Raw genomic sequence first — 144,179 nt, forward strand, 5'->3', positions numbered from 1 at the left:
TTCATTTTGATGCTCTACTAATAGAAGAATAACAATTACTTTACTGTAGTGGAGAAAACCACCTTTTAACTGGTTTCATGATCTGAGGCTAGAATTAAAACTCTAGATCGTCTCTCAGCTGTGGATTTTTCTACTGACGTTGCACAGGCTTGCTTTCTTAGTCTAAGCAAATTATACCCTTCTTCATCTTCCTCCTATAGATCACACCACTTTTTTCTATTAAAGCAAACACCATGTATTTATAGTCAATTTGTTCTAGATTGTTAGACTTTCTACTGGCAAATACCATGTGTATTTGCCTACCATTTTTTCATTATTTGGCCCTCTTTTTTTCTGTTGGGTAACCAGAATATATTGTTTGGAAAGTCTGTAAATATTTTCTGTGTTGGTTATCTAACTTAGGTTAATTTATTTTTCTGGTGAAAGTTCCTGCTAAAATAGAAGCAAGAACAAGAAGAAAGTTTTACTTTATCTCTACAAACAGAAGTGTATGTGCTTCCAAATTGTAGTTCCCTCCTAAAGCACTGGGAGTATCCAGTCATCATAGCCTAAGGGAAGGAGCACCTATGTCCAGTAAACATTGTGCAGCCACTAAATCCTCAGACTTCACAGCTGCTCAATGTGCAAATAAGTATTTATATTTCACAGGAAGCTTCTCATTGCATATGCTGTTTATCACCCATAAATGGCTTTTCTTAGGTGTTCCTGATTTCACTTTTTTTTTCTTTTTTTAAACCACAGCACTTTTTACGAAATCTAACACTACCATTTAAGTGTACTGGAATTAGGATTGCTTCTGCAGCCTTAATGAGAAATCTGTAGGAACATCTAATAATGTGAATATATATTACTCTTTGAAGGCCACTCAACCCTACAGAAGGAGAATGCTCTAGAAAAAATTGCAGGTTTGTAATGATGTAATGGCCCTGTACCTCCTTTCTTTAAAGTTATGCTTATTCCTCATACATAACTTGCAGCTGAACAGTGTGAAAAAATTCCCATGTAAATCAACAGAGAGGATCACATAATGAAATAGATCTAGCTGACAGTTTAATTGAAACAAAACGGAGACAGCAGGTTTAAGCTATACTTTTATTAACAGCTTCAATAAACCAAAGTAGTATTTGGGGTCTTTTTCCTATGCTGCTGAAACCTGAGGCACTGAATTCCCATTATCTTGTTTCTTGTTATATAGAATTAAGCAATTCCAAAGCTTCTTTCTGTACCTGAAAGAAATAAATATACTCGAAACAAAACAGTGCCAGCTAGTTACAGGCTCTTCTAGCAGAACTTGGCATGCAAGCACCCAAACATTTCACCACAGTTCTGTAAATTCAGAACCCTCCTGAGACTAGTCATTTTTCTTCTGTAGCTCAAGATGCTCAGTACTTGAAACACAGATGCCAGTGCCTTCAGTGTAATTCACTTACTATATGTAGTAAGTTTGTGTTGAATACAGATGATTAGCTCTTGATTTGCTGTAGTCCAATAGTAGCATGTAGTAAGTTGTCCTGTATCTGACCATAACCAGCCAAGCTGGGGTTTTCAAAACTCTCGGTGGCTAAGGGAGTCTGAGAAGAGTGTTTCTGAAGCTCCCTTTGCCTAGGGATTTTGGGTAAAATCTAATAACATTTGAACATGACCTCTATCATCTGTATTAAAAAAAAACCCCAAAACCAAACCAAAAAACCAACAAAATTCTGGTCCTGACAGCATCAGTGCAGACAATGTAAGCCAGAAACTGCAGATACTCAAGAGGTAACAGATGTTCAGAAAACCTACTTATGCCTACCTCTGCCAAATGCAGAGACAAGAATTCCAATTTCTTTGCAAAGGCCAGGTTCCTTCTTACTGGACTACCAAGTCTAGTTCCCAATTAATTCTGCATTTTACACATGCACCCAGAGAATGGAGAGAATACCACCTCTCTCAGGTCAGCAGCTCTGCATGCTTCCAGGAGATAAGGAAAGATATTTGTACCAGGAAGCCAAGCACTACTGCAAGCAGATAAGCAGTTTAACAACTTGGCTACTGCACAAAAATTGCTACTGACTCCTTTTGCATGGTTTCTAAAGAAAGGCAAGCTTTTGTGATCACTGGTTTCCTATGTGCCTCCAGCTACTAGTAACCGTTAGAAGAATTGACTCATTTCCTACATGCCGAGACCACTACTCCTTTAGGCTATTAAATTCCTATACATTTTGCAAAACAGTGGAGGAACGGAACCCTTACTTGTATTTCTATTGAAAGGTGTTACTGAAGGAGCTCAACTTTTGGGAGAAACAGTTCGAGCCTTACTGAAGAATCTACGGAGGCAAACCTCAGTAGTATTTTCTGAGGTGTGAAGTACAAAATCTTACCAAACTATTTCTTGCAATTAGGACATTCAGAATGTCACAACACATTCTGATGCTTTTTCTAACAGTTAAAGTACCTCATGTTGCAGCTTCATGCTAAATGAATTGGGAGGTCAATCACCTATAAGAAAGAACCAATTGGAAATCAGGCTTTGTTACTCCTGATGTTAACACGATTGTTATGAAAAATAAGTGCAATTGCTGTGGTTTGTACTGAGTGAAGTATTAGGTCAGAACAAGTCTAATGGATTAACCCTCCTGGAAGTACTCTCTATGTGTTTAGGTAGGAAGCAGATGCCTACTGGTCCAAACCAGGGTCTTTGCGAGCAGTTCAAAAGGGTAATGAAGTGCCTCAGGTCACCTGGTGTTGGAGATTTGCCATCAAAGATACATTACTTCCACTTGTCTCATTTCAGATAGTCTGAATCTCTCCCTGGGGGCCTGGAAAGGACTACAATGTCAAATTTTGTGGATCTAGCAAGTTTTTGATACATCCATGCTTTTTTCTTCCTCCTGTTTGTGTGTTTTTTAGCTCTTCCAAAATATGATTTCTACCTTTCCATTTGTAGGCATATGAAAAGTGAATCTGTGCTCACACAGACATAGGTTAGCTCAGGTGCCTGCCTTAACTTCAACAACACAGTTAAGCGTGAGTTGTTGTTAGCACTACAAAAACATCATGAAGAACAGAGAATAATAGTTCTTTATTGTAAACAGAGGATTTCCAACCATTGTGTTCAGAGGCAGTAACCAACATACTAGAATTTCTTGATGTCTGGATGTGATCCTGGATTACAGGTGCTGAACTACAATTTACTCCAAGTTACCTTTATAAAACATTCCACTGCCATGATGTCACATGTGTTGGTTACAATATGATTGTACTATTACAGTTCTTAACTTCCTACCTGTTTGTCCTCTTCTGTATGTGCAGGATACTCCTTCGCCTTACTTAACCACAGAAGAGCCATCTTTTTATTGTTTAACTTCAAGTATGTCTTTCCCAAAAAGAGCAAATTTTTGCTGTAGAAATTTGGGTCAGCTGTATAGAGACAGGAGAAAAGCTTTAAATGAGAATGAGCAGCATACTACCAATCAAAGCCATAATATAGCGTCACTCCTTTAAATACTTAGTTTGGAAAAGATCAATAGTATTTTGGCTTTGTATCAGAAGGAAGCCAATGTAAAACTTCTACTTGCTAGATTTTGGTCTCGTATACGGTTACATTAGCTAGCAGCTTGTTAGTTAATATACCAATGAGACTAGATTCCTCACAAAGAGGAAAGCAGTGAGGTCAATGCACAACACCTTTGCTTTGCAGATTCTGTGATTTTCTGGACCTAGTAGGTGCAACAGGCAATGCAACAGCTTAGCAAGTGCAAGCAAGGAAATAAAATGGCACAGTTCCTAGCTTCAGACCACACACATACGGTATTAGCTTAAGCTTTTGCTGCACAGAAAGAAAACATAAAACTGTTTGTACCCACATTTAACATTTTTCAGGAGAGATTTAAGAAGTTGGTTTTATAAAGCATACTTTGGCTATCAATCATTATTAGTCTTGCCTACTGTTCATACTTATAGCAGAGGCTTTCTCTGCTGCTGGATCTAGGGTCAGGATTCGAAACATATGGAGGTGTTTTGGAGGCACATTTTGAGATTAAGTCCACCATTCCAGTTCACAGGTGCATTACTTGACACTGAGGGGAAGATATACAATGAACTTTTTTCCTTTTAACTTCACTGATACAACCACATACAAATCTTTCATAGAACACTGTCCTCCCTTGTGTTCCTTTATCTTTCAGCTAGTCAGTTTTGCTTAATGGCTTCCCTCTTGGAAAAATAATAGTCCGTATTTTCTTTTACATCTGGACAGGTTTACTGCCCGTTAGATTGGCACTCTGATCCAAATAGCTTCTGAAATAATAAAAAAGTGTGCTTTCTCTGTTGTTCTGTTTAGACAACAGAGGACTTTTGAACTTTTAAGAAAATTTAGGAAAAGTGACATAACATTCCCTTTTTTGCTTGCTTCTTCCCCTTGCATTCCAGTGGAATGCCTTGGGGAAGAGTACTTCGTTACTAATGAAGGTACAAATTTCACTTTAATATTTATCCTGAAAAAAACCCTGGTGTTACACTCTAAAAGTGATGATAGTGAGCATGTAATGTACTTCAAGTATCTCTGATGAAACATTCCAATGTAACAGTCCAGTGTGTTGACTAGCACAACAGGCTGATATGTTTATCTACAGATCATACACTATTAATTGGAAGTCATCATTCCTAAAAGTTATTATTCTGTCCAGAAAAGCTAGAAGTATTACCTTCCTCTGCCATGTGGAAGTAATGAAGAGCCTGAAAAAGATAAGGTTGTCTTCTTTAAAATGAAGAATAAACTCAACACAGTAGTCAAACTAAAGCCTTACACACATGCTTAACACAGCTGAATAAGGACTTCCTGTCCATGGTCTTATTTTTATTAATTCAGCATGCTACTGATGGTTCTCATTCAATGTACAATCAGATCTGACATCTCAGCAGAACCAGTACTTATCCAACCATTCCGCTGCCACTTCCTCTGTAAGTACAGTACCCCGTTTGTCCCTAGCAAATTGGATTGTGTTTTTCCAGTCTTCAACTTGTCAAGATAATTTTTTAATTTCATTTCTACCATCCAGCATATCTGCAGTTTCCCCCGTCCAGTTCTCATGTATAAATTTAATAGATGAAACAAATCTTATGATTCAGGTCATTAATGTTGACTATACTTCAGGGAGAACTGATTCCTACAGAACACCAGTTAGTATCCTCTTACATGAGAATAAACCTTCACAAAATCTGCACGTATTTTTCAACTGGTTTCCCATCCTGCACATCAGAAACTTCAGTTCATTCCTACCTCTTCTGATGTTACTAGCTGGAGGGAAAATACTGTCAGAGAACTTAAAAGTGCGGATGGATCTACAAAACAGATTTTGTACTGAAACTGCAGAAGTCTTACCAGCATGGCTCAACTACAGGTTCTGGGACAAGTTTACTTGTTCAGCCACTTTAAGCGCTACAGAACTCGATGCTGGGACTGGCCTGATTCTGCAGTATTCGAAATCCTGGCTGACACTGTGTATTCTTCCAAGAGTGATTTTCAGCAAAACTTACAAGGTTGACTTTCCATTAAAAAGTTCTATTTCTTTTTTAATCAGAGCTTAAATTGCTTTCTGTGTAACAGCAAGCAGCCTTCTACAATTACTTTTTAGTGACTCTTGCCCCCTGCCCAGCCTTAAAAGAAGAAAACATAGTGGGCCCATTATTGGTTGAGCTAAACAAATGAAGATTGTAACAGCTGCAGCAAACTTTCCTATTACCAATTTAGTTTTCAAGTTTCTATATATGTACAAGTGTTTAAATAAGATGCACACTGTGTAGACACCCTAGAAGATATACATATGGACATATGTTCTAGCAATTTTCATAGCAAAGATGAACAAAATTACTCTCAACTGAAAAAACCCACACCATAGGGAGCCAGGGGATGAGAAGGTACTTGTTTGTGCTAAGTAACAAAGCAAGCTGTTGCTTTTTGCATTTAATATAAAGGGAAAAAATCTAGTAGTCCTATCAAATAAGTACATGGTATAGCACCACCATATAAATCATCAGCACTGGAACTAGTACAGACAGTTATCTGCATTAGATCATAATAGTAAATACAAACTAAGTTACATATAGCTTGTTATTTTCTGCTGCATGAACTACATGAAATAATTTTCACTATTCTATGTGTGTTACAGCTGAAAAAAAAATTATTTTCCTGTTTTTAGATATCCCTCACTCTCCTGTTATATTCACATTTTATTACTGACAGTTGTAAACTCACAAGCGCATGCTTATTCCATAAGCAGAGGTCAGCTTTGTCAGGAAGGTTAGTAAAAGTGTATCAGCAGCTTTGTGAGGGGAATAATAATCTGTGAAACATTTTCATATTGTACCTCTTGAAATGTGGAGGTTGGTGGTGTGGCAAATAGTGTAGCAGCTATTTTTCTTTGGTACCATGGCATTTCAGCAAAGGAGTAACACCTGGAGTGAAAGGAAACATTCATATATACCCTTCACATTTTTCTCTTTTTTTGAGTAACATTCTCATATCTTGGATGTCTTAATTGTTGTTTCCAAGAGTCACAAAAACTGCAGCCACACTGCAAGTTGTATAAGCAAGTTCTTATAACTGTACAACAAAATAGCAAGATGTTTGAAGTTGCCGCGTAGCTCTGCTAAAGAAATTTTGGTGTGTCTTTTACTGGGAACTGCTATTACATTAGACAAAACTGGATACAGTTATTAGCCATGAGACAGCTTTTGAGCTTGAATGATTTTAACGATTTACATATCTTTGATATTTTTCTAATACATTTGTAAAAACAGGGCACAACCAAGTAATGTCATTGCCTTACCTCAACACTACCTTCTTTTTCTTAATTATTAATACAAATCAGATCTGCAGTACATTCCTGAAAGACTCTATAACCTATAATAATGAAAATAAACCCAGGAATCAAACTACTGTGCTCTAGGCTAGGCCATACTATGCTGTTTTCCTATGTACTAAATAACAAAGGTAATCAGTCACCCATCTTAGAGATGGTGAAAGGATTAAACATTTGTTAAGTATTTCAAAGATGTAGAACATTCCAGGTGTAAAAATGTTAAACAACACTATTCAATTTATTACCCTCCCACAATGAGTATAAAAATGTTATTCACTGTGTAAAATAGAGCACTCTAGAGGAGGTGAGAAATTAATAAATGGAAGTGTTCAGAGGAGATGGGGGCAAGGCATGGAATACACAGTCTGAGTTGAAATTTCGCCAAGAGATGTGCCTTACCAGAAATGCCAATAAAAGAGGTTCAATCCAGGATAGACTAGAAAGGAGAAAAATACTCAAGAATTGGCTGATACCAAATCCCAGTTTCAGATGAAGATGCTCTGGGATTCAATAATGAGTATATTTAAATATATAATATGGGGATATTTTAGTGCCAAAAGCAATAATAATCTCACATTTTTATCACCTTTTCTAATTTTCCTTAGGAACAATGTCTTAAGTATTTTCCAGAACAAGCTTCCTATCTCAAAACTGACCTGGAGGCTCATTCAGTTTGTAGCATATGCTTCTGTTTAGAAATTTGGACTATTGCACTTGTTAGGTCGTGTGGGAATGAGTGGTGGACGCTGAAAAAACAAAGTAAGTTTGTAAAGTAGTAAACTCTGGAGCAGTAGCCTGTAGTTTACTCTGATACTCAAGAGTCCAGGAAAAAAAAACATAGAGAAGGTGGCTGTGGTTTTTAGTATTTTTAAGCTACAAATACATTGGCTTTATTTATTTTCAATTTCTCAATCTTACAGTAGAGATTTCCTGCAAAACAATGTAGCAGCTTTGGTCTCTGTCAGACAAATAATGAGAAATGTTGTCTGGGGTCTCTCACTAACCCATAAAAGATACTGCTTTCAATCACACTGCTTCCACAGAACACTCTGGTTACTATGGAAAGTTGTATTTCCAGTCCATTCACCTGCTATGTAACAGTAATTCTTAGTACCAATTTCACTGAACAGTAAATTCAATTTCAGAGATTTTTGTTAATGCATATGCATTTATAAGCTGCTTTACTTAAATGTAACTTTTAAAATACAATGACAGATAATAACAGAAGTCTTTTAGGAACACATCTCACTTTTGATAGCTTTTCACTATACACAGATTGTATTAAGTTGCACCCATCACTGAAATTCAATTTAAATTCAGTGTTGAGTTTTGTCTCCATTCACACTAATAGGACAAAATGAGTTGTACTTACAATCTCTGGTGTCTGCTATGGAAACATACTTGCGTCTGCAAAATGAGTTTTTAATAGTTCCATATAGTAAAACAAATAAATTGAATGAACAATTATTTTTCATCTTTTTGAACTGCATAAGAATTAACAGCCAAGACTTTTTTAAGGCATGATGTCCTATACAGGTTCAGTAGGTTTTCATGTTTGCATCAACTAATTACAAGCCACTGAAGTATTCCAAGCATTTCTGCAATTCATGTAATACATTTTATATTCTGGCACTTTTCTTTGCCACATTCTAACTTTTGTTTGAAAATATGCCTTACCAAATGCCTATAAGATGAATTGTTGTAGCATCTTTTGGATTCAGTTCAATGGCTCTCTAGTGAGGGGAAAAAAAGAGAAACAGAAGACGTAACAAGTTGTTCTGCCACATCTGGATTAAAATACATTAAAAAAAAAGTAGACTTGTTTTCCTACTGTTAATTAAACCAGATTAACAGTGTGTAGAATTTCAAGGCAATATGCTATTTATTCAGTGCACAACTAAATCGGCTTATTTCCAAGAAAGTGAAGACACTGACAGATTGCTAAGCACTTCTGTTTAGTAGGTCATTAAGAGTTCCACATGAGACTTGGCATGTTCAGATTTTGAAATAATTTCCGGTCATATAAAATTAGTAGTCCTTTATCTTCTCCAGTATTTGTTCTTTACTGCTACACAATCCACAGTTAGGACAGCCACACTTCCATTTCTCAATAGCAGTTACATTTTATCTAGTCCTAAGAGGTGTCAAAAGCACTTCAGCTATTTCAAGACTGTTTTATAGGGACTTAGTTTACTGCAGGAGATCACTTGTACTCCTTGCTGCTGGGGCACTCAGGACTGTCACAATAACCCAAAAACCGAAGCATCACCAGGAGATTTGAACAGAAGTACACTTGCAAATTTTTGCCAAATAGTTCACAACTATCACTCAATCTACATACTGGATGCATTAATGCTGTTGTATGCAGAAAACTTTACATTACCTGGAAGTGCTCTTTGATAACAATGGCATTTCCAATTTTAGTCTTGATTCCTTCAAAATCTCCAACATCACTAAGGCAAATTGCATACCACTGTAATTCAAAGAACAAAAAATAAAACATTTAATACAGCACTATAGCTATTAATAGTAAATTAAAAAAAAAAAAAAAAAAAGCTGCCAACACCACTAATGAGAACAAGCAAGAAGTATTTGTTATGAACAGCTCAGGCAGCATCAGAGCAACTTGCTGGTCTGCTTGCATTAACGTCCTCTTCTTATCCAAGATGCCAACACAACTGACTATACTTTGTTGCTCTCTGCCTGTGAGAGAAGCAGCACAAAAAAACCCAACAGAACAAAGCCAGAGCCTGAAGTATTTCCAGTGAAACTCTACAGAGCTACTACTGTGCACGGAAACACCATGCTGAATGTGGGGCATGTACATTTTTAAGGCTACATCAGAGAAGGATGAGCTGATTACATCAGCTGTAATCAACCTGATCAGTCACCTCCTTCCATGGTTCTGCACACATTTAACCAGTTCCTGTTTCCTGTATAGAGGAAATATAGCTGCAAAAGTCTGAAGTCTGATCTTCCAAGAAAGTTAGGGAGAATTAGAAGTCTCACTCATTCTCAACTGAAAAGCTGAATTATGCTGAAGTTTGCTGAAACAGCGCAACGACATTTGTTCCAGTTTCTACTGGCAGAAATCAAAGAACAAGATTTCAGTTATTTTGCTTGGCTCACCTTGTGTGCTGCAAAATTTGATTCATTTTTTTCAAGTGCCTTTTTTGCATACTCAAGGGCTTCATACGCCAGTTGTCTTTTCTCCTCTGCAGAAGTACTACTAAGCTGAGCTACATCTCGTGATGCCCGTGCCAGCCGCCATAACAACTCTGCATCATCACTAGTTACGAACAGAAACACTAACGTTTTAAAACAATAATGGAAAAAAAAGCAAGCAAAGGTCTTAAACCAGTCTTTAAATATGTATCTCGAGCGATGAGACAACAGCATATCATCTGTCATTCTATGCTATATACAACCCCAAGCTAAAGATACGAAGCAAACATATCTGTAGGAGAGGACTTTGCTTTCTCAAAAAAGATGCAGATTTTAAAAACCCAACAGTGCCACTGAAAACACCAGAAGGAAAACAAGCGCTGCTTCGTTCTTAGATAGACGGTATTTTTTGCTGTATTCCACTGATTTTATATTAACATTTACTAGAATGTTTCAAAAATTATGCATCTTTTCCCCTGTAATTGTACCTAAATAATGAAATTCTTCCTACAACAATAGTGAAAAAACATAGATTAGCCATACCCCCAACACATAAAGCTGTACATTTACATATTTATTTTTATCACTATATCAAATGTTGTATGGTATGTTATAGCCAAAGATAAGGGATTTTAGGTTTTATTATTGAGTTAACATATTGTTTTGAAACACTGCTTGCACTTTACTATACTTTTAGCTAATTACCATTTTAATTTTGGCTTTGTATTTTAATAGAGACTTTAATATTAAATTTAAGTTTAGAAAGTCTTTCAGAGGTTCTGGCTACAAAACTCCTCCCCCCCCCCCCCCCCCCAATACTGAAGTCAACACTACCAGAAACCAAAAATACTAAAAAGCATACAAGAGTTATTGCTAAACTCAGAGTATCAATAAAAGCCAGTTTTCTTATCTGGAGTTAAACTGAGTCACTGCTCACAACGCAGCAGTCTTGCTCTAATTAACACAGTAACACAGAACTAGCAGACTCATTTTTCAGCCAAGCCACAAAAATGTGAAGTACTGCTACTGGAATCATTACTCCTCACAGAATAATTAGTATTGTTAAACACCTAGTAGCAAGCTTACACGTTGCTTATGACACGGTGTCCCTTACAGACTAAGACCTTTACTTAATGTCCAGGCTTTATACTTGCGCCCCTGGCAAGAACGAGGGAAAACCCCCCAAAACTAGAAACGACTGCAAACTGAACAGTTGACTTCCTCCAGAAGCGTTCTAGGGGTGAGATGCCTTGTCTCCTCCAAAGGAATGGACTCTTCAGTTTGCAATGCATTTTCTGCTTTTTCCTTGAACAGCTTGTCCCAGTTCACTTATCAATAATGTTCTGTGCAGTTATGACAACTACCTGAGTAAGGAGCTCTTTTTGTTCAGACTCAAATCCTAATGTGAGACAAATGAAAATTGAAAGAACAGCTGCTCAGCAATGAAAAAGAAATGAAACAATGACTCTCAAAATTTTTCAATACCTGAATTCTAGGTACTTTGATTATTTAGTAATGTCTAGACACATCATGAGGTTTTGCATTATATTTTAAAGAATTCTTAAGAAAACACAAGCAAAAACCCCTCCTCTGCAGGACTGAAAAACTTGAGTGTTAATCCTCACCTTCTACAGCTACCTGTCCTTTCTTCATTCATTTTTGCCATTAGGAGGAAAAAGATCAAGAGTCCTTCTTTCCTGCTTGCATAAGGATGAAAGCAAGGTTCTCCAGCATACCACAGTGGGAACATTAGTTGAAAAATGGATACAGAAGAGCACTGAAATGAAGTCGCAGTAATGTCTCAATGCAATCAAGTACCTGTTTTTATGTTGAACCAACAACCGATATAGCTTTTCTGTTTCTCCACTCCCATACAGGTAGTCTGCTTGCTCTATAACTTCTTCCACTTAAGGAGGAGTTAAAATTGTGGAAACAGAAGAACAAATTACATGTCATTAGGACATTATAGCATAAATAAAACATTTTAGAGCAAGACAACCTAGATGAGACACAAAGAACAAACACTGTATTTCCTTTTTAGGCCATCATTTCAAACAATGTAAACGCACAGCAGGATTGAATAAGCTACATTTACAATGAACAACTAGGAAAAGAAACAGGGCTGAACACATGCCTTTCGTGAAACTACAAAACAGCTTTCAGCAACAGAGTTCTGGATGCTTAACAGACTTAACATTCAAAAGTGTCTTTCTCAATGGATCAGACTACTAGAAGCAATTTGTTTTCTTCTTTGTGAAAACAGCGGGGGTGGGGGGGAGCAGCATGAAAAATATGACCAGGCAGGCAAGTGCAGTAGAGATCTGAAAGTAACAAACCCCCTTCATTAGTATGCATACAGAACTTAAATTTAATAATAATACAATTTTTTAAAATATTCTTCATTGTCAGTATGGTTCCACAGTTTTGCCAGAATGACTGCAGATTGAGTGGGTCCCATTATCTTACTCAACCAGCCAAAATGAAACATTGCTCAAAGGTTTTCTGACTGAAGTCCTTAAGATTTTCACAAACACAACTCCAAAAAATACAGTTCATCTACTGAAACCGCTATGTGTTCAAGAAGATACTAAAAGCAAAAATAATTTTGAAAATCAGAATTGGCTTTCTAGAGTATCAATTTATGGACTAAGTACCCATTGTTCTTACAATACTTTAATTCTTTCTTAGAAAATACTTTAAAACGCAACAGAGATGGGGGACTACGATTTCCACAACTCGCTGAATATAATAATATATAAACAGCATTCCAGAAACAGAAATATTGAACACCACACAATACCGGATTCTAGCATGAGAACAGATGGAATTAGGAGGAAAAATACCCAAAGAGAAGCAGGTAGATAATTCTATCAAAGTACATAACTGTACAGGAGAAGAACAAACTCCCCGTTTACTCTTCTGCCAATATTAAAACACGAAAAAATTACCTTTTAAGTCAAAAGCCTTGTCTAATTTCTTACAGAACTTCCAGCTAAGTTTATCATCTCTTTGGTATTACTCCTGGGTCCGTGATCAAACTTCTAAGTCAAAACATAAGCTCTACCCCCCACTTCATAAAAATTAATTTTGTTTATAAGCTTTTATAACTTTTTTCAAGTTATCTACTGAATATGGTAATGATGTTTCACAGCAGCACAGTTTTACTTATAGAAGAAAAAAACACTGAAGGCTACTAAACACAAAAGCCTTCTCTTCAGCTTTAAAAGATCCTAGAATATAAATCACTGAAGATCAGAAGAGCATTCTGGATAATTTTTAACCCTGCCATCTCTAAATGCCTTCTATCAACCATTTCAAAGATAAGATAACGATCTATGTGGACTTTGGATTTTAGTGCCCAAGATTAGCTTCATGGTACATCCTCAGTATTAGCTTCAGTGAACTGTTATCTTTGCTTGTTGAGACTCCCTGAACACTACTAACTTATCTAATGACTAAATGCTCAGAAATCAGTCTTCTGAATACATTTCCCACCAGGTGTTTTACATAAATTATTAGACTTTTATTTCTTCAAGAGTATTTTTCAGCTATTTCTTTTTTATTCTTATTTTCACCGTATCTACTACTTATCTTGCATAGAAAGCCCATTAGCATTGTTTTTCTTGGCAATGCAAATGCCAGATTCAAGTGACAGCACAAAAAAAGACCAGAGGCAACTGAGTAGCGTTACTTATGTTCCTCATGGGAAAATTTTCTTATTTGTGTACTGAGTAGCTATCTTTAATCTACTCACCGAAGTTCGTTCTATTATAGCAAATGAAACAGTTCCTTATCCATTCAAAAGTCTATTGTCTGAATTTTTATTTCTATAGGCATAAATATCCAAGTTGTTCCAAACAGGTTATCTGAGCTGACTATTATCTAATCTACACAGTAAGCATACATTTCAGTTAGGCACATTCTCCATTGGGTTAGGATTACTCTCAAACCCCCTTAATTTAGCACGATAGACAAGTTCTAAGTCTGCAACAAAATGCCCTTTTAAGATAATATTACTTTTCTTCCAGTAGTAAGACTATCTGTATTCAGATTTCAAGAAGGACATTTTATCACTTATTCTATTCTTTCCTGGTAGGTAAAGCAAGGCTTTTCTTCCCCTCTTTCAGCATGACAAACATACAAGACATTGCTCAATTTTGTCTGAAATGCAATCTCAGCGTTGCTCAACTACATTAAATGGGAATTGCACTGTGTTCACATTGAAAATCTGAGCTAACTAAGATTTTTAGAAAGTGATCGAGGTTTGGTCCGCATTCCTAACTGAACCGTATCTTTCTCAAGAAGGGTTCTTTAAAGCTTGGGCAACAAGTTAGGTATCATACACCTTGTGCACGTGTTGTAGCCTAGACCGGATGAGCTAACTAGATCTGCTTTCAATGACACTTAGGAGAGTCGCTTGTTAAACTGCTACAAGGCTAAGGTGAGCCAATTCAAAAGCATCCCGTCATGGAAACATGCTGCATTCCGTCTTAATGGAGAAAATCAAAAGCATTACACCCTTTTCCCATATAATTCTGGCACTACAACTTTTAAGTTTCCCATTAGAACAACCTGTGCACTTCAAAATTTGAAAATATTACCTTTGAAGCTTGCATGAACCTCAGCGAAGCCAGAAATCAGCTTGTGAGCTTCATAAACCAAAAAGGACCCTGTTGAAAGTGCAACCCCCCTTTGAAGGCTTTTTCTAAGCACCTGCATGGGATCATAAGATGCATATTAATAAACACTGTCACTCTGAGTTAAAAAAGTTCTTCTCATCTCTAGGACCAGTTATATGTCAGACTTTGAACAGAGACTTTTGAAAGTTAAAAAAACCCTCGTTAAGAAAAACATCAGGCGGGCATTTTAAGTTTTTTCCAGCAGAGGCTCATAACTACTCTTTGAAATAGGAACAGAGCACTGCGCTGAAATTCAACCACGAATATGGAGCAAACGCAAGGTAAGAAGCAAAAAAAAAAAAAAGGCAAACTTGTGCTCTTCAGACGAGCACGGGAATCCCACCTTTGGCAAAAATAAACGAGCCCCTCGCTACGTCCGGCCAGGCCGCAGTCTCCGCGGCTGCTCCCTCCGCGCCGGGGAGGCGACCGGCGGTCGCGCCCGCCGCCGCCCCCCCACCCCCCGTCAGAGCAGCAACCCGGCTACCTCGCTCCCGCCGTCCCCGCGCCGGGCGCCGGGCCCTCCCCGGCCCCGCGGGCCGCAGGTCGCGCCGCCCGCCCCCCGCCGGAGCAGCCTCCCGAGACAGGCCGGGCCGCGGAAGGGCCGCGCCAGCGCCGCCATGACAGCAGCCATCGCCACCGAGCGCCGCCGCCAGCGAGCGCCGCCCCCCGCCAGCGGAGGAACCGGTCCGTCCCCCAGCCCTGCCCGGGCGAGTGAGGAAACCAGGGCAGCGGCCGCCCGTTCCGCCTGCCAGCCCGCGGGCGCCAGCCATTGCGCGACGCCGGGACCCGCGCCAGGCCTCGGCCCCCAACCAGGTCGCCGGCCTCGGGCGAAGGGGCGCAAGCGGGGAAGGAAGGAAGGGAGGGAGGGAGGGAGGGAGAGGGGCGGCGTGCGCATGCGCCCCTCGCCCGCGGCGGCCTGCGGGGCAGAACGCGCCCGGTTGGCGTGGGCGTGGCCGCCGCGGGCGCCAGGGGTCCGCAGCCGCGGCGCTGCCGTCGCCGGACCCGGCAGGTGAGGGGTCGGGCCGCGGGCGGCTCCGCGGAGGAGCGGCGCTGCGCGCCGCGCCGCCGTTCGGGGAGGGACTGGGCGTTGTCCGCGGGCGAGGCAGATCGCTCGGGGCCCCGTCGCGTGGCGGAGCCCCGTGGCCCTGCCGTGCCTCAGGAGCGAGCCCTCCGGCCGGCCGCGCCTCAGCCCGTCCGCCGCGGGGTTCGCCCCCGCTCTGGCCCGGAGAGAGGGAGCCGATCGATGCCTTCCGTGCGTCGTGCCTTCGGGCTGCCGCCCGCCCCAACCGCTTCACCCTTCCGGCGGGCGAGGGCTGTCCCTCGTACAGCCGGGAGACGGGCGGGGCTGGGGCTGGGGCTGCCGGCGGCAGCCGTCCTCACCGTCCGCTCTGGTGGCAGATCCCCTCGGGTGGCTGGCCCGCTTCCTGCTCCGCGGCACGGGCAGCTCGTCGCGGGGGACTGGGCGCCCGCTGCTGCGCAGCTCCAGGAAACCCCTCGGCCGCGTGAGCCGCCGTCCCTCAGGTGGCGGGGCGGGGTGGGGCTGAGGCCGAGGCCGTACGGCGGTTGGAGCGCGTGAGCCGCGGGCGCGGATCTCTGCGGCGCTGTGACGCTGCTCGGGGGAAGCGCCGTCGCCCTCCAGGAGGGCGGCTGTGGGGAGCCGTCGTCGTCCCTAAAAAAACCACGCGCTGTTCTTCCTGAGCTGCTGCTGGAGTGGGTGGTTGTTTTTTCCTTTCTTCATTGCAGCCGCACGGTATGTGTAAGAGAAACCTTTGCCGACGTGCACGTTGTCGTAATTTTCTCCTCCGCTAGGGAAAAGTTAAAATGTGACGGCTCTTCGCTTTTGCTTCCGTGCTCCTATCTTCAAAGTGCATTAAGTATCCTCAAGGTACTATGCAACGCTCCGCCTCCGAAAGTTACGTTTGTTTTCTTGGGAGTTTTACGTCCCCGAAAGTTCAAGTTAAAGATGTTTCTGTGGCGGTACAAAAAAGTTTATCTAGTAGAAGTAATTAGAGTCAAACTTAATGCCGGATCTTTTTTTGTTTTCAGTTGAAGTTTTAAATTTTAGCTTTATAGATGTATAATCACAGCAGTAAGATGTTTCAAAGGACATGCAGAACATCAACAAGCATTAGAAGAAAAATAAATAAAGTAAGCAAGAAAGATGTGTAGAGGAGCAAGGAGAACCAGACAGAGCTCCTTTTGTTTTTCTGTTATGCTGTTAGGGAGCATGCAGGGTTTTTCCAACAAGTACATTTGTATTAGATATCTCGGTATTAATCTATACAGATCCATTATATGTTGTTATAGACGCTCGTGACAAATTGGAGGAGCCAATTTGTATTAAATAAAAAGATTGAATTTATTAGCAAGCGATAAAAGAGCAAAACAGCGCTGGGCAGCCAGGGAGACGGTGCTCCACCAAAAGCTCGCAACTTTCTGTTATAGTTACATTCCTTTTATACAGTTTATGCACCCCTTTCTTGTCAATCTCCGCCTTGTCTTGCTTCTTCTTTCTTCACTCGTGTAGGTTTGTTATTGGGTGGATTCAGTCAGTCTTCTCAAGGGGAAGTGTCTTTTTGATATAGAATGTCTTTTGATGTGGAGAAGTGCAGTCGTGGTAGAGATAATCCCCTTATCTGGTAAATTATAGCTGTTGTCTTTTCCCTCCTTTTCTAGTAAATTATATTTGTTGTCTTTTTCTCGTGACTTTTACGCAACATTTAAGCAAGCCTTGCTTTTTACACAAAGCATTTGTTCAATCACAATGTGTGTCTTCCCCCTTCCCGATGTAAGTAAATTATGATGCTGTTGTTTTAACACCATTAACCGGATTGATTCTATTCTGCTTTGAACAAGGGCTGCAACTTTATCTAAAATACATGGACCAAAGGTTAAGCTTAGCAGTAAGACTATTAGGGGTAATTGTGGAATCTTCCCATCTTGACAGAGTTTATTTGTATGGTTGATGGAGATTTTTCCCTTGTACTGAGTTCATTTATCTTAACCGGATGCTAATCGAAGAATGTCCCTACCCCCACGTGCGATTTCATGAACAAAGTTAACCCGTTCATTACATATGTGACTGTTAGACTAATTTTAGTTCAGCTGTTGAAAGCAAAAGTCCATTTCTGGTAGGCTGAATAACTAAGCCATTGTTAAATGTCATCTGCCAGAATTCCAAGGTAGCAGTGCTGTACCACACTGTTTTTACAGCCTTGTGTTATGCCCAAGGCGTTAATGTTTTTCCAGAATTTAAGGCTAGAGGGGAACTATAGTAGCTGTTTTGTACCAACAGCACCAAAGATCCTTCTTTTAGGGGTAATAAAACTAAAATCGCAATTCCACAAATAGGTTAATGTTATTACCTGGTGTGGCTTTTTTTTTTTTTTTTTTTTTCTTTTTTTCCCCCCTTTATTCTGATTCAGAATCAGATGCTGTCATTACCGTGGTTTCCTTTAGGGACAAAGTTGAGCAGAAAGATATGGTTTTTTCCTTCCTTATTAATTCTGTTTATTTTCCAGTGAAAGTCAGCGTGCTCTTCCAATATAAATAGTATATGGTCGAGTTAGTATTTGTAGGTATTACTTCCTGTTAAACCCAACAAAGTTACTTCTATTCTTGGATCAACTAGGCTGAGATTCATAATGGCCCCTTCTAGCATCACATTGGAAGCTGTGGTGTGGCTTGTGCAAATAAGTAGACAGGAAGTAGAATTACAGTGCTCTTTACCGTTTTGTGTTTAATTTTTTTGGTATAACTTTAATATTGTTTTAGATGAGATGCTGTTGCTCAGGGATTTAAAAATGGCATTATTAAACATTTGAAGGATTTCTGAATGTACGAGTTTTGGGGCTGGGTTGCTGCATCTGAAATTCTGTTTAAGAAATAGTCTTAATGATTTGGATCACTTGCTTCATACTTTCTTCTGTGGTTGAAAGAAGACTGGGTCCTGTGAATCCTTCCCATCCTGTAGCTGGATCAAGTGCTCATGTTCACTCAGTGCTTTATCCAAGACACAGTTAGGAGCCAGCTGAATTAGTTCTAGTGGTGTCAACTTGCTTCTGGTGCTCCTCGCATTCAGGAGGGTTATTACGAAGTCCTCATGGTAGTGATTAGCAGATGTGCAATAATCTGGTGGTTCCAGCAAGCAGCATGATTGCTGTGAGCTTGTGTTCAGAGCCACTGCCTACATACACGCAGAGCATGTATGATGCTTCCCAGGCACAGTGAATGCAGAGTGCAAGTAGCTGCTATGATACAGAATTGAAGCAGAGCTGACTGGAGAGCTCTTAGTTTGCCTACAGGAAGGTTTGAAATACATCTGGGCTATAGTAATGTGTAATCTTGTGATTGTCGGTTTCAAGTTAATGTTGTTTACCCTGAGATACAAAATGTTATGCCAGACCCTTGTGGGATAGTGTTTTTATGGATTTTTCTTAGGCAACCTTTAGCAGTGTAGGAAAGCATAGGATTCTTAGAGCATAAGCCACATTGGGAGTTTGCAAGCCACTGGTTTTGTCTACTTACTTTAAAACACTGTCACCTTATTGGTAAAAAAAGGACAAAAAAGGAAATCTGATCTTTGTTCTTAAAATCTTAAAGGGCTTTTCTTGCTGGACTTTTAAAATATCTAATTTATGTTGTAGTTTGTTCTGTAACAAAAGCTCTGAGTTTTCCATAAATAATCTTTACATTTCTGTCGTCATGGTCACATAGAACTATTGGACAGGTTATTTATTTTAAGAGAAGCTGTAGTTCGTCAAAGTATATACATTTGAACCTGTTACTTTGATTGATATCTGGGAATAACAATTCTTGGTTTTAATTTCCTTTCATTTCACATTTTAATGCTACTACTGAAGTTTTAGCCTTCTCCTGCACAGAGACAGACTTCTGAGGTAAGTTACCATAAACCCAGTTTTAAGAACTGGTATTTCTAACAGTGAAGTGTCACAACATGCCAGACTTGAAATGGACTGTGAGGAGGATTAGTCTAAAACATGTGATCACTTGCATTTTTTTCTGCAATAACAAGCAGCAAGTTTTAGTGAGATACAAGTTTTTGTTTCTTGTGGATAATGTTAATTATGTAAAGTCAGTCAGTGGCTCTAAAGAGAGAAATTGCAATGAGGAATACACAATTTGAGATACTATTCAAATTGTGTAGTTGATAGATTGTTTTCCATAAAGTAATTCATATAAAAATATTCTGATAAAACATAAACACAGGAAACACTTTTCCCCTGGTTGAATGCTGTCTGCTTAAAACAACTACATTTTGAAGTCAGGATATCTGTGTTTCTTAATTTTCTTGTTCAGGGCACAATATTACCTTTTATAGTTTAGCTCACTTGCATCAGAACATCACCCAAAATTCTTAAAATGCTTTTGTGTGAGGAGGATGCTGGGAAGAACCCTTAGCATTAAAGATGTGCCTAAAGGGTGAACACACATATTCAAGGATAAAAAGGTCAACAGAAGGATATTTAGAAATAGCTGTTTCTAAGTCATCTTGTGAACAGGCATCCTAGAAGTCAAATTAATAGTTTCTGGTCTGTGCAGTGAGATATTTTTCTTTTAAAAAAATAGAATTCTAAATATGTTCTTTGGCAATGTGACTTAATGATAGATTTTTATATATAGGAACTATCTGCAAATAGTTGCCTGACTTTTTACACCAGTGTGCTACCAATCCAGTAGATAAATATTTAAACTGCCTGAGTATGGTGAAGCTTGTATAAATAGATGATTCATTTCCCATAAAGAAAATAATGTCTCTCTTCTCACACACTCATATGTCTCAGATTTCTTAAATATTAGCTCTTATTTTTGTTTGGCATAATCACCAGGAGAATGACTTCTGTGGTCATTAGGGTTTTATCAACATAATCTCACTTGTTCAATTAAAAATGATATAATTCCTTCCTGCATTCTAAATAGTGAATGTGGAAAGATACAGCTTACACTCAAGGTTTTGTGTGATTCTTCAAATACAGAATGATGCAAGTGGAGATGTGTTACTTTGAGCTGCTTCGGTTGTTCAACTTGCCAGCACATCAGCTAGTGCCACAGGACAATTTTATCAGCTGTGTCTCCTGTAAAGAGAGTGAAAAAGAGGAGCCAGAATTCAGATTTAGAGGTATGGTTTTTAGAGAAGTCTCTAGATTTCAAATGCAGTGATGAAATTAGGTTATGAAACAGTCTTTGCCGCTGTAACTTTATACGCAGTGTCAGCTCCTGTGAGGTGGTCAGTTTCCTTGAGAATTGAAGGGTTACTTTGAGTTTTGTTTAAATATACATTTATATACATGTAGTCCAAGTTCATTAGAAATTGTGTTGCTGCTAGCCCCGTCAGTGGAAAGAAGCATCCGTTTGTCATAATCTCATTGTCAGCTTCTTGCAGCAGACATGGCATTTTCTGTGAGTATGTTGTCATTCTCTGTTCTTTGCATATGCAACTGTTATAAAGACATGCTAGACAACTATGCTGAGATGATGGATTGAGCAGGTTATATTGTGAGATGGATGTTGTCTCCCAGGTTAATTTCATTTAGATCTTGGTTTGTCCATCTTTGTGCCAGCTCTTCACCGGAACCCTTCTTGTGAAAGGCTGTTGCAAGAAGCGCAGTTATTGCTTGCTCTGAGATGCAATACAAGAGGTTCTAAGGAACAGAGAGATCTTTACCACAAAAATTTCTGTTTGCAAGAAATGGTACCTTAATCCTGTCTGAAAGAACAGAGACTGAACAATTGCATACACTGAATGTACAGGACAGTAAAGCTTCATATGTATTATTTCAGGTTTAGGGTTGGTTCAAGACTTTCATTTTCATAGTCTGTCTGAATAATTAATTTATTTCTGTGTTGTCATCTGCCCAGGTTCATGGGAAATACTTAATAATTCAAGAAGGGTCTGAGCACTGCTTTTATGTGGTACTGCCTTTTTCAGTCTGGCACACAGTTTACATAAAATGCTTAAGTGTAGCATTATGGCTAGAAGATGAGCTGATCAGGAATAGACTTTATTAGCAAGTTCTGAAATGTTTCCCTTGCTTTTTCTGTGTCCATCTGGGCCCTGAGATAACTACAAAGTATGGATTTTTTGGTCCATTGTCATTAGTAGTTTGCAGGAACTAGGAAATGTTCTGTGACAGCAACAGCTTACATCAGAACAGGTTTCAGACTTTTGACTAAAGGCAGCGATGCCAAACCCAGCTACAGCAGTGCTCACTTCAGTAGTCTTTTTGTTATCTTGTAGTTATGTATTTTCTGCTTGTCAGATTGGGAAACACCTATAGTTATGAACATATCATTGTACTACTCTGGTATGTTATCTGCACAAGCCTGTACTCTCCTCTGGTATTGCAGTCTGACAGTTCCTAAGTGCTCTGTTAGAAGATTATTCTGATAATAGATCTGTTCCCTTCCAGGTAGAATGTCATGTTTACAGTTTGTTGAAAAGCAGACATTGGCTGGGTTATTTGGTGGATGCCACTTATCTTTGGTAGAATCATTAGTGGAATTCAGAGAACATTATGATCAGTGGAACTGCAAGATAAGACAAGTCCTCGATTTACAGTTTTGCTTTAGTAATGACAGCTCAAGCAGAAGGACTTGAAATATACTTAGTTGACCTAATCATGCTCTTGAGCTGCCTAGACATGGCATAGGATCAGGAACAAGTTGCTGCAGTTCAGAGTCTGGATGTCACAAGTTCTGCCATACAGTTTATAGTAATTTTCAGTCTTCTCCTGTCCAGAATTATCAGTGGTTTTGTTTTTTTTAAAGCCTGATATATTCCTGCAGTCATAAAAGCCATACCAATAGAAAGGACTATTAGCTGTCATCTGGCCTCATTCTGGTGTGCTTTACCTCACTTTACAGTGTACCCTGTGTGGAGGACAAACAGTTGATAACTTGAGAAAAGCAGAGGTTTCAATTATATTTGCCCAAAGGGGAGCATAGTTACTTTCATAACAATAACTAATTGAATAAAGAAGTCTCTTGTTATGTGATGTAACTTACTGGTAGTCAAGGCTGCCAGAGCCCAAATAGTATCATCTGTCCATGTAAAGTTACTCCAGTATCCCAAATGTGCAAGTAATCCAGTCATGTATCTAGAGTATTTTGCATCTGATTTGCCTACTAGATCTGATAGTGTGTTGTAGAATGGTATTTCAGGAGGTAATGCACTAGTGCAGCCATGGTTTTTTTACTTCCACTGTCCTGAAGAGACTGCAATTTGCCACACTCTGTATTCCATCAAGTCTCCAAAAAGAGCATGCTTACTCACCTGACAGTGACTCTGATCCTTGAGGATGTTTATCATATTTAGGAAGATATTTATCATCTTTAGGAATCCTATCGCCCACCTCCCAAACCTGTTCTGGAAGTTTTCACCTAACACAGGCTTTCAGATGTAAGGAGAATTGGGTGGAGCTGGAGTCATTCTTCCTTTTATACAGTATGGGATTACGAGGATTCATGCAGTATATGCAGAGCTCCAACAACCATGCTGTTTAAAAGACTTCTGAATTCACACATGTGAAGCATCTGTGTGCCCTCTGCAAGTTCTGTAATGACTGCAATGTTGTAAGAAAAGTATCTGTTGTTTATGTACCGAGTTTCACTACTGTAAATACTGTTTTGGGTTACTGAGATATGACTTTTTCTCACTACTATTTTACTAACTTTTAATGTTTATAATATACAAAATCAGGTTGCATACAACTATTTACTGTAAAATGTATCAGTTTTCTGGTGTTATGGATAGTCATGTTGTCTTCCTTTCAAGTAAAATAGCAAAATTAATTCTTGAAACGCATTAGTATTACAGACCTCTTCAACCCATTATACACATATTGATTCCTGATATTCTCAAAACCTCTGAGGAAAATGCCTTGCATTATTTTTCATCTTGGATTTTGCAAAACTGGAAATGGAAGGGATTAAAGGAACATCTCAGGATTTGGGAGGTTTTGCTTTTGTATCCGGGTTTCAAGTTGAGTATCCTCCACTTGGATAAATGCATTTTCTTGTTGTAAGTTGTCTTTTATCTAATATGGACGCAATTATTACATCTCAAACAAGAGCATTTGCATTGCAGGGAAGGGAAGCAAGTTTTTTAATCCTTCCTTTCCCTGTGTGTTAAAGGATGCTTTTTGCACAGCACCTCTTCTGCTAAATCTACTCTTTTCCCACATTAGATGCATAGTGGGACACTCAGTGACGTGAAGGGGGAGGGGAAGTAACAGAATTGATGTATTCATGTGAGAAAGTACTTGCGATGGAAGAGAATTGGGACACACACGTGCACACACTAGACAAATGTACATGCTAAGTAGAAAAAGCTGACCAGATTTTTAGGTTGACTGGATGGTATCCATTTACCAGTGATTTTGGAAACATTACTTTAACAAAAGAAATGTGGCTAGAAGTCCTTTCGGGGACTTATAATAATAATAATAATGAGTTTCAAGGAAGTTAGAGCAAGAAAATTTTGAGTGTGAGAAATATGTCTCAGTTCAAGTTTGAATTCTGTTGAATTTCTTGAAAACCCTTTTCACTTGCTGTTGCAGCAGTGGGTATTAGGCCATCATTTTGTCAGCAGAAAGTTGTTTTGCTGGAAACAGCCATTGAGGAGTCATGCACTGGTCTGCATTGGATTCTATGGGCAAAGCCACTGACTGTTAATAAGCTCTGTCTGGCAGCCAGGAAAGCAACAGGGAATGGAAAATACCAGCACAAAAAGAGAACCAGGAAAAAAGGGACAGACTGCTTTTTAGGGGTATGCTTTCTAAACCTAAAAAACATTGGTTTAAACCCAGTTTAAATACTTAGAGTTTCACTTTTTTTTCCCCCTCAAGGACAATGACTGAAGCTTGGTAAAGTCATGGGAGCAGAAGATACTCAAAGATGGAATCACATTTAGGTGTTTGGGAGGTGCAGGAGGATTTCCATGAATCTGACATGCTTCTTAAAAATAATGTATGTGCATGGATGTTTGAGTGGTTCCTTTACAGATAATTTATATTTACTTCAGTCTCCAAAAGGTCCATCTCTAAGATAACAAAACAGAGACGGGAGAGGTAACGTGTGAAGTGTGCCCTAGTGGAATACAAGAAGCCTCAGGAAAATTCCCTCAGACCACAGTGTTTTCTTTCTCCTGTTTCCAGTTTATTGTTCCTTTTTATCATCTTCCTTTCCTTTTTGCCTCTAAAAAAAGTTCCTTTTCACCAAAAGTTGTAAGAATGCAGTGAGAGTAAGAGAGATGGGTTGGGTTAAGTATAGTTACAGTATACTTGAACATGAATGTGTAGGATGCAAGTGAGCTGGCTAGATAGAAGCAGATGCCTTTGCTTCCTTATTCTGTTTAGTGTCTCATGCACTTTCAAGGTAAGTTAATCCACAGAGATACTGTGTCTAGACTGTGGACTTGCTGTAGAGAAGGAGAACCTGAAGCTACAGAGGCTTGGGAACTTCCAGGATAGGCTGCTTGTGGAAAGATTTGGAAGTTTTAGTCTCTGAGTCAGGGGCAATTAATTGTACTGTAGAGTCTCAACTCCCAAAGAGGTGTTGGAAATGATCAACTGTTTTCCTGAAGAGTATAATTATAGAGATTTTTTTTATGTAGAAAATATCTGCTGCTCAGACCTAATAAGGCTTGCAAATGCACATTATCCCGGTGTGGGATTCATAACTTATAATGAAGTTGGTTTTGTAGGTTTGTAATATCTGCTGGTCTTCTCAGTTCCCGTGGAGAATGATTGAGATACTTAAGAGGAAATGTAAGAAAGCTTTTGGTTGTTCTTTCTTTTAAACGAACCTCCAGAAAGAAGAATTGCTCCTAATACTGAGTTGTTACTTGACTTCAAAGTTGTTTATTCCTATTATTAAAAATTGAGTTGTTTTTGAAGATTTACTAAAGCAAGATCACCTATGCCATTACCCACCTAAACTCCTTGTCCAATCCTGCCATGTTCGTGGCTTCAGGATGTAATTTAAAGCGTGCGAAGTTTTATTGTCAGCAGTTCAAACCACTTTACTTTCTTTGTGGTGTTCTCTATTTGGTTCCTCAAGCATTCTAAGAAACCTGATCTTCTTTCTTATGTGCAGATTTTGAAATGAAGTTTTATACATATGTGGCAAAGCCAATAGTATGACAGTAATACTGTAATGTTGGTACATCATAAATCTTAAAATTTGCATTTGGAGCCTCAAATCTCGCTCCTGACAAGCTTATAACTCTAATGATCAGTCAGAGAGTTAATGCATTGTGACTATCCCATTGTTTGCTTTCTAGCTTAACAAATGGCGGCACAGTGTGTAACAAAGGTGGAGCTGACTATTGCCTGCACCAATCTCTTGGATAAAGATGTTGGTTCCAAGTCAGACCCGCTGTGTGTGCTTCTCCAGAACACGAGTGGTCAGCAGTGGTATGAGGTACAGTGTGATGCTTCTCATGAATCTGCTAAAAACACAGTCTAACTTGTTGGACCTTCTAAAATGCTGGCGTGTATGATTTTGTTAAAATATTTTAATTATATACCAGCACCTCTGAGTACTCTTCATTAGATTATGTCTATAATAGTTATACAGGCAGCACACTAATAATCGTTTTCTAATAAATATTTACACCTGTTTGATTTTTAGCACTGTTCCCCCAGCCATGTGTGGACCAACAGAAGAAGCCTTCTCAGTGCTTAAATGTGCTTTTATAAGTACAGTGCTCCAAAACTAGGGTCTCATCCTGGATTTGACATTATCAACGTTCTTATTTAACATTCTTATGTTAGTCTTCCATATACAGGAATAGGTACTCCTTATAGGGAGCAAAGAAAAACAGGTCCTCAAGTATCTCTGACTTACAACAGTGGGTTTTATAATATAATGTGGTTATTTATATTTGATGGAAGGTTTGCAGGAAGATACAGCTTTATACTTTATAGTAAGAAGAACTTTTGAAAGTTTCTAATAAAATGTTATTCGATTGGAGTACTTGTTTGGTTGGTGAAATACTGGATGAAGTGATATCTTTCTAATTGCAGGTTGATCGCACAGAAAGAGTTAAGAATTCCTTGAACCCAAAGTTTGCCAAGAAATTCCTAATTGATTACTATTTTGAGCTTGTTCAGAAACTTAAGTTTGGAATATATGACATTGATAACAAAACCTTTGATCTGAATGATGATGACTTCTTAGGAGAATTTGAGTGTACACTGGGACAGGTAAGTATGCAGATGATTTTCCTTAGAATTAAGAAAATGTAAGTTACTGCAAATCATTAACCACTTTTACCTTAAATTTATCACTATGTTCTTGTGTAGTTGGGGTACTCCTAAGCTGAATAGGATTCCCTTCATTTGTGTTTTCAAGCCTCTTTATTTGCAAAAGGTCTTGAGATGATGCCCTGAAATGTAGTCTAGGATGGTGACTGTCCAAATTGCTGTCTGAAAGTAAGTGGACAGTCAATGAGCACAAAGTAATAATTTCTGTTTATTTACTCTAAGACTCAAATTATTATTTTTATGCTCCACAGAAAGACAATTGGTATTTAGCAGCATAAGAGTGTTCACAAGGGCCATGTTAACCTTATAATTTGCTTTCCGCTCAAGGCTAGCAGTGATTCTGGTTGTGCTAACTGTTGATGTCACTCACATTTCCCTGCCAAATTCTGCTATTGGTGCTATCATAATGGGGCAGCTTCTTTTCAACTTGTTATTTCTAGTAGATCCGTTGAAGGCACTTCTCAGGAGAGTCTTCTTGGGTTTCTTCCTCCCCTGTGTCTAAAGTATTTTTATTTTAAGTGCATTATGAAGATGGAGGCATTGTGAAATGAAATTCAGTAACAATGTAAAATTAATCATTCATTCTTTAAGTAAAGAAGGACCTGTAGAATGAGTAGACACCCTTCTGATAAAGCATTGCCTGAAGAGGATAAAGCAAAATCAACTGGATACATGGCAGGGGAGATTGATGTTTGTTTGTGTGACAAATACTGTGTTTATAAATCTGTTTGCTGAAGCTGTTATGAGATATGGCTTGCATGTGTTTGAATGGTATGTGTGAAAAACTTAGGAACAATTTGAGATTGGAACTTAAGGTATTGCATTTGCCCATGTATGTATATCATGTTACTAGAAGACATTTTATTTCATATTGCTCCTGAAACTCTGCATGTGTTCATCTGCATAAGTATTTTAAAATTTTGAAGTGTATCAAGTATTACCTATTTATTCATAGGGCATCATGGGAAGTAAATGTAATGTTGTCATCTTCATGATAAAGGAAACATTCCTAAAATGAAAATACTTAACCATCTCATTTCATTCCTTTGAAAATCTATGAAATTGTGCTAATAATGCTTGATACTCAAATTTTGTCTTGGCAGGTAGTTTCTAGCAGGACTCTAACAAAACCATTAGTGCTGAAAAATGGCAGACCTGCTGGAAGAGGAAGTATTACGGTAAGACAATAAATCTCCTTAGCATTTATCCTTAAATGTTTTTGTGGCTTTTTTTTTTTTTTTTTTAGTTAGTTAGTTAGTGGCTTGAACACAGTGAGTCTAATGTACTGTGCTGTAAAAAGTATCTTAAAGCATTTTTTCTTTCCCTTCACTAATATTTCTTTGTTATCCAAAAGGAGAGCAGCCCACTTTCTGCATCTATAAGTCTCATTGCATCCATCAAAATAATTAGGGCATCTGATGTGCTACTGTTTGGGCAGTATCTTTGTCAGTGTCATCATCTAGTGAATCCCAATGCCAAATCAAATTGTTCTTCCCTCCCCCCACCCCATTTTTTAATGCTTCATTTGTGAGCAAACTTCTATATTTTTTTTTATGGACCTGTCATAGGAGTGTTGAGAATATGAGAAAACAATGTAGTTCCTGAATACAAAATGAGTATTTTGTTTGCCTATCTAGATTACAGCAGAAGAAGTGAAGGATAACAGGGTGGTTGTATTGGAAGTAGAAGCAAGGAAACTGGACAATAAGGTATCTGTGTGATTGCAGTTCCTTTTGATACAGTAATAAAATCAGAATCTTGTCAAAACAGGAAACATTAAAACGTTCATTCCTACTTTTTGCTGAAATAATGAAATCCATTAAGGTTTTTCTTATACCAAAAAAAGAAATTGAAGAAAGATTTGCTTCAGAGTAACTTCATTGACCATTTTGAAATGAATTGTAATGTATTTCTAAATAAGACAAGTGCATTGCAGGTATAGTCTGTGAATGGCATGCTTCCATTTAAATGTAAATCTTTACATTTAATCATAAAGATAAGGAAGTTTTGGTATATCCATTGGTTTGAATAGCTGTATATATGATTACCCGTTAGCTCTCTGAAGTAAATGGTGAAGAGTATACTTGGAGTGTATAAATCTGTTACGTTAAATATTTTGGGGCAGGATAAAATTACTGTATTTAGAAAGACTTTTAGAAGGAAAATTAAAAAAAAATTGGTAATGGAAAAAATGTTATCATTTTTCCCAGTCAATTTAATGATACTTTTCTGAACTGGATGAAATCCTTAGTTTCCTAACTATCCATCACGGTATTTATTTGTATAAGTATTCTTTTGCTTGAACTGTCAGGTATTTACTGCGTGGACATTACAGAACTTTTATCCTAAATTGATGGACATGCCCTGTTTTCTTTCTCTCTTTCACAGGTGGTAATATAATCAGACTAGAGCTTTTTCATCCAAAGCTTTTGTTCCCTGAATATTTAGTTTACTTTTTGTTAAGCTAAGCATGTTTTAACTAGCATTTAGTGGCATTCATGCCACAGGCTGTTCTGGGATAATTACATGTTCTTTAAATACAGGACTTTTTTGGAAAGTCAGATCCTTATCTGGAATTCCACAAGCAGACTGCAGATGGAAACTGGGTGATGGTTCACAGAACAGAGGTAGGATATGTTCAGTCAACAACCTAGAGCTTAATATCATTTGATTTCCAGTGTGTCACAGCACTAGAGGTACAGTGTCTTAGAAAAAGAAGAGAATGATCTGGCAGTTGACATGCAGACCAGTTAGAAACCACCTCTGCTCTTCCACTGATTTTTCTCATAGAACAGGAAGTCTACCTTACTCTGATTCTGATGTGTGCTATCTTATTTTAAAGGAAAATACCTTTTTTTTTTTTTAAAAAAAACTTTCTGCCATCCAGAAGAAAACAAATGTTTTTGAAAAGGTACTGCATACTCTTACAGGGACATTTGTCTCGGTGCTATTCTGAGGGTAGAGCTTGGGCATTCCTATGACTGCTGTTCTTATGTCAGTGTCACCTCGCAGTACTGTTTACTAATAAATGTAATCATACCGAACGGTTGCATAGCAAGGGCAACTCAAGGATTATGCTGAGTGAGGGAAAACATGCTTGAGCAGCAGCCTTCCACCCAGGAGGAGGTGCAGAGGTCCCGTGACAAGTGACAGGGTAGGAGTAGGTTCAAAATGTCTCACTGTAGTGGAAGCTCAGGCCCTAGTCACAACTGAGGTACTACTGTGTGCATTTGAAGTGATGACTGTATTAATTTTGAAGCATGGATGTTGAAGAAGTATAAATCCTTTTTGTGTCAGATTTATAAAATAGTATCTCTCGTGAGGTGCTTCTTCTGCATAAAATGTGTCTTTTCCATGAGAATTTCAGTCATCTTCAATTTCAGTAATGAATCCAGAATTCGCTGTTCCAGCCTAGAACTGGCTGGAGGATTAGTTCTTTATGTTACAGATTTTAAAAACCTTTTTATGTTACTAACTTTTATTTAGTATATTCATTTTCAAAAGAGAGGTTTCTTTCACTGCACTCCTACAGTGCTGGAAGTATTACTATTATTAGGTAGTATTAATTAAGTATTGCTTGTTGTGTGTAGTTTCCTGTACTTTATAGTATCATTATTTGGTGTATTGAGTGTATTACAGATACTTTCTTGTTGACAAATTCTGAAGATCCTTCAGTATTATTCTTAAATATCACTTATTTAGCATTCAGCCTGGGAGACCTTTTATCCTCATGCACTGTTTCTGCTTAACCATACCATGAATTTCTTGAGAGGGAGTATTTCGATAAGTGGCATTTCAGAATAAATATAAGCTGGAGTGAATTGTAATCTCCAGAGTATTGATGTATTCAGAAGTTCCAATGTAATCTTTTTCCATGTTTTTTTGGTAAGTCACACTGTTATATATGTTTTTGTGCACGTATATATGTGTGTGCTTATTAAAAAAAAAAAGTCAGTGTTTATGTAAAGATTAATTTTTTGCAGTGTAGTAGCTGAATGATATAGTAGATCACAGTGCAGTCTAGAAAAATACAGAGTTGAAAGATACCATCTCTTTTGGAGAATTATATTGCATGTTAAGAATGTTTAGTTTGTTTATATGCTGTATGTTAGGATTTTGATCACAGAAAGTGATTGACAGCAACATTAGTCAACTGGTTTTGCTTACAACATTCATGGCATGAAGGTATTAGCCATTATGATGACTATTTCCACTCTTGTGAACAATACTATTCTGTCTTTTCTTTTTTTTTTTTTTTTTTTTTCCACAGGTTATTAAAAACAACCTGAATCCTGTTTGGAGGCCCTTTAAAATCTCTCTCAATTCTCTGTGTTACAGTGACATGGATAAGTCAATTAAGGTAATGTATATGAAATGTGTGCATAAATTACTGCATTGAAAAAATTTGAATATGTAATAAATGGAAGTTGTGTTATTCTATTGCCTCTTTTTGTTTCAAATTGAATTGAAAGTATTGGGTTTCTTATTCTTACTTGAAACTCACAGATATATGCATGTTTCAGGGAAAAAAATATATTTCACATTAGTGATGCATCATGTGGTAAAAGTTGGTCTTTGAAAGTCTGGGAAACCAGTTGAATGCAAGTAGCGTTGAAATGTCCAATTCAGTTTTGTATTTGGATTATACAGTTTTAGTGTTGCATCAGCCAATATTGGTGGTATTAAGATACTGTATAGTGAAAGATGCATGATAAAGGCTAGAATATGCTTTGTTCTATGTTATGGATTTGTTAATACTTTGGTACTGGTGCAACAGGTAACACTAAAGAAATTCGTAATATACTACCTCATACAATTAGTTACACTTAATATACTTGCTGAGATAAGATGGGAACCAGATGTCTCTTGTGGATACCAGATGTAGCGACTTTTTCTGCTCAGATAAAACTGAGCTTTCTGTTGGAAAGTCAGCCAAACCTGTGAAATGATAGTTCTACCAGGACTGGTCTTTAACTCTTTGTATCTTCAAATCTTATCTTGAATAAGTTATGTTTAACTTCTGAATGTTTTTCTTCAGGAATTCCCTTCAGGGGTGGAATTGAAGCTAAACAACCAATCAAAATGCCATTTATAAGTTATTATGAACATGTTAGGAGCCTGGAATTTTAGCATTTGAAAAAAACCAAACCCACCAACCAGTTTAATTGCTGTTCTTCCTCTGGGAAGGAAAAATGAGAGCATGATCTGCATGTGACAGGTATTAGTCATATGACTTGAGGCAGTCCTGGAAAAAGCTTAAGAGCCATAGGGATCTGGGTGTTACAAGCACCTGTATAGATTTAACTACATAATTACAGAGCAGACTAATGAACAACTTTACAAGCCCAGAACGTGCTTCCCTTACTGCTTCTGTGTTTTTTCCTTCTCATTCCTTTCTGCATCCCTTTTCCCCAAAATAGCTGTAACAGGTCTTACATCTCCATATACTGTAAACATATTTTTCTTTTTCAGTAAACAGCCATACTAAAACTATAGACCATTGATTAAAATATATCTGTTGAGGTGGAGTCATTCTCAGCTCTGTCGTCATTTTAATAGTCTGTTCTTTGGAATCTTACCTTAGAAGTGTAGGTTTATTTCCAGCAGAAGTAGATTTTACTTGGAGTTGTTACGGACTTGCAGACAGACATTAGGATTATGTTTTGTCTTAGAAATCTGGGAGCTATCACTTCAAACATTAAAATGCAGACAGAATTATATTGTAATGTTGTTGAAGGATTAAACAATACTCTTAACACTTTTATATGCGCACAGTTGCATACGTAATGGGCTATTTGTCATAGTAAGTAAACCCAACAACTTTTCCGTAATGAGTGGCTTTTCACCTATTTAATGGCTTAGTTTGTGTATCCCCAGCAATGCACAAACCAAGTTGATTCTTTATCTTTTAGACTTATTGCTATATTCCATGTGAGTGTATTTGCAGTCAGTGAAGTTTTTCTGTCTTGAAAATGTGAGCCTTTCATCTGGAGCAAGCATGCCTGGTTCTGCTGGGGAAAACATATGTGCAATTTTATCACATAGTTCCCTAGTGGTACTGTGTGTCCATGAGAGCATACCTGGAACAAAAGAAGTATTTCTATCTTGCCTGGATTAAGTATTGAAAATTGGCTTAGATGGGTCACATATACCAAGCAAGACAAACTTTGATCCCTTTGAAAGGAAGAAGAAATAACTGTGCTAACTGTGAACAAGTATCATAACTGTTGGCTCAGGAAATGTCTTCAGTTTTAAATTTCAGGTACTGAGGCACTTGGCTGAGTATTTGATTGGCTTGATTTATGGCATTCAAAAGAATTTACATAGTATCTGCCATGAACTTTAGTCTTTTGGTTCTGTGGCTGCTTGTGTGAATTTTAAGTTGCTATTGAGTGCATGTGCATGCATTTTATTTACCTATTAGTGCATTCAAAATGTTGTAGGAGTAGTGCAAGTCACAACATAGAGGCATGTTCTGCACAGCGTAGAACTTGCAATCTATGCATCTTATTTTGTAGTACAACATTACTGTTTGGTTTCAGAAAGTTAATTCCTCTCAGATGCTCAAGTGTATGTTGAAGTTGTTTGTTTTACTTTGTTATTCCTAAATGAAGTGCCCAAGTAATCAACTAAATTGTTTCTTGAATATAGTGTACAATTTTTTCAGTCTGGAAAGACAGACATGAAAATAGCTGTTCAGTTTAACCCATATAATTTCAGAAAAGTTTTTCTTGAAGTTTATGTTTTGATTCCAAATAATGGGTGATTCCTACTTTGACTCTTGATTTATTATTTATCATTACTATTGTTAAGTTATTTTGATTAAGTTAGCTAGCATGTCTGTGTTGCTAATCTGAAATAAAATACCAGAAGTGGATAGAAATTAGCATATGCTATTATAGATAATATATAGAAAGGCACTTGGGTCATATTCATAAATTGAGCTTTTAAAAAACAACAATTGAGGACATACAAGGTTAAAGTAACAGTGGTAAAATTATGCTCACTCAAAATGAGGGGTTCTCAAAGAGAAAAAAAGTCTGGTTTTCACTTGTTCTGCCTTCTTTGGTGGGTTAGGGTGTTAAAAGATGAGTTGATTGAATAATAAAACTTAGCATTAAACCTTGAATACAGGAAAAGAGGGATTTTTAGTTGACAGTCAGATCCATGAAGTGTGGATCCTAGTGACTGTTTAAATTTGCCGATCTTAAAAAAAAACAAACACCATAAAAACCCAAACAACAACAAAAAAACCCACAAAAAAACCTTGTTTCTAGATTTAGGGCTAAACCTTCATAAACTTATAAATTCTAAGTTTATCTTGAAGATTTGTAAAGTAATATAAAAGTAATAAAACTCTTGTGATCCCTGAATAACTATTTATTAAATTTTTAGGTGGATGGTCAGAGATAGTTAAATTTCCTTAATACGTCTGAAAAATTAAGTCTCTTAATCCATCATGACAGTAAAAAACCATACATTGTTTTCCTACTCTTCCTGATACCCCCTCACTCCCCAAACATAGTTCAATATAATTGATGTTACTCGCTCATGCGGGACCTGACACTGCTTAGTATTCTTGTCTCTTCTTCATTTCAGTGGAAGATCTGAATTGACACTGGGTATATTGGCTTTTACCCAGTCTGTAATTTTTAGATGTAACTCTATGCAATTCTAAGACTGCAACGTGAGAAAAACTCCATGTTATAAGACATCTAGGAATATTTTGGGTGTCAGTTTTGGCTGAACTAGAAATGCCATTGCAGTGTTTATTGCTTTTGTGGGGCCATTTCTGTTACTAATACTGAACAATGCTTCATTTTAGGTTGAGTGCTATGACTATGATAGTGATGGGTCTCATGATCTCATAGGAAGTTTTCAAACTACTATGTCGAAACTGAAGGAAGCATCTCGGTCCTCACCTGTAAGTCTTACATAGTCTAAGTTGCCTGTGTGTTTTTGATAAGCTGTTTTACTCATTTTGGAGCAAAGCTTACACCACTTTACTTGCAGGTATTGAAGTAGTGTTAGGCTACACCTTAACAATGCTACTGTAGTTGAGGCTGACTCAGCATTTACATTATGCATCAACTTCCCTAGGATCAGTATCTTGGTTACAATTTTTAATATTACATATCTAAATACCCAACTGTCAACACAAATTAATTTCACTAATCATAAAAACACAGAAATCAAAAAATTTAGCATGTCAAAGGACAGAATGCAGTACAAATTTCAATGCAGTTAAAAGGCCAAAGCTTGTAGTATTTTTTTCAGGTTTTACTTAGTCCTTTATTTCAAGTATGGCACTTACCAACTGTCATGCATACTTCAGTGAATATGAAGACAATTCAACATTTATGGTACTGCAGAAGAATGCAACTGAATGTGTTACATTAGGTGGCTCTTATTTAAAGTGAAATTACCCTTTATGTTCTTATGAACTGTAACAATTTGCAGACCTTTTAATAGACAAGGTTTACATTTAGAAGGTGGCGTAGCAACCTTAACGTAAAAGTCTTTGTTTTATGGACATGTATGTTATCAAAATATTTTACTATCTTTTCCTTTCATTCTGTAAAACCTGCAGAACTGCTCCTGCATTTAATAATAATGGGATATATATACAAGAGTGCCTACCTGTACTTTTCTAACATCTTGAATGTTGCATTTGTACTGAATTCTTCAGAGCTATTTAATGCGAAGAGTCAACCTTGTATGTAGTGGTTTTTTGATTGCTGCTTTGTGCCTTGCCATACTTTTCTTTCAGATACCTGTTTCTGAATTAATTTTGAATTATGCATGGTTTAGTTTAATGCCTGTTAAGGTTTTACATTGTTTGTAAGAAATTTTGGACTCGTATCCTACCTATATAATTCATATGCTGCCTAGTTGGAGCTCTTAGGTGTTTTCTTATTTTTTCTAGATTTTCAGGGGCCAGATGGTATCAGTTTAGCTTTTGATGCTGACAGTGATCCTTCTTATTACTGTAATTAAATTGTGCAAAAAAAAATAATAATCAGGGAGCAGAAGGGTTTCATAAAATAACTTTTTCTGCTTTTTTTTAATGAAGACTTTATGAATCTTCTAACAAGATGGTTTCCTTAATTTTTTTTTTAATAAAAAAACATTGCACTTTTGTTATGTAGCAGTGTCATAAATTAAACAAACCTAGCAGGTTAGTATGTTCACATTTTCAAGCACATATTTTTTGTAAGAACTGTGATAGTGCGTTCCCATGCAGTGTGAAGTGTGTTGGGTAAAGGCTCTTTGAGAATACAAATATCTGTTTTCATTGTGCCCCTAGTAGCATAATAGGTGCGGTCTTTTTTGAATTTAAGGAAAAGGTATTTTAAGTTACAATCTGCCTGTGCTGGTTTTGGAAATGCTTTAAGAAAGTTATTTTCATGAGAACTGTGGCTATACCTACTCTAAGTAACTTTCTGCTGTGTCAGTAAGATGAAGTGAAGATAACAGACAACACGACTAATGTGCTCCAGGTTTCTTCTACTTTTAAAAGGAACTAACCTCTGATCCTCTGTGATCTGATAATTTGATAATGTCTGTAAAATATTTCTAGTGCACATTAGAATTTGACTTTATATATTCCAAGCATGATCATTAGTTACTCCCACGATTCTGACATCAACTGTGCCTGTGGGAGATTTGGCAGAACTTCTTTGAAGTTTATTTGAGGTGAGCATGGGTGTGACTGTATCCTCAGCTGCTGAAAAAACTGGTCTTGTATGACTGAAGGGAATGAAAGGGTGGCTTTTCATTCTCTGGAGAATTGCTGATTTCTGCCCCCCCCTCACCCCTTCCCTTAAGGTTTATCTTCCCCCTAAGCATGCTGTTAGTGAGCTCTGGTTGGAGGATTATAAAATGTAGTTGAAAGATTGTAAATGCTATGTATCTCATGGCTGTTATTAGTGAGTACCTCACCAACTGACGTAGTACTAAAGTAAGTCAAATAGAAGTGATGCTGGGGGTGAAATGTCCAAACAAAGAAGGTAAAAAAGAGGCATGTAGATTTCTCAGGTGCTGACCTTGTTAGTGCATTTTTTTCACTTGATTAATTGCAAGATCATTTCTTAAAACTTAATTAATTTAAACCAAAGCAGTGGAACCTATTTCTGGCACTGAGCCAGAAGACGTGTCTGGAATACCTCCTCAGACTATTTATGCATCAGACACGCTGCATTGTGCCATCATGAATGTATGATGGCAGGAGCTGCTTAACCTGGTTAGCTGTTGATTACACTCAGAGGTTAAGTTATTGGTTTAGTTGCTGAAGCTTCAACAACTGAGTTTGGAAAGCTTCAACATAACCCTGTTATCTCATAAGTTACTGCCACAGCTGCTGGAAACAGTGATGCTTTGCCTGAATCACTGTGTCTTTACCAAAAAGAAAGTTGTTAACAGAATCCTCAGGGGGAAAATGGTACAGAATTTCTTTGTCTGGTTGAAGTACAGTTGTCTGAACAAATGTATTTGTAACTTTTGAGTAAGAGAGGATTTCTGTCTTGATAATGGGGTTTTTTTTGCTGATTTTGAGCAGGCTGGGTTTAATTTTGCCGGATAGTGAAATAAACTGCATTTTTAATACAAGCCCAAAGTATCAGTCCTAGAATAATGAATTTTTAAATTTGCTGCGTAAATGATATTTATAGTGCTTTTGTTGGATTTGTTTGCATTCATGCAGGTTGAATTTGAATGTATCAATGAAAAGAAAAGACAGAAGAAAAAAACCTATAAAAACTCTGGCATTGTGAGTGTTAAGCACTGTGAGGTCAGTAATACATTCTGGTATAACTCTGTTTTTAAGTGTTCAGGCATAGCAGTTCTCATCTAGTATGCCTTCACCCTCAACTTTAAAATGTCTGAAAGTTCCAGACACAGTAAATATTTTAGAGCTCTGATTCATATAAGGAGACAGATTGACAGCTGAATCATGTGTCTGTCCTACCCTATCTCCTCACTTTCTCTTGAAGATGCCATCTATATGGCAAAGGTCGCTTACCAATTTGTAAGGCCATTCCTGAACCACTGCATTCCCCAAGTCACTGTTTTATGGTGAATTAGAATCTGGTAAGTCTGTTGTAATATGTTGTTTTATAAATGATAGTGCTTTTGGAGCTTCTTTGTTGTCTGTCTGTATTTTGTAAAAGGCCTGATACTGATGCACTGAGTGTGTGATGGCATATGCTATAAATATCCTCACTGCAGTGGGTGGATGGGATATCTATAGAGAAAAAGTAGTGCTTTGCATGGGTGAAGATAACAAATGCGGAACCTCAAAAGTTGCTGCAATAATACTTATTGTTTTTCTCCCATTAAAAAAAAAAAAGTCAATTTCTATCTTTAACTTCTATTTTTAGATCCTAGTAGAATGCACATTCCTTGATTACATCATGGGTGGGTGTCAGCTGAATTTCACAGTAAGTTAAATCATTTATATAAAGTAGCTTTTGAGTTTTGGAACAAACTGAAGCATATGATTGATTGCCTGTGCTCTTAATTTGATTATTGGGGTTGGTTTTTTGGGTTTTTTTTTTTTGCTGTTTTTTTTCTGTAGCATGGAGGGGGGAAGCCATTTTGCTAGAGCCCATCTAGTCTGTTAAGAAAAAATTATTTCCCTTACTCAGGGCACAAAGTTCTGAACCTGTAGTTAGGAGACCAAGAAGACATTTACAGTTATCTGATTTCCTTCAAGTTTCCTTTTCATAAGGGCTCCCCTGCCTGCCCTTTTTCTGACCAAGGATTTCACTTTTGCCCTTAATGGTGGTTTTCAAGGCCCTTTGCCATTGAGGTCAGAGAATGAACTATCTCTAGGCTTCTGTGATGTCTGGCTGGTCGTACTTCTGAGACAAAATATGTGTATGGCAAGATACAGGATGAAATTAATGTAACAGCTGTTGAAGAGCTGCTGTGAATGGTAACTGAAAGTAAAAAAACAACGAAAACCTGACAGATAAAAGTCATTTCAGCCCTTCTGAGAGATGCAGAGCCTTCTGCTGGTTTTGTAGTGGCATTGTTTTAAGAGTGTTAATATTCCAAGAAACCTGCATCTATGTATTGTGCCTGTTAGATTTGTAGATGTCCTGGTAACGACTATTTACAACTCTTTCATGATTTTCACTTTGGCTTTGCCAGAGATAAGAAACATAATTTACCTCTAACAGCAATTTGATATACATATTGCATTTGACAGGTGGGAATAGATTTTACAGGGTCCAATGGGGACCCTCGCTCTCCAGACTCTCTGCATTACCTCAGCCCTAATGGAGTGAATGAATACCTAACAGCCATTTGGTCTGTGGGAATGGTCATTCAGGATTACGATACGTAAGTTTTAGATTTTTATTTAAATAATTTTTTAGGTATATATTGATTTTTGTGGTAATTTCTTAAACTGGTGTTGAAGATGCCAACAGATATATTGGAATGAAACTTCTGAGCTGAAATGTAGAGCTAAAAAAGACTTCATAATCACTGCGCGATCACATAATCAGAAGCAGAAGCTTGTGTCTACAGCAGGCAAGCAAGGCTTTTCATCTGTGATGTAAAGAGCAGCATTAATTTAAATAAATGCTTGCATTCTTGCCAATTTGGTGGTAAAGATTGGTTTTGGTCCTAGAAACAGTTACGGGGGGAACTTCCATTTAATTTTGCCTCTTAATGCTTAATAAACAGCATTTTTAATGCTCAAAAGCAGCACTGATTAGCTAACTTACTGAACTGTGACAGCTTTTAAAGGAACACACTTCATTTTCTTTAAAATTACTTTTTTAGAGATAAGATGTTTCCAGCCTTTGGATTTGGTGCACAAATTCCTCCTTCCTTTCAGGTAATGGGATAGGTAAATGCACTACATGAGACAACTAAAAGCACTTACTTCAGGAGGAGATTATATATACAGTCCTGACTATGTCTTTTGTGTATTGACAGGTGTCACATGAGTTCCCATTAAATTTTAACCCATCAAACCCATTCTGTAATGGTAAGTCTGAGAAAGACCTAGAGAATAAAATGTCGAAGGTGAAGGGATAAACACACTTGAAAAGTGAACTATGTAGCGTGTTGTTCTAATTAAATAATGAGTTTAGTCATGTAGCAGGAAACGGTTTTATAACTGTTTTCTTAGATAATAGAAATAGCATTTGGTCTCTCTTCTGTAATGATTTGTGAAATAAGTTTTAAAGATCTAGGGCACAGTACAGGTAAGCTGGGAACGGTTCTGTCATGTTGTTAAGCCACTTCATTCTGCTTCACTGCTGGTGTGGAGTTGTCTGGTTTGAGTATGATGCTGCTAGTGCCTGTTCAACGTGGCCTCTCTGATCACACTAGTAACTACCACAAGCTGCCAGGCAAAGGGAACTGTTGTAATTAGTTACACACACTTGAGTGTACAGTATTTCTGTTGACATGAAGCCAAGCATGTTAAGCATGTGCATTAAGCATTGGTCAAGCTGAAGGCCTCCATTGCTCGTGAATAATTCTTTTTTTTTATCATGGTTAGTTTTAAATCTTTGCATCATCACTTTAAATAACCGATATATACAGTGTTTTAGGAAAATGGAATGCTTCAAAACATCCTAATTCTAATATAAAAAAAATAATATGGTCTATTTGTGTTCTCTAGGAATCCAAGGCATTGTTGATGCATACCGGGCTTGTCTTCCTCAAGTGAAGTTATATGGGCCAACAAATTTTTCTCCAATTATAAATCATGTGGCAAGATTTGCTGCTGCAGCTACACAACAGCAAACAGCATCTGTAAGTTCTTTAGGGTAGTATGTGTATTCTGCTTACTTTTTTCTTTCCCTTCTAGTTTATAAATACTATTTTTCTCTTTTAAGTATGTTTCAACAGCTGGCCATTTACCTTGTGAATTGATGTTTGGTACCGTTAAAACGATATAAAAGCTAACTGATTTTTGCAGATCGTACACAACAATTGTCTCCTAAATTAAATAAACTCTTCAGAGTTGAAATATCAACTTAAAAATACATGGCACCTTTATGGTATCTTCTATTCAAAGCTCTTGCAGTGCTATATAGGTGTTAAATTCTAATTTAAGCCTTGGCATACAGGCGAATGATCTAACGTCAGCTGAGAAAAATCAACTAGACCTTGTTTCATATCAGATAGCTGAGAGACAGAATTCAGTAAGGTATCAAAGAAATGGAGGATATAGCTCCTGACACCTAGTTACCACCATAGATAATTAACTGTCCATACTATAAAGCTTTAGGTGCTATATGTGCTGTGCTCTCCTCCCTATCATGAGTTGTTGACCTTATTAAGAAATAGGAGGTCTGAAAAGCAAGTTTTGAGTATTGAACCATTTAGATAATATTCCATGCAAGTTTAGGAAATCTGAAACCATATATATCCTAAATCATCGATGATGGCAAATACTAGTATCTCAGATGTCATGTAAAATCAGGAAGTAAAATCAGCTATTTTTGCATATTAAAGTACCTGTGGAAACCAATTTGGAAAAGAGCTATTGATTTTCACATGCCAAGAAGTTTATAAGGTTTTGCTTTGGTAGCCTTTCAGTAGTAACTGTCATATATATATATATTAGGAAAGTAGCAAAACCTCTTGTACTTTTTTTTTCTGAGACTGCAATATGCCTAGCAAGAGCTTTATTTTTTCTGCCTAAAAGCATGTATTGAAGAAATTTTGCTGCCTTGCCCATTTAATGCATATTGTAGGTATTTTGGGTTGGCTTTTGGTTTTGGTGTTGGGTTTTTTTCAGTACAGGGGAAGTATAAGAAGAGAGAAAAAAATCCAATGTGATGTGCTATCATGCCACTAGTTATAGCCTTCTCTGATCATGGCTGCTTTGTAGACATTCTTTCTGGAGTGGGGGAGTGGAGTGGTGGGAAGCCATGAGAAAAGGTGATACCTGAACACAGAGATAAAGGAAGACCAGTTATTTTGGAGGCAGATAAGGGAAGATGGGAAGCAAAGTACTGAAGAGGAAGATTTCTGAGAATACTGGGAGTACCTCTGGAAGTTACATTTGTGCTGCCCAGGAATCATCTGAAATGAACCAAGTGAGAGAAGACCAGAAGTTCAGGAATTTGGTAGTTTCTGAACTTTGTACTTCTAGTTTGTTCTTGGTACGTCAATCCAGAACAGAGGCGAAGATACCAACTTTTAGAAGCCTTGGCAGTATAGTGGAAGTAACTCAAGTGGTACTTGAATAAATTACCGAAATACTGCAAGGTGGTTTCAGATGCCTAGGTAATTAACTTAATAAAGCAGCTAGAAAACATGATTAAAGGAATTTAAAAAAGGGCATTCTGGTTTTTGGTACAGAAAGATGTGTTTTAATCTATGTTTAGGATTTTAGGGATACATTGTGAAAATGAAGGCCTGTTCCATTACCCTTGGTAGCACTTTTTTGTTCATCTGTTCTTAACTGAATGAAACGAAGGCTAGCATTTCATAAAGGTATTGATAGACCAGAAAGGAAACAAATACAAGTTTCACAGGTGTTAAACTGCCATCTATCCTAGGACAAATACTTGGATGATAGGTTAACTGTTGGTTTGTCTGGGGATTTTGGAGTGGAGGAGAAGGGTGATACCATTGTTTTTTTGGGAGATGGCTCTTTAAAGATGACTTCTTTTACAGGATTGATTATGTTGTCCTTATAAATTTCTTTGTACTGTACAGATGAAGCCTGACCACAACTTAAGATGTTTGATTGTAAAATTCAGTGAGTGCATTGAACATGCTCAAAGTAACAACAGTATGTAGTCTGTGTGTGCATTTTTCTAAGTGTACATGTCTACACATTTTCTATTTCTCTGTCATAACACAGTGTGTATTGATTTGACAGCAATACTTTATACTTCTGATCATAACGGATGGTGTGATAACAGACCTTGATCAAACTCGAACTGCCATAGTTAATGCTTCGAAATTGCCTATGTCCATTATCATTGTTGGTGTTGGAGGAGCAGATTTCGATGCTATGGAGTTTCTTGATGGTGACAATGGCGTTCTCAGGTCCTCATCAGGAGAACCAGCTGTCAGAGACATTGTCCAGTTTGTGCCATTCAGAAAATTCCAAAATGTAAGTAAACTTAATGGTATGCTTAATAAATATTGTAGAGGTATGCTGGGTTTGCTAGGATAATCCTATGTATAGTCCTAAGCTTTTGCAGTGTCTCTAAAATAAACTCTGAAGTCTGAGATTAGTCTTTATCAAATGCTAAAAAAAAAAAAAAAAAAAAAGACAAAAGACTTCAGCATCTGTAGAATTTCCGTTAGGTCTGCTGATGCATGTTTAAAAAGACTCAATTTCTGGTTTCAGCACTGCATTTCTGATAAGTTGCTGCAGGAGAATGACCTTTGTATAAATCTCTCCCAGACTTGATTAAACAGATGAATGTGTTTTTCATTTGGGAGGAAGAACTTATTGTGGTTTTGTTCTTATGGTAAAGTGTTTTTTATTGTGGATGTCCATTTGTAAACGTGGATTCGTCTCACATTTTAGTGCAGTGTTAAAATTCAAGGTTAAATCAGGGAGGTCGTAATCAGTAGAAATTGTGTGTGGGCACAATAGTGGTGATAGTTTTCATTTTCATTAAAGCAAATATACCAAAAAAATAGGTGTTGAAAGAATGGAGTCCTGATTTTTTGCTGTAGTACCCAATAAATATGCACAGGCTAATATAGTCCGACTTCTAAATGCCATATCGCTGGAAGTAGTTGATTTAAAAAAAATCAAACAGCAAAACAAAAGTTTCCTCAGGATAGGGAAGATAAGGTCATTATTTTTGTTTCCATCCTAATATGTTCTAATTTGGTTTTGTTTCTTCATATTAACCCTATTAATCCTTATACCTTCGTATTTTGTCTTTGTATTTCTGTTTTTAGTTTTGATACAAATTCTTTGTTTAATCTCAGAGCAACTTAGGCTAACTGAAAAGAGAAAGAGAGCAAAATCAATATAGAATATACTTACTGAATAATGCACTTGGATGTAGAGTAACTAGGGTCAATATTCAACATAAAAATACACATCCAAATGCTTTCAGTTTCTAGCAAATGGGGTGCTTTTTTCCCGTGGATACTTAGTATTACAGTAAAAACTATCTCTTAGAAGAGCTGCTCTGTAGCAAAACAGTTACTGTGGATGAGACTTGGTGCAAAAGGTTGCAGATGATTGGACAAGCCCCTGAAGTATCATCTTAAGCAGATAGTGGAAGTGTGTTTACATGGCTGAAGTTCAACATCTGCACTCTGTGTGTGTGTATATTTCACATGACAAAAGGTATCTTAAGACATGGCAGCCCTTTGAGCACCCAGCTCCTGTTACTTAAGTGGAACGAGGCAGCCAGCTGATTCCTGGTAATGGGAGCGAGCAGGTAAAGATGTCAGAGAAGCTTCCACCTGTCCCACAAGGGCACTGTGTAAAGCCCTCTATAAAATGTCAGACTTTAAATTGGTCTAGTAGAGGAGTTGCTTATTACCCGTCTTAGGATCTCTGTTAAAATTTGGTGAAAACTGAAACTTGATGTTCTTTCTTTCTAAGTCTCCAAAAGAAGCTCTGGCGCAGTGTGTCCTGGCAGAAATCCCTCAGCAAGTGGTGAACTACTTCAGCACCTACAAACTGCAGCCTCCTAAGAATCCTGCTGTAAAGTGAATGGGCTGAGCAGGGAAGCTGAGACTTTGTGCTTGCTTTACTTGCTGTATCTGCAGACTCTGGTTCTCAAGATACTTCTGTATACCTGTAAACACACGCCTCTGTGTGGTAATGTCTGTTAGCTTTTGCCTGCAAATCACTTTGCCAAATGTGCCTTTTAAGGGCCAAAATCTAATTGTGTTAATATTGATGTTGATTTGAGAGATAGGGCTTGCATGGGTGCATTTTATTTTGCAAAATAAGAGTGGAAAAAAAGAGGTTGAATATGCAGAGAGAAGGGGAAGAAGGGGTGGAAGTGGAACAGCTGCCTGTTTGATAAATATGGCCAGTGGGAGTGTTCAATTACTTTTGTGGGATCAGCACTGAGGACTGCAGTTTCTCAGTGGTCGTAAAACCAGTCTGAAATGAAAAAGAGGGTATATCCCCACCAAGCAGATAAAAGTTTGTATGTGCTTCAACAAATCTGGAATACTTTAAGCTTCTCTGTCTATTAAGCCACCGGAGCAAAATTTTGTCACAGGAGTTTCATAATTAAACAAGTGCCAGAACAGAGCATAAAGGCCCTCCTTGCATGCCTACTTTACGTTTGCCACTTCAGTGCCTTTGGCCAATGCCTGGGATTCAGGGCTGTGTGAACATAAGCCAAACAAGTCATTAAAGTATATATTCTTTTATAGTATACATTCTCTTAAGGTAGTACAGGAATAACTAGGGTGAATCAAGGTGAACCTCTAACATCTCAGAATACTATTGGCCTTCAAGGCTACTACTGTAAAGGCTGTAAGATGTATTTCAGTGTGTACTGTGCTGGAAAACAGGAACTCCAGATTTTATTTTGGTCAGGGTTTTGTTTTGGTTTGGTTGTGGGTTTTTTTCTTTTTGTTCCATAAGAGTCATGACTACTGATCTTTAAAGGGCTTTTTGTGAAATGGGAATTCACTTTCTAGTTAAAAAGTTTTGTCTGATTTATAACTGCATATTTTCAAGCAAAGGCAGTTCTTGAAAGTGCTACCTATATTGGTTTTGTCATTTTGAATCATGCTTCTTTGTCATGAGCCTACTAATGAAAAATACCTGCAAAACCCCCGATCTTCCTTCTTCTCTCCCAGTAGGAAGACATAAAGTCTCTAAGCTCTAATCGTGTAATCATACTGCGTTTCTCTAGGGCAAACAATTTTGGTTTATTTTCTTGGCTTGAATTTTCTCTTAACCATTTACACCAAGTGTAAATCATATTGTTTGCTTAGTGGACAGATGAAGCTTTCTTGTCTCTCAGTTGCATACTGCTTGCTGAGGATCTCTTCTGATCCTGTCGGTGCATGTAAAGTAAGTGGATGTAAAGGTCTCATTTATCACTTCCAAAATGCCCATCTTCAACATTAATTTTGCAGTTTCACATTTGAAGTGGTTTAGAGTCAGGTATCTGACTGATCTGATTGTGGATGGCTTACCTGTAACATGTAAGAACAGAATGGGCTAACACTAAATTTAGAATACTTTGGCACTCAAGATTGCAGCAGGTCATAGTGTATGTGACTTCTTTTTAGTTGCTGGAGCTGCAATGTGTGGTTGGGTTTTTTTGTTTTTTCTTTCCATACATGTATACTCCTGTCAAGCATCTGAATTCACATTAACATTGATGGATGAAAGGTATATGTACCGAGATTGTCTTACACATCCTGTAAAACATGCAAATGTTTTGTAGACAGTTGACTAGTTACCAATCATGAATGAATGTGTTATTCTCCACTCCATTTTCCTTGGTGGAAGGGATCCTGAATAGTTTCAGTAGTGGAATACTGAGGAAGAGATTTTGTTTCATATTAAGCCAAGCTCTTTCTTTTTTTAAATCTAATTCATGTGTTTATATAAAAATTTACAGACATCTTTTTATCAGCGTAGTGCAAATGTGTTTCTACTTCATACGTAAATTATAATGAAGTGTCATGCCAGATATGCAACACAAAATATTAAGATCAAGCAAGTAGTTATAATGAACCTAAATCACACTGCTGCAAATTGATATTGTATGATTTTGGAACAGTAAACTGTTTCACAGCTACATGCTCCATGTACAGAGATAACTGGATGCAGTATTAATGCTTTGTCTAGATTAATCGAAGTGGGTGAGTACTACTGATAGGAGTACAGGATACTACTGAAGTTCCTCTGAGCTGTCTGCCAAAAATATAATGCTGCATCTGAGTTCTGTTACCAATTCTGTTTTAAGCTGCCATGGAAGTGCATTTAAATGCATTTACATATGTTGATAGGTATTATTGTACTAAATACCTGCTTAATATAAAATAAAACCTTCTGTTTTGTCTGTATTCTATACGGTAATTCTGAGTTTCTACAGTAGAGAATTCATTATCCCTTACTGGAAAAGTGCCCCCATGTTCCTCAAGCTTAGGGAATTAAATAGCATATCAACAATACCTACTTCTTAATGTGCCCTATTCTATGTAAAAGAAAAGTGTTTCAAACCATTTTTCAGGTATAATTTCTCTTAGAGGTGTACAGCTAACACTTGTTGAAAAATTCGGAAACTTACAAGTTAAGCTGAAGCAATATTCTGAGTCAAGGAATGCAGCAGATTGTGAATCAAGGGGGAGGGTAGTTACTATGTTGTTTTGCCATTTTTTGTTTGTTTTTACATGTAAAAAATGCCTTATTAGCTTGAGGGTGACAAAGCAAAATATTGTCAGTTTTGTAAAGTGAATGTGCTTATAGGTCACTTGCACCACCTTGTGATAAAAATCATGTATAGCATTTTTTGTAATCGGATGCGTTTTGCCATTTAATGGTCGTGATTATATACATATGTACAGCAGAGAAATAACCTGTAACCTGTATTTTTTACTTTCCTATGTATTTCATTTCTGATGAAGTTAACTGATTACAATATCTATGCATTCAAAATATAATTTCAATATCCTGTTACTCTGTTGTGCTTTTGTATTCAGCATTTTCTATGTAATGATAAATGCTGCTTTTGCAGTTCCTATGATGAGTATTCCACAGGCTGAACAGCTCAGATTTATAACAGGTATTATCAGATGAAAGGAAAAATGCCTTTTCGCTCAGTGGTTATGAATGTGCAATGTATATTTCATAAAGCATCTCATACTGGCTTTTAGCAAGAAGATATTGTGAAATGGGATGGTTTTAGCAGTGACTGTTTCATGCTCTTTGCCATGTTAGAGTTCTCCCATGCATGGTATTTCATGCAATTATTATCAGATTTTCCAAAACTTTTTTCAGAACAGTGTCTACATTTTAAGTAGAGAGTCATGGAGATTTGGTTATTTTAATTTTCAAATACATCGTTCTACTCCACCCTTCGGTTTCTTTACATTCAAGTGTAGTCAAGTCTGAGATGCTTTTATTGGCAGAGATACTAGAGATAGTATTGCAGCAGAGCATGATGCCATACAGAACCTGAGTGAGCTTTGATACTGGAAGTTCAGAGTGCTTCAGAGTAATTCACTCAACTTCTCCACCAGTCAAGGATCCACAAGGTAGAATTAGTTCCTGAAAGGATTTAATACATCTTGACATTTCTTGTGTTGTTCTTTCTGGTGAAAACCCTATAAATAGTTGCAACTTGGATTCCTGGACCCTTCCTTCCCCTGCCTATGTCTAAAAATGGTGGAATTCAGGGAAGGGGAAAATACTCCAACAACAGAAAAGTAGGATGTCAGAGAAAACCAGATGGATGTTACTTGTGTGTGGCCATGATCTTCTGCAAACACTGACACTTCTCTTTCATTTTGGGTCTAAGGAACTCGAGAACTGTGCATAACGGTAATTTTGCAGACAGAACTGACAGGCTTTCCTGCAATCCTGAGCTGTTAAGAGCTGTAGCAAAGCAGCAACTTGTGGGATGATGCTCTGTTGCTGCACTGTAACACTTGCTGCTGCAATCTCAGCCCTTACTTTGTAATATATGTCAGTGCATGATTGATGAACTTAAAAATGCCAATAGTGAGAATGTTTGAAGTTACCTGGTAGCACGTGTAGGCAGAAGGGGATTGGATCTTTTGCAGTGAGAGAGTGCTTTACTAATTAATATAAAAAATGTTAAAATATGGGAGGTTATGTTTTTTCTTCCTTTCCACAATGTTTTGACAACTCTCAAAAAAATTGAGAATCATATATTGTAATGAATTCATAGATCATCATTATTCACAGAAGGCCTCATTTGTGAAGCAGTTCTGCATTATTTCTAATTTTGAGATTGTATTGAGACGTTCCTGGATGTGCAATAGATGAGTAAGTCTTTATGATTAATCTTATAATTTTCTACCTCTGTTGTGACATCCTTTTTTTTTACATACCAAACAAGTAACGTACAATTAAAGATGGTTCTTTCCATGTAGCAGTTGAACCTTGACCTCACTGTTAATGCAGCAGAACTTTCTTTTTGAAAGAGATTTGGGTTTTGGTCATGTCAGAGGATGTGTGGAATACACAACATACGGAATTCAGTCATCCAGCTTTGACTTGGTGAAAGCTCCCACTGATTCTGGTTGGGTTGCCAGCTTTGCCTGTGATGAGAGAAGTTCAAAGGCGTTCAAAGAGCAGGCCTACAGAATGCATAGCCTGCAGGATCATATATAGCTTGCAAATTGAATGTTTAATTTTGGCACAGTGCCTTCTGTGGTTGGCTGGTTAGCTGAGGAGCTGTGAAGCCTGCCCTTACAATTTCTTGGCTTGGCCTCTGTGTAATGGTTTTAGTTCCCAAAACTGTTGATCCAGTGGTGTCCCGTCCCGCTCGGTGGGCTCAGGGGAGGTGATCTTTTAGATGGTCCATTGCCGCACAGGAGTCATGACAATGACTCAGGAGGGACAGGGAGAATTTCAACACCCTGTTTCGCTTGGCGAATCCCAGGGTAGGAGTCATGACAATGGCTCCTAAACGCTCAAAATATGTTTTATTTAATGTTGACTTATAACACAAGTGTGGCTAAATTTGGCGTAGCAGATACTTCGAAAAAAAACTTGACACCTAACAGCCGTAGCAAAATACTCCTAACAACAAGATAGGAGGGGGAGAGAGAGAGAAGAAAGAGAAAAAAAGAGAGGAATCACCACCCTTGGATCGAGCGAGGAAGGAGTCTCAGAAGTAGCTGTATGGATTCCTCAGGCAGCAGGCCTGGGGCTCGGTCTCTTCCCCCTTTTTCACCCTCATCCGAGAGGCCTTTGCGCAAGTGTTGTAGGGTTTTCTCAAAAATTCGGGGGGGGAAGGGGGGGAGTGTGTCTGTGTGTGTTACTGATGCCCCCTTATCCCATTGAACTTGTATAAACAACTGCCATGGTAAGGGCCTGTGGCAAAACTCCAACTGTGGCAAAATGTCTCAAGTGCAAATGCTAGCAAACTTCCCAGAAAGAGAATTGCCAGAAAGCCTCTTTGAGGCACAACTGCTAGAAAGCCTCCCAGAAACAGATCACTACCCCACCTCCGCAGGACCCGTCCTGTTTTGGCTGCTTGCTGCTACATGCTTGGTTGGCTGAGACAAAATGGTTGCCACAGTCTCTGACAGTCTCTTGGTTCCTCACAGGCGGGGACTGAAAGCGGATAGGGGGAGAGAGGAGTTGCAAACCCATGGAAGAGAAAAAAGTACGTGAGAATTAAGCTTAAAATACAGCTTCAGCCTTTTGTTTAATATTGCATCCCTTTCTGTGATGACTCAATAGAGAAGGTTGACAGTGTGGGAGCTCCCTGTTAGGAAGCTGTATCCCACTCAGCTGTGGCACTCATAAAGGATTTACTTTAGTTCACAGGTATGATGTAGCTCAGCCCTGGTAAGGCACAGGGCTCACTTTGCACCATCAATCAAGGTCTATGATAGAGGTGAACAACTGGAGCATTTGTTGAAACTCTGCACCACAGAGTCAGAAACTGCAAATCCTGCTTTTTGTAAAATAGCCTTTATTTTTGAAATGGCCAGTTTAAATACCAAGATTCTTCAGAAAGTTAGCCAGTATCAGCTGCTTGCTTTTCAGAGAGCATTATTAATGCCCAATCCCTTGAGAAGATCAAGTATGTAAATCAGCAGCCCAAAGTTAAAGGTCACCCCTGGGGTGGGGGCTAATATCTAAGTCTCCGCCATGTTTATTCACCAGTCAAAGACAACTGGGGCAAATGTTCCTGCTTTCAGAGAGCTGGCAATAATTCTGCAGTCTGCTTCCCCCTTGTGGATTTTGTGATTTTATTTTTTGACAATGGTTTTGTTTTGTGGCCCTCTGTCCCAAGCTAAAACATCCCAACACACAGCATCACAGCTTTCTGCACTGAGCCATGCTGGTCACAAAAGCAGGTCACTGATTACAAGTATAAGGGGAGGAGAGAGAAGGATGGAGAGAAACATGAGTAACCTCAGCAACAGTAGGGCAGTAACCAGAAAAAGGATAACTATGGGAAACCAGAAAAGAAAATAGAAAAGAACACATACAAAAATTAAGAGCAAACTGAGCAGCAGGAACAGCAGTAAGAAAGCAAGGATAAACAGGAGAGGGAAGAGGAGAAGCAGGAACAAGACAGAGTAAGAGATAAGGGAGAGCATGGATCAAACAAGAAACAAGTGGTCCTGAAATACAATCTGAGCTCTAATTCCTATTACATCAAAGGTTTTCTCTTCAGGCTCAAGGTTAAGAGGTAAGTATATAAATAATTTGTCCAGTTGTCAGGGGAGGAAGGAGAGAAGAAGAGGAACTGGGGTAGATTTTTCTCGAGTAATCTCTACTATTATCTTCTGTACTCAAAAGCAAAGTCACGCTAGCCTTCTGGATTCAGGAAGACAATAGATGGGGCCACAGCCCAAAGCACCATCTATTTCTTGGTTTTCTCTTTAACTTCAACTTTAAGGATCTCTCCTTCTCCTGCTCTGGGAGATGGGGACATACTAATGATCAGAGACTCATTAGTGGTTCCCCTGTGCATAACAGCAGGTTTAGGCTTAGCGCCTGTATCTGGCTCTTCCTTTTGTGCAGGAGGTGCAGATGAGGCTGTGGGCTCCACGGGTTTCTTCTCTTCTCGTTCAGGCTTATTCTCTGCTTCAGCCTGAGTTTCCTAGAAACAAGAAATTAAATGTTTTCTAATGCTGCAGAAGAAATTCAGGAAGTAGTTCTATTCTGTATATGCAGTGGAAAGGCACAGCATGGATACTGTGATGCAACATATGTAAATTTGTATTTAGATGCTGAAAATCAGTTTCTAAATGAAAAACACAATTTCAGAATCAGAATGTCAACAGAAAACCTAGGAGAAGCTTGTGGATTGTGATAGTATCTGCTTCTTATTAATACAGCAGGATGAAACAGGCACGTTTTGGGGCACACAACCATTCCTCAGGTCTTGCCTTCCTTTATGTACTTACACTAGTTTAGAAAGAAAAGATGTTACGTAAATCTCATCATGTTGCCCAGTGCCCCAATTCCTTGGCAAAGCCTATTTGCTGTTAAGTTCACAAACACACATTAAATTGACCAATGTTTCTGCTCCAATTATAGTGTTGTAGTCATCTGTGTAAGCAAAGTTCTTTATTTAACTTAAAAAAATAAATAAAAGCACAGCCAGTTCACCTATAATAACAGAAAAGGATTCTGCCACCTTTAGGTAAATGTGTAGAACTGAGCAGGTTCTTATTAACATTTCTCAGAACAGAGTATAATGTGGGAATTATTTTTAATCAAGTAAAATAGCAGTTTTCTCATAAGTGCAATATGTTAGAGATGTAATCAGTTTTAGCTGTGTGGGCTACACTTTAAATTTTGTCTTCAGGATTTTTGACAACCAGAAATCTGACTTTGAGTTGGAAGGGTCCACCATGTGTTTGAGTCAGCTAGATCAGATTACTGTTAGGACATTCTGTATTTACTGTTGTGAACATAAAATTAGAAGATCAGATGCCCTTAGGGTCTTTGTAACGTCTATTTTATCCTTAATTTCTTTAAGGATTTTTGTTTGCTTGCTTTTTCCCTTGCTTTTTCTTTGCTTTTGTTTTCTCTGTTCTGCATAGAGTCCAGGTCCAGGAAGATTTGAGCCAAATTTTAGAATTAGTGTTTACAGAGATTAGGTACAGTGATTATATCTCAGCTACTGAGAGTTTTTTCTGTCGATTGCAGTAAGGCTGCATTTTTATTTACTCTGTTTGCCTAAACCCTCCCAGTGTCTTTCAGCACCTGGAAGAATCTAGTCTAATTTCTGTGGCATTACCTGAACGTCTTGTTGTCTCTTCAGCTGCAGCAGCTTGGCAAGGCCTTCTTTTCCTTTTCCTCCAAGCATCGCTTTAAACAATTTTGGAGTTTCCTGTTTCTGCCCGAAGAGACCAGCCAAGCCCCGTGGTTGTTGCACTGGTGGTCCTGGAGGAGGTTTCCCCTTTGTTTTCAGCAGCACCCTGGAGACAGGAAGGAATGAGAACACACAGCATTGCTGTGAAACCGAGCAAAGTTCCTGCAAAACTAAAATGTCATATTCATGGATGAAAATCTGGCAACTTTTCCGGCCAATTTTTTTTGGTCCCGAGTGCAGTGGCAAGAGCAAAGCTGGAAATGGTAAAGGTAAGCCTCCAGAGCTGGAGGCTACTGCTCAAATTTGCAGCTGCTTACCTATATGCTGGAGAATAAACAAGTGCAGGCTCAAATTAAGGTGTTGCAAAGCAGATGAGAATTTTATAAGGTGAGAAGTAGTATGGAGGGAGATGGATGCCTTGTACCTGCGGTGGCAGTCTCTTACCTGGCCTTCTGGATGGAAATTCAGAGAGCATTTAGTGCTCATTTGGGAGTCCAGCTGATGCCTGTTCAAGTAATAGTTTACCAAACTAACTTCCAGCATGGCTTATCTCTCACAGGTCAGGTTAGACAGCGGAACTTACTTTTAGTTGTCTTCAGTAGAAGATGACACCTTGAAGATATAAAAATTACTGCCAAGCATGTGGCAGACTATTTTCACACCCTTCTATAGCTGTACTGATTTGCAGCCATAATGGCAAGAAGTGAGAATGAATGACAAGGGTAAAGATTAGATGATAGTTCCGAGATAGATGGAACCAGTGAAAATCAGAGGGTTCCTGTGCTGATTTAAGGCTTTTTATGAACAAGGACTATACTTGCAGTCTGAAGTACAGTAAATCCCATAATACTACAATTTTCTTAAGCGTCTTGTAGTTTGTAACTTTGGGAATTTCAGAAGTGAAGATTTTACTTTTTTTAAAGTTTTATTGACATAAATTTAAAAAGTACACCTCAGCAGCTTGCGTGGGTTTATTATGTAAAGACCATGCAGTGACTATCAGGCAGCTGGTAATAGAACAAATTTCTTCCTTTGATATTAATTCGAGGAGGCCAATAAAGGTGTGGGATGGCCAATGCAATCCCACAGAGAACTCTAACTTAAATGTTCCAGGGCAGAGCAACTGATAACTTGATTCCAAAACTGAACAGAACTGCAATCTTTATCAAAACAGTGCACAAATCACCTGTTGATGCCTAGTTTTTCTAGAGACATGGCTGACCATATACAGAGCATGGGAGTTTTGGAAGAATTAGTGGATGCCTAGACAGGTGACCAGAATACATGCAGGTACTACATATCTTTCAAATTAAACAGGATATCCTGTATCTCTTCTGATATCTAGAGAGGGCTTTGAGCTCAAATAGGAGTGCAGATATGAAGGATGGATGATCAAGCTCCTGCAGTTGAGAAAGGCTATCCGGAGGAAACAGAATTTAATGTCTTGGCAGGGTATGATTAGGATGGGGAAGAAAGCAGAAGGCAGCAGGGTGGGACAGAGAGACAGGAATAACAAGTAACTGGTCATACAACTGTTTATAAAAAAGGTGGAGAAAAGTCAGGACGGATGAGTGCTGGGGACAATCAGTCAGTGGATTTGTTCCACCTTTCTACCTGTTGATGCTAGTTTTGAAAACTGGGAAATCAGCGCATTCTGTGTCTATGTTCCTTATTCCTCAGGGATGTGATGATTCTCAAGATACTGTTGTTTGACAACCAGGGCTGTTGAAACACGCTGAATGCAACCATCTGCTAGCACTTTCGCTAAACAGAACATCACTCTTGTGCTACGTTTAGTCTTCTCTGGTAGAATTTCAACTGTCTGGGAGCAACCTTCCAACCTTTGCTAGCAATGCAAAGCAACAGCTGAGAACAATAAGAGTGCTGAAGTATACTAATAATGACAAACTGTTTCAAGTATTTGGACCTTTTACAAGGTAGCAAGGTACACATTTTGTTTTATGACAAAATCTGACACTATTTTGCCCTTTCAAAGCTGGAGAAATGGTGACCCTAGCAAGCTATAGCCAAAGCAAGATGAACAGCAGTTAGGGTTTGAAATCCCATTTCAGAACCCTTTTGAACAAAATGCACACCTCTCTAATCTGTGTACTTCCATCTTGTTGGGCCTTACTTTAAATCCATTCCTAACTACTGCTGAAGGTTTTGGAAATGCATACAGGTCTGTGGGTGCATTGAAGCATATCTCTGTAGAATTGTGAGTGTTCAGTTGCATCTTTGAAAACCTACTCTTTAACTGACATCTGTCCTGCAGTTTCTTTCTTGGCTATGTAAGGAGTCCTGATACGTATATGTATCTCCTATTTGTTTTGTTACCTTAAATACAATGGAGAAGGCAACTACATTCAGGACTTCATTCTACTTACCACATTTCCACAATCCTTGAAATCCCTGCCAAGACCATGACTTCCACTAGATACTACTGGGCAAATTGACCTCTAAATACAAATATGTTTACACCTGTTACTTTTCTAAGAAAGGAATGCAAATCTGTCTAGAAGCCACAACTGCCATTCTGCAGCTAAATAATGTGATTTAAAAACTGTTATTAGGACATACTTTGCTTTCTTCATAAGAAGTTTTTCAGAGTCAGGATAGTGCACCAAGATTTCATTGAGCGTTTTCTTGTCCAGAATGAAAAGGTTGGCAAAACCATGAGCCACCACATCAGCAGTCCTTCGATTTCCTCCACCTGCAGCTAATAGGCTGGAATGAAAATAAACATCATCTGTCACATCGTTATTTGACCTAGTGAGGAATCTCTTTGCTGGTGGTTGTCCATTAAAGTCATCATAAAGCTCACTTACGTACCCAACTGTTCTGTCTGACATTCTATAAAGGCCCTTTATGGTTGGGATTAGAAATATCTTTTTGCCTTAGGAAGGCAAATTGTGACTACTGGTCAAGCATACGTAGATGCTAAGGACTGTGAAAAGTCTTGCTAGGTAGAGACATTTCTCCAAAGAGACACCCACTTCAAGGACTGTGTTTGTTTTAGTCCTCATGTGAACTTGGCATCTCCTCAATTTTATTGTTGAAAATTATTTACATCAGAAGTAGAGCAGCACAAGTCTGTTATTGCTGAAAGTGTTATTTATAGTGAATGAATTATTCTTCAAGAATTTTAATTTTCCTGAGTGAATAACTTCTGTGGGACTCTGGTTTTCAGTTTTCTCACATACCACATCTCACATTTGAATGTTGGCAAATTGAATGATGCAGGTTAGGAAGGTCTTTCAGGCTGACAGTTACAAATGTGTCTGCCAGAAAAAGAAGACTATTTTGTTTTCAAAGTAAGGCATTAGACCAATTTAGCAAGCAGAAGTTGGCCATAGGAAGAATATCCACGTAAGAATTAGATGTTGTGCAAATAAAAATTAATATGTTCATCTTGCATTAAGCAATGAAATGAAGAGACTTCACTTCTTAGCTGGGGTAGTATGCAAGAGAAGTTGCATTTTACTCTTAGTACTAAAATTGCCTTATCACTGTGTTCAAGGAGATCTACCCTAAAATTTGTCCCTTAAATATTTCCCAATGAGTTAATACTTTCAGAGAATATTTAGTAATCTCCAGATTTAAAAGTTATTAATAAAGGATAGTCTGGACCCCATAAAATATGAAGAAATACTTATCTAAAATATTAATCAAGGATATATAAATATTGGTTTTAGTATGAAATATATACTATATTTATAAATATTAGATCATACAGATAATATATTTTATTTATAAAGGATAGTATGAGACATCTGCAACTGTGTGTACTAGGCTATTTTTACACACACAAACACACACACACACACAGTAGTTTTCTGCAACCCAAGACAGCAATCAATATATGAACTCAAGCTGAAAATGCAGTATATTGTCTTCTTTTAAAATTTCAAACAATTCCTCAGATAGAATAAATCTATTTGCACAATAAGAAAAGCAGCTAAAGAAAATTGCAAACAGCTTTAAGTTCTGATGAATCACTTCTCAACAAGTCATTGAACAATCATTTTCAGGCTTTCCTAACAGAAAGCTCATTTTATCGAGGCAGACTAGGACTGAAGAGATCAGCTTTTTCATTATTGTGATGATGTGAGGTGAATTTTACAAGTAAGGCAGCCCTTGCTCAAACAGAATCATCTTTGACTAAGGACAGCATTATGGACTTCATCACTGAATCTGTTTTGGCTAGTGTTCTAGGAGTTACATGATAGATCATATCTTTAAAAATAACTACATGTGCCTTGCAATGGTTCTTGATAATGTAATATCTATATTAATAGAGAAATTTGCTTTTTTTACCTTACATTTTTTATTTCAGTTGTTAGCCTGAAATGCTGTAATATTAGTATGAGATGATAACTTTTGAATTCTTATGCTAGAAAATTTAATTTTGAGGTATAAAGTTGTCAAAGTAAGTGATGACTCAGCTTATCTATTACTTTTTTTAAAAGCTGATCTCTGTAGGAAGCTGCTGTTCATTGAAATTAGCAGATCGATCCAGGGAATGGTGTGTGTACCAGCTGAACGTGCAAGGTTGTGGCAGCTCAGCTCAGCACCTATGTGCATATGGAGAGAACTGGTAAGTCAGGAAAGGGAAATAGTTTTCAGTCTTGCTTCTGACCAGGATGTTAAACACCAAAGGGCAGAGCTCATTGAAAAGAAGCAGCTGCCACTTTGTGGGAAATCCTGGGCCAGAGTGGAAAATGTAATCTTTCACAAAGCTAAATACTGCCTGTAGTTTTGATTTTTTTTAATAAAAGTTAAAGTTACCAAACAGCTGAAAGGCTGAAGCTGAGACCAAAAATTTAGAGATCTTCCTGTCAAAAATTTACATATAATAGATAAATGTTTTAATTTTTCCAGAATTATCATTTTCTGATAGGAAATAGTTCTATTGAAATATCAGTAAATGGATGAATGAGGACAGCTGGTTTAAGGTATAAATTTGTCTGAACTAATGAAGTGTTGTGTTATAGCTGAAATTCTCTCTTTCTCGATTATCTGTACAGACAGGCTCTCATTAAGGCAGCAATCTGTTTGCCTCTGATTCTAAGATTATTTTGCTTCCCCAAACTGATATTATCTATACAGAAAAGTAGTAACGAGGCTAAGATGTTAATTGGAAGGCAACTCCTATTAGTTAATCTGTTTCTGTAATAATTTTCAAGGATGAAATTGGCAAAGGACTTGCCTGAACATTAGTCTTGCATTGGCCTTCTAGTATAAATCAGGGAAATTTTTTGAAATAAACATTTTTTGTTTTCTCAACTCCTTTGCCCTCAGAGACTTTTTAAGCATCATTTACATGCATTTTGAACAGAGTGAGATTAAATAACAAGTGTCTTATAAATTGTGTAGTTAAACCACTGTGAATAAAGCTGACCTATTTCTCTAAACAAATCTTGAATCAGAAGTCAGAAGGAAATCAGTCTGATATCAGGTGATAATTACGCTATGAATACTGAGGGGAAAATTTGGATGTGCTAAATGAAGCAATATTTCATCCATTAAAAAAAAGTTTTTTCATTTGCTTCTGCTATACAGTATTCAGAAGACCTTGACAAAACTTACATAGGAAGGTGCTATACAAACTCATTATTTTCTAACACTTTGCCACAAGGAAGAGGATAAATCTCTACTGATACACTTAGTGCTTCATGTCTTTGCTTTTCTTCAATTTTGGAGATGTCTGCCAGTTGCTGTGTCTTTTCTCCTTGAGTTTATCCACTGCCTGACATTTATATGCAAATTACATGTGTCTGAATAGTATGCTGCCGCAGTAGGTCAATGATGAATAAAACAAGACTAGAAGTGTAGGGTTATAGCATTGCTGAGGGTTTTACTGGCCATATTGGCAATTATGTAAAGAGTAACACGTGTTGGGAAATGAATCTTTAAAGGCCATTGTGTAGTTCTCACATGGAAACACGTGCTCACCTGTATTTGATCAAAAGTTTGAAAATCCCTTCCTTGTTTTAAAATCAGTCATTATCATTTCTCAGTTTAAAAAATAAAGTCCTTGCTCCAAATACAAGACTAATAAATAATTGAAAACTATGTGCGTGTTATATATCCGGGCTGCTGTAGCTTGTTCTTTTATCTTTTCATTATTCAGCCCTTACTGAAAACCAGTGTATTCTTAGCCTTTCCACATAACTTACAATAAAGCATTTTGTTTTGAGGCTTTGCTCAGGTATTATGTTGTCACACAGAGAAATACCTTTCAAATAACCTTCTCTCAAAGAGCTGATATAATTTCACTTCCCCACTCAATGAAAAAGTTCTGTATCTATGAGATATATCAGGTTTTTTCCACTTGAGGTCTAAGCAAGTTCTGGACACACGTCACTGGATAAACAGGAATGTTTCCCCTACTACAAAGGGAGACACAAGTAGAAGATAAATGTAAACCTGGCAAAGATCTGATTACCACTTTTCAAAAGGCAGATTAAAGCTACCAGCAAGAGGATTAACAGTAACAGAAAGGCAGCTGGAAGAAATCAAGGATCCAGTTTATCACATGCAGCAGCACATATATTTTATTACTTTTCTTCAGGCCAACCTCAGCAGGGGATGTAGTGCCTAAAATCTAGCACTTGGTTGGCTAATTGGGGACCATGGCATGTAAGAGTTAATAGATTTTGCATAGCATCCACATGGAGAATATAGAAAACATTTGTAGCCACAGGAGAAGAATTTTCTTCTCCAGACCTAAAAACTCAGAACGAAAAGTCTGGTCTGTCAGCCTTTTTCTTGTTTTGTATGCTCTTAAACAAATACATTTTCAAATGTGGATGCCTGATTTTTGGCAACTTAATCCCTACTTCAGCTCCTAAATGAACTAGTTTTATTTGCTATTTTAGACTTTTTAACTCTTTTGTTGGAAATTAATTATCATTTTTACCATCTGCTGTGTAAGGGCACCTAGTCTCACTATACAGGCAATAAAATGCATTTGGTCCTGCCATATTGCAGACCTCAGAACAGGAAGATGTGTTAAATCTTTTAAATGCTGAAGGAGAAATTTGTCTGTATACTCCTGTGTACATTGACCAAAACACTGGTCTCAGATCTTGCCAGATTAGCCTCTGATGCTTCACTTAGCATTTCCTTCACTTACCTGCACGTCCTTGCTCAGTGTCCTCTTGGTTGATCCTACCCACTTTCTAGCCTCCCCATGGTAGCTGTCGTGCTTACCACAGAGAAGTTAAACAACCATTGATTATTTGACCAGTTCTAAAGAAAGTGTTAAAAATAGAGATGGACCTACCTGATCTCCCCAAATACAGCTCCTGCTCTTAGGGTAACCAGGACTTTTTTACCATCAGGGCCACCAAGGACTTGAACTTCACCCTGTTTGATGATGTACATCTCTCTGCCAATCTCTCCCTGGGCACGAAAACACATAAAGATCCCATGTTTTAGCAGCACAGCGTTTTTTTCTTAGAATAATCTGACAGACTCTTTAAATATCTTTCCTCTTTCTCATAAACAGGTTTACTAGTATTATGGAGAAATAAATGTTTGAGCTACTTTTCCTAGCACTGAGCACAAGCACAAGGACTGACTGTGGCAGTTCCAATTGTGATTTGGGACAATATTTGAACAGGAGTAAGACCATCTAGGCCAGCTTGGAAAAAGAAGAGTAGATAATAATCGGGATTGTAGCAGTCATTTCCATCAGCTGTTCTCGTGGAAACTAAAGTACTGCGGAAGTGTATTTATTAACAGAGAAGTGCAAAAAAACCCATGCTTTATGGTCTAAATTACTTCTAATCATCATTTACCTATTTTAAAAGGAAAATAAGAATAAACAATCATTCAAAACTTCATCAACTTTTATGAAATCACTGGATGGTTTAAGAGATTATTCATTTATTTATTATCCTCCACACGATCTACTAGGAATCAAAGGTGTGACATCAATATATATAACAAAAAGCAGGCAGACTGGAGCAATATAATGTACTTCACGAACATGATCATAAAAGTCCTCACGACATCTAAGTAAGGCAGGCAAATAACTATTTTTCCACTCGTGCAGCTGGAGTAACTGAGGCAAAGCAGCAATTTCATTTTAAAAGTGAAAAGGCAACAGCAACAAAGCCGGGACTGAAAACGTGGGGCTTACACTTGCTATCCCTTCACTTGCTCTTCCAAGCCTGCATGCAGGCCTCCTCGGTAAAGTACAGTGAGGTCAAGATACATCCAAGAAGGAGGTAGTTCCAACAGGGTTTTATTCCCTACTGCGTGTTACAGCATTAATAGGATTACTATGGTTGTTGGCCACATCGTAGATCTATAAAAATGAGAGGCCTTTTAGCTCTGAATCAAGCTGGAATAAACTGATAACTCAATTTCCCATAATCCATCCTTGTTGAGAACTGCTTTGCATCTGACTGTGGTATCAACACTTTGAATCTGTTACTGTCATTTATTTCTCTGTTGTGGCAGAGTTCCAGCCGCAGTCTTAAGATCCTTCATGCTGTGCATTGTACAAGCAAACACACCAAACTACTCTTCTACCCTTTCTAGCCAACAGTAATTCTGGGATTGGTCTTTGAAAGGACATGCCTGATCCTCTGGTGCATTCACAAATGTTTAACTTCCTACACTGTAAAGTCAGTGGTACTACTCGGCAATCAGGAAGAGGATCCTATGCTTTACTTTTGGAGGGAGCAGGACCTTAGTGAACATGCTGGACCAGAACTGCTAAAGGCAAGTTAAGGGGTTCTGATGGTCACTTCTGAGTGTGGTATGAACTGTGGGTTGCTTGCCAGAACAGTAACAGTACTGATGCTTCATCCGCCCCGTGCTTTAATTACATCCTACACTGCCTATAAGTATGTTTACATGCCTTCTGAAAACAGAATTCAGCTCACTTGGTCAGAAGCTGAGCTATCTACCTGTTTTACTGTAATGCCATGTTTGAGCCAAAATGGTAAGAGTAAATAGACGTCTTTGCAAAGGGACAGTGTGACAGCATTCAGCTGGAAGTATGGAGACAGCTCAGAGCTGTGAGTGAAGGCAGAGCAAGATCAGATCCTGCTCTAAGGGGCGGTATGGGATGCAGTGTATTTTCTACATACTTGGATAATTCCACTTAATTCTGAATGCACAAATGAAGCACATGCAGAGCATCATGGATTGAGATCTGTAGGCTAGGTTTGTTTGCATATATGTATAAAAAAAATTAAGCTTGCTCCATTTTAAATATTAAAACTTCATGATGTATCATTAGATAAGCCTTATTTACATTACATACTTTCCCATATTACTATAATCTTATGTTTGATAATGTATAAAATCCATATAGTCTTGTTCTAGGTTGAAATTTGAAAGCACATTTGTTATTATTGCACAGAGTACCTTAATTACTTTTATGCTATCTAATTCACTCAGGATTAATTTTATTTAAAGGACACTGTTGACCAACATCTGAACTCTTTTTCTAAAACACATGCTATAATTATTATTTGAAAGAGACAACAGTGCTCACCTTTTTGCAGACAAAGTCACCAGGTAAATACACAATGGATTTCAACCTTAGCAGCATGTCATATATCATCTGGGTATCACACCCCTGTTAAAATAGTTAGAATTGATTGCTCTATTAATTCAGTAGCACAAGTGACTATCAGTGCTTACACTGGGCAGCAAAACCCCAAAATACATGAATGATCCAGGAATTCATAAGTGGAATGCAAACTCAAAACATAAGGATCAGCTTTTAGAGCAGAGAAAAGACTGAAAGAATTGTCATTTCAAATACTTCTTATAAAGTTCTCTTTAAGTTGAACATCTCTTAATTTTTTTTGCAAAGTAAGCTTCTGTACATCTAAATTTGCTGTGGAAGCTCAGTTAGTGTTATGTTCAGGAATTTATGGGTCTTTTATGTGAATGTATTTTACTGATCCAGGGAAAAAAAACAGATCATGTCAAATGTTCCTCTGAATCTATGAATTCCACGTCTTCAGCAAATGTGGCAGAAACTGTGCAGCTATGTTTATACTGAGATATCATGTGATTTCTTGCAATTATCCTAGCAAACAAATTAGTGTTAAGGTTACTGTATGTCAAGACTACTCCTTAAGTACTAAGACTACAATCTTAAGTAAATACCATATTTAAATTGTATCTCTGAAAATCTATCATGATAATAAAGAGAAAGCTCCTTTGCACAAAAAGTTACTAAGCAGTAGCATTCATTACATCAAAGTTGTGTTGCCAGAACACGTAGCATTTGTGATCTTTCAGGCAGACCTAGGTGGTATACAGCAAGGTGGACTGTGTTAAAAATTACATTCTTCTATGTCTGACTCTTGAGATTAGTTATACTCTTGAAATCACTTACAGTCTGACCATAACATCAGCTTTAGTATGTCGACATAACAGGACTGTGTTTTAATCTCATTTGGTTTTTTATAGTTTTTTTTGACACAAAATTCAAAGGCAGGCACTTGGCTTTGTCCTGACATGTCTCCATTAACTGAGATATTTCTTACACCTATTTTGCCTTGCATATTAACAAACATGTTCTTAAGTGTTGCAAGATGGACAAAACAAGGTTTCTGTCTCAGGAATACCACACATTTCTGCATTCTTCTGTAAAACTACTTGCTTTGAATAAGTCAACTTTATTGACAATGGCAAAGTTCACATCAATTGCAATGGCTAATTGCATTTTGGTTGGCATCTGCTCCAGTAATTCTGATTCATCTGTAAAAGAAAAATAAAAGCAAACTCTGTTAGTTAGAAAATATAAAGGAAGAATAAAAGAATGTCCATATAAATGAGCATTGTACAGAAAAATAACTTAATGCAGCTATTCTAGCATTTATGAGTTCAAATGAGAAATTTGGTAATATGCTTTTACTAAGATATTGTCTTTTAAGTTGCATATCTTGTCTAAAGGTATAACCAAAACATTATATAAATTAATAGAATTTGTGAAGTAGTAAGTGCCATATTGCTTTGGATTTTTTTTCTTTTCTAAAGTAAGTTGAATACTCTCTTCTCACTTCTCGCGTGTAATTCAGAAAAGGAGAAATGTGAATTTCACCCTGTATATGTATCTGTACAACCACTCTCACTTGAAGTTCCTACATAACTGGAATTAGAAAGTCTTACCCAGCATTCCCTGAGAGTCCCATGTATATTCATACCAGGTTCGAACACGATTTTGGACCACTCTTGGAATAGAATAAGTGTTCATATAGGAGACAGTGTTGTCCATACAGGAACGGTAATAGTTCTGTCCTGCTGTGGCTGCTCCAATTACATCTCTCATCTGCAAACATCAGTTGTTGTTACTATGCATTTCAACAAAAAATAGTCTTGATTTGAATATCTTGCCACCAACGTATAGAAAAAATAAAATACTTGTTTGCAAAATCACTGATTAATTATACATTCAGCTGCATGTTTTGAATAGGTCCTTCATCTGCTTTTTCAGAAGTGTTACTGATTTAATCTAATTGTGTTGGAAATTCTATATTTATGTTTTTAAAGGGATCATTTGTGCGTTTTAACCTATTCTTCTGTCTCATATTTCTGGACATGGATGAAAAATGTAGATAATGCTTTACTTAAAAATCCATAATAAAGCTACTCTGCATTTGGTGTGCAATGCAAGTCAGAAGTGAAGCAAACTGGGCTAAATTTCTCTAACAACATCAGCTGGTACCACTAGAATTAAGAACCTGCTGCTGTTTAAGTAGCTAAGAGAATCTAGATCAATCCTAAAAATGCTCTTTGAACTGAAAGGTGACCTTGAAGTTTTTAGTGCAGGAACATCATTTAACATTCCAACACAAATGTAATTTAGTTTTTAGAAAGTGCATGAGTTAATGGTCATAGATATTCCTTCTTCAAAACATAACTATATAGACGTTTTTTTTAGTAGGATGGATTTATATTGCAGTGGCCAAGGATTAGTGTGCCAGTGGGCTGAATTCTGCTCTTTATTACAGAGATAAAATTGATTGCAATAGGAATAACAATTTTTAGGCAAGTGTGCTAAACCAGGAATAACTTGGTAATTTTAAGAGCTCTTTGTAAACAGGAATTATAAAAAAATGCATTGAATACGTTCGTGTGTTAAGATTTAAGGATTGAGTCTGCAAATAAGTGTACTAGTTATAAAATCCAATCTGCAGAATCTTCTTGGGGAATGGTGCTTTCATTGATAGTTATATCAATTTAGGAAAAAATTATAAATATCCAAACTCTGAAGTTTAATCCAATACACTTGAATTCAATAGTTTTCCAGAAGAAATATCTTATATGCACTACTTTGTTTTATTTTTGGTAATTCCTGTTTGTGGATGAATTTTAAATCCTACAGGCAAGAGTCTGTTTCATGATGGTTATCTCTTCTTGCACTTCTAAATGGCAAGGGACATATGCAATTTTTAACTGTTTGATTGAACTTTTTGAATCCTGTATTCAAAATAAAAATTACATTTCAGTTTTCATTTTTATTTTTTTTATAATAATTCTTCCAATAACAGACATGTACAAATCAAAAAGTCTGGAATGATTTCTACAGGAATCCAATAAATCACAGTATCACATAGGAACCATGGCATTTCTTTTTCTGTAGGCAAGGCATTTTAAAACCATGCATTTGTTTTTCTGTAGGGAAGGTATTTTAAAAACCTATGGATCTAAAGCCCAAGTTTAGTAGTTATAAGCCAGAAATAGTTCAGTTTTATTCATTTGGAAATATAACTGATGTATTGTGATTTGCTGTGCTATGGGCTTTTTTTTTTTTTTTTTTCCCTCCTGCCAAATAAGAACCAAAAGAAATAGAAAACAGTTAATTTTCAGGTTAGCAAATATATTGTAATTTATGGAAGAGAGCAGAATTCTAGTTTGACAAAAATCATAGGATTTGCATTAACAGTATTCTATTGGCAGTAGTATCGAGCATGACTTATTCAATAATTTGTACATATTAATACATACCTATAATTATATTTTTTCTATCAGATTTAACAGTATAATGTGAATGTCAAGGAACTGGCTCCTTGGCTGTGAGGAAGAAAAAAGGAATTATACATAGTTTCAAGAATCATCCATGTCCTATAGAGTCTTGGCTTTAAATCAGCTTGTGTGCAAAAGGGCTACAAGACTGGGAACTGATTAAACACATTTATTTGTCAGAAGAATAAGTACAGATGACAGTTAAATAGAAGGACATTCAGATGGAGGCTAAACTTTTTCCTAGAACAGGACTCTATTAAATTGAATATATTATCACTACCACTACATTACAGTAATTTGAATGTATCTAGTTATTGATTTTTTTATGTACCTGACCAATTAAGCTGGAGAAGACAAAGACACCCAAGAAAAAATTCAGCAGTTGAAAAACTATTTCAAACAGAGTTTGTGGTTCTGGAAGGCCACCGATGGTGATTAAAGTACGAACTGCCCAGTAGTAACACCTCAGATACCTGTGGATACAGACAGCATTTTTGTTACTGACTGTAGGTGTTTGAAGTTAAGCATATACCTACCTGAGTTGGGCCTTTTAGTGATACTTTTCATTCCAAAAGACCTTCAACACTTTTTATGAAGGGTTATGATTTTACTAATGATACAGTTGTGTAAATCATATTGAGCTGAATGTTCTCACTGACAGCAAAATAAGAATACATGGGGAATGCAGCGGTCACTTACTGCTCTCCAATAACTATGCAGCATTACAGAATACTTCTGTAACAAATTGCCAAGGTGGACATTACTGTGTTAGAATGCTACCAGTGAAGATGCCATGATGTTAAAAGCAGTGTAAAAATGTTAGAGACTTCCCAGAGTTTATCTGTAGCACACTAGATACACATCTGAAGGTCTCTTCCATGGCTTCACTTGATAACACCAGTGTGAAGCCTTTTGGTGGGTACAACAAATGCAGTGTTGATCTTCTGGTGTCCATTCATTTTCCTAGTCCTTTAACCATGTTAGGTTTTCCTTCCACTCTGCTTCTTAAGCATTGGCTCTGCCTCCTGGGTTATGTCAAACAGAAGTTATATGTTTCCACAAGCTGTGTGTTAATCCAGCTTCTCCAAACCAATTCACTTATTCAGCCTGCAGGGTTGACTCCTGCATTAACTTCTAGTGGCTGGCCTCCACTACCCCTTCTGTCACCTTTAACAAACACATTCTTGCCTTCTTCACTACTTTCCCTCATGCCTGGGAAGAGCTTTCCCTCCGTGGCTACAAAACCACCTTGTTAGCACCCTTCAAGACATTTCTCAGAACTCTCTTGGTGTAGAAACCAAATATAGCAGCGAGCAATGGGCAGTCACTGAGACTCTGCTTCAATCTATGGCTCATATTGACTCCTTCACTGTATCCGTCTGCTGTCTGTCACTTCCCATACCTGAAGTGTGAGCTCTTTGGACAAAGATTTTTTTGTTCTGTTCGTACAGCACTCTTTGTACAGCCTTGTCCATGACAGAGCCTGTTGCATTCAAGCAGTGTATTTCTATTAGTATGATAACACAAGTTTGTGAAACAGCAAAGGACCTGGACAGAATTTTTTATTATTATTATTTTGTGAGGATAGTCACACTAACTCTCTTTTTTTTTTTTTTTTTTTTTTTTAGTACATATATATATATGTAAAGTGCCTTGGCATATCTAAGATTCTTTTTTAAGAATCTGTTTATCTAAGATTCATGTTTATCTAAGATTTATGTTTCTAGAACATGGCACCACTAGTACTGCAGTACTACTGTAATCCCCTACTGTGCAGTGGGGATTAATTAGCTCAAATCATTGCTGTGAATGTGCCATCATTTCCTTCTTTTCTGGGCCTACAAGTAATTGGTTTAGGAATATTTTTAAAAGTCTCCTATTAATTAGAATTTGACTTCCTAAGTCTCTGTACAATCAGACTTCAGCTTCACTAATGATTAGGAATGGAATTTCATTTTCCTTAATTGTACAATGAGATTTTCTAGTATTTCATCTATGACTATTGCTTCTGAAACAATGAAGATTCCTTCTATTTGTTGAATTTCATTGAGTTTGAAATTAAGAAAAAAAACACACACAAGAAATATTTTTGGAGATGCTTGTTTTGAAATAGACGGTTTGCATGCATCTTCTCACGCCTACCCTGAATCTGAGGCCACCTGATCTGCTTGCAGACTTCAGGTGTACATTTTAATTTGGTGGCCTCCACTTTTAAATTCCTCTCTTATTAAGGTACGAACTCCACTCCTATTAATAAATGGTCCATGTAACAATACAATTGGAGGGTCAGTTTGTGTAAATATGAGAAAATAAACTCACAATAACAATCAATTCCAATGAGGGGTTTTATTTAAATCACTCGAAAGTGTTTCCAAGTCTTTCACCTAAAATGTCAGGCTTTACAAAGCAATTGATTTTGGCTTTTCATTACAAAGTCACTTTTTTCTTGGTTGTAGATTAATGAAATGCAGTAACAATTATCACTTTTACTATAGTTTTCTAGTTTTAGATTTTAACAGCCAGAACTGGCTGTTTTCATTCAGAGATCTGCCATCATATAATTTTTCCTTGTTAGGGGTGCAAAATGAACAGCTGGATTAGACCACTATAATGCTTTCACTTGGGTTAAAAAAAAAAATCATCACCTATGCATGCTTCCAGCAAAGTATGCATAAGTGGCAGCTTTCTCTTAGACTTCTGTAGCATAAATAAGTAGTAAGAAAAAGCCTCAGATCTGTTTTGGAAGAATTGCAGATTTATGCATAAAATGATGTCTCTAGCTTGTCTGAGGGGAATTATCATATAAAGCATATTGATATCATATTCCTTTGCCATAACTGAGAATGCTGTAGTGCTTGAAACATGTGTAATTTATTAATATAAAAGTAAAGAAATTAACATTACTGTGTGCTAGTTACTACAGGAAACAAAAGTAATTAACTGACTCCCTCACCCCCAATGGCCTTGAGTGCCAAGCTTGCTAACTCCACCATGATAGGCAATATAATCTTCATTCTGGGAATGTCTACAAAGAATGAAAGCAGCTCCTCAAAGAAATTTAGGGGTCACATTCTTCTTTGCAGTGTTGTATATGCAAAATGTGAGATATCTTTTTCGGATCAGCCCACCCCTTTCTGAAGTTGTTAATACAGTATATTCTTCTGAAATTTTTCCTCAAAAGAAACTTTCTACTGGCAGTCACATGATATTCACTATCTCTTAGGCACAGTTTTTATATTTTCTCCATTTACACATTTTATTGTTTTTATTTTAATCTGAAATGAAAGTTACACAGTTGAAATATAAAGCAGCTTTTTTCCCTAAGAAGGGGAGAAATGAGATTGTAAATTTTGTTTAAGGAAAGCCAGAAAAAACAGATTCCTATTTCAACAGTATTAGCAGCTCTGCTTCCTACTAGCTAGTGTCTGGAAACAATCATTGCTCACCATACAGTTTACTACCCTGCTATAAAATTACTGTTGAAGCAAATAACATGAGACAAGAAAAGGATTTTCCCTCCGCACAACATAGAATATATGTTTATCCTTCAGGCAATCAAACTACTAGATTTTTCCCTAAAATAAGTCCTAGGTATGAAAACATTCAGAAACACTGCAAATAAGATAACTTGTCATATTATGTCAATAGAAATATCTTTGTCATAAAAGTCCATTTCAGAATATGCTAAAATTCTTACATGGTTTTGGTTAATACAGGTAAATCAAGTCTTTGTGCATGTGGCTATCAGATTTTAAGGTGGTATTCACACATTCATTTCAGCCCAGGGAAGCATTATTTCAGGGCTATCACATTTGACTCCTCTCGGATTACAGCCAGGATGGGTTTAAGCAGAGTAAAGAAGTGGCCTTTATAAATTGGTACCCTAATGACCTTCTTCTTAGTACCTCTTTTTCTTGAGTGACTTATTCATCCGGTGGCTGTGGGTATGATGATCTTAGGCAGAATGGTGTAAACTACAAAGCTTTTATCTAAAAAGTAGGGCTGCAAGTAGCAGGTCTGAAAGCATTAGGTCTGACATACTTATGAGTTGGGCTGTGCCTTCACAGATTGTCTGGAGGCAGATAACTGCCTTTGTATAGCGAGCACTGGGAGTATGACACATCAGACCTATTGCAAGTACAATGGATAGCTGATACCCGGGAGACACCTTTTAAGATATGCCAGTCTTACTGGCCGTCGGGCAATGAACACCAAAGAAGTAGAGTTGTTCTACACATGTACAGTGACCATTTTCTGTGACTTCCAGATATCTGCTAAGTCTGTGCCCCGAGCAGAAAGGCAGCAAGCTACAGAGAAACATAATCAGGATGCAAATAGATGTCTTAATTAATAAAGATGCCAGTGAATTTTGCAGACTACTTGTGGATGACTTGCAAGCAGCAGGAGAAATACACCATGAGCAAAGTCGAATGATTTGTTTTGTCTAAATTTAATGCTGACCTGTGGGGTTTGCACAGGAATTTTAGCTCCCGAGTTTTAGTTTCCCTTATGGGCAGTGATGAAAGAGACAGATACTTCCATGGGACAATTCAGGACAACACTACATTCCTGCCTTGAATCCCTTTCTAGAGGATTTGTCCATTTTCCTGAGGAATTAGGGAGACCAATCTCTTACTTAGTAGTTAAATTAGATTGTAAATATACACATACAGTTCAAATTGTTCACTTAGCTATAATAAAAAGACATTTTCAATATCCTGCTGCCGTGGTTACATAGGCTCTACACTATGGTGTTGCATCAGGGATGCTATCCTTCTGCATTAGGGGACACTGAGGTCTGTCTGCCTAATACAAGCTCATGAGTGCGGTTTTAATGCTGGGAACATCTTGTGTGGCTAATTTGGGTGTGTTGCAGAGGGGTAAAGTTGACTGCCTTTTGCACCTCAGGTCAAAGGCATTTTGATTGAAGGCTGCCATGCAAAAGACCTCAAATCTTCCTGGACTGGCACTAACACTTTGGAGTCTGGACATGATGTGGAAAAGAATACAGCTAGCAGAAATTTGCAAAAAGAGCTACTTTGATAATTTTGCTTGTGGTTCGAGTGCTTTGTACAGCCGTTCATTAAAAATTGAAGATCAGCAGTTAGTATGTCTGCTCAGGAACATATATATATATATATATAATCAAATTGATAAGGGAAACTGTTGTCTGTGTATTCTTTTAGCCTGGAAAGTAAAAAAAAAAAGATCCTAGAAGTCCTTACATTTTTAAGAACTGGTTTTGGCCATAACTAGCAACATTTTATGGACACAGCAGGGATTTTACATAAAACATTCATGCCACTAAATCAGTGCCAGATCATTTGCTTTGCTTTGGGTCAGTGTAATCTGAGACCACTAGAATTTTGATTTATTTGTCAAACTGCTTACTGTCATTTTTTTTTTAATTAGCTAAGAAGCTATGTTTGTCTTATCTTCTTTCTGAATGTGTTCCCTTTCTGTATGAGACCAATGGCATATTTTGCTTCAAATATTGGCAACGCTGACTGCCATGTGAAAGGAAATTACATCTGCACTGCTGTGCCATAATATATACTGCAGTTCTGGTCACTTTTTCTGACAGATTTTTCCCGGATTGTTCTTAATTCCTGCTTTCCAAAGAAATGAATATACCTAGAAGTATCTTGTCTGATAAGTTTAAGTTCACATGGCTTCTCCAATAATAACAAATGTTCACACAATGCCTATCTGTTACAAATCCCCAAATATTTGACACTCAGATAATATGTCATGCCTGATTCTCTAAGGCAATGACTATCCCATACAGAAGGCATTTGCTGTTAGTGGGATACTAAGCTATACTTCATGAAATGCAGCTCAGCATGGGATACTCTTTGGGGTTCCATGTACATGGGACCATATAATCCAGTATGAGTTAGATGCAGGCAAAAGAATAAAGTCATACATTCACCAACCAATGCCAAGATGAAGTAGATAAATGGCTTAATGAAGCTTACATGGATAGATTCTAATATGCATTTTATTTCAGCTTCTCAGTTTAATGTAGACCTTGAATTATCAGTTTATTATAATTGTTTATAAAAAATTCTGCCCTAAATCCCATTTAATTTCAGTGTGACATCATTTGAGAAGTGTTTTTGTCTCCTTGTGGAGAAGGTATCACAAAATATTAAAAAACCTGACCATTGCCTCTGGGGACAACTGCATTTTCTGTGATCAAGCTAACAAATAAATTCTGCCAATTGTTTCCCTAAGTGAAGTGTAAAATATTATTGTCATGAAAAACAAGAAGACTTTCTTGCCTGTTCTTTAGGCTGTTCTGAAGAAGAATTAAAAGATTGAAGACTGAGTAAGCTCTCTACTTTCAGAGTGTTCAAGTTGCTCAGTCTTAGTTACCTTATTTTTTAATAATGAGGCAAGTTTTCTTAAGAATGACATTAACAAAAATAGTTATAATGGAAATTCTTTCTGCATTTTTCTTGTCAGATTTCTGGAAGCCTTGATCCTGCAAATAAATACCTGTGTATAATTTCACTTACATAAGTGGTCCCACCTGAGCTCTATGACTTGCTTGCACATGTCTGACTGCAGTACTCAAACTGTTTATTTTAGCGGTGTGTGGAAACCAGCCATGTCATTTTTTTGAAAGAGAACCCTAATTATAAAAAAATCAATGCTGCTTTACACAAAGTGTGTTTTACTCTCAAAGGCTATTTTCTTACCCTTCAGGATAGTGACTTCACACCAAACTCAAGAAGTCTGAAAAAATTACAAGCAAGAGAAGCATGTCTCCAAGAGAAACATGAAATGTTGTTTAAAGGGTGATTTATGACAGCAGTAATATATTATATGCTGTTTTGCAAATAATGTAATTAATGAACAAATTGAGCTTCTGCGACTTTAACTATATTATGGCCTTTGAAAGAAATGAACATTTATACATCTGAACCTACAAGATATGTTTTTATTTAACTACACACAAAATATATTATGACTTTGCTATTTTCTCTTGCTTCATCTCCATCATCTTAATATATGTCCGTTACTTGGCACCCAGCCTAGTGCTGTCACAAGGAGTTTATGGAAAAGTGTGCCAACATCTAGTCCTTCCCACTAGAGACACTCTGCCACATGTTTAAGCATGACCTTCTCAAAAGATCAGAGAAAGTGGGTGGAATTTTTTTCAGACCAATCACCATGGTGTTTAGAGGGACTAAAATGTTGCATTTTAATGACACAATGCTGTGTGGCAGAAAAAAAATCTATGCCTCTGATTCCTTTGAGGGATTGTTCTGCAATCTTTCTAACAGTTCCCATGTGCATATGCAATCAGTAAGTTTAATTTATGACCCTTGTTGCTTTCTAAATGTTTAATTAAGTTAGTGCTTAGCACTGACTCATAAACCTATAAAAGCAGTAAACTGATTTTTCACTGCACCTGCCCTCCTAATATGTGTTAGTAATGAAAGCTGCTAATCAGCAGACATGGTGCTAAAAGTTTTCTATCGAAGCACTTGTAAAGTAAAGGCATGCCTTGCAAGCAAAAGCATGGGAGAAGGAGGGGGATGCAGGAAGGAGCAAAATCAACAAAAAAATCTCTTGCAAGAGAAAGGAACTTACATGTTTCCTTTGCCATCGTACACCCATCTAGTGCTGCCAAGTCCTTCATAGTCTGAAGCCCAATAATACAGGCATGCATTAATGTGCAAGATAAACAGCAAGTATCCAGTTGTTCGAATGACCCTATAAAAGTCAACAGATTCTTTTAAAACAACTTACATTTTTCCTTCCTTTTAATACGGAACCCACTGCTTTTTTGGTTCAACAGTGTTTATGTTAAGCATCCACTAAGTAGTTCCCTACCTGTATTGATTCTGTGAAAAAAAGAGCTGGCAGTTACCTGTCCCTCACATTTGTCCAAGGTCAAATAAATCTTTCCTAGATTATTTGACACAGGGTAATTTCTAAATTATCATTCCCTGAGGACTTTATAATCAGCTGCATTAACTGGCTGTGAATATATACAGAAATTTGAAGCTATATTAATGAGGCTAGAGGGTACAAATTAATGTGTTTGCCAAACTCTGTTCAAGATAGGCTCTAAACTTGTGAACCAAAGCCAAGAAATGTCTGAGATCAGAAACGAACTGTTTTACAAGAGCTGTGCTAGGAAGTCTGCAGTAGATCCGCTAAATAGTATGATTTACTGGCTACAGCAGGAGTTATATCATTCCTAATCCCAGTTCTTATGCTTATGGCCAGTTCTTTGAAGAACATCAATGATGAACTACTTAAGCACCAAGCAGCTTTCTGTTTAATACAATAATGATCTCATTGTATATCCTCTGTTCAGTGGATGAGGATCAAAAGGAAGATCTCCTGGATTTAGCTCTCCATTCAAATATTCATACAGGCAAGGGATAAATAAGCAGGGAAAGTACAGGACTTGCCTAAACACGGGGAATCTGGTACATAATGAGTTTATCTGCTACAGCTAGAATTCAGTGCAGTTTGCAGTGCATAGTAACTGAGTGCACGGTTTTATGAAAATTTTATAAGATCTAAGTTAATGGGAGATAACATCTCTGTGGTTGCTTCTGTATTATGCATTCCTTTGCTGTTTCTTGAGGTGCCATTGCATGCCCTCCTTTGCCTCTCCATGCCATTGAGCAATTTATCTACAGGTACTCTTCGTCTTTAGGATGTTGACAAATGAATGCCACTTCTCTCTTTAAATGTTGGTGTTCTTCCAGGACAGCTCCGTTTAGGATTGTAAGCTTTTGAGAACAGCAGATAGCTGATGCGATCTAGTAATATTACAATACTGACCATGCTGGGTCTTGTGCACAAGTTTGAATCCATGCGCCTGGACTCCTGAGGTCAGAGTAAAGGTTTTGAAAGCCTTTGCTACAATATGTATTATATTTCTCTAGGCACATGTTGACTCTACCACAATGGGTAGGTAAGATGTAGTAACTTTTGCTAGCTCTATTCCAAAAGTAATGAGTTTAAGAAGAGAGTCCAACCAGGCACATATACTTTCTGTGTAGAAGTTTAGTTTGACATTATCCAGTTAATTGGTGCCTTATCGCTCAGATGGTGACCATTCCAAGGTCTAAGATCAAAACAACATTGCTACATTCAAATAAAATGCAGTGGTTTGCACAAACAGCCCATCTTTTTTTTTTTTTTAATTGTATTTTTCAGCTCCCATCTGTACTCTTCTGTATAACTACCTCTCTTCTCCATTTATCCTTTTTCTTTCTTTACCCTAATGCCTTCTGGTATGACAATTAAAAGATCTTTGCCATATAAATGTTTTTACTAATGAGTACCTCAAAAACTTGGAGTCAGTGTTTTCTGAAGTATGTTTTAAAGCATTGTATCAGGGCATGGCATGACATATTTAATAGGTGTTTTGCAAATACAAAATAAAATATTTTGCTAGGACAGTATGCTGACATTTTTTTTCGACCACAAACCTTAGCAATGCACTGATGGGAAATCCTATAGATATTAAAGCATTAATACTGTTAACGCCATATATGCTGAGCAATATTGAAATCCATGTTCCCTACCCTTGTTTTTCTGCACATCTTCAAAGGGATTTAAAATTGTATTTTAGTTATGAAGAGTGCTCTATTTCACAAATTTCAGGTGTCTGGCCTCTTAAGAGTATGAGGTAGAAAATGGATTCACTTTGTAATATTTACATTGTGCAATTTACATTCTGCATTTTACATTCTGCAAGTGATTTAATACTGGAAAATGCAAGTGGGCCTGTGACCAGGAAGAAAAGACACAAGCAGCAACAGACAGTTGTGGCACTCAACAAATCCCATGCTACAAAACTGTCTAACAAGGCAGAACAGCTTTGCAGAGTAGCTGGCTCTGTCTTTTCAGCTACTTTGTACATTTTACATGACCAATGAGATCTTGCTCTGTGTGTCAGCCTTTCTAAACCAGCACCTTCCCTGTTTTTTGACATGTGAATCAACATCACATTCTTCAAAGTTAGGCTAGTTTGAAGATATACGCATCCCATTCTCAACTTGCCTTTTCAACAATAATTTCCCATTCCATACTTTTATATAGTATGAAACTGTCTGTTGCAAAACTGCTTATTTGGGTGAAAATGGGTTTGCTAATTTGTTTCCATTTCCTTGAAATCCATATACACACAACATTGTTGTTACATACGAACTAATTACTTGATTCAAAACCATCTATATTAAAAATCTGTATCTCCCAGGACTCACTGCAAATATTATAGGAGATACAGAAAAGTCATTGAGTTATGACTCCAAAGCAAAGGATATAATATGGCAAATAATTAATTTTAAAAGTTCTCAACATTAGAAAAAGTTAAAAAGTACAAGCAAAGCAGATGAAACCCCATTCTTTTTAATGAGATTAGAAATTAGAGAAGATAGGGACGTAGTGATTCAGCAACTGACAAGAAATTTCTTCATCTTGTGGAAATTCAGAAAAGCCTTCTCTTGTACCAACAAGAATTTAAAAAAAAAGAAAGAAAAAACCCCCAACAACCAAACCACAAAAGACTCTTCAATAAGTGAGAGGGCAACATGAGAATAAGCTTTGTGGAGGTTAGCATCTTCAAAAATACTTTAGTAGAATTTTCAAACTTCTAAGTTTTGTTTCATTTTGCAGGTACACAAAAATATGAAAGAGGAGATGATGTTTCAACCTTCTTTTCAAATTTAACTAGTCTCTAAATCTCATAAAATATCGCATTTGCAATATATAAACACCAAGTCTATCATTTAAGTGCAATAATCTCTGAAATAGAATAAGACAGTAAACAGCAGATTCTTATTTCTGCAGCAGCAGCACACAGGAACAATACATGCCTCAAAACTGGGTCAGGGAAAAAAATAATCTGTTGGCGTAGGAGTTGCACAAGATAAACTAGGGCTGATGACATTGACAGTAGATGACAATAATGGTGACAAAGTAGATAGGTTCATTGTCTCTTAGCAGCATCACTGACAGCTGAGGGGCCTATGAAACTTGCCATAACCATGTCCATGGACTACTTGAGTTGGAATCAAAATTCTTCCTGTCAATGCAGAAGGTGAGAACATAGTGCAACAGACAACAGTCATAATCACTATTTGAGATCTGTGCTGAGTTGATTCTCATTCCAAGTTTAGTCAATGCAGTGGATGATCAAGTTTCTGTATATGCCAGGTTCATGATGAGAGCATATTTGAAGAAAAATATTGACACAGGCTCAAGCTCTTAAGTTTTATTAAGTACAAATAAACAGCTACCGAGGATTTGGCACTGCTATTAGTAACCTGAAGGAACTGTTCTTTAGCTCTTTCACTGAAGAAACTTCTTTCTGATACTTCTGTTCAGTTAAATTTTGGCAGGAGCCTGTGTTTGGTGGACATTTTGCCTAAACCAGGCCAGCTGAACTGAGCTAGATTTCATATGTGAGTGCAGCTTTACAGTTGTTATTTTAGTGCTTACAGTAAAGACATATTTTAAAAATCTTAAATTGAACAATAAAAGATGTATCATATTCCATCCAATGCTTCACTGACAACTCATGAAATCAAATGAACTGCATTCTGTGTCAAGATTTGCATGCTACAAGAGTTAAATAAGCACATACCTGTAGATGTATGCTTTGTCCAGAATAGCTTCCAAACGATCGTTAAACTCAAAGAATGTGTTATGCTGAATGGGAAACAAATGAAAGTAAGTCAATCACTTTTCTTCATTACACGTCTTATTATAATAGTACTGACATTAGTTCATATACACATTTTGAAAATAATGGATTTTTCAGTAGTCTGACTTTCTTTAAACATTTAACTAAATAGTGAACTGCAAAACCAAAGATGAAAATTGAGTTAAACATTGTTTTGGGTGTTGAGTGTCCCATTAATCTGAGTATAGAAATAACCTTGCTGTTTAGGTCAGACTGCTGCAGATGAATGACTTCTACTTCCTCAAACAAATATAATTGCTTGGGCAACTTTATCAGAGAGAATTACACACATAAAAATCCCTTTTTTCTCTTTCTGAAATTCCAATAATTCTCCAGTAACTCATCATATGTATCAACAACCACATACTAGATGATACCATGTAGTATCAGCTGCTGCTATATCGAATTCTTCCTGTTATTTGTAGTTTAGCTTTCATGATAGCCCTTAATATTCACATGTAGCTTTTTTCTTTGTTTTTGTTTAGTACACATCTGTTTGCCTTATATGAGGTACTATTTAACTTTTCATTCTTTCGTATTGTTTTGGTCCTGATTTATGGAGTTTTGAAGTTTTGTTGAAAACTGAAGAGTACCCTGATTTTATTCTCAGAGTTCTTGTGTCTCCCCCCAACTTTAAATGAAAGCCAATTCTTTGTCAATATAGTGATTATGTGAAGGGGAATGTATTTAGTTGCAGAGTGACCTACTAGGTACCGTGAAATGCAGGGAGAGGGTTGCTGTCTAATCCCTTCTCAGACCCTTCATTGCACAGCTCCAGATGTCTCTGGACTCGATAACAAAAGTGGACTTGTGCTTGTTAAGTATGCTGTGTATAGTTTATGTTTTCCTTAAAATTCCCTCCTTTGCTCCTAAACACCTGACATGACTAACAGAAGGGGAAAATACATTAACTAGTGATCTTAAATTAATTTTTCTGATCTTTGAAAACCAAACAGGTAATTTAAGATTAATCTAATTTAAATAATGGAAACAAACCAGCCTTAGTGACAAAACACCTTTTGAAAGTAGGAAATAATAAAGTCAGAAGAAGGCTTCATTTGGCTAGACTATAACTTGTATTTTTTGTTGGTTTATTTTCTGATGTTGTAGCTTATCCTGAAGATATTTTCCAATTTCTAAATTTCATATTCCTAAATATTATAAACAACTTTCAATTGGGTTGTAAAAACATTTCTGTGTAGTTAGCTGTGCATCACTAACACAGATCTTACCTTTAGCATCCTATTTGCTCTAAATGCTGGGTTAAATCCAAAGAAGAAGTATAAAATGTCAAATGGCAATACTGATACCACATCAAGCTGTTGAAGAGCAGAGAGGTCAATTTAAACTTCACAATAATCATAATGCATTTACTTGCTGTCAAAAACCTACTTAGATTGAATCATGATTGGGTGTAATATTTGAACAGTCAGCATGCTAAGCCTGTAACTTCCCAAGTACTGGCAGGCAAGATTATCTCTTTGAAAAAACACCAACAGCTTTGCTCTGCCCTGCTTTTAAGTCCCCCATGCCTGAGATTTTAATCTGTTTCATGGGGATTATTAACAGTATCTCAGATATTTGGTTACTAATAGATTCTGTTATTTTGATTACAGTTCTGATGAGACTAAAATGGTAAGTATGTGGCTGGTGAGTGGAGGTGGGGAAAGAAATTCACAAGCCCTTCTTACAAGTCCTACAGCTTTAAAACCAGACTGCCTAAAGCAACCTGGGGGAGCACAATGAATTAGACTCCTTGCTTGCAACCTGAAGAAGCCATGTGTTCCAAACAACAGGTTCATCATAGGATGGTAAGTCTGGTTGTTGGTGGTTTTTTTTTAATAGATATTGTCTTTTGTTACATTTGGGTACTTCTTCTTCCCATATCGCTAAGATTTTCAACATCTCCCTGCAGTCCGTCAACTGTGTGATTACTCTTCTTATCTGCCTACTTTATTCTTCCCAAGAATTCTGTGAAGGGAAGGAAAGCAGTGGCAAACTTGGCTTTGCCTTTTTAAAGACCCTATGATGCCTTGCTCTGTTGCTGATACCATTTGGGAACAAAAGAGGGATGTGGAACTGTAGGCTTCATCTCATTGTAATAAAAAATGCCTTTGCTCTGAAAGATGCAACTCACATTGGCAGCAACTAGCATGCAGCACTGACCTTTTTATTCCATGCAAGTAAGATGCAGTTAATAACCAAACTATGTTAAAAAAGCAAAGCAAACCAAAAAATTGATTGAGGACAAACAGCCTTTTATGGCTTCTCTACCTCTCTCAGGCACATGTCTAAGAGGAGGCAAAATTTAGTCAGAAGTGCTTTAATATCAGTAACTGTTAATTAGTACTTAATCATATGACAAATTCCCAGATTATATCTATATCTTGCATGTGGTGAGAACACTCAACTCTCATTAGTTTCTGCAGAAATCAAGAACACTAAACATACTGCAAGTGAGGACTTAAAATAAAATCATACATATCATCTTAGTTCTCTTGCTGTAGGTTTGACTCTGTCCTACTCACTTGCCTGTACAGCATATATCCTTTTGGATCCTTAACCTCAAGTATATAAGTAGTAATACCACAGTCACTGACACAAATTTAACTCTGAAACAAGGCAGGTGCAAAAGTATTTACAGAAGAGGAGGGGGCAATAAGTGACATTTCAGAGATGTGGGCTCAATGGCACAGAGGTGTATGTGTATCAGAAATTCAATAGACTACCTATCCTCTGTTGGCAAAAACAGTATTTAGGAACAAAATGAACAATTTTGCTAAATCAAATGCATCTTTTTTTTTACAAAGTGCAATGAGCATCAAAAATCTAATTTTTTGTTTACTTGTGTGAGTGATGACCTATTCAGCACCATAAGGTACTTCATAAGAGTTTACTGAATAGAATTATCATCTAAGCTAAAGACTTTTTGTTTAACGAATCTCTGGCAAACCATGCTATTGTCTTGCAGTGTGTGCAGGGATGACCTCACACAAATAAGTCAAAACAGAGAATTGCATTCATTCAATTTTATTAATTTATTATTATTCAGTATTAATATTTATAATTGCATTTATAATTATTCTGTTTTATAATTAAACACTGTTTATGAAGATGGCAATCTTCAGCTGGTGAGCACTGACATGCCATCAAGCCAATGCTTTCTGGTGATGTTCTTAAACCAACAGTGACTTTCACTGAATTAAAAAAATCCTGTGAAATCCTACAGCCAGACAGTAACATAGGGTCTGCTTACCCGAAACTTCACAGAGCTGTGGTAGAATTTCTTCATTTCCACTCTGTCTGACTACAGTGATAACAAAAGGAGAAAAAGGCATAGTCAAGAACAGAATGTCAAGAGTAAGCTTCTGCTACTCAGTAATAATTCACTTCTGATAGTAGGGATGATGACAGTTATATTAATGATGGTCTAAGAGTATGAATGGAGAAAGATCTGTAGGAAGAAGTACTTTTATTAGACCAGATTTTATTAGACCTACCTGAAAAAATCAAGTTTGAGGTTTGTCCGATTTTTTCCAAGTCTGGCTGTTGGTCTAGCAAAGTGCATTACCTTTTCCCCACAAATCTTCCTTCTCAACACATCTGTACCAATTGGTGCTTGACCCAAACCCCTTCAATTTCAGGGACAAAAACTCCATTTAACTTCAGTGGTTCCAAGAAAAATGCAAAGAACATTTCTGATGGTGCTGTATAAAATTAGCTCTTTGAAAGCTAGTATTAACATGCTAGCATTATTAGCATTATAATAATCAACATTACATTGATTAGTAATGATTAGCTGTTTATTTTTAAATTGCTCTCCATGAGAACTGAAACTAATACCTTAATAGGAAAGGGTAATCACAAGTATCTAAAGAAATATATCTGTTACTATACATTCTGTATTTATACCAGGGACAGTTTAAAAAGCTTTAAAATCTTAAGGATATTTCCAGCCAACTTTTCACTATTATCCATTTAAACATTAAACTAAATGCAGGAGATCAGGCAGTAGATGATCTCTTCATGGACTAAAATCTATGAATTGTACAAACAGCTTCAAGGGAAATACAAGGTAAGCTTCCTATGTTAGAGTTTTAACCTTGTTCATAAAACATGAGTTTTGTAGGATTTAGGTAAGATTGCCAGTTACTGAATGTCTTGGCATGGAAAAATACATTATACTGCACTGCATTTAATGTCTATCTAAACTATATTTGCACAGTTTTATCTGAGATTCCTCTGTAAAGGTATCAGTATTATCTTGTATGCACAATGTGTAAAATCTTATGTAAAAGCACTGAACTAAAGCTAGTCCCAAATTACATTTGAAGACATATAATTTTGAATTTTCTGTCTGTTGGGCACAGTAGTGTCACAGAAGCTACCTAAACTCATTTTTTTCCTCATTAGGCTTTCTTCTATAAGAAGTTACAGAATCAAAAGCAGGGAAGATTTTAAAGAAAAGTAAATGTTCTAGATGCCCTTTAGATAAGTTAAGGGCAAACTTTTACCTTTTTTTCAGATGCTTTCTTAGAGTTTTATTTTGCATTTTTCTATAAAATGTAACACAACAATAGTAGCAAGAAGCGAAATTGAATGTACCTATTTTCCCAAAATAAAATATCTCAAATAAATTATTTTTAAAGCATCCTGAAATTACAGGGATTTGCTCTGATTTTGCCCTCTCCCATCCCACAATCTGTAACAAAACACACATATCCTGTTCGGCCCTAGAAGAATATGCACTGTCTTCAACTATGATTCTTGCACAAAGTGAACAGAAAGCTGAAAGTTTCACACAATCATACACCTGCATACATGTATGAGTACATAGTCATATAATCAGTGCTTCCAGTGAAGCTGCACCAGTTCAGTCCTGGTGAGAAAGAGCTTTATGTCTCTTCCGACTGCTCTCATCTGTTACTTTCAAATCTGTTTTTTCTTTTTTTTTAAGAATGTAGACAATGGATATGTTTCCTTCTTCCAAAATAGATTTTCCACTGGAAGGCCAGTGAAGAAGAACATAGGTATCGTCTGATAAATAAAAAAGTTACATAGATTTGACATAGCAGGAAAAAATGTGTCAGATTAGAGGGAATTTCTATAAAGTACTTTAACACACAACTACTACCTGTGGAAATCCCACTTCCAATACTTACTATTATGTCTCCACCTCTTAAAAATTGCACTCGGGGCTGGAAAATCAGTAAGTCACACAGGTAGCAGATATCACAAAGGATGTCCATGATAAAAAAATATATTGTATTACTTGGGGTTTGATATGGGAACACAAAGCGAAGGGGAATAAACCAGCAATTCCAATTATAGGCGACTGTCACAAGCATGAGCCATGCTACATAACGGCGATCTGAAAGAAAAAAACATGGAATTTACAGACATGAACTTAGAATCTTTTCTGATTCTTTTAGACACATTTATTCTACTGTAGTCTCTTGGAATGTTTCTTTCCAGAGCAACCTACCATTCTCCCTTTTTCAACAGCACAGGCTGATAAAGTGATATAGGCTGGAACTAGGAGTCACAAAAAGAATTTGCAAAAGGGAAAAAAGATGAGTTTATGAGAGCATATAGAATTTAGTGTATCTGGAGAAACTCAATACATATTGCATGCTGCTGGTGTGTGGTATAACTGACAAAAGAATTATTTGGCCCTATTGAATAGGACAAATTCTAGATCAAGAATCAGAAGACTTGGGTTTTAATTGTGGTTGGTTTGCATACCAGCTTTGTGCATACCATCTTTACAACTGTTGTCACTTTTCCTGTCTTCTCCCTGTTTGGAATAAATGTTCTTTGGGGCAGGGTCTGTGTGTCCCTCTGAGTTGCAAACTGGAGTGTGGATCTTATGGTGGCTTACAGGTACTATGTAATCATAGGTCACTTCAGTATGCCTTTACCTCATTCTATTGCATAGCTTTTAATTTACCTGTGTATGAGTCTATGCTGTCTGGTAGCTGCAGATGCTCCATGTATTTTTTCAGTGGAGGTTTTTTGAATTTGCAGCACAGCATGTCGCAGTAATGATCCTCCTCTGGCTTTGCTTCTGCATCCTCTTTCTTTTCTTCTTTTTTTTCTTCTTTTGGTGGGGGTGGAGGCTTCTTCTTTGATGGTGCTAGAAGATGCAGCGTAGAATGCCGCAAACGGTGATATCTTTGTAATGGCTCAATTACTACACCCTGGTTTAGCACGTACAAGACCCTTATCATGTTAAAAACTCTTCTAAAAACACTTGGCAGTGACTAAAGCTACAATTCATTATAATACGGAATGCATTGGAAAACAGATTGGAGAATAAAGTCACCACTGATAATCATGTACATCTGCTACCAAGAACAGGACACTTCATGTTACGGAGTGCGAGATATATATTACTGTATTTCCTTGGACAGTGCTCACAACTGATGCCATAAAAGACTGACAAGAAATAAGGTAATTCATAATTTAACATTCATTAATGCAACTGGGCATTTCTTTTTACATGACTGTTGCAAATAATGCATGCAGTTAGGATGGAGATAAAAAAAGATGCCTGTGCCATGGGCTGATCTCTCCCCTCTCCTGAGACCTCATATGCAAGATGAAACTAACGGGAAAGCCTACAGTTTTGTATATTTCTAGGCTTACAAAAGTCTTGTGGTACCCCTTTGAGTCCAGTTCTTCCATCTTTGGGCTGGATAATTTTGTCCATACATTTGTCCCCTTAATTCTGGTGGCTTTACCTCTGAGTAAGATACACAGTCTTAGCAGTAAACTGGCAAACTGGATCTATAATGATTTAGGAAATAAATGCTTGTAAGTTCTACCAAGAGAACAAAAGAGGTAAAAGACCAAAGAAATAATTTTTTTTAAAAAGGAATTCCTTTATCAGCTGTGATAGTTTATGATACTTCAGGCACTATTTTCTGCAGCTTATTAAAAAACAGGTAAGTAATAAACACCTTCTAAAAAAATGTCAGAATATACAATCACCACAATCAATTCTTTGGGAAAAGGAAAAAAAAAAAGTAAAACTTCCTTCTGAAGAGGAAAAACATCATATTTTTTTTATGTGTCATATTTTGTTAAAAGTCAATATTTAATTAATTTCAGATGAGTTTGCTCTATTCAAGGCATGTACTTTGAGTCCTCAGTGTGTCTGGAAGATTGCTGCCATGGCTAAAATTTTATTTACTTTTACATAGCAGAGCTAATCTCAGAGAGACTAATGTCTACTCATAAGATATGTATGTTTCTTCATATGTTTCAGATTCATTCCTATGAATAAACATGTCTGGGAGCTATTTTAAAATATAGAAAACTGCTTGACAGGGATGATTCTAGACATTACCCATGGTTTTTTTCCCCAGTTCTTCAGTGATGGGGTTCAAAGGTAGCTCATAGCTAAGGACCTGGCTTGTTTAGCTAATATGGATAAATTGACTTCAGTGGGCACAAACTGATCCATTTCAGTGGGTAAACGTGCTATACTTACTTGAAAATTTTATCACAGTATTTTCTGTTCCCAGAAAATAATTTTCATCTTTAAACTCAAAAAATGCACAGCTATTTCTTGAGTCACTTACAAGCTGTAGGACTGCCTTCAGGGGAGGACAGCACTGGGTCTTTCAGCTTTTCCTTGTATACTGTTGCCCTTTCCCGCATTTTTCTGACAATCTCTTGAAGCTGGGCATCAGCGTACTCATTTGTTTGGAAACCTGAAGGTGTTGGCTTCTGTATGCTAATTAAAACAAAAGGGAAAAAGCTTAATGTACTGGAAAGCAATGGAAAGAAACAGTGCTAAATCTACTTCTGAGGAGAAGTCAGACATTAAGATTAGATATTGGCCACAGTGCTTATTCACATAACTTAATTCATGGTAGGTGGACATCTAAGTTAACTGTTCTTGCTTCCTGCTTATGCCAGCAGCAGCCTACACAACATTTCAGGCAGAGGAGGTCAGGGTACCCTGTGCTCTGTATAGCCCACTGAACTAATGACTTCTCACTGCTGCTTTTCACCAAGTTCTACTGTGGCTATGTAAGGCCTAGAGCTTATCCCGTGTATTTGCTAAGATACAAGGCACGCTCTTCCCATCTGTGCATAAAAATGTGCTCGTAATTATACGGTAATATCCTAATGATGACAGGACATAACCGAGTTAGAGAGTGATGTGCAGTGGGGGAGGAGAGACTATGCTTACTTTATTCTTCCTAACACTGGGAAAATTTATTTCATCTGGGTTTTGTTATGGGTCTTAGCTAACATGAGGTAAAAAGTGCATCTCTTTTACTAAGTGGAAACAAAACACTGGTGCTCTTGCTGAAGTTTCTTCTGTTTCCACTAAGCACTCACAGCATTTCCTCAAACCTGAGGACCACTGATTTTCAAATACCTGCAAACTCACATTCTGGACTGAAACTAATGTTTTTAATAGGATCTATGCATACTGCACAGTCAATTAGAAAATCTAGGTGAGAGTGATTCTTGATCAACTCTTTTGGGCTTATTCATACTTGAAATTTCATCCTCAATTAGATGCTACTGTCTGATTATGCAAATTAGGGCTGTTTTGGAGTGCCACCCAGCTGGCAGCTGGGCCATGCATTTGGACTTCTGTATCCTAGACTCAACACTTCTCAGCTGGGACTGGCTGGAAATGGCTGTGACCAGCACAAGGCAGCTCAAGGCTTCCTCCCCCACACATCACAACCGCCACCCCTGTACCGAAACCCTGCCAGCTATGCCCAGTAGAGGGAGTACAGCAGAGAATTGTTCTTTCTTTCTTAACAGTTTTTCAGCTCTGTCCCAAATACCATGGGGATGGGGATGTTACAGTAAGAGAAGAGGCAGACCAAGAGTGAAGCATGCCCCAAATTTACAGATTCTTCACAAAACCTTCCCAAAGGTGAGTAGAGGGGAAGTGGTATGACAGCACCTTGGGTGGGGAGGAAATGAAAAACATTGCGAACTGATCTTTGAATAAACACCATGTTTCCTCAAGACCTAAACCTACATTGAAGTTCCTAACAGGAGCTATAACTAAAAAAGGAGAGGGTCAGAGTGGGATGCGCGTAGCTTTTTGAGAAGCATGATTTTCTGGAGGCATAACACATATCACGATGCCCAAGGAAGTATAATTTAAGGATGTGAAAATCCTTCAGCAATAAACTATAGGATAAAATGGAGGGAAGAAGCAGAAATCTGGAAGTACGTGCTTATCATTCCTCTAATTTAAGTCTTCTGTAGTGTCTATTTTTTCAAACTTCCCAGACAGGAGATTAATCAAGCAGTTCTGATATACATTGTAATATCATCACAGTTCCTTTTGTGTCACATATTCCCTTTGCTCAGTGTAATGAAAACATTTCTTATTTTGAGCTAACATGTCACAACTAGTTTTTCAGCTTCTATGCAAAGAATTTCTTACTCTTTGCTGTTGCTATATTTGCTCAGGGCATTAGCTATCTTATAGTAAAATACACTTAACACAAATGTCATGCCAAAGGCCCCTTCTATCTGCTTTCTAGGGATAAGCTATAAATTGTGTGGGATTTTCTTGTTATTTCACAGCTTTTCCAATAAAAGTTAAAGTCTCCTCTGTCATGAGTTTGGTCCTTTATTATTGCAATTTAGCCCAAAGGAACCATGTTGTTATTTGGTACTGATCAGAAACTATGTGACTTTGTTTAAAGTTATTTGCCCCACAGTTGATGAGAAATTGATTTTCCTTGCCCTACTTCTCATTTGGTTTGTGTTATCTCCTCCTCTATTATTTTCTACTAACAAAATTCTTACTTTAAATTTTCTCTGGTTACTGCAGATGGAAGAGGCTGCATATTGAACACTGCTAATTTGAAGATGTGTATTGTACATATAATATGCTTTGTGTGGAGACACACTTTAAATTGCCTTGGCTAATGAAGCCCATTCAAACTTGACTAAATCACTTCTAATAAACTTGACTCCATCTCTCGCATTAGGTGGTGCTAGGATTTGTCTCTAGGCTGATATGTTATTCTTTAAGCAAATTTATCTCTGACCTTTTTGCAATATGTTACAATAAGCCTAGGTCTATATTACTTACTACACTATATAGTCCTTTACAGAGCAGAAATGTTTACTCCCTACAGAAGTAATAATTTCACATGGCCTAGGAAATGAAAAAGTTAGGACCACAACTCATGTACTATGCACACAGTTTTGTTATTACCTCAAACATACTTTGTTTAACAATAGCAACATATGTAACAATAGAATTATAATAATAATGCAGTTTCTTATGTTTTTGTCGCGGTTTAACCCCAGCCAGCAACTAAGCACCACGGAGCTGCTTACTCACTCCCCTCCATCCAGTGGGATGTGGGAGAAAATCGGGAAAAGAAGTAAAACTCATGGGTTGAGATACGAATGGTTTAATAGAACAGAAAAGAAGAAACTAATAATGATAATGACAACACTAACAAAATGACAACAGTAGTAATAAAAGGATTGGAATGTACAAATGATGCGCAGGGCAATTGCTCACCACCCGCCCACTGACACCCAGCTAGTCCCCTCGCGGCGATTCCCCGCCCCCACTCCCCAGTTCCTATACTGGATGGGACGTCCCATGGTATGGAATACAGCGTCGGCCAGTTGGGTCAGGTGCCCTGGCTGTGTCCTGTGCCAACTTCTTGTGCCCCTCCAGCTTTCTCTCTGGCTGGGCATGAGAAGCTGAAAAATCCTTGACTTTAGTCTAAACACTACTGAGCAACAACTGAAAACATCAGTGTGTTATCAACATTCTTCCCATACTGAACTCAAAACACAGCACTGTACCAGCTACTAGGAAGACAGTTAATTCTATCCCAGCTGAAACCAGTACAGTTTTTAATTTGCAGGTTTTCTCTTTTTCACTTACAGGTTTAAACTTGTTTGTTCAGTGAATAAAATTACAGTGCCTTAATTCTCCCCATGCTAAGAGAAACGATTTAGACACCTAGAGCATAGTGGAAGAAAATGGCCTTGAAAGAACAGGCCATGGAAATACTGTGTTGAGTGTGCTAATGTATCTAACATCTGTTAAGTACTGTGGCTTGGAAGTTTTCTGTGTTAAGAGTTCAAACAAAACAGTGATCAAGAAATGCAATAGGCTATTTCAGAATAAATCAAGCTTACCCTTTTCTAAATTGCAATCTAGAGTTTAATTCTTTCTTGATTTTTGGCCATGAACACCAAGTACCTGCATTCAATTCCATGTTCTATCTACATGGTGACCCCTGAGAAAATGTATTTCATAGATGTATGCTGCTGCCTGAAAAAAATCCATACCACTTTTTGATGATTTCAGTAATAACCCCTCTTTTTGCAGCACTTAAGAAACTTTCTCTTATCTTCCTGGAAATAAAATTCTTGATCTTGCAGTAGAACTTTTAATGCTTTTATTGAGCTCTGACATTATGATTTATGATTGCATTTACAACCTGTGTCTTGAAAAAATAATTTGTTGTCTTAAATAAATTATGGAGACTCTCTAATTCAAATAACCAATTTTCAGAAGGATATGACAATGCATAGCTATACAAATGTGCACAAAACATGATGGTATAGCTGAGAAGGATTTCAGTGAGATAAAAAAATGTAGTTCTAGGCATCATGAAAGATTGATTCAAAAACACATTCTCAATTTGTGCTGACAATCCCAGTGTGGGTAATGCTATAGAAACTAGAACCCTCTATCTGTCCCCACTTCCAAGTCTAAGCTCACTCATCCTAAATGACTAGGAATCCTAATGTTTCTCTGAAATAGAAAAAAAATACATTAGTCATCTGCTTGGTACAGGAAGAGGGGTATTCCAAAAAGCTAATTTTAGCTATTCTGATTATGCTCCATTTATAGTCAATAGAAAGCTTCTCTGAGGAGAGGTTCAGAATGACTAAGATTGGTTTCTGCTCTGAATTGCCTGCGAAAGGAGCCTATCCTCCTTTACCTGCACTGGAAGCTGATGGAGTTTTAGGAGTGAGCTTTAATATTTTCTTTAATGATGTTGGTACAAATGTATCAGTGTGCTAATGATGTTTGGTAGGACATTGGATTTGGAAGATTGAAAAGTAGGACTGATTCCTATACAGGAAAAATTGAATTATTTGAACCGAGTAATAGAAACGAGAACAAATCTAAAGTTACATAATGCAGACATGCATTTAGAAACAAATTGTAAGAATTTCTTTTGTAAATGGTGGGATCATCAATTGCAGATGACAAAAGGATATATATCCAAGTGTTTTAGTCAACAGCAAGGTGCCTATGAGCCATACTGTAATCTGGCTACACTGGTACAAATGTAATCCTAGATTGAATCTGACATATTGCCAGTGAAGGAAGCATTACTATTGGTATATAAGCCAATGGTGGGAATTATACTGACCAGATATACTCAAAAGGTGAATTCATGTAGGAAACTGTATAAAGCCTCTTAGAATGATCAAGGCTGCTGGGAACATAGCTTTAAAAAGGGCAGCAAAACAGACTGAGAGGCAGTAGGATTGTTGTGTATAAATTCAAATTTTGGTGGAGAACTGTGTAGGGAAACAGGTATCTGAGCTGAGGAAGAGTATTGTAATAATAATAAATGTGAATAGAAACACTACAAAGTAATATGAGTTAAAAGTCTGAAGAAAGTTTCTAAGCCTTTTAAGTCTGGGATACTGGACAGCCTTCTACTGTGAGTGAGGAGCAGTTGAAACAAGCATGACAGACTTCAAGATTATATTAGCTAAGATCATGAAAACTATTGCAGGCAGTGGTTCCTGAGAATGTAAGAGAATGTATGCAGCATGACAGGAAATCCTTTTGAGTAAACAAACTTGAAATACATAAAGGTTTGGAAAGTGAATGAGTGACTTAACTTGTACAGATACTACCAGGTCCACTACTACCAAAAATCTCAACAGTTCAAGTGCTAAGAAAGTGAGTTTCTAAGATAAATATACCATCTTACAGTCTTGAAACAAACTGTTGACAGGTTAGATTCCATGGAATTTCAAAAAGCTCTTAATTAAATTTTAATTTTCATTAGCAGTCTTGAAACAAGTATCTTCCTCCGCCCCATCATCTCTTCTTTTAAGAGGGAAAATGTTTGAGAGAGACCCATCTTTAGTGATCCAGAAGATTATGTCTTTCTCTATTTGCTGCATATTTTGAAATACTAGTAGTACATTAACTTGTCTTTGCAATAAAAAAGAATAAAATACATTTCTATTTTCATTCTATTTTAGGATTGAATTGTTCTTCACTATACAATTTGAATTTAAACGGATGTTACTTTTGTCCTACTATCTATTTTCTTACATATTTCTCTAATTTAAACATAGTGATATAATAATATATGTGTTGGTTTTGATTATATATAGAAGCAAGAATAGGCCATAAGCATTAGTAAGCTTCATGTGGATGACATGTAAATAGAACTTTCTGTTGGATTTCATAACTTTCCCTCAGTTCAGAGTCTTTGTACAGAAATTATGGTCGTTTGGGTGCTAAGCAAGTGTTCTTGAAGTAAGATGCAGAGATCATCCATTTCCCAGATCTCATGTTGTATTCATACAGCAAAACGGATATAGAAGCAACAATGTTCAAGGAAGGCACTATCTTTCAGTTATCTACTGACATTGGACTCAGAACAAACTTCTTGATGCAGTGCAGACTGAAATCTAATCATCTAGGCTGCATGAGATTCCTCCTCTTTAGTTCAAAGGTTTGTCACAGCAGCTTCTTTGACAATCCTCCTAGTTACTCAATCACAACAGGCTGCGAATCCTCTAATCTTCTTTACAGTACTCTCTAAAGAGAAGTCTGTCTCAACATGGAGCTCTCACTGAGGTACCAGATTAAAATTTGAATAAGATTTTATTTTAATTAGTAATTTTGCAGTATGAACTATACAAAATAAAGAAGTATGAATGTTGAAAGTATCAATTAAATTTGAAAAATCATCTTTCTTTAATGTCACTGGTGATATAAAGTTGTTTAATTGCACTGGATATTTACTATGATGTTAAAAATAAGGGTGGCATAATTTCTGACACTGATTGCTTTAGAACAAAAGTATAATATTCTGAGAAGGAACCATATGATAATAAGTGAGACAGTTTTGCCTCCCTTATTTCCCTATCTGGTGCTGTTGTGTCATTGGGGCTTTCTTATCTTTAAGTGATTAAATCTGTCTGGGGCATCTGGCTCTTATCAGGAATTTTTAAAGATATTTCTTATCATATATATACATACCATCTGCTACATTCAAACACATTCAGATGCAAACTCATAACTTATTTACATAAGCATATAATGATTTATGGCTAAGGAAGAAAAGTCTTAATCAGAGTATGATCCAGTGCCATACAGAATTCATGAGCACAGCACAAATCCTTCTTCCAACTTTCTATTCTTCAGTTTTTATTAATACACAGGAAATAAAAAGCTGAAATGAAAACACTATAATATTTCCCAAAGTGAATTTAAAAAAAAAAAAGTTGCAATAAAATGTCTCAAACTTGAAAAACTTAATTTTCAATAGATGCTTTCATTTCTCATCTGTTTTAATACAGATCCAAAAAAATCACACAAGCATAGGACTGTAGAGAACTTTGAGACATCCTGTAATCCTAGTCCCCACAGCTCAAAGCTGGATGAGGTATATCTGTGCTATTCCTGACAGATTCTTGTGTAACCTGTTCTTAAATATGTCTAGTGATGGCTCACAAAGCCACTCTATCACTCCCCCTCCTCAACTGGACAGGGGAGGGAAAAATAATAGAAGGCTCATGGGTAGGGGACAGGGAGAGGTCACTCAGCAGTTACGGTCATGGGCAAAACAGACTTGATTTAGGGAAATTAGTTTCATTTATTACCAATCAAATCAGAGTAGGGTAATGAGAAATAAAACCAAATCTTAAAAACAACTTCCCCCCACCCCTCCCTTCTTCCCGGGCTCAACTTTACTCCAGAGTTCTCTACCTCCTCCCCCTCAGCAACGCAAGGGGAGAGGGAATAGGGGTTAGGGTCAGTTTCTCACATGTCTCTGCCGCTCCTTCCTCCTCAGGGGCAGGACTCATCACACTCTTCTCCTGCTCCAGTGTGGGATCCCTCCCATGGGAGACAGTTCTCCATGAACTTCTCCAATGTTGGTCCTTCCCACAGGCTGCAGTTCTTCACGAACTGCTCCAACATGGGTCCCTTCCATGGGGTGCAGTCTTTCAGGAGCACACTGCTTCAGAGTGGGTCCCTTCCATGGGGTCACAAGTCCTGCCACAAAACCTGCTCCAGCGTGGGCTCCGCTCTCCACGGGTCTGCAGGTTCTGCCAGGAGCCTGCTCCAGTGTGGGCTTCCCACGGGGTCACAGCCACCTTCGGGTCCCGCCTGCTCCAGCGTGGGGTCCTCCATGGGCTGCAGGTGGATATCTGCTCCACCGTGGACCTCCCTGGGCTGCAGGGGGACAGCCTGTCTCACCAGGGTCTTCCCCACGGGCTGCAGGGGAATCTCTGCTCTGGTGCCCGGAGCACCTCCTCCCCCTCCTTCTTCACTGTCCTTGGGGTCTGCAGGGTTGTTTCTCTCACATGTTCTCACTCTTCTCTCCTGGCTGCTGTTGCACAGTATTTTTTCCCTTTTTAAATATCTTATTGCAAAGATACTACCACTGTTGCTGATGGGCTCGGCCTTGGCCAGCGGTGGGTCCATCTTGGAGCCGGCTGGCATTGGCTCTGTCAAGACACCGAGGCAGCTAGAATAGCAGCTTCTCACAGAAGCCACCTCTGTAGCCCCCTGCTACCAAAACCTGGCCACGCAAACCCAATACATCTTCCTAAAGAATTTATTCTAGTGCTTCACTAGCCTCATTGAACGAATTTTTCTTAACATAAATATCTTTTGGTACAATTTGTCCTATCCACTGTGAACATGGGATAAAATTTATAGTCCCTTTTCTTTTATCTTACTTTTTGGCTGTTTAAACGTTTTCATGTTCTAACTGGTTTTTTTTGCAAATGAAAAAAGATCTGGGAAAAGGGTAATAATTGTATGATGACTAAGAATATTAGTTAATTTTATAATTTTCAGTGTGCAGAGGTGTAAGTACCTGAATAAGAATCTTTTAGCTGATATACGCTTCAGGAAGCTTTAATTCAACTAGCAAGGGTAAAAATACAAGTAAAAGAAGTTGTGGCATAGATTCAGCTTGTGTGGCAACTAAAGTTGCTCCGCTATTGGGAGCCCTGGCAGACTTTCACAATATACTGAACTTCATGCCATGTGCTATTGTTGCCGATGCTAATTATATAAAACTAGCTTGGTGCAACCAACTCTGTTGCAACTCTACCTTCATTAGTTGTAAACTGCTATACAGCCACCTGTGTAGGACCTCATTTCATGTAGCTTTCCCAGTATCACAAAGAAACTTGGTGAGAGATAGAAAGAACCCATTTCTCTGAGATGACTTCCAATTACCGCTATCTAAGACCATCCTTTCCCCTTCTGCAGGCTCCTGCCACATTCTTTTCCAAATTCAGCAACAAAGTTGGCATGTTCCCTGTGGACAACTGATCATCACACATCTCCTCCTGACTATCATTCATCCAGGCCACCAAATAAGACTGGGCTGCCAGACGCCTTTGACTTCTCATCTGATCCTCATATCTCTGCCTGTCACTGTTTCCTCTGTTCCTCTCTTGTGCTGCACAACATGGGATGTTTTCATCTTAAATAGCTAATATTTGGAAAATGAGTAAATAACTGGAGACTCGGTGTTTTAAAAAGAAGTGCTGGACAAGATTAATTATAAGCATGAATATTTATACTTCTCATGAAGTAATAATCAGTTTTCCTTTATTAAATGACAATAAGCATTATGTCTTAGATTTATATGTCTGTTAGATTTATCAAGAAAGACCCTGATGTATGTGCAAATGTTTGGTGTAAATGTAATTTGAATATAAGTGCAATTTAAATACAAATATTTTATACTACACATACTAGTTTACCTGTCACAACGCTCATTGCTTTGCTTTTTTCCCCACAATTGACTCAACAGATAATAGCAGAGATAGCATTTTTAATAAATTATCATTTCTTCCATCACAAAAAAAGGTATCTTCCTACTTTGAAAAATGTTAGGTCAATGGAGGATTTACACAAAATACTTTTAATTAAAGAAAGAAATCAGTGGCAAAGTATAACAAACTATACCCTTTTTTTCTTACATATACTAAGAAAAGAATTTATCTCATTTATATATTCAAAAATAAATATGTATGAATATTATGAATATATAATTTAAAATAATGCAAGGAAAAAAAAAAAAGAAGCAGCATTTCAGTCTGTGTAATGATATTCCTGTCTTTTTACTTGCTTCATTTAGTCTTCAAGGAAATCGCTACCTTTTTAACTTCAGGCTACCTACTTGATTGTCGTGCAGAGTGAGTGGCATTAAATAGCATGGGTAACTGCATCCTGCAGAATGGATAGAATTTAAAGGCTGTAGGAAAATACATCTCAGCAATGATTACAGCAAGTTTAATCCATTTTGGTACAGGCAGCACACCATCACCTTTCTATTTAATTTGCAGGTTCTCAATTTAGCCATTGCAGAAATTCAAATGCAAGCACTAAAAGTGACAAGCTCTGATAGAAAGACCTAAGCAGAAGGAATATAAGTGCTAAGAAAAGTATTTTGGTTTTTTTAATATATTAATGTCTTTTCAGTCAGGCTTACAAACTGTACTGGATGTGTTCCATCTGTTTACAATTTCAAGTACTGCAGTGGTTAGCTGGAAACAACTAAGGAAATGTATTAGTCTCTTCATAGAATGTACTTGAAACTATGTCTAAATTAGGGGTTTTCAGAAGTGCCCAGGATTGGCCTTGTTTTACTTTATTTCAAGTTGATTGGAATTTAGTGCCATGAATGTCATCTTTTTGGGTCTCTGGTGTTCCTACAGTAATCAAGGATTTCTGGAGACTCTGCAGAGGGTTGATACTGGTTTTGTTTCATCAGGGAGCTGAGATTTTGTTCTTGTGATAGGACATAGTTTCTCTAAGATGCATCAGCTTGGTGAATTGATGTGTTGCAACTAGTGGATGGCAAGCACTAATAAGCACAATAATTTTCTTGGTCGAGGTAATTGAGCTAAATGAAGTGCATTACTCACTAAGAACATGCTACCAGCAGGAGCTCTCTTTATTAACCTGGCTATGCACCACATAGCAAATTGCCTCTTAATCTTTGTTTGTTTTGTTATCTTTTTTTGCTATTAGCCAAATTAGAGAGGAAAAAATCTCCTTTATGGGCCTGAGAAGGACTGGTATAGCCTACTAGGTAATAGGATGTGGCTATGAAAAAGGCAAACTACGAGCACAAAACTCAGTCTTCCTGAACTACCTGTGCTTGTATGGTGGTTTGCAACACTGGAGCTCCCTTTATTTGAAAATATTGAACACTGGGTTCCTGCATTTGCAAAAGCAGAATCAGAAGAGTATGTTTACAGGGTAAGAATGTTAAACCTATTTTGTATAATTTTTGTATTTTATTAAAATTTATTTAGTGCATTTTATAGGAACATGTTTTGTTCATAATACCTAGATTCTGAAGGTGACATACCAGATAGAAATTTTTGTTCTTCTCTAAACATAACCCAGAATGTGTAAGATCTTAAAGTGAAATCCAAAAACATCCAAAGTCCCAGTTACCCACTGTGGTTTTTTTTCTTCATGGACCTTTGGTTATGTGGCCCACAAATATGGATTGTCATTTTACACAGCATTTTGCAGAGTAGAGTTCATGATCCTTGACTGGGGTTTCAGAGTACTGCCTTAGTATAAATAGTACATTGTAATCACTTTGGTAATCTGGGAAGATGAAACACTCTTATCCAGGCTTAAAGGCTTTTAAAAGACACAGAGGAGAGAAAAGGTCATAGAAGCTCTTTGTATCCCTCCATTTTCTCTGATCTATGTTCTCAGGTGCTTTGTTTACCATTCTTCCATACTCTACTTTTTCTAGGACTTGCTGCAAGTTCTTTGTCTTGTCCCCTGATGCCAGGCATTGACTACTACTTGTTTCTTAGGCATCTGTCTCCCCTCTACTCTTACATGCCAAAACACTTCATACAGTCCTCCTCTTCATCGGCTGCCACATGCCACAGGCTCTTTATTGGTTCCCAGCCTTCAGCGTGCGGTCATACAAAGGTCTCTCCTACGTCACCTTTGTGATCATCTAAGTCACGTCTTTGTAGGTTTGGGTTTTTTTTGGTTAGATTTTGGGTTCCAAACAGTACCCTCACGAAGCATGTTGTCATTTTCTCTTGAGTACACAGGGCTATATTTCTCTGTTTGTGGAGCAAGATGGTCTGAAGACCTTTGCTTTCATTGGCGGCTGTAGTGCTTGGTCCACAACTACAGCTCCCACTGAGTGGCAAGCGTGACTGGGCCTGGGCCTGGCCGTGGGCCCCACGGATCCTCACCCACCCCCGCAGGCTGACATCCAGCCTGCCCTCAGCCCAGCCCGGCTTGGCTGCCCCAGGGCTGGGTCTGATCCCCGTTCCCCTTACCGGGCACTGACTGACTGACGGGCCGACTGCCTTCCTGGCTTGGCCCCGGATCTGCCTTGTCACCACAGACTTGCCTGGTGATCTGGGCTCTGGGCTGGCCTTGGCTGCTACCTCTGGGCCTGCCCTGCTCGCCTTGCTCGGGGCTGGGCCTGGGCCCTGGCTGGGGAGGCCCCTGCCCTGTCCACCATGCTGCCAGCTCCCTGTCCCTGAGGCAGGGGCTGGTCCTTGCAGCTCCCTGGCAATGTGCCATATTTGCTTAAGCGCTACGCATATCTCCCGTGAAATGCTTGCACTGCATTTCAAAGAAGTGCAGGATTGTGTATGCACATACATGTTTTTATGAACCCTCCCCAACAGAAAGCAATCTCGATATATTATTAAGGCCGCAATGATGTTTTGTGCTGGTTCCTTGTTAATAAGACTCCACTGTCTTCTATTAGAGTGCAAATTAGGTCCTGAGTGTTGTTTTGTTCCCTCATTTCTTGCTGTGAAGAGGCAGTGTAGTCTTAGCCCTCCCTCCCAGAGATTATTATCGCTCAGTAAATAGCTACTCATGGAAATTACCTACCGTTCTGTTACATTATCATTAAAGATGGAGGGGAGAAACAATATGTTGGCAGACAGGGTCGACTCGTGTGCGATCCTATCTAAGCCATTAGGAAACAGACATTAAAAGTTTCAGTTACTTGGCCACAATTCAGCGCCTTGGCACATCAGCCGTTCTTGTGTGTCTCCTCTTTCAGACATAGTGTTCAGGTGGCTGAGACCAGTGCTGTGTCTTTCTGCTGTTTATTAAATGCCCATCGCCATGTACTGCTGTATTTTAAAAATGAGGAAGTGCTGAGAGGGAAAGCCAGAAGTATTTTTTTTTTTTTCTTTTGGACAGTTTCTATGGGAATTTTCAGGAGTAATTGCAGTCTTTGTCAAAGCTGTTGTTGACTTAGCAAGAGAAAAAATGTTTTGTTCTTTCAGAGGAAGTTAAAACCCCCTATTTTCCTATTAATAGATAATACAGGCTGCACCATGAGTAAAAAGCTACTCTAATGCAACTGAACTGAAGAAGGACATAGTGGTGCACAATCTTGCAAACTGTCATATATATAAGTGGTCTTACTGATTTCAGATAAGTTAATTACATTACTATAATTGTTCATAAAACAGTATTACCTAAGATTTTAAAATTTAAAGTCCTTACGTGGAAGCTAATTACCTCCCCCTGAAATTCTGCATGGAGAGGCACAGGTCTAATCCAAATGAAAAGTGTGCTGTTTCCAACAGGACAACTGCCTTCTTCCCTCTTCCTTACTCTATGTATCTGAGGCTGCACAGATGCATTTTAAAAAATTAAAAGTCACAGTAACAGAAGAGAAGGTGAAACCTTTTCTGTTAACATAATTTCCATGAAAGTTGAGGTGCTCTGGATGTATACGGATTGTGAACAGATATATATCCACAAACCTTACCTTATTATGTATCTCACTCACAGTCTACAGGCATACTGGTGATTTCTTACTGTGCAGATCAAGTGACTTTTTATTAAACTTTCACTCTTGGAGGATAGTATAGAAAAATAGTCTATCTAAGTAAGTCAAAGCACAGTACCAGTACCCTGAGTACACCAACAGGCTTTAATGGCCCTGAGCAGCCTCCAGTGGGACTTCCACCCACACTCTCTGCCCATGGGCCTGGGATGTCCACTTAAGCTCAGGCCTTAATCACTGCCTGAACTATGCCTAGGTGTCTATAGCTCCATTTCTGTCTCTGGTGCTGTCTCCTGGGTGGACTTTGGAGCCATTTTGTAGCCTTGTCTCCAGCCCTGTCCCTGACCCAGTCTTTTTTCTCCTGACTGGGCTCCCTGGACGGACCCTAAACCTGGTTTATCACTTTGCCTTGTTGATGGACCCTGTTACTAAGATCCTGCTCTGCTTGCTGTGTTCAGACCCTGTGGGACTACACCTTGTTGGTAAGGACACTGCTTGTGCTGGGGTTACTCTTGGCTCCCATCTCCCCTTCCCTCAGATACTGCCCTGAAATACACCTGGACGAAATCTGAGATTTCAGTTAAGAAAATCCTGCCAACCATTTTACCAGCCTTGAATTCATTCAACCAACCAAATTATGGCTCTTTCCCTAACAGTATCATAGAATCATAGAATAGTTTGGTTTGGAAGGGACCCGTCCAATCCCTCTGCCATGGGCAGGGACATCTTCCACTAGATCAAGTTGCTCAAAGCCCCATCCAACCTGACCTTGAACACTTCCAGGGATGGGGCACCCACAACTTCTCTGGGCAAGCAGTGTCTCACCACCCTCATCACAAAAAAATTTGTTCTTTACATCTAATCTAAATCTACTCAGTTTTAGTTTGAAAACATTACCCCTTGTCCTTTCCCTATAGGGCCTGGAAAAAAGTCTCTCTCCGTCTTTCTTATAAGCCCCTTTTATATATTGAAATGCTGCAATAAGGTCTCCCTGGAGCCTTCTCTTCTCCAGACTAGACAACCTCAACTCTCTCAGCCTTTCCTCACAGGAGAGGTGTTCCATCATTTTTGTGCCCCTCCTCTGGACCTGCTCTAACAGGTCTATGCCTTTGTTGTACAGAGTACCCCAGAGCTGGAGGTAGTATACCATGTGGGGTCTCATAAGAGTGGAGTAGAGGGGCAGGATCACCTCCTTGACCTGCTGGTCACACTTCTTATCATGCAGCTCAGGATACTGTTGGCTTTCTGGGCTGCAAGCACACATTGCAAGCTCATAGCTAATTTTTCATTCACCAGTATCTCCAAGTCCTTCTCCGCAGGGCTACTCTCAATCCATTCATCACCAAGCCTGTGTTGATACTGGTGATTGCCCTGACCCAGATGCAGGACCTTGCACTTGGCCTTGTTGAACTTCACGAGGTTCATATGGGTCCAATCCTCAAGGTCTCTCTGGATGGCATCCCTTCTCTTCAATGAAGGAACTGTACCACTCAGGTTGTTGTTGTCTGCAAACTTGCTGAGGGTGCACTCAATCTCACTGTCTATGTAAATAATAAAGATATCAAATAGTATTGCTCCCAATGCAGACCCCCAAGGGATACCACTTGTTACTAATCTCCATTTGGACATTATCTACATGTAGATTAAACAGTGACAGGGGAAACAACTAGACAATGGAACTCTCAGTTGACTATCTTGTTGAGTTGTATGAACAGTTCTTGATATGGTTTTGAATAGTCAAACTGGCACGTTTCCAAGTAATTCCCAGGTATGGGAATACCCAGAATTTGGCATTGAGCAAAGATAATTCACAACTGACACTTCTTTCAGGAGGCATTTTGTATTGTTCTAGCTGGCCTCAGTGCTGGAGAGTGATCTGAGCACGTTTCATTTACTGCTATTTTTGTAGACTACATGTATCTATTTGACTCAAATTCTCCATATGCATACACATTTACGTAGCTTTCCTCACATAATAAAGGCAGTTGATCTTAAAAATATTCTAGTAAGTAAATTTGAACGCATAGACTCAATAAGGTAGTGACCTTGATCAAGAACAGTGTCTGAATAGACTCTCATGAATCTTCAGGGGCAATGAATTAAATTCTCTCAAAGGCACATTTTAAAAATTATTCTCCCTCCAGCTCTGAAAGTCATATAATAGATGTGTAGTTTAGTTTCATACCAATGCAATGACACCAGCCCTATGCTTTCCAAGCTCTGCTGCAGAATTTAGCAGGTAACTGTTTTGACAGTAGAATTTACTGAAGATTTACTGTATTTTTAGAAGCTGTTGCTCAAATTAGACTGACTAGATATATCCGGATGCACACATGACAGTGACTCAGAACAGTTCTGAGAGGAGAATGTTTAACATAAACATTTTTAATTTCATTTTAACAGACAGATTTTGTCTTCTACTAATAAGCAACATACCCCTTTGTTTCATAAGCATATTGTAACCATGTTAACCACAGTAACAGGATTTACGAGTGGAACTGTAAGCATCTAATAATATATCCTACAATGATAAAAAAGGAGATGCTTTATCTAGGTTTTCATTGTTGACCTACTGATTCACATTCAAATTACCAAGTTATTTATAACATTTCCAGTCGTTCTAGTCAGAGTTATTTTTAATTGCATGTATTATTTTATAGAGGCATATACAGTAGTATTTTGCTTGATTATTCCTTGTCACTGCAGTACAAAGTCTGTCTTAGTGAAGGAGAGGAAACAGATAATCTTGTCTATAAATTAAATAACTCCGTGTCAGGTAAAGACTTTAGCTTTGTGTCATCAGCATATCCAAAATAATAGAAGGCAAAAGCAAGCAGGAGGAGTTTCTATCTTGTTCTGTACTGAATGTATCCATTATTTTCCACTCAAAGGGATCTCAACAGGCTGTAGGCACAGACTGGCAGGAACTTTATGAAGCATAACAAAGGCAAATGCAAGTTTCCATACCTGGAATGGAATAACCCCATGCAAGAGTAAAGACTTGGAGCTGACTGACTAGAAAACAGCTTTGCATAAAAGGATCTGGGGGTCCTGGTGGACAAAAAATTGCATATGAATCGACGATGAGTTCTTGCAGCAATGAAGGCTAACTATATGCTATGCTTTAGAAAAAGCATAGCCAGCTGATTGAAGGGGAGTGGTTATTTCCTTCTGCATGACATTTATGAGTTTGCATCTGTATCCAGCTGTAGTCTCCCCTGTACATGGAAGGCACTACCCACATGGTACAACACTAGCAGAGGGCTATTAAGATGACTGGGGACTAGAGAACAGGATATATGAGGAGATGCTGAGAAAGCCAGGTTTGTTCAGACTGGAGATGAAAAGTTGAGTACATGGAGGTAATTGCAGTGTTCCACTACCCAATGAGCGGTTATAGAGAACGTGGACCCAGACTGTTCTTGGAGGTGCACAGCAAAAGGATGAGAAGCATTGGAAGCAAGTTAGAGCAAAGGAAAATTTAATTATATGTAAGGTAATAATTTTCATAATAAGCATGGTCAAACCATGGAGCAGATTGCCCAGAGAAACTGTGAAAACACCATTCTTGGAGATACACATTCACATTTATACTGAACAAAGTTCTAGGCAACCTGATCTAATTCGGGAGTTGGGTCTAACCTCTAAATTTGTCCTGCTCTTAGAAGAAGTTTGGACCTCATTCCTTCTGGAGCAGTCTTCCAATCTGAGCTGTTCTATGAAGCTGTTTAATAGCTGTTTAATCAGTGACACAGACAGTGGGTTTGAGTGCAGCCACAGCCCAGAAAGCCAACAATATCCTGGGCTGCATAAAATGAAGCATGGCCAGCAGGTCAAGCGAGATGATCCTGCCCCTCTACTCTGCTCTGGTGAGACCCCACCTGGAGTACTGCATCCAGCTCTGGAGTCCTCAGTACAGGAAAGACATGGACCTGTTGGAGCAGGTCCAGAGGAGGGCTGCAAAAATGATCAGAGGGTTGGTACACCTCTCCTGTGAGGAAAGGCTGAGAGAGTTGGGGTTGTTTAGGCTGGAGAAGAGGAGGCTCTGGGGATACCTTATTGCAGCCCAGACTTTTTAATAGGGCCTGTAGTGATAGGACAAGCAGTATTGGCTTTAAACTAAAAGAGGGTAGATTTAGACTGGATATAAGGAAGACATTTTTTACAGGGTGGTGAAACACTGGAACAGATTGCCCAGAGAGGTGGTAGATGCCCCATCCCTGGAAACATTCAAGGTCAGGTTGGACAGGGCTCTGAGCGACCTGATCTAGTTGAAGATGTCCCAGCTCATTGCAGGGGGGTTGGACTACATGACCTTTATACGTTCCTTCCAACCTAAACAATTCTATGATTCTATGAATCTATGCTTCTGTAATGAATGTAGGCTATTCCAAGACTATTGTTTTCTGGACTTCATATTTATTTCTATTTTAGCAAAACAAACAGTCACCTAAGCTTTTTCCAAAGGTTGAATGACCCTAGATTTTCCCCTGAAGGAACATTACTGTTTAATTTATTTGTCTCTTCTCAGGAAGAGACAGTCCTAATCCTCTGGTTGTGCAGAGTAATGATGATTTAATGGTGTAATTCAGCAAAAAATGCGCAGGGTAAAAAGCTTTTAAGTCAGAATGATGTGACAAACATTCCAGCAATTCAGGGCAGAATCCTGGGACTTATTCTTTGCTAAGGTAGAGTAATAATAACTGAGCAACAGCATTGTTAGAATTAGTATATAAGTGTAGTTGAGCAAATCCTTTTCCTCATTCCTGCAATTTAGGATGATGTGCACAACAGAATATCAAAAGCACATACTAAATGAATACCTCATATATATGGTTGCCTTAGAAATCAAATAAAGCTCTTCAGATCCTTACAGGATAGCAGGGACATTTAATGAACTGAAATACGGCACACAGAAATGTTAAGTCAGGATGTCTGGAAAAAAGCTTCAAATTTTTTAATTGAATTTACTCACTTGGCATCTTCTTTCCCATCATTGAGCTGATGTTGTTCCTGTTGAATTACCTTAGCTGGTTCAGTTGATTTTTCAGTTTTTGAAGGCTCGGGTTCTTTTGCTGGTACTGCATCTAGAAAAAGGTTTTAATTTTTGAATATCAATTTTAAAAGAATTATGATAATACTTTTGGAGGAATCACAGCTTGGGTGCCATTATTTCTTCAGTGGACAAGCACTACATGATACTGATTCTGGGACCTGATCTTTGAATAATTTCCTGCTTAAATCAATCTTAGTGCCAGCTTTAAAGAACATGTTTATGGGGAGTGTTCCTTTTAGAATACGTAACTTTGTGGTTTTTAAACTAGATGCCTCTGTAACCAGCTCAACAATGGTCAATACAGAGCTCTTATATATTTATAAGCAACATGAACTAACGCAGTAAGATACAATTTTAGTGTGTGCTTATTTAAAAAAATATGTAGAGGACAGATAGATAGATCTCTCCAGAAATGCCTTGTGAAATACAGGAAGAAAAATTAAGTGTAGCTTGTTTGCTTATGCATAGAAATGCTAATGACATTATTTATACTCCAGTGTTTGAATTGCATTAAACCTCTTTTTGCTTCAGCTGCCATGACAGTCCTTTTTGTTGCTGAGTAAATTATGATTTAAATATATCATTAAGGATGTGAGTGTGTAGAACTTTGGCTAGTCTATTTCTTCTTTTTTTTTTTGTTACAAGTAGCTTTTTTAAAGGAGTTTAAGTGGGAAGTTTGTAGAGTTTGGAACAAACTATGCAAATTGTATAGTCTCTTGCCATTTAAGTGGCCTTATGTGATTAATTTTTACAATTAATCCTATATTTTTATTTTAAATTTTCATGATGACAAATAATTTGAAAGCTCTCATCAGTCTGACACTTTGCATAAAGGAGGAACAAGCTCAGCCTTCATAAATACTTTAAGTAATATGATTATACAGGAAAAAGCTTGGCAGCAAAACATCATAGCAAATAAATCAGGAGCCTGTTGTGTATGCTGTATTATAAATTCAAGACAGCTCAGAGAAAATCAGACCTTGAGTATTTTGGATAGATAGTGTAAGATTAGTCTTCTGATAGTTAATCTCCATATTTAGAGAGTTGTTATTCATTTCAGAGGGGTAAAAGCAGTTATACCGGTAAACTGTTAAGCTGCTCAGCTGGAAGGTGGTTGCTTGAAATGGCATTGAAACAAAACTTAGTGAAGGACAGCAGGTCAGTTTGTTTACAGTACTTGATAAACCAAACTACCCTCCTACCACCATTTATTCAGATTTGGGATAATATTTTCTTCAGGCATCTATTAAGAACAGATGCAATGTTTCTTGAGCTGAGTTTCAGACTTTTACTGGATGGGCAATTGATTACAGGACCAGTGGGGCATTTCTAGTATTTTTTCTTAGTATTTATGTTAAGAAGCGAGAACACCCTGTGTGAGCCCTGCTACTCTTACAGGAATTAATTTCTTAAACGGGATCAAAGACAAGACCTAGAGGTATCTGTGGATGCCAGAAATACTCAAGCCAGAGTCAGACAAGGAACTGAAGAGAAGGCAAAGAAATCCATGTTCCCCAATGTCAGCTGGGTTTTGACAGCAAGTTCAGGGGTTAATTTTCAAATAGTCCCTTGGGGAAATGTAGCACTATTAAGTATGAATGGACAGTCTGCAGGATTTGTACTACTTATCACCTGTAGGCTGGGAAGAATTTTGTGAGGAATTCTATTTAAAACTCTGACATTCCATTTGATTTATGGCTTAAATTGATAACAGTATCTCATCCACTTAATGGAAATGCAGATTATTGTTTCCTTTCTGCAGCAGTTAGTATTGCAGCATTATCTTGAGGAAAAGTCTGTTGAAAATATAACACTAGGGAATGTTTCATCTTACCGGAAGGATCTGCCAGCGAATTTCCAAGGTACAGAATAACATACATTCAGGAAAGAGAGGACTCCAAAGAGGACTGTTGCCATTCCTGTCCCCAGGAAGGTTCAAGAGAGGATGAAAGAGTTTCTTACCATTTGATTACAGGAGTTCAAAATGCTTTTCTGGGAGTTCCAGTCAAAAAGGCTTTTTTTTAGGAAGGAGAATTTTAAAACAGGTTCAGGTTTCTAGCACAGTGAACACATTCTCATAGTGAAATAAAATCTAGTTCTCCTAGGAATTTCATAGACATCCTCTGTAAGAAAATGGCAGAGGAGCTGCAGTTACAGAAAAGAAAGGAGGTTTGGACCTATTTATAACTGACTAATTTGTGGGTCTTGCTACAAAACCTTAACCTGTTAAAATTCTATTTAACTCTTTCCCTAGGGGATCTCTACAAATGATGCTACTGACTTTGTGCTTTTCTTGGCACATAGTCCTGCTGTGGTTTTGTGGTCAACATGATGTGATGTAGGAAAAAGATGCAAGAGCCCAAAATTTCAGCACTTGCTGAAGTTCCTGCTCCCTTCGAATTAATGGTTTGTAGTTTCCCAGTTCTCCCTGCCCTGACGGCCCCAGCCAAAAAGCCATGTACTCAAGAGTGAAAGAAAGGCTAATCTCAACATTTCTGTAATTATCTCACTTTAGGAATTTTCTTTGTAACAGTAATTGCCCCTTGTTACATCTATACTAGCAGAGAATACAACCTGATAGGAACAATCAGAACAGTGAAATGGTGCTGAAGGCCTGGCATCCAATCTATATCTGTTTGAGGCAGCTGTATTTCAAACCAGGTCTATTGTGATCCTCTGAAATGGATGACCATCAGCAGCTTGAGTAAAGTAGGTTTACTCATGGAGTGCTTCTTCTGGTTTAGTTTTATTCTAAAGGAATCCAGTCATGCATTCCTAGAGGGTTTTTTTTGGTGAAAAAACAGAGCACAGTGGGAGACAATCAGATTTGTTTCAGAAGGGCATTCTTCATCTGAAACAAAATGCCAGTATAGACACATTACCTAGAGTAACAGGCTCCTGAATAAGACAATCCATTTCTGGAATGACAACATGTGTATTGGAAGAGAAGACCACAAAGTAAAAAATATATGGTGCTTGCACATAAGCATCCCATTGAAGAAGGATAATGGCTTCTCAGCCTCCTAGATACTCTCAAGGTATTCAGTCTGAGGTCTGAACCCACACCAGCCATTAAATGCTGACTGGACTCAGACTGATGGAAAACATTGTAATCCCATGAAGATTCCAAATTTCCACAAGTTTTTAGAGTTCATAAATCTCCAGGACCAGCACAGGATTTACTTGCATTAAGTATTAGGATATCACAGCCTAACACCACTGCCAGCTGTGTGTCAAGTTTTAGTTGTTTCTTTCTGTGTGAAATTGTGTGGGCTGTCCTTGTAGTCACATTTAAAAAAACCCTATTTGCTCTTTGCTGCTTAAATCTAGTTTATACTCCCCTGACTTATGAGACCAGCCCCAAAAGAATGCCTTAAGAACAATGTGGTAGTCATTTTAGGGAACATTTAGAGTACAACAATCGGTTTCTAGAAGAATAGATCCATCGGGTAGATGGCAAAGCTTATGGGACAACAAAGAAATCTTCTATTGGCTTTACATAACTTTGGTCATGGTAAAGAAATCATGAGAAAAAGGAGGCAGAACTATGCCGAGGCACTAACATCTAAAGCAATTTTCAAACCAGATAGATCCATACTTACTCAACAAAATAAGGGATTTGAATTTTTCTAAATGATTTCCATTTCCATTTTATTGGAATATAAGTAGGTAAAGCTGCCAACGTATTAGCAGTGGCAGTTGAGGAATGCAGCCCACTGTTGTCTATGTATTCTAGATCGTTTGGCCTCCCCATAAGAATAACAATTTAAAATGGACTTGGGATAAGTGTTGCTGGTTCTGTTTTAAGATGGAAGGGAAAAGTGCCAGTTGTGGTAGTATATCTCTGAGGGCAAAACACTGCTTGATGGAATCCCTCAAAAAGATAGCTGGTTAACTTCAGAGGCCCACTGAAACCTCATCATACCAGTGATCTGCCTAGGATAGCAAGGAGCAAGGAACACAATGCAGGTTATAAGACTGATTTGTTTCCCTCTCTTAGTCTTTCAGATTTTTCTGATTTTCCACAGGTCTTTGTTGTTCCAAGAGAGACTTAGGCCAAGCAAAAAAGTAACAAAAAAGACTATTGGTGGGATGTCAGTCTTTTACCTGTGTTATCTTAGCCAGGTTGATGATGCTCCCAGCTGAAAGTTAGTATTACTAAACTTTCATTGTTTATTCTTATCCCCTATTTTCATACTTCCACTAAAATAACATTGGAACAGTATTGCAGGATTAGGTTAGAGTAGCCAGAAGATCTCTGCATGTTGGAGGAGTATATCCAACTTATTCCGAGGCTGCTCAGCTCTCTTGTTCCTGTTTCCATAAAACAGTTTTTATCTTCAGTTTTCACTTCACAATTTTGGACAGAGACCCTTGACAGTCTTTCCAAATTAATTAGATTTCCTACTGCCATGCACACAGACCTACACACACTTGCAAAATAGCCCAAAGCAGAGTATTTCCCATTTCTGTAGTAGAGCAAAAAAGAGAATACTTTACTTATCTATGGACTTAAATACTTATCTATCCTTTTTGACTGATAATTTAGATTTTTCTTCCTCTGCAACTCAAAAGGCTAGATGTTGGGGTTTTTATTAAAACTGTGTAATAATCACATGAAACCAGGAGTTCAAGCTTCGCAAAAAGCAGAACATTGTGAGGCTAAGCATAACACTGGAAGACCTGGCAAAGTTGTTTTTAATTTAAACCTGCTTCTGTAGGACCAACTCCACTGTCATGTTTCTAAGATTTAGCACTATACACACTGTCCTAAAACTGTAGGCATTAGTCCTAAGGACCTTTTTCCACAGAGGAAGCTGTTGGTATAGGTAGATTTATCAATGCCAGGACACAGCACTGCAGGGTTGCCCTTCTTGCCATAATCAATTTGATTCTTCTAAAGCCTTCACTCAGTGTATGTAAGTATTGGTGGATCCAAAAATCTCTTCCATAGGCCTAGCCCCACAGAGGTGTTGCTGACTTCTCTTCTGGCAATAGGCAATGCCAGCAAAGGACTCTAAAACCTTATGGATCCACTGAGATAAGTGTTATCTTGTGGCCATGAATATTATCATGATCCTTCCACCAGCAGAGCATAACATGTTACTTACTAACATAGTAAGTACTTAGAAAACAGAAGGGCAGATTAAGTCAGTCATTTTACACTAATTAATAATTTATTGTACTTCCCAGTACTATTCCTGCTGTTACTGGTGTTCTTCAAAAGCCCTAGATTTGCAAAAGACAATTGTTACCTCTCCAGCCTGGCTAGGACGGCTCCTTCCTCTTATTCCCTCCAAAGGTCAACGTGGAGACTGAGGTGCTGAGCTGCCAGCTGTGAGAGACTGAAAGAGTTAATGTCTCAAACATTGTGGCAGGGCAAGTTCTGCATAACTATGATGAACCCCAGGTGAGAAGCCAGTTGGCCACAGGACAACAGGGCGTGGAGTGCGTGCCAGAGGATGCGCAATTCTGTGTTCTGATACACTGAGCAGGGCAGCTCACCATGCATGGCCAGAGGTCAAGCAACAGTCATGCCTGCAGGGAGGGAGAACTGTCAAGCAACAGTCATGCCTGCAGGGAGGGAGAAGTAACTCCCCAAGTAACCCTCAAGTCCACCAACCCATTTCCCGAATGTTCTGAAAGCAAAACCCATGCATGACACCTAATTAGCCTGATGAGTTTGTGTGCTTGCCAAAGGAGGGGCAAGGAGATTATCGAATGACACAAATTGAAGCCCCATGTGTGCATGCCCTCTGGAACTGGACCTCTAGACTGGCTGGACCAGTGCTGGACCCAGGGCTGGTGAAATCTGTCTCTTTTCTTTCTCTCTCTCTCTCTGTGTCTTTTTTTTACAATCCCCACACCTCATCCCTTTAGAGATAAACCGCTGACCAAGTCTGGGACTAGAAGTGGATCTAGCCACCCCTAGGCTCCTCTCTGAGAAGGAGTCTAGAAAGCAAGGGGGTCTGCTCTGAACCTCATGACACAATAGAAGGGGTCTCCTTATTTTCTTCCTGCATTGATCCCCAAATAAGCAAGGCTTGTAGTATATGTTTGGTGACTATGGTTAGCATGTTACATGGTTTACTGATGTAGTTTCATGCCAATTCTTGTTTTGAGTGAATAAAAGTTGAGTTTTGTGAGTTAAAGGATCCCTGGTGTCGTTTCACCTTAATCCTGACCTGGAGTTGGTGAACCTGAGTCCTCGTCCTGAGAAATTGGGATGTGACACCAGCCTGCTCTTCAGAGCAAGGGAAGAGATTGCCTGACCAATCTTTTGTCCTATCTGACCCCCACTTCTGTCCATGCAAACAGCAGCAGGAGGCTTAGGGACAGGGAAGAAAGCACTTTGTGCTGTGGAGACCACCGGCATTACTGGTTATTCAGCATCAGGAGCTGTGCCTCTGGAGCAGTCAGCCAGTCTGAAGGGACTTTTTTTCCAGAAAGTAATAAACCATAAATCTCTCAGTTACTAGGCTGGCTTTAAAAGTTCTATTTCTTGGATCAGTTATGTCCAGGTACACGTTCCCTAGCCATAATAACTGACCTTTAGCATCACAAATGTATTATCCTTATTGAAAAAATGAAGAGAAGCAAAATGTCAAATAAAAGATTAGTTTTTAGAGATAAAGATATGAATAAATGTCAGCAGCTAGACAGTAGCAGTTAAATGTATTCCATAGCTTTTGCTTTGCCATACTTCAGAAGGGGAAGACTTTCTTCCACAGAATTCCCAGCCAGCTCCATTGCCTTGTACTAGCAAGTCTGACCAGTATCTTATCTATGCTTCCTCTCATTTTCTGGACTGGTTGGTCATATATGAATGTAGAACTTTTAATAGCTACCAGTTACTTATGGGTCTCATATAAAAAGCAGAGAGTTCCCTGGGCTGCTTCTTTTGGCTATACAAAAGCACAGTTTAGCACAACTTGATCATTATCTGACATAGTCTCACTTCATCTTGAATCCACAGTATATTGTTTTACATGACCATTTACAAAATGTTGGCTCGCTTGTAGTTTTTTTCTTTCGTGTAAGCAATATTTCCATTAGAACACCCTAGTATAGTGTGTATTTTATATGAATTAAATATGTTTTCAAATATGTTCTTCTACTGCTAACTTCTTAGTGACTTTTTAAAAAATGTAGGCATTTTAAAATAAACTGATGCTTAAAAAATACTATATTAACTCACAATGATAGTGTCGTGCTAGTTATAGTTAGTTGACTTACTATGTATGTAATACAGTTGTAAACCTTAACACTCAGTTCTGATGTTTATTACCAGGATTAATGTAGGCAATCTTTATTTAAAGAACATTTAATGTTGTTCTTTTGTATGCCTTCAGTAAAGAAAAAAGTCCTGAAAATCTGATTGGCCTTAAGTGTCTTGATCAGCTTCTCAATACTTAGCAGAAACACAGAAGAGAATTAGTCATTAGTCAGAGGAATACTTTATCTTTTTTCTGTTAAATATGTATATTTAACGGTTGCCTGAAAACCTTGCGTAGCTTGGTGTTTGTGCTCATACGATAAAACTATTTTAGTTAATACACAAACAACAACGTTGGCAATCTTAACGGTGCATGGAAATACTTGAGGTTAGAAAGCATTGTTTGAGATGGGAAACACTGCATAAAGACATGGGTAGAGCTTGCTAGCAGGAGGCAGAGTGGCTAATGTTTGAATAATCTGCTTTTTAGCTCTCAGTGACATGTATCCCTTAGAAACATAATTTTAAGCACTTAAAATCAGTGATTTTTTTTGTCATTTCCTCTTTTTGCAAAATATTAAAAGTTTCAAAATGGGTTAAACTCTCAAATAGGGTCTTAAATGTTATCACCTGCCAAATAACAAAGAGAGCATGTTCTCTTAAATAACAGGAGTAAAGACTGACTTTGCATTTGAAGAAGTAGCATGGGAATGAGAGAACTGGTCTACAAACTTCCTGGGATACTTCTGACATAGTTAATAATTTTCCTGATTGTCCTTGCCTCCTAGAAGTGTTCTTGAGCTATCTCTGTAAATATTTGAAAAATGGCTATAGGATATGAAGATGTCAAGAAAAATAAACACACAGGAAACCTATGGACAAAGGAGAGAAGAGGCTTTAGCTCTGACATTACAAAATACATACCTTTGTGTCTTTCCAAGCAAAATTTTTTGAACAAATGCTCTGTACAGGGGAAAAAAGTTCAGAAATCAGTGGGGTTGAAGTAAAACAATCAGTAAGTAGGTCCAGCTTAACTCAACCCTCAACTTCAGCGGCTAACAAAAGTATTATAAAGGTTTATTTTCCATGTAAAGAAAGAAAGATTGCATAAGGAGTTGGGTTTATTTTCCTAGCATTTAACCCTGTCACTCACGTGAAAAAGGAAGATCTGAAAGGAATTAAAAGACTTTACATGAGCAGGAGTGGAAGCAGGCTGATTTAACATATTCGAGTTCTTGGTAATCTTGAAAAAACACATTTTATAGGAATAATAGCTGCCTGTTGACTAAGTATCAGTGAAGAGTATAAAGGATAAGAAGACAAGGAATAAGATTATTATTTAAAAGTCTCTTTGCATTGACAGGTTTGGTTCGTTGAGCTGCAGAGTATTATATCAAAATGCTCTACCTGATTTGTATTTTTTGAAATACAAACCACTTCTTTAACCCAGGATTTTGAGGTGTTAGGGGACAGGTTTTGTAAAGCAGCTTAAGAGCCAGCTTCATAACAGGCCAAAGGCAGGTTTTAGCTGTGAGATTTCACATTTAATTCAAATGTCCCTTCTCAGGGGCTTGTAGCTCAGTTGTAGTCCATGTAGAGTTAGTTGGTGCCTAATTAGCCAAAATTAGCTGGGGTTTCACAGCAACAGGACTTTGGTACCCTTAATAAATATATCTGCTTTATTTCTATCTACAGGAAGAGGGAGTGACCATCTTTTATATAGCAGCTAGTGATCAACGCTTTCCTCTCAGAAGAGGAAATCTTGGCTCTGGGCCTTGTTTATTTGCAACATGTTCAAATACCCATTGTGAGAATTAGTATCTTCCTTTTTTAAAGTATTCAACCATGTTGTAATATAAATGCATACTGAAATCAATGTTCTTCATTCCTCCTACAAGGTTAGTGCTTCAGTTAACTTCCAGGTTAGTTCCAGGCTCTGTGTTGTACTCCATCTTCTGAGACTTCACAGGTTTTTGCATTCTTTTCTGCACAATGGCCCAGAAATAAGGAAGGCTACAGAATTTCCTTCCACATCTCTTTAGTCTAGACCTTACATGGGTAGTTAGGGAACTCTACTAGAATGTGAGAGATATGGGTTTGAACTCCCTTATTATGAAAGAGTGGAGGTAAACCAGCTAGGTTAATACATGAAAGCTGGCAGCTATCAGCAGCCTTTGCTGCTTTTCTTTTTTTTAGTTAAACACTTAGCAGAAAAGTGAATGTTCTTCAAGTACCTAAACAGAAGTGTACTCACTGGAGAGAGTCTGGAGTGGACTGAAGTTCCTTTTGAGCAGCCTTTCCTTTGAGGTACCACACATTCAGGGATGTTGATTAAAATTCTTGGTTGGTTGGTGGTTTTTTTTGGTTTGGTTTTTTTTAAACTCTGGGCTTCTCACTTAGGATATAGATTTTCTGACTCTGTCAAAAGCACCAAAATCTCATGCACTATAGAATGGCACTTGCATTTAATTTGCAGGCAGGTATATAACCTTTTATATATCCTCTGGGTACTTTCCAAAGCATCTAGGCTCTGGATACTAAATATCACTGAAAATTAATAGGTAATCTCCCAGATGGAAGGTTCTGTGTATGTTATGATCCAGAGGTGCAATTGTAGCATGAATAGAAATACCTGTGATAGTTTTAGTCTAGCTTTCTCACTCAAGTCCTACCAAGAACAAAGCAATGTCAATAGGGACTTTGGTAAAAGCTGTATAAATATGTCTGTGAATCTGGAAAAAATCTTTGAGACACATGTTGATTTAATAGAAGTAGAAAGACCAAAAACCGGAATATTGGAAACAGGCTGGTTTCTAGTAAGGGAAAAGTGAGAAGATGAGGACAGACTTCAGAAAAGCAGTACTTAAATGTGGTACTGAGAGTGTTTAGAGAAAGGGAAAGAAAAAGGATGAGTTGGAAATAATCATACTGGAAGGATCTGCTAGGAGGACAAAAGAAATTGTGATACAGAGAATGATAATGCAGATATCAGCTAGCAGGTGGAGGCTGGATGTGGCCTTCTAAATAGTATAACCACCAACAGAGCTATTGAACAACAGTGTGTAAAACAAGTGAAGCATTTGTAGAGCCAGTCAGTTATGGAAGATGATAGATATGCAAAAAAAAAAAATATAGCAATCAGATTCAATATCACAGAAAACCTGTAATTAGGTGAATCACACTTTGTTAAGTACATGAAGAAATGCAGGGAAAAAATTAAAAAATGAATCCGTTATGGAACAAACTGACTAAGCGCAGAGAGTTAATTACAGAGTAAATTAATTATGCAGAGAATTAATCACAAAGCAAGCTAGTGAGAGAGAGGGGAACTGAGAAGGTGGAGATGAGGCAATGAGTAGCCAATAAAGAAGCCAAAAGTACCAGGTGTTGCTGAGTGATGTAAATGGCCAAGTTTTAACTAAACAGACTCCAACTGTGCCTCCTGCTGAGTTCTCATCTGTGTTGGGAACATCATGCTGCCTTGTGAATTGCTAGCAGAAAGGGAGAAGGTGATGGCTGGTTTTGGCCACGTGAGAAGAAGGGGGTGAAGATAAAATCTACTCAGTCTATTGGTTTGTGTTTCAGGACAATGGAGCTGCAAAATCGAACTATGATTTGAGGCTTTACTGGTCTATTTTATTCTGTTTGTACCAGAGACACTAATGAGACATCCTGGAAAGGCTTTTCTCTAACTAGTTTTAACTTCTCTGTTTAACTGATCTCCCTTAACTAGTGTTAGTTGAGCCCTGGCTGTGCATTAATAATTCTCTCCAAATTTGTACATACACTGCAAAATGTTTTCTCTGGTCTCTTGTGCTCTGCTTACCCACAGGCATTCTTATTTTCTTCTTCTAGCAGCTGTCCACATGATTTTAGGTCTGATGATACAAAGTTCACCAAGATTTGCAGGAGTTTTTATCTAGACCTTTCTGTGAACCACTTGAGACCAGCCTCACTTTTCTGCCCAGAGATAATGGAGTTCCTTATTCACCTCAGATGGTGAGGACTTATGTACAGGGTGCTGGAATTCATAAACTTCTTCTGAGGTGTGGTGCCTGTGTAAGTTCTCTGGCTTGTATAGCTGTTGTCTATCTAACTCATTAATGCCCACCAGCAAAAGGAGAAACTGTCCTGTGGCTGTTTGAAAATGAGATTTGAAGCACTTTCCAGAAAACTATGGATTTTAAAAAAAAAAACAAACCAAACAAACATGGAGCCTAACCATGTTATTATATTTTCTTAAAGTAATTGATGAGATAGTTGCTTCTATGCCACCACTTATCTTGTATTTTAGAAGGGGGAAAAAAAAAAGTAGTTTAGTATCCCAAAATATAGAGTAATGAATTACATTAATCTGTAAAATTAGATTAGATTTTGGATGGAAACAAAAAAATTTTCTATAATGATACTTAGTTCTGTCATGGGATAGCATCTGTGATTTAGTGTTGCCAAAAAGTCATGAAACATCGGATTTGATTTTTTTTTCATTGTTGGCTTATTGCTACAGTTAATTCATGTCAGATTTTGTTTTCTCTTGATTTAGTGCTACAGCCATTATATAACAAGATAATTGCATTAAATGGACTTTGTTTAAAGTTTCATTATATGAGCAAAGGAATTGTGATACTTGTTATGATTGCACAAAGCACAAGTAAGGATTATGCAAGTTTCCTTCTAGTCTTTTTCCAGTTGTTCCTCTCTCCTTAAATTATCTTTATCACAGAAAGCTGGAGGTTCCTCAGCTTTTGCTTTGCTGCTCCAGTGAAATGAACCTGAATTGTTCTCCCAAAGAAAAACATGAGCTGACAGGAAAACTGGACTTGGTGTTTTTCTCCAGTACTGGAGGATGGAAAAGGAAAGGGCTGCACCACTGATGCTGTGAAAATGGTCCAGCAATAGTTGTTGCTTCACCCATGCTGAGCTTTTATTTTGGTAGCTGCTGCAGCAGTCATTCTGGGTCTGGTATAAGCAAAACAGGCTTGTCTATTGGGAGGTGAGGGAACAGGAGGGCAGAACAGCCATGGCCAGCTGCCGCTGTTTTCAGCAACGAGCTGCTTAGGCTAATAATTAGCTTGTATTACTGCCCTGAGCTCTGTGTTCCTGTGTTCTAGTCCTGGATGTCTTCTGAATGGTGATGGCAAATCCTTTTTAATGGAATTGTTGGGTTTCTTTAATTATTTGTTTGTTCACTTTTTTTGAAGAAGTTTTGAATGGCTGTTCAATGAAAGATTTGAATGTCAGATAGTTTAAAGTCTGTCTCGTGTTTGTAGTTTTTTAATACATATGAGAAGTATACCCAAAAGAAACATTAAATATATGCAGTTTTCTTTCTTAAGCTACTAAATATCTTTATATTAAAGTGAGGTTTCTAAGAAGTCAACTTACAGTAAGAGGAAATAATTTGTTAGACTAGCTAATTAAAGTGGACAAGCTCATGAAGGGACTGTGTGCTTGAAAGCTTGTTGCTTTTTATTAATGTTGGATAGTGCTTATATTTCTGTAACAAATCATTGGTTTGAGGTCAATGGGAATTCAAAGTTCTTAATTTCTTCCACAAATTAAAACCAAGATCAGCACCTGGTAGAGCATTTGAAAGAAGAACAATTTTATTTACAGCCCTATATAGTGTATGTATATTTTGTCCAGATGATCTTTGGATACTCATAAATACTGACCTTGTTCCTTTGGTACGGGTTCTGCTTTCTGTGGTTCATCTGGCTTTTTATTTTCACCCTTAAAAAAATAAACAAGTTTACAAACTGTTGATGCTTATCATTGAGAATGATAAGGATGGTTTGATGTCTACAACATTCTCCTAGGAATTTGATTAACCAAGTTGACACACACTGAGCTTCGTTCCTGGGTGTTGTGTGTGTGTTCTTGGACAAGACTTTCCAGATAGGTTCAGAAAAGGACTGGGATGCTGAAATAAAAAACTGATGTCTTCACATCTGCTGTGCAAACCCAGTTACTCAGCCTGGAGTTCTGCTGTTGCATGTTCCCAGAGCCTCCTTCATGTTGTCAAGGCTGACTTGTTCAGTGCTGCCACTTACAAGGCAGTCTGCATCTCTGAATTAGTCATTCTTCTGCCTAAACTTTCTGCTGGGCTAATACACCTTTGTTAGAGTTACCTTACCACAATGACAGATCTCAATCTTTACAAAATATAGAGATAGTAGCAACTTTCACAGAAAAAAAATTAACTTCCTCCCACACTTACTGGCTTAGATTCATGAACTAAGTCCTCATGTACCTGTACCTTGGTTCATCTTGGCTTTGGCAAAGTGACCCTTGGGGGAGGGAGTGAGAAGTGCATGGGGAGTTTTAGGTGTTCACTACTATGCAACAGCATAGTGATATTCAAGACCATGAGCATTTGTTACCCCAGACAGAATGAATATGCCTGGTGTTTACCATGGTGATTAACAGAGAAAGATATCAGTATAAGCATATGGAAAATTATTTGACTTTAGGAGACTTCAGGTCTTCATGCAACTTCCCCCTCCCTCCCTCCCTCCAAACTCAATGACCTTCTCTTTCTTTGAGTTTCTGATATTAATTTGGAGTTTGTCTTTTTCTATGAAAGTATTTTTTTTTCCTGTCTGCTTTTATTCAGAGAATCTGGTACTGAAGTTCTGATATACATATATATATAAAAATAATTACATTAGATATTATATATATATATATATAAAAATTAAAATTAAAACCCCAATCAATCTCTATGCATACTAGAGGTACTTGCAGGATGTTTTGTTGTAAAGGTTGTTTTCTTTGTTTCAGGCTTCCTTCTGATAGCATAAGAACATTAGTGTGAGAATAGTGCTCTACAGTTAACAGATACTGTGTACATTTCTTATTTTCTCTTTAGATGGTATGCCCTTGCCTTGCAGGCAGAAAATGTCTTAATGCTTGACCCATTCATCTGCTTCCATCTTAACAGTATTTAAAATAGTGGAGGCTGATGGTGATATAATCTGAGTGTTGCATTGATGTATGGAATTATTCTGGTGAAAAGAGAAATCCATGGGTCCAGGAAAATCTAAATATATATATTTTCCTAGAGCAGTTTCTTAAGTGAGGTATCAGGCTGCACACAAGTCAGCTGCTGAGATTCAGGATTTTTCTTCTTTCAAGGCAATGTTTCATTGACCCAAGAAAACTGATGAGCAGAACTTTAAAAGAAGCATGAACAATACTTTGCCTGCAGATCTGCAGCATAGGAAGTTTTAATAGACATTTTTGCCATTTTGTGTGGATGGCAGTATGGATATGCTGTTTCATCAAACAATTTGTTTTTGCACGTTTATAATAATGACAAATCAAATTTGAGTTGTAGTTGGGCTGGATTAAACAGTACCTCTTCTTGAGGTTGTATAACCCTATGAGCTCTCAGACAAACATCAGTTCTAGAAATGATTCAGTCTTCTGAACATTTATGTTTCCATCAGTTTTACTTAAAACTGTAAAATTTATGGAACACTTGTACGTGTAAATTAAGGCTCCCAGAAGTTAAGTCAGAGTCTTTGTATATGCTTAACCATTGTGAACATGATAAAAGACACTGCTTAGTTAAAATTAACTTTTTAATGGTGGCATTTCAATTGTTTCATTAAGCATGAATTCAGATTAATAGATCAGGCTGATACTAAAGAACTCATTTCACTTTCTAAGTTATTTGGTGAAATCCTCAACTGTTGCCATTTTGCCTTGTAAAGTTTTGATTATGTCAAGCTAGAAAAAACCAAAACACTCCATAGGACATTATTGAGGAAAGATAAAAATGCAAAGGTAACAACTGAAGGAGTACCTATCTTTCAGTTTCATTTAAAAATATTCCATTAAAAACCAAAAAAACTCTTAACTTTACAATGAAGAGCTACTAAATAAAAAGTATAGACTGTAGACTAATATGACTTACCGTATTTTTCACACAGGAGTTATATTAATAAAACCAAGCCAAATATAATGCTTCTTAAAAAAGCTACTTAATTACTTTGCCTTTCCGACAGTTACCAGGAAGCAGGCTGATACATATCTTATTCCATTCTAAGATTGAGAAAGGATGTACTGACATTTTCTGTGAGCAGGGAACAAGACCTCTCATAAGCTTGTACTATTTCAGGTTAGCCCTATTTGGAAAGCAACTTGCAAAAGGAGGAAATCTATATTTTCTTCATAAAGAAAATGTGGGATGGGGAATAAAACCATTTATTTGATTTTGCTAAATAAAAATTGATATCATGAGCAGTAAGTATGTTTGAAAATCTAACCTTTGGCATTTACTCACATAAATAATTACTAAACACAAGGTAGTATTACTGAGTCTATACTAAACAATAAAAACGATACCTGGCCTGTAGATGCCTTGGGCGGTGGAGGGACACCTTCATTCTTGCACTCTGCTTCCTCAGGTGATAATTTTGGTCTAGAAAATACCGCTTTTAATTTTCTAAACATCTTGCCTATTCAACTCTCCTGAAGCCTCTATAACTCTTTTATCATGAACAGGTATACAGCACATGTTTTCTTGCCATTAGTAATCAAGCCAATTAGACACTTAATCAGGTTTAGGGCTGATTAATGCCTTAAAGAAATTCGTTGCACAGTCTGTTTCAGTGATGGCTTTTTGTCACCATTAATACTTTTGTTTTATGTTGTAGACAAAGTTATTTCTAGTCTTGACAGTTACAGTACATACAGACTCAACTTTTCATGCACAAATTCAGAGGAGAGTGAACACTTTCAGGTTAGAATAAATCAATGTCTAATCTTTTACGTACTGGTAATTAAGCATTTAGTTTATATATAGAAATTAAGTTTTATGTTCTAAAGACACCTGTATTTTAACCAGGAAATGAAAAAGATTAATTTACCAATAATCACCAGATACCCAGTAGATTACATGAGCTCTCAAGAGGTTTGATTTCTTTGCAGTCCTGAACATTTTTTTTTTTTTTTTTTTTTTTAATTTTTTTAAGTGAATGACACTAAAAGGTCTTCTGTTGGGGTTTGTTTTAGTAAGTTTATACCTGGTTTTATTCCACCCTTCTTATTTTAATACATGGAAATAATTTCATCTTTCATTTTCCAATGTATTTACAGACAATACTATTTTATGCAGTCTTAGCTACAATTTTGATGAGATTAAATTTTAGGTGAATGTCCTACAAATTAGTAATATATAGATTTTTAAAGAGTTTATAACTAGGACGTAATTTTGAGATTCTATAGGCTTTGGGTCATCCTACATAAATTTCTATAAAATCAAGCATGCTTTAGTTTATAAGTAAAACCCAATTTCAGAGTTCACTTCTAGTGCCATGTTGATTCAACCCATTAACAATGGTCTTTACAACTCAATTTTCTCTTCTTGTCCTTAATTCCACCTTATTTATCACAAGTCTAAGCCTTCACTTTCAGGTCTGAATTTAAGCTAACAGTTTAAAATTGATTTACGCTGGTCATCAAGTCATCAAGAAATGCAGAAGCCTACTCCTTTGAGTTATTTCCATAATTACATATTTATCAATTGCATTGAAGTATTGAAAATGTCCCAATGGCAACCTCCTTGGCGCTTCTATTGTCTGGCGAGAATGGTTTCTAATCCTTATTCTACCATAGTAGTAACAATAAGAATGAATCAACAATTTTCATTAGTTAGTTTGCAAGCCTTTTTCCTACATTGACACTTATGAGGCAGACCTTGTAATAGTTGGTCGGACTTCAGTCTTGTAACTGGGAATGCCCCCACATGCATGATTTCATTGCTGTTAGATGTAGCAAGAGCTTGGAACCTCCATTTTTATTAAGGTCTGTGTTCTGGTTTACTTTAAAAACAATGCAATTTTTGCTAATTCGTCAGTTTGTGTTTAAGCTTAGTGTTTGAATGACTAAATTATAAATTAATATCTCAAGTATTTTCACTTATGCAGGTCTGGACAATAGGTAGCTTCTTGTCTTTTGAATGTGAAATTCTGCCTCCATGCTCTTTTTTACATCAGCTCATAACAGAAGAATTTCAGAAGAAATCCTAGAAAACAAGTTAGTTTTTCTTTTACTATGTGAAATTTTAGTAGATTAAATTGGTTAATGCGGGAAACGTTAATCAATTGCCACATAAAAACTATACCTGCAGACTAAGCCTTTTTGAGAGCAACTGTTTTCTCATTATGAAAAAGAAATTAATTATTAAAATTTTTTATAACAGGTGATTTTTTCCTTGTTTATTAAAAATGATAAAGTTGTGCATAAAGCATAACACAATGGAAATATATAGCAATTGTTAAAGGAAAATATGTATCTTTTAAGAATTTATGCAAAATTATGCACGTTCATCTTTTAAAAAATGCCAAGCAACAACATGTTTTAATAATTTTTTTTTTTATTATAGTGTTTATGCTGGTTTGAATTTATAATTACAAGGCATGCAAAAGGAATGTAGTAGACATTAAAACAAAGTGCCTTTGGGAGCCTGTTAATAACTATTGACATCTGCAGTTAATGAATGTTATATTGGTTTAGTCTGTGACTAATTAAATAAATGTTTGAAACACCTTCATATGATGTGATTTTGTAAATAATAAGCAGACCACAACAAACCTAATATTTTGATACCAATGGAGGTACAAGTTCACCTCCTGACCCTGGTAAGATAATTAGTCTGCTTCAATATTTCATTTCTCTTCTATGTACTATGGCTATTTAGTTATTTTTGTCGGGCTCTGAACATGCTAAAAGCACTTCAGTTAAATTAATATCATGATACACTGTTTAAGAAGATTAAGAGTGCAGCAGCAAAGCAGATAGCCTGTATCCAGTTAGCTTCTTAGCTAAGTTGGCTTTGACCAGTGCTTACTATATGCTGTATTTATGGTAAACCCTACAGGGTACAGGGATTTCAAGCCTGTCTCATACATTCTCTAGACACAGGTAGAGTACATCCTATATTTATTAATGATGTACCCCTTTCCCCATTTTTTTCCTTCGAAGAAATGTTGCTCCTCCATTTAAAAATCTGGCATGTGCACTGGCTTTCCAAACTTTTGATAACATTTTTCTTTGAGAGATTTTTTTTTTAATCCAAAAGTAAATTTGAAACAAGGCATTAAGACTGGATTTTATGTTCTAAACTTGCGCAAGAGATTATTCTCCATGAAACATAGCAGGTGTCTTATAAACTGAGGTAATTTAAATGCCATATGTTTACTCGACTTGTAATCACTGCTAAAACAATTGGCAGGACTCTTTTCCACCACCCTTTTGAAGCTGTGTTAGAGTACAGTACTTCTTAAATCATAAGAATATACAAAAGCATGGTTTCTTTTTCTAATTAATTATGACAGTTGCTGATGAGAAGAGATTATATTCTTCAGGACTGTTCTTGGAGGTGTTGGGTGTTTTGTTTTGTTTTGTTTTGCCTGGTACTTGTTATAAAATGCTTGAAAGCCCTGTGAACTCAGATTTAACTACCAGGGTATTTAATAGGCATAGAGTGAATTCCAAGGACTGCTTTACAGTGTCAGTTGCTCCATTTGTTTGAATGTACAGATCAATAGATATCATGTGAATTTTTTACTTTTGTCTTAAATCAGGTGTAGCATGTTAAAAAGATCAAAGCTTGAATTTCACTTCTATTCAGATCTTCCCATGATGCAAAATGTAATGTGCAGGTGTTTTCCATAGGTATCTCTCTTCAGTTTCTCTCTGTGATTCAAGGATTTTGACAACTAGGAGCAGTACATCTGTCTTTAGAGCTCTGTAATAGTACTCAGACAGAAGCTGGAACTAGCACTTATAATTTTTCCTCTGCACAGTGTAAGATTTGACAATTTTGCCTATTTTTTTGGATTAACAAAAATCATAGCACTAATTCATCTGTTTTCCTTAATTCTGAGGACTTTGTTAAAAGATTTTTTTTTTTTCCTCAGAAAAAAATGGTTCTGTAGCTCAGATCTTTCATTTCTATGCATTGTTGTCTTTTTTTTAAACTCAGGTGATACTATCATCTAATGAACTATGCCTTAATAAAGAAAATTAATTCATGCTCTTAATGGAAATATGTCTCCTTAAGCACATTATCACAGTCATGGCCAGATGTATGCATTATAACTGTAGCATTCATAAGGTATCTTTAGAAATAACTAAGGTTACTTAAAAGATGATTCTTCACTGTTTCAATATTGGTAATTTTGCCCTGATTCATAAGCCTTTTTTTTATGTTGTAGTTTATACACTGGCACAAATGTACCAGAATAGGCCTCTGCATCCTAAGTTTGAGGCAGTAATAGGTCTTATGGTCTGGAGTAATCTGGAAATACACAATAATCTTGATTGTTTTGGCCTTCAATGAATGCAGACTCTAATTTTTCCTTTCAAATTCAGTTTTATATATGAAATCCAATTAACAGGATTTGTTCAGCTTACAAGAAAAAAAAGATGGGAACAATTTGGTGACAGTAGGCTGGAAAAGACAGGGTGCTGATATTTCCTATTCCTTTTCACATTCCTCTATATAAAATTACTTAGTGAATGTAGGAGCCATATCCTAAAGACTAATTTTCTGGAGCCTTCACCAGATTCTGGCTTGCTCTGAGTGTAATACTATCATGATGCCATAATGTGATGGGTGGGTTAAAGGAGGTGACAAAATTGACTGTCAGCCTGCCAAAATTATGATGGCTGATGCCACCTCTTGCTAGTGACCTCTTTTGATGAAAGTAATGTGAATCAAAGGAATGGGGCATAAGACAGAAGAAAAATGTAAGCCCATTTATGTTTAATTATGCCATTGGTCTGGAGGCATAATAGAAGGTGAAGAAAGGTTCTTCTCTACTAGTAGAGAGTACACTGCACTTAAAATGTCTGAGGTTTTTTTTCTCTCTTTCTTTTTGATTCTCTTTTTTCCCCTCAAAACAAAAAAGGCACCACCATGAAATGTTTATGCCTCTATTTCTTATGTGTCCTTACAGGCAGAATTTTGTTAGTAACAGTGTGTTGCTGCCTAAAATGTGACTCATCACATGAGAAAGCTTTATCAATTAGGGTAGTGCTCAAAAGTATCTCTCTCTCTCTCACTCAAGCGAATATTAAAAAAGAGTCTCTGGACCTAGGAGAAAAGAGGAACAGCCCCTCCAGAAAGGTGGTCATGAGACCTACTTGGAGGAGTCTCACACATGGGCTAGGTCACTGGAAGAATTAGGCCCCTGGAGCCCCTCCTGGAAGACCACAGAGCCTCAAACTGGCAATTTAGGGTCTCTTCAGTACCTTAGCTGGTAAGCAGAACTAATTTGGAATGTGACAGAGGTCATTCTTGTGTCAGAAGCAACCAACCTGAAAAGCAGTGCTCTCATGGCACATGTAGTTGTTTAGTAATCTTATACTACACATGCCATAGTCCCTTCTTTCTTCCCATTTTTCATGCGTCTCCATGGAGATGAATAGATTGCTATAGAAGGGAATAGATTCTCTGCGTCACCCTTCAGAAGGGAAAGTGCCTGTATGTGGTCATCTGGATATTTCCCAGGGGAAGCCCTCTGTGTGTGAGCCACTTCTAGGGAGACTGGAATTGTTCAAAATATGAAGTTCAAGTGCTAGAGTTTCTCAAAATATGTGAGATGAGCTCAAATATCATTCTGTACTGTTACATTTTTTGTCAATACGTATGGCAGCTGTTTACAGTATGGAAGTTGACAAGGGCTCATCTGCTGAATTTCTTCAGTAGGAAACCCCAGGAAGAAGACAGGGAGGGCAGACAACCTTTCCCTTCGAAAGGGCTGATTCCTGGACTGGAGCCTGTATTTCGGCGTGGAGCTGCATGGGCTGGCTGTGCACCAAATTTAAAAACTTTTACTGAAAACCACTGGATGCGGTGTGGGGTTTTTTTTGGTTTGTTTTTTTGTTTGTTTGGTTGGTTGGTTTTGGTTTTGTTTGGTTTTGTTTTTTTTTTTTCTTTTCTTTTTTTTTTTCCTTTTTTTTTTTCTTTTTTTTTTTTTTTTTCTGAAGGCTATTTACATCAAGAGGTTGAAAAGTAAGTCACTTTGGTAAAATTATTTTCCCCCAAATGCTAGTAGGATCAGTAAGATCTTCTCTGAACCATGCAAGCATACACTGAAATAGTAAGCTGCCAAAAAACTCAGTAAAATGCCCGGACTCTGAAAAAGGAGGTGGGATTCTGCTGCTTTGTTCTCTAGCCTTGTAAAATAGCAGCAACCTGGAATACATCTTGCTGTTAAAAAATTTGAATATCTTTTTCACACAAGATATTGTTATTCTGGTTTCAGAACCACTGCTTTACATATAACTTTATACTCAAAGCTAGAATGTAAAAGTTATTCTCTAGTCACTGTGTTCATGTGATTTCACACGTGACTAACTGGTTGTGATTGACTTTTTTAACTGCTAATCATTGTTTCTCTTATGTAGAATACCCGTGGAGAACAAGTATGGTAGTATTTATCTTTCCAGAGTGGTAGAAAGGAATTTTATACCCTTAAATAAAACTGTAAGAAAACGTCAGGTGAGTTTAACTTTCATATGTGTGAACACATCAGGAAAAGGAAACTTTGGTGTACATGAAAAGCAGAGAAATTCTTGAACCATGAGTGAATCTCAAATTTTGGTAAGGTTTAGGTCTAAAACCTATTCTGTTTTAAACCTCAGAAGCATTTAATGTGAGGTGAAAAGCAGACCCCATTAAAAAAAGTTTTTTTTTTTTTTTCTATTTAAAAAAACCCCCAAACCTAAATAAGTATCTCTTGTTCAGAATGTTTTCAATATATAATCTCATTCTTGGTGCCTGACCAACATCGTCTCGATATTCCTCCATTATATTTCCTTCTAGGAGCAAGGGGAGGGGGGAAAGACTTAGAGAAGGAAAGATTTTTATTTTGTTTACTCTGAAAAATATCTGAAGGTGATCAGGATAGAGTTGGACTTTCATGTTCAATATTTGTCAGCTTTTGAAGCTTCTCTTTTTAATAATATTGAGAAGTTTAAGAAACAGAAGCAAATGTGATAACTTAAGTGATGCAGTCCCATTACTTTTTTTCCTAAGACTACTTTTCAATTATTTGATTATAAAAGCTTGACATACTTTCCTGAAGAGGGACTGGGGAGATGAACACATGGCTTAATTTGGATTAAAAAGGACCCAGAGGTGCAAGGCAGGCACCTGTGGGGAAGAGCAGAAATAAGCATGGAGGAGAAACATCTGTGGCCACTGCTTTCGTATACTCTCTTGTAAGTGAATGATCATTGTGGGGAGGGGAAGAAGAGAAGGTGATGCATTTAGGGCATTTCATGCCAGTAATGTTAATGCTTGTATAATGCTAACACTTCTAACTGAGGGAAATGGAAATAGGATTTTGGTTATAAATTGCATCTCTTCTGGAAAGCTGAAATTCACTGTGTTATCAAAAGAATGAAAGCTCTCAGAAGTGTGTCATGTATTCCTCTAAACGCACCATATTTTCTAAGTACCCTCAGAGCATCCTCTTCCCACTGCAGTGATGCTAAGCCTTATGTTTTTTCTAACATTAAATATTTAAAGCATGACACCAACACAAGCTATCTAATCTAGTCAACAACATAGCAACAAACTGAGAACTGAGCACTGCAGAAACAGTGGCTTAGTGGAGGGGAAAAAAAACTCTTTAGAAAAAACTCTTTAAAAATGGAGTTAATTTGATACAGTTGATAAAGCACTGAACTGGGACTTGCCCCAGTTTCAACCAGTCCATTAAACTTTTACAGTTTTCCTTTGTGTATTTTTCTCTACTTAAAGGCAGAGTTGTAATTACTCTCTGAGGAGGCTTTCCCTGCCACCCATGGATTGAGACCAATCTACTTGTTTTTGATTCTAGCATTTTTTAGTGCTTTTGCAGTTGTGATGAATGCCAAATTGGTTGTTTGGGTGGGGAAGCCTCTGGTGGAAGGCACAGGGGTTCTTATTATTTTTAATCCATTACTAATGGTACTTCAAAGGCAAATTAACAGTCCAGTTCAGTCTGATGAGATAGTGCTTTACAAAAACCAGATGTTAGGCAAACATTCACTTTTCGTATAAGTAGCTTGGCTCAAGGAAGTAGTGCCTAATATGATTAAATTCTTCAGAGTGCTGTATTGGGTTCTGCTTTCTCTTCTCATCTTCTTTTAAAAGAGAGTAGTGAGAATATTTTAATGAAACTGTCTAGCGGTTGTATCCTAAGCTCAAATACAGGACCTGGCTTTGGTTCTGACCTCTGATAAAAAGGGATTTATATTCACAGCTCACAGTCTTCTGCAGTACTAGGTTGACCTTTTGTAAAGATGAAAAGCACTATTCTTGACATCTCCTGTTGAATCAGTACAGCTATATAAATTATAGCTAGAAGATTAACTGAAACACAAAAAAAAGAGGGAGAGTAAGAGCAAGTGTTAGCTCTGCACTTCCATCTTTTGGGAAGGGAAGAACAGAGTGGTAGCTTCTACTGTAAAGACAGGAAATTTTATACAAATAATTTCATTTCAGGTTACTAGATAAAATGCCTGAAACTTGTAGGAGTGAAAATTAAAAGGAAAATGCCTTGAATAAGCCTGGCCTATGTAGTACTTGTGACCTCTTTGGCCTGCACTTCACAAGGGGCTGGTGTTAATGGTTGGATTTGATTTTTAATTCTGATTCAGTAACAAAAAGTAGTAGAGTAATGACTGTAAGAGCAAGTCAGGCTCAATTTCTTGCTTCTCCTGGACCTCTTGTTTGGAAATATAACATTGCCTATACTTCTGGTAACATGTGATCAGCTCTAAGAGAAGCAGTAGAGGCTAGGATTTCACCATTAAGAGTCACTCCTGCTAAACGGTGAGATAGGTTTTAAAAGAAGAGCCTTTCATGGCAAAAAAAGTCCTTTATTAATTTGGCTGGCTTACAGTTTTCACTTTATATTTGCAGGAAGGGGTTTACTTATGTTCAGGTAATGCTGTGAAGAATTCATCCTCCCTTTTTATTTAGATTTTTCAGGGCAATGTGAATGAAAAGCTCTTCTTCCATTTGGAAATTTTAAATTGATAGATTGTTATTACGACATGCTCTCCTAATTAAAAATAATTCTTCAAATTCTGTATCTCCTATCCTGTACATAGGAAAATCCTACAACATGCATTGGAGCCCTGCTAACCCCGACAGTATTTTTAAACTTAACTGATTTCTTTACATTTTAGCTGATTGTCTCTTTAACCTCAATATTCCTACTGCTCCACAAAAGCATCTTTCTTTACTTTTAAGGTTACCTCTACACAGCTGTCACATAATTTAGGGAGAAGGGTAACATAACTTACTCTAACTTAATGTACTGAAATTAGCTTGCAACTATGTGAAATACCAGTCTGTCTCCTGTGTCCCCACATAACACCGGAGTGATTGTTGTATACATACAACAGCTGTGTGAGACAGTTACACTAGTGATTCTTCTATCTGCCAGCAGCTATCATGCTTATTGATTCTGGGTCTGCTGAGATATGTACAGACGGCTAACTTCAAAAAAGGTAAATTCTTTCATTGAAACTGTGAGGGGAAAAATAAAGAGAATTTGATGGGATTATTTATCTGTTTAAAGTTCACTATGTCCATAAGTCTTTGGAAGACTGTGTCTTAAGTGTTAGGAGTTATACTTGAATGTTCTAAGACTCCAAAGTACTCTGTGCTGGAGATAAATCTAGATAAAGAGATTTCAAAGATGATATGTTTGGTGGTAAGATGCAATAAAATACTTGCTTTTTAAGGTCACTAGTGCTGGAAGTCTACTTCTGTTTAAGGAGGAAAAACCTCACAGAGCACATGAAGATTTTAAAGGAGTTGTTAAAAAGGGCTCCCCCCCCCTCCCCCCCATATTAGACTTTGGTAATGTATTTGATATCATCTCAGGTTTAAGGTTGTTCTTGGAACAATGAAAGTTTTAGCGGTGTAGGAAAAGAGATTTATTTAGTATTTAAGAGCTCAATCAGTGCTGTAAAAGCTGGAAAGAAGCCATTTCCCTTCCGTTATAGAGTTAGCTTGGTTATGGCTCTCACTGCTACAAAACTGCCATTTCTTACTCAGATAAAATATGACTTTTTTTCTCTCCCCAGTCATTAATCAAAAGCACTACTAAGTTCATGATTAAGCAGTTTATGAAGAGCAGTAAATTTTATCAGGGAAAGCAGAAGATTTATGTCTCTCTTTAAAATTATAGTTTTTCCAGAGTTATAAAGCAGCAGACCAGCTGTCAGTTTTCCTTCAGATGAAATCCTGGAAAAGTTCTTAGTTACAACTTCCCTGTTTATTCATACATAGCTGTTTGGTCTTTAGCAAAGATGCCTTATTCTTAAGGGCATCTGACTGATGGAGGTAGGCTAGAAGCAAAGCACCAGGAGCTCTTGGATAACTCCATTCTTCTACTTCCTTCTACGTCCATGTGTATGAGCATGGAGGATGGTATCTGCTCATACGTCCAGTTACCCTAGTCTTTTTTATCCTCAACCCATGTGTATCATGAGAAACATATTCCTTTGATAGTTTAGCAAAACTTCCCCCTATTTTCACCCCCAAACTAATGTCAACCCAGAAAACCCATGAATCTTGCTATCAGTTATATAGTTACTAATTTTTACTTGTATAATAATTCCTCATTCCCATTCTGCAAAATATCTCTTAAATCTTCTGATTTCCCTCTTCAGCTCCTCCACAACCAGTAAACATTATATTCTTCCTTAGGTGCTTCAGATGGGAGTTTGGAGAAGAACTTTGTTTAGACCAAGCAAGGGATGACAAACTGTTCACCAGATATGGTTTTTTCTGCTTATTGACCAAAAGTAATTAGTAGGTCATGAGCTGGAGAGTCCTGCTATTTACCAGTACACACATTGAGCAGTTTTGAAGGTAACACTAAAGCCCCAATAACAGATTGGGTTTTGTAGCTTCATTCATCCTTTTCATACCAGTCAATTAGAAGTGTTCTACTCTTTGATAAGAGCTAAGTGCTAGATCTACAAAGGGGTTTCATTGCTTGCCTCCCTTTAAAGTCAATAAATACTAAATGACTATTACAGTATAACACACATATAAATAACTTTCGTGAATGTAATCCTGAATGCTTAGGGACCAGGTCTGGTGAATTTACAACCAAATGCTATAGATTTAGAGCCTCCTGCTGCAGTGTCAACTCTCCTGCTGGATAGTACTTAATATGTATTAATTTATTCTAGTAGATAATGTTGTATGGGAAGGAGCCTTTTGTGTTCAACAGGTCTTTCTTCCCTATTACAGTTGGTAGATATGTATTACAGTCTTCTGGAAATTAATCAAAGTTCATCTTAGGCAGAAGTCAAACTTTTGGCTACCACTCTCCCATCCCAAGGTTGTTCTGAAAACGTGCGTAGCCTGTAGTTAAATTACTGATTTGTCCTGCCATTTCTCACAAATAACCAAGCTCTGCTTTCAGCACTGCTCCTGCTTTAGTGGTGCCTCAGGCACAAGTGATGGAGAAATTGTCAGATAATTGCACTGCTGTCAGCTGGACAAAAGTGTTATCTTTTTCATACGCTCTCAGCTGTATTGGTTTTGAAGGGCCAAAAGAGGTGAAACCAGTAACAAATATTTTCTAAATGTGCAGGTATAATCATGGACTCACAAGAGGAGCAGCCTGTTTGGTAAGATAATGTCATGTCTTTGCGGTTTCTTTTAACATAGACTGAAAATTATATCTTGCTATTTGTAATTGAAATAAGTAGTTCACAGTGAATATACAAACATTTTAATACAGATGTTTCTTTACATATGCATTTTTTTTGGCAGGAGCAAGCAGATTTTGCTGTACTGCTCTGTAGCACAATAAGATGAGATAAACATGTCCTATAGGGCAAGCTACGCAGAAGAGTTCATGCATTCCTATCGGATTCATTAGCCTAACCACATGCAAAGCTAAAAATAGCTTCGAGGTGCTTACAGCCTACAGAATCTGCCAAGAAACCAGATGTCACTGATAGAAAATACAATAACCTCAGCCACCTACTATGCTTTAGCCTTTGATAAATAGCAGGCTCTAAATCATCAGTCACTTTCTTGCCAACTCTTTGTGTTGTATTAATTGTTTCTTAATCCTGCTGTGTATTTTATTTGTTCTCCTTTTTATGCTGATTTACACTTTGTCACGCACCTGTCCAATGAAGTTGAAAATGACAATTTGGAAAAGGATTCCTTTGACAATAAGCACTGTGTTTAAAAACTCTGACTTGATATGGTCATGTAACACGTTCATTCTCATTTCTTTCCTATGTCTTAAAGCAGTACCACTGGGGAGCTGAGTGTAGAGACTGAGATTCATCCCAACTATCTGGAGGGGAAGCAACGGCCCTTCTGGAGGGAGATTAGACTCATTTATGCCTTTCTTCTCACAACATTATGAAAGGAATTAGGACAACTGAATTCTTGAGTTGGGCAATTCAGATGAGTGCCTGCCAATGAAGTTACTTGACATGGTCTCTTAGAAGTCTTATAGCAAAGCTACAAGAAAGTAAATATCAAGAGTTCTTCTCTAACAGATGGACAAATTCTGTTCAGTGGTGCATGTTAGCTCTATAGAAAATCATAGCACAGAAGGCATGATACTGCAGTAGTACCCAGATGAGAGTGTCCTTCTATATTTTCCTCCCATCTTGGAAGATGTACAGCTTTTCTGTGTTCTAGACCGAGTCACCAAGTCCTACTCTTAGCGTAATTTGTAGTTTAGAGTTCTCCTGCACCATGTTTATATGTCTTTTCCTTTCTGTATAGTGGAAGACCATGGCTGCTGTGGAATATTTTGTTTGTTTACCTCTGCAAAGGTAATTCAAAGCATAATGTGAAGGAGGGTGGGAATGAGGTTTTTTGTTGTTTTTCCTGCAATCTTCTTTGGGAAAAGATGGACTATTAATGTAGACAGGAAAACTCCTATAATTGTTGCTGACTTTGGATGCTAGATTAATCTAACAAATTGATACTCTTCAAATACCAGATGTAGTTACTGGATACATGTAATAGGAAGGAAGGGGCTCATGGTCTATCAGGAAAATTGTTAAAATTGAATTTTGCTTCTTCAAGGAAGAGGATCTACTCCATGTTGCCATGGCAAGGCTGTGATCTAGGATGAGAGCACACTAGATGGTTGAATTTGCTGCTCCTACATTGTGGACAGATGTAGGACATCTGTCAGATGGCTGAGGTTACCACTGGGAGATGATCTCCCTGCACTCCTGTTAGTAGCTGACATACATCCTTATTACTTCCTCCGATGCACAAGTCAGGACAGCTCAGTGTAGGGAAGGTAGCTGGCAGGGCCATGCTGTCTTAGATGACTACCGATTTTGCTTATGTAGCTCTCAATTGGCTGTGTATCAGACTTCCAAAATGTAGTTGTCTGACTTGAACTAAAAAAATTTGCCATCATACCCATGTATGTTATGTCACTTATCTTCTCATTTGACCAGCTATTCAAAAGGCACCATGTCTGTTAACAGACCCATACTTCCTAACATCAATGTGCCAAATACATACCTGAAGCCCAAAATTACACAAAATCCATCTGATGCTAAAATACAGAGTTCAGTTTATGATCCAACATATATAAAGGTTGTTATGCTTTTACAGGAGGTACAAATATTTATTCAACTTCAGAAATTCACTCCACAACTCTGAATAGGCAAATTAAACGTGGTCTCTGCTAAGAAGAGTTAATGGTTTAAAAGATAGGCACAAAGAAGGCAGGATATTTTCATAAATTCAAGAAATATGTGCATGTGTGGAAAAATAAATGAAGTGTTCTCACTTGAAATAGGATTTTAACAGAGACTTAGTTGAAGAGAGTAAGTTATGTTCCGTGCATGGGTTGAACATGGCATGAATGATTAAAACGGGAAAAGAAGTAGCAATTAAATAAGCTATTGAAAAATGAAACTGCTAAGACTGGAAGAGCGAAGAGGCTGTTTGGATGTTTAGTACAAAAAACACAAGATGAGAGAGCAATTTTCACAGAATTTTGAAGGTAAAAATATTGAGATATTTACATATTGTGAAGGGAGAATTTTCTACAGAGCACACGATGGTTATAGATGGCTGCACATTAGGACAAACAGGTAAATGTGACTTGATGTCACAGTCATCATGAATTCAGATGCCCCAAACTCTACTGGTGAGAAGGGGAAGAAACTTCTCCACCTTCTCAACTGCTTACAGTGGCATCTTAATCCTGGAATATGTCTGAAATTTAAAGACTGTCCCTCCATTTCTGCTATGCTTTAGAGCCATAGTGAGTGGGTTCTCCCACTGTTTGGGTGTTTGTTTAATTGTTCAGTAAGTGTCTTCTCAGGAATAAAAACAAATTAAAGGAAATAAAACACTTCTTTATTTCTCTGTGGATTCTGCTTGATTCTATGAAGCCATAAACTTTGGAGTCATGTCCTTGTATAGGGTGATCTCTGTTCTCTGTAGTTTCCTCTCACACTGTTTTAACTGATGCTTTGCAATAATCCCATAGGATTTGTGAATCATGGACTGTACTGGGTCTGTGATAAGAATTTGTATTTGGATACGAGCATAAGTCTTGCAATCCCTTGGGGTAAGTATTTTTATAGGATTTTTTTTTCATATAGTTTTGTTTATTCAAAAGAAACAGTTTTAAATTACTTGTAAGATTTTGAGAAGAAAATCATTTAAAAAGATACATAGTTTTCTAGAGAAACCAACAATAAGCAGAGGGAAAAAATTGCTGCATCTTTGAAAGAAAGCTAGTGGAGCAGTTACTGAACCATAAACAAAAGGAGGCTCAAATATATTGGGTTCTTAAACAAAGCATATTTCAAAAATACTAAATTCAATTTTCACCCATGCAATCAATCATTAAATTATACCTATTATGAAGGAAAGAAAGTCCTTGTCTCCAAATCCATGCAAGGTGAAAGATTTCAAAGAATAAATCCCAGTGGATTTGTGTTTCTGCAACATTTACTTCATATTTTCACCATTTACTGGCTTAGAACATTTTCAATACTCCTCAGTTTATAGAAGGTTCACAAGAGGTTAATGGAAGTTCTTACTAGAAGAACCCATTTAAGAATGGCTGAATACTTACCCACTGTCCTGAGACAGAACATGAGTTCAAATGAGAGTGCCACATCATTAAGTCTGTCCTTGTCAAGTCTGTTTTATTTATCGTTAAGGCCACTGTCACATAAATAAGCTTTTACATGGCAGTGTATTACATATACCATATATATCAAGTACTATATTTGCAACGGTTTACATCTCCCAGCTATGCAAAATGATAAAATGCTGCTGATTGTATGCTGAATTTCTTGCCTTTTTGATTGAACTTGGATGGTGATATGTCTGTTCAGTTTCACACTAGGCATTTTTTCTGAATGGGAAACAATAGAAAATTATGAATTTTAAACAAGCATCTTGTAGAACTCTTTCTTATAACTATGCTGCAAATTCGGAGAGACAAAACCTAGCGGTCTTCCATCTGCAGCTTACCTCTAGAGGCACATAGACTTCCTAGCGTATATGGGCAGCACAAACCTGTAAGAGCTTGTAATGGCACAAAGTCAGAATTAAGCTGTGATGAAGCAGTATATGAGGGAAAGCAGGCTCTGAAGAAAAGTGTCTTTTCAGTGTCTTGCCTTGCAGCAGCTTCTGCGCTAAGAAAAACCGCTTTGCAAGCAGGCGTGAGTGGGAGTCTTTCGCTGCTGTGACTTCCCCCAAATCCATGGGATGGCCCTGTTGGATTGGAAGAGGCACCACAGCCGGGGCCAGACGGCAACTCTTATCATCCCCATTGCTACCGCTCTGCGCTACCAGGGCTGGGGAGCGGGTCTGCTTTGAGAGCCCCTGCGGTTCTGCACGGTCATAACCGTGTTGCGTGGCAGGAGGCGAGGCTGAAGGACATGCAGTGCACCTGAGGTTTGTGAGTGCTTTAAAATTTTTGCCATGTCAATTGGTTTCTGCAGCTGCTGCTCACATCAGCTTCAAGAGCAGGCGTTTTAATACAGGGAGAGTGAAAGCTTCAGCTTTAACTGGCTTTTAGATGTGCAAAATACCTCTGGGGCAGCCACTTAAGGGACCCAGGACTTCCAGAACAGCAGCACGGCCAGTTTGAAGTTATGGTGAAAGCACAGCAGGAATGAATATTATAACTGTCGTTGAGACCTCAAGGAAGGGAATCAAATTAGAGCTAGTGGGGAATTTTCCAGTGGAAAGGCATTTTTCCATTGGAACACGTTGCTTCAACAAAACCGAACTTTTCCTGGAAAAGCATATACAGAACCTGACAGGAAACACTCTTTGAGTGAGGGAAGAAGTTTTTCATCAAGAAAAGCACATGAGGGAGATTGATTTTTTTTTTTTTATTATTATTATTTTTATTTTTATAAAACCTTCTTGTGGTTATGTGGATTAAGTTTGTATCTTGATTTATAACCTGTATGAAAGTGGTACGGTCTATACAAGGAAGACAGACAGTTGAAAGTAGAATAATTCAGTTCTATGGACAATCACTCGTCTCATTTTTGTGTCAGTGAGATTTGGGGGCATCTCCAAACTATGTTAGGCAGAAACTTGGACCTTTACAGCCCCCCTCACCTGTTTCATCTTAACTGTTCAGTTACTGGTTATTGTAAGGTAGCTGAAGATTTTTCACATTTTTCTAAAAGTAGGAGTTCCTGCTACAATAAAAGAAATATAGAAAAATTCCACAGTACAGTTAAACTATTTAGTATAAATATCATAACTGGATGGCAAAGAGTCTATGTCAAGAATAATTCAGTATTTTTTCAAATGGGTTAAGCTCCTTGAGTTATGATACAGAATTTTAAGAAAAGTACCCTCAACCATAGAACTGAATGGATTAAGAGAGTGGTGGTAGCAGTTCCTGTGGGAAATGTGTGCCAGTCGACCATCAGACATGCTCATGGACAAGGTAGATAATACTTTACATAAGGGTGGCTGTTCTTCAGTACTCCTTTCTCCACAGGTTTAAAAATTCTTCATGTGTGCTATTCTATTTTCTAATGTTGAACAATAATATTTTTTTTTTCTGAAGGTATCAGTCACTGTGAAATTAAGTAATAATAGTCCTACATTCAATCCTTTATAGGTAACTGCTTTAGCCCTTTCATCTGTGAGCCTCACTAATTTCTTGGAAAGTTGTTCTTTATTCTGCTTATAAATTGTTTTGTGTTTGCCAATGTAAGCATAAAAGTGTCCAAGTTTGGGGGGGGGGATAAAAAATGGAGTATTTCTACCTTTCAGGATACATCCAAAGACAATAAATTAGTGAATTGCTAAAAGCTTCTTCCAGAGCTCTGCAGCTTCAAAATTTACAATAAATCCCAAGCCATTCTCAGGTCAAATAAATAATACTGCAAACATAGCATTTCTGTTGTTCTGCTTTAATTTAAGGTTAAAATTACACGGATCATTGCATTAAGTTTTCAGAACATCATGCAAAGTTTCCACAGCACCAGAAGACGAAAGTACTTCCAGGGGACAATAAACAATTTTTTATTGGGATTTACAGGATATACTTGTTCAGGATTTCTGTGATTTTGCAATTCTTTAAACTACCCAATACAAATGTGACTCAAAGTGTAACAGAACAGCATTGCTTGCAATAACAAAGTGATAATGCTTTTAGTCTCACCTTTTAATAAAACCAGGCTTATACGGTCATGTTACTTGTCTTTAATTCACTCCAATATTTGTTTTATGTTGTCCAGTTTAGCTATATCTGACAAAAGCTTAAAGGTATAAAACTCTCACAAAATTAGAGATCTGAATTTGCGTTCCTGCTGATGCTGCAGATAAATGTTAGTCCTGAGCTGATCAAAGAGAAATCAGCCAGCCAAGAAATCTATGAATACTTATCTGTTTGTCCATAGCTCTGAATCAACCAACTGTGTGGTGGCTTGTGCTTGGTCAAAGTGGTGGGGCAGGATGAAGGACAAGTCTGAGGTCTGGATGAGGAAAGGGAAATATAATTTACTGTCCTTGGGAGAGGTGCTGTGTGATACACTCTCAGTGTCCATTGAGTTTTGCTATATCTGCTTAGGAAATAACTTGGAAGGCAAGTGATGGCCACACCTTTTTTTTTTTTTTTTAAGAAAAACAATTAAATATAGAAATGTATCTACTTACGAACATATTTTTCAGGAGTTTCATCCAATGCCTATTATCTTTTTGTAATAATTTGGGCTTCAGAGCAAGTGCTGTGTCTTCAAATCTCAAAATCATACTGTTTCCACTTACAAAATCACATCAACATTTTGGAAAGAGAAAAGGAAGCCCTGGAAGTCTAATAAGTGTATCTAATATAAAGTCTATCCCAGTACTGCGGTTCATGTTTCATTTTAATTTATTTTGAATAATCCTCTCCAGTTGTTATGCAGTTCTGCCTTGATAAACTGCTGTAATACCTGTTATAACCCTGGAGAATTTCTGCGGAGTGTTGAAAAATGTTATGTGTCTGAGACCTCAAGCCTGAAAAATACAGGTTTCGCTCAGTGCTAATTTCATTTCCCTTTAAGTAGAGTAACAAAGCAGGAAACTGGAAGAAATTAGTAACATTGGAGTAGAGGGTGCACAAAACACTCTATGTAAGTCAAATGTTTATGGTGGTGTCGTGGTTTCAGCCCAGCTGGTACAAAGGACCACGCAGGCGCTCACTCACTCCTCCCGCTCCCCTCCGGTGGGATAGGGAGGAGATGGAGGAGAGAAAAAAATCCTGGAACCTCGATGGTTGAGATAAAGGCAGTTTACTGGAACAACACCAAAAAAAAAGTTACAACAACAACAATGGTACTAATGAAAGAGTATACAAAACGAGCAATGCACAGTGCAACTGCTCACCACCCGGAACCCAACACTCCGCCACTTCCCCCCACCGAAAGCCGAGAGAGCCCCCCCCCCGGCCCGCTCCCCATTTATATACTGAGCATGATGGCACATGGTATGGAATAGCTCCTGGGCTGCCCCGGCTATGCCCCCCACCTCCCAGGTTCCTGTAAAAATTAACTCTATCCCAGCTGAACCCAGGACAGGTGGGTAAATCTCTTGACTTTGATTCTTCAGTGCTAAAAGATTATTTTTTTCTTTTAAAAGAGATGAAATCATATATCTTAAGATTCAAACTAACCTACTTTAAGTTTCTTATGATTTTCTGTGGATTAAATAATGTTTGAAGCCTGATACTCCTCCTCAGATTAAACTTAAAGAAGACAACTTTCTTTGAAGATGGTGGAATTGTTCCAGTGTAAATATGGCTCCATTGTGAAGGTAATCGGGCCAGTTAGTGGCAATACAGAAAAGATAATGGCAGTTTACCCATGAGAAGTAGATATAGTTACTTTAGTTTCTGCAGGATGTCTCTCTCATTGCACTTTACTTCAGAGAGTACACTCAATAGAGTAAATACATTGGTCACATTTTGAAAATTACACTTACCTAAGGCAATTAGCAGTCTGAGTTTCCAGTATTCAAAACATTTAAAGGTGAGATATGCAGCTCTGCATACTGAGATGCAAAGGATGGCAGATAGGCATATGAAGTTACTTACTCCACTTTGTGAGAAAAAGAATATAAGATCAGGAAAAATTTAGTCCTGCTCAGATTGGAGACAGCTTCCCCTTGGTCGCTTCAGTAAGATGCTTATTACCATCTTTTAAAGCGAGAAGAGCAGTAGTCTTGCATTTACATCATGTACCTCAACATCAGATGTATTTCTCCATTTTCCTTGCACTGTGTGATTAGCGTAATTGCTCTGCTACCTCATCTGAAAAAAAATCTGTATATTTCCAGTTTGTCACCATTAAAAATTCATTTGTCACTAGAGTAGGATTTGATATCATTACAGTTTGGCCCAGGTTGTCTTTTATACCTAAGCTCCACCTAGTGCAGGAATAGGCTTGGGTAAGTAGAAACAGTAATAATACTTTCATCTTCAAAACCAAATGGTGCCAGTTCCTACCTCAGTAGCATGTGGTCCAGCTGCAAACACACCAGTAAGCAGGGGTCCAGTGCAGAAATACTCAAAATATCTGTGGAGGAACTAGACTGGACAAGTTACTGGAAGCAGTAAAAATCAGCAGGTTTTTAATTTTAAGTGGGGGGAAACGGCCTTCAGGGAACACAGATGCATAGATAGCTAGAAACTTCTACCTCAGACCTTCCTCTGGATGTGCATCCCTAAGGCACACTGGTCCATCTAGTGTTGCAAAGTTCTATCTCATCTGGCTTCCACTACATCCTTGTCTTTGACAGCATTAGGTTAGTTGCCTAGTCAGAACCATACCCATAGTTACACCTGTGATGTTTGCATATAATTTCCCAGAATTACGATGTTTAGTTGTAATGAGAAACTGCTTACATAGATATTCTTAAAGTGTCATTTTTAGGGAAATAATGTGAAATTTTGAACTGCAAAATTTAAACCAAAAATGCTTTAACAAACCAGAAACCAATTAACTGCCATTTAAAAATGTCATTAACTGATGTAAATAACACATTACACATGCAGAATCACCTTATTTACTAACATTTTCAGGTAGAAAATAATACTGGACTTAAACAAAAGCTAACTTTGAATTACAGTGTCCAAATGCATGTAGGAAATGTTGCCTGATCTGACTGTATAAATTCTAACAGACAGACTTAATATGCTAATCTTTACACTGAAAAACAGGGAGAAAGCAGATTTTCTTCAGTCTTTCAGGGTGGCAGCCTACCCTGGAGAGGAATGGATATGAAGCTGGGTCATCACTGTGTACACACTACTTTGGAAATCTATTCAAACCCAGTGATCTGCAATCAATGAGATGTTCCTTACAAGAGAGTACCATACCATCAGTGTAGCTATGCCACTTTTTCCTCTGCCTAAAGTAATTGGTGATATTCCTGTTGACTTCTAGGTGCTGGAACAACAGCTTACTCCCTCTAAACTGATACTGTTTCTGATCACCAGGCACCAGGCCTGGGGAGTGCTTCTGTGCTGGGCATACATACGTTTTTGTTCTTCTCTGCCTTGTGTGTGCTTGTAGAGAGAAATTCAGGTCTTTTTATGTCATTACAGTCTAAATTATCCTCTGTCCTTTTATATAGCTTAACGAAGTGAAGGTCTTCAAAAAGATGCAAAAGACATTACCTAAAAAATTGAGATCCTAAAGTCTGTGTGGCTTGCAAAAGTCCCTGCCAGGTCTGATTAAGGTTTGAGGCATATCTGCATAAAACAATGGCAACACATAATCCAAGAACTGCAATATCAAATGTAATAAAACCAGACTTAAAAGTACACAGACTGCTGTGTTTGGCTATTTCTTGGAGCTGCTGTAAGAGATCATTTGGGGTATAGAGCTCAATAGGATAGTAGCAGCCATGGAAACCATAAAATTCTGTACTAGCTCTTTTTTTTTTTTTTGTAAATGAAGAGTAGGTACCCAAGAAAAACTTAGTCTGATTTACACTGCATGCTCTATTTTCGTTCTTTGAAGTGTCAGAGAAAAACCATGGAAAAAATGAAGTATAGGGATGGATGCAAATACAAGACAGAAAAGCAAAGCTATGAAATTAGTTTTTGAGATGAAACAAAATATTTCATCGTGAGGAGAGATTAATGGTAGTTTCAAGTCACTTGAATTTGGATTACTTTGCTCTTGCATATGCTTTAAATGAAGCAGAACTGCTGGGAAACAACTTCGAGCATTTCTTTATGAGCATCAGAACTTGTAAACTTGCACTGACGAATAAATGGAAATAGTTGGAACTGAAGCCTAGGGGCTGACTGACTTTACTGATGTGGGTCTGGGACCTGGTCTGTACAGTGGGCATGACCTAGCGTGTCTCTGTAGTTGAAACATAGCTGCTTCAGCAATAGTAACAACTACAAAAGCTGGAACTGTAGAATGAAGGGATCTAGAGGTCATCTCATCCAACCCCTGCTCAAATCAGGGATGGCCTAGGGCATTTACTCATGACCCTGTCCAATCAAGTTTTGAATAGCCTCAGGGATGAAGATTACTAGCTGGGTAAGCTGTTCCCATAGTTGATTGCCTTCATTGGGAAGTTTTTTCCTAACACCTGTGTCTATCACCCATGATCCTATTGCTGTGCACCACCAAGGACAGTCTGACTCCATCGTCTTGCTACCCCATTAGGCAGCATCTCCAGTTAGATCCCCATTAGCCTTCTTCTGAACACTGAACAAACCTTGCTCTCATCTTCACTCTGCATGCCATGAGCTTCAGTCCACTGTCCATCTGGATATTCTCTGCTGGGCTCATGTCAGTGTGGCATCTCTGTATCAATCATTAAGTTTCTGTTATACACAAAGGGCAAGGGGTGGTTTTGTTTTTCTGGTTTATACCTGCAACATCCTTTCACAGAGTGTAAGGAGCAGGAGAGAAATTAACAGAGTACGGTACCTGAAGCACTTCTTCCAGCTCATTTCTGCTGCTTAGTGCAAGAATTTCCCAGCAAAAGAAATTGCACATCTGCAACACAGGTATCTTTTTATAATTTCAAGCCAAATTGTTTTAGAACTGAGTTGTAATAATGTGTCTGAATGACCTAGGACAAAGGAGCTTGCTAGGAAGCCAAATGTTGTTTATCCAGGTAGTTCAGAGAGAGAAATGAATTTAGAGCCAGCTGTGTAAGAGTGTGGAAACACTTATCCAAGATAATCATAAGTTTGTCCTACTCCTTTATTTGCAGAGAAAGATCAAGTGTAGTGGTTAAACCATTTAACCTGAGTTCACAAACACTAATATGCCATAATCAGAAGTGTAGAGTTTTGTGTGATGTCAGAACATGAAAAAGTTAATGTTCACTCTAAGTGAAACTTCCTTGTAATAGGAAAAATTACCCTAAATCTCCACACGCAGATTCTGTGCAATATTTCAGTGGCTTATAGCTAGAGGTAAATGCAGCCCTGTTGTGGATACTTTTGCCTCCTAAGACACTCCCAAAGGCAAGAACCACATGGTGCAGGTCATCAGTCATCTCTTCATACAGTTTTGGCAAAGACAACTTAGTCTAAACCTGCTGAAACCTCAGGGATAAACTTCAGCTTCCTTTGTCTTCATTTACCTCTTCTCTCTCTTACCACATGCAAAGTGCTTCAGAAAGCAAGAACTCAAATTCATATGAAAAGTTCCTGTTTCCTAAAAGTGGTACTCTTTATCAGAGGAAAGAGAAGTAGTGCATATAAGCCACATTCTATAAATTAGACTTACAGATAGCTATTGTATTACACCTCACATCACCAATGTAGACTAACAACCTTCAAGAGTAACTATGACTCTTTTAAGACGGGATCATAGTTACTAACTGGGCAGAACTGCAGAGGTTACACCTCCCCGTGGTCCCGCTGGATGCCCTTCGGGGCAACCAAGGTGACCACTGCCCCAGAGTGGGAATTATTTCTACTTCCTCCCTATCGATTGCCTTCACTGACCATTCGATAGTTTTCCTAAAGGTGAAACAAATGCCTGGCACTGATTTCCTGTCATTGCCCAAAACCTGTGCCCATGGGTAAAGTTGGGCCCAGCCTGACAGCCCTTGAGGGTAGTGCTGTCCTGCTTATACAAACCCTCATAACTGGATTGGGAAACTGGGGCTGGCCAAGCGCCTCCAACGATAGTCAAGGGCAAGACTGGGTTGGCCTCTGTGTTTGCCACCATGAAGAACTTCTAGTTCTGCTGTCGGTTGCAACCCAGTAGGCGTTGAGTGGTGGGGACACATACCATACCAGACCTTGACATGAGGGTCAGCTCCCTCAGTTATAAGAGAACCATCCAGCAAGAGAGTGCAGCCATGCAGCTTAGATTGGACATAATTTACTGGTTGTGACAGAGGTGGATGGGCCACCTTTAATTAACTTGGAAAAGAAACAAAACATATATACATATATATGTTTGTAAAATAACAAGTATTTTGTGGGCTGCATGAAACCTTTGTGGTGATTGAAATAAATATTAAAGTGATTAAACATTTTCCCCTTTCTCCCTGTATTGTTTACAAAAGGTCAATGTGCATATTAACAAAATTCTCCTGGAAATCCAGAAAGGTAAAAAGCAGAGCCTGAATGCAGAGAGATATGTAATCAAACACAGAATACAAATTAAGGAAAGAACCCTTCTTGTTTCCTAAGTTGTTCTACTATTGCATTTGTAAATCCATTCTTTTCTTCTCTCCCCCCTGGCAGACTCATGTCTTTTCAAATTCTTAACGTTGGAGGAGATATGAAAGTTATAATCTAAGGGTAGTTAAAATCAAGATTTTAAATTCTGAACCACTGAAACAGAAGGATAATTCAGAGTCTACTGTGGGACTGAGCAGTTAAAATTAATATGTCTGATTTTTAAATCAGCTTGATGATACAGCTAAGTAGATACTGGTAAACATTTCAGAAGTTCTGGGTACAAAAAGAAACTTATGTACTGTGATGCACACGTCTGCAAAAACTCAACCTGGAGGCTGGATCCTGCAGTGAAAATCTCAACCCTGACTTAAGTCAGGAACTAACCTGAGATTCACAAGCACATGCCAAGTGCCAGGTGCCTAAATAGGCCAACAGATTGTGCCACACAGTAGGAGCTTGCTGAAATTCTGCCTTACCTGAGTTTAGGTACTGGGGATATGCATTTGTGCAGGACTGGCTGGATCATCCCTGTCTCCTTTAATGCAAACCAAAGTGGTATTGTTTGGGGCATGTAACAGATTCATGGTCACCAAACAAAGCAGTCAGTTTAAGGTCTATGCACTCCTTGGTGCTGTGTGTTCTAGACACATCTACTGTGTTACAGGAGTACAAGTACAGACAGGGTAGAGGCCAGCGGTGGTGTTTTTCCTCCTCTTTGCTAAGTCTGAACCATTATGCAGTTGGGAACACAAGATTCAAGGGACAGTAAAAGAGGAGCAAGAAGGAGCATGCCTTTGCATTAATGTTAGGATACATAGTGGGGAAAGGGCTGGCTCCAGTCCCCAGTCGTTACTCCTAAGGGTATTTTATGCATTTTAAATCAAGCAGTTACTGAACAAAGCCCCCATATACTCATGAGAACAGAGTTTGGTAACCATAGCTTTCTTTTTTGGGGGGAAGCACCCTAGCCCTACTTGTCTGGTGGTTTGGATACTCTTATG

At 37.8% G+C, this 144,179-nt stretch overlaps 3 protein-coding genes across 8 annotated transcripts; 1 reads left to right on the forward strand and 2 right to left on the reverse strand.

Moving 5' to 3' along the window:
* Positions 1–1,028: 1,028 nt before the first annotated feature.
* RMDN1 (regulator of microtubule dynamics 1) lies at positions 1,029–15,397 on the reverse strand. The gene is made up of 10 exons (XM_049819372.1): positions 15,171–15,397; positions 14,609–14,720; positions 11,826–11,913; positions 9,972–10,131; positions 9,226–9,315; positions 8,520–8,575; positions 6,348–6,435; positions 4,686–4,716; positions 3,266–3,399; positions 1,029–1,226 (listed from the first exon to the last, which is right to left on the reverse strand). The coding sequence occupies exons 1-10, from the start codon at positions 15,315–15,317 to the stop codon at positions 1,188–1,190; spliced, it is 945 nt and encodes a 314-aa protein (XP_049675329.1). The 5' UTR covers positions 15,318–15,397; the 3' UTR covers positions 1,029–1,187.
* A 2-nt stretch (positions 15,398–15,399) lies between these two features.
* Positions 15,400–47,587, forward strand: CPNE3 (copine 3). 6 transcript variants are annotated; one of them, XM_049819295.1, is made up of 17 exons: positions 15,612–15,695; positions 20,683–20,825; positions 25,989–26,128; positions 26,734–26,913; positions 28,077–28,151; positions 28,611–28,682; positions 29,517–29,600; positions 31,244–31,333; positions 34,799–34,897; positions 37,676–37,762; positions 38,352–38,411; positions 39,185–39,318; positions 39,766–39,820; positions 39,922–39,973; positions 40,616–40,749; positions 42,833–43,069; positions 44,534–47,587. In XM_049819295.1, the coding sequence occupies exons 3-17, from the start codon at positions 25,997–25,999 to the stop codon at positions 44,642–44,644; spliced, it is 1,602 nt and encodes a 533-aa protein (XP_049675252.1). In that variant the 5' UTR covers positions 15,612–15,695; positions 20,683–20,825; positions 25,989–25,996; the 3' UTR covers positions 44,645–47,587. The 6 variants fall into 6 exon arrangements, with proteins under 6 accessions (XP_049675266.1, XP_049675242.1, XP_049675252.1 ...); XM_049819276.1 differs by lacking the exon at positions 15,612–15,695 and adding an exon at positions 16,287–16,436; XM_049819309.1 differs by lacking the exons at positions 15,612–15,695; positions 20,683–20,825 and adding an exon at positions 15,400–15,499.
* Positions 47,588–48,563: 976 nt separating this feature from the next.
* CNGB3 (cyclic nucleotide gated channel subunit beta 3) lies at positions 48,564–119,525 on the reverse strand. The gene is made up of 18 exons (XM_049819139.1): positions 119,354–119,525; positions 116,677–116,734; positions 103,705–103,816; positions 85,254–85,408; positions 83,618–83,803; positions 82,830–83,038; positions 80,924–80,974; positions 78,900–78,986; positions 77,569–77,633; positions 73,548–73,670; positions 66,277–66,418; positions 64,089–64,248; positions 63,580–63,677; positions 62,458–62,541; positions 60,229–60,347; positions 55,521–55,667; positions 52,866–53,046; positions 48,564–51,719 (listed from the first exon to the last, which is right to left on the reverse strand). The coding sequence occupies exons 1-18, from the start codon at positions 119,459–119,461 to the stop codon at positions 51,480–51,482; spliced, it is 2,325 nt and encodes a 774-aa protein (XP_049675096.1). The 5' UTR covers positions 119,462–119,525; the 3' UTR covers positions 48,564–51,479.
* Positions 119,526–144,179: the final 24,654 nt, after the last annotated feature.

Source organism: Accipiter gentilis, chromosome 2 (assembly GCF_929443795.1).
Source record: "Accipiter gentilis chromosome 2, bAccGen1.1, whole genome shotgun sequence".
NCBI lineage: Eukaryota > Metazoa > Chordata > Aves > Accipitriformes > Accipitridae > Astur > Astur gentilis.

What these genes read in the sequence shown, in the direction of transcription:
- RMDN1 (XM_049819372.1), bottom strand. Translation starts at nt 15,317, where the DNA reads ATGGCTGCTGTCATGGCGGCGCTGGCGCGGCCCTTCCGCGGCCCGGCC. An exon ending in TTGGTTCAACATAAAAACAG is followed by an intron (nt 10,132 to 11,825) that starts GTACTTGATTGC and finishes GTTCGTAACTAG; the next exon opens with TGATGATGCAGAGTTGTTAT. An exon ending in ATTCATCTTATAGGCATTTG is followed by an intron (nt 6,436 to 8,519) that starts GTAAGGCATATT and finishes CTTTCACTCCAG; the next exon opens with GTGTTACTCCTTTGCTGAAA.
- CPNE3 (XM_049819309.1), top strand. Translation starts at nt 25,997, where the DNA reads ATGGCGGCACAGTGTGTAACAAAGGTGGAGCTGACTATTGCCTGCACC. An exon ending in CTGGAAGAGGAAGTATTACG is followed by an intron (nt 28,152 to 28,610) that starts GTAAGACAATAA and finishes TTGCCTATCTAG; the next exon opens with ATTACAGCAGAAGAAGTGAA. An exon ending in CATTCAGAAAATTCCAAAAT is followed by an intron (nt 43,070 to 44,533) that starts GTAAGTAAACTT and finishes TTTCTTTCTAAG; the next exon opens with TCTCCAAAAGAAGCTCTGGC.
- CNGB3 (XM_049819139.1), bottom strand. Translation starts at nt 119,461, where the DNA reads ATGTTTAGAAAATTAAAAGCGGTATTTTCTAGACCAAAATTATCACCT. An exon ending in GACAAAGCATACATCTACAG is followed by an intron (nt 73,671 to 77,568) that starts GTATGTGCTTAT and finishes TGACTTTTATAG; the next exon opens with GGTCATTCGAACAACTGGAT. An exon ending in GCTGTATTTGGGGAGATCAG is followed by an intron (nt 55,668 to 60,228) that starts GTAGGTCCATCT and finishes TTTTCATTCCAG; the next exon opens with CCTATTAGCTGCAGGTGGAG.